This window comes from Myotis daubentonii, chromosome 6 (assembly GCF_963259705.1).
Source record: "Myotis daubentonii chromosome 6, mMyoDau2.1, whole genome shotgun sequence".
Classification (NCBI taxonomy): Eukaryota; Metazoa; Chordata; class Mammalia; order Chiroptera; family Vespertilionidae; genus Myotis; species Myotis daubentonii.
Genome location: NC_081845.1, coordinates 67,283,648 through 67,427,826, shown reverse-complemented (window position 1 = coordinate 67,427,826; position 144,179 = coordinate 67,283,648). Strand labels below are relative to the sequence as shown.

Genomic DNA, 144,179 nt, shown 5'->3' with positions numbered 1-144,179 from the left:
GGGATATTATGAAACTATACCTAATATAATTTATTTCAACAGATTATTTGAACACCTAATATGTAAGCCCCATACTTCCATTAAATATTTATAATGCTCTACCATGTAATAGAGTTAAATATCTACAATAGCGTGTCTAAGAGAATGTAGGCATCTTGACCACAGAGTTGATGTTATTATCAAAACATACCTTAAAGAGCTTCCAGCATTTATTACTTAAATTGGATAATACTTAAACACATTTTCCCTTGGAAGCAATATTATACCCATTAGATATAGTCCCAGGTGAGAACATAAAAGCGTATTACATTGGCCAAGAAAGGGAATCAATTTCTGTCTTCAAAATTGCTTTTGATTTTTAAATTTATTTTTTAAAAAAATCTGAAGTATAATTTGGTGATATATATACATCATTCTCATAAAATAAATTACAGATAAGTTTGTATGGTTATATCTACACTCATGTATAGTGGTAGTAAAAATTAGACACAACTTACATATCCAACAATAAAACTTATTTATTAAATGGAACCATAAATTTTGTTCACACACTAGAAAACTAGGTAGCCATTAAAATTGTGTCATAAAAATCACTATAATGTGAAAAAATATTTACAGAAGTGAAAAATGTGAAGACTTCATAAATTATGATTAATAACTCACTTGATTCTGATTTTGAGCCCTCAGATTGTTCTCTCCAATGCCATTTCCCACTAAAAGGAAACAGGCCTCCTTGGCTTTTCCAGGTCTGGGGCAGGAAATGTATTGGAATGATACCTGGAGCATCTTGATCCCAGAAAACAAAACAAAGTAAAACAAAACCGAGTTATCAAAGACCACTAGAATCATGTCAAAAGATTTCAGGACTCACCGTGAACAGGCTCCCACTGGAAAAATCTGAACATCAAAAGAATACTAACTCTGAAATAAATTAAAATGTATAAAATATGTTTAAGTCTGTAAGTACATAATGATAATTATTTTTTAAATCACATAGATCATCTTTGGAGTATACTTAAGAAGCCAAACATAATTTTGAAAACTGTTAAAGAGAAAGAACCTAGCATTTTTCTGCTTTCTTTGAATGTGTTATACCTCAGCAAGTAGTGAAGGAAAGTTCCTTATATAACTATTCCAGCTATTAGGTGAATGTTCATGTCACTATTTTACAGCAATCATGACACAAACATAAACAATCAGGTTTTATGTTTCTCCTGGTAGAAGTACACACCACCACCTATGAATTAACTTTGCCAAAATAAATAAACCTAACTCTGACAAAGGATCTAGATCTAACTAATTTATAGAAAATAAATAACAGAAGAACATGGAAAATGATAACAGGAATATAATCAGCAATTTTATAGGGCAAATACCCAATTTATTAACAACAAAAAATAAGCAAGAAAAAAGAAAAGGGCTGGGACACCTATGGATGAAATGAGACCTTGTTTTTATATCAATTCAAACAAACTATAAATATAAAATTAATATTTATAGAACTAGGGGCCCAGTGCAGAAATTTGTGCACCTTGAAAGGAACTGTTGGCCGTGAGGCTGTGGTGGCCACAGGAGTGGGTCTCAGCCCATCCTCTGTGCCCCAACCCGGCCCCTCCCTCCATGGCCCCGGTCCTCTGTCTGCCGGCAGCCCCACTCCCGCTGCTGCAGCTCCCACGACGCACTGACGGCACCAGCCCCTGCTCGCACCCACTGATGGCACAGAGCAATTGGGGCTGGTGCCAGCAGCGGGTGTGAGTGGGGCCGGCGCTGTCAATGGGTGTGAGTAGTGGCTGCTGCCCTGATCACCCCTCAGGAGCAGGGGAGGTGAAGAAGCCCTGAGGGGCGATCGGGGTCAGCAGCTGCCACTTGCACCTGCAGACAGCGCCTACCAATCAGGGCTGGTGCTGGGCGCCAGCAGTAGGTGCAAGTGCTGGGTGGGACAACAGTACATGGGAGCAAAGAATTTTCAATAACCACCAGAGGCTATCCTCGATCACAGTGACCAACGCCCCACCTTGGTCTGGCACGCCTAATCATCTACTCCACCATCCCACTGCAGCTGATGCCCACCATGTTCCGCACACACTGTCTAGTGGTCAGTGCATGTCATAGTGACTGGTTGGTTGGTCATTCCACCATTCGTTCTATTTGCATATTAGCCTTTTATTATATAGGATGATAGGGGAAATATGACCACTCGATAATTGATATTAAATAATTATTGTTTATCTGGGGAAGAGTGTGATAATAATATGATGACTATATTTTCAACAGGAAGTCCTTGCCTTTCAGATACATTCTGAAATACATACAGGTAAAAGATGATGTCTGAGATTTACCTCAAAGTAATCCCACCTGCAGAGAGGAAATGAAGAGAGCAAACATTGTGATAATGGGCTACAGTTACCTGGGAGTTTATTATAATATTCTCTACATATGTGATTGTTTGATATTTTTCATGCTAAAGAGTTTTTAAAAACAGGAGTAAATATTTTCAATGAAAATAATAATGGCAAAATAACCAACAGAAAAGAATGGGTATTTGACCTATTGGAGTGATCTCTTCATAAGTTATATAAATGTCTAATTACTATGTTCTACTCCTACCTGCATGTCAACTATAATTGAAAAAAATAAAAATAAAAATGAGCTTTTAAAAAAAAGATTTCTTAAGAATACTGAAATATGGATTTCTCAATTGACTGCCATTCTGCCATCTACACAGACAAAACTTCCCTATCTTTAGATGATACAAAATATGATCCATTCAAATGAATTAGTCTCTTTAACAGCTTGCTTGCAGCATTTAATTTTATTTAAAAAAAAAAAAAACTGCTGATGCAAAACACTGCTCTGACTTTCATTTTATAATTACCCAGGAGCACTTCATAGCCCTAGCAAGTCTGACTTCATAGGAATACGTTACCCCAGGAATTAATTACTATCCAATTTATTACTGCTTCATATCATCTAAGCTGCTGAAGAAACTGGTTACCTGGAAAATTATGTATTTTTGGAATACTTGTCAAATTTAATTTAGGTTGGGTTGTAAGGCAGAATTAACAAGCATTTCCCTGTTTCTTGTGCCTAAAGAGCCACAGGACAGTGGATTGTAATATGTTGGAGTAATCCTACTCACCACAGCTGTGCAGTCAAGGCTACCGAATTTAACTTCTCAAAGGACATAGCTGCAGAACTCTCTACTGATTTTAGCAACTGTCAACAGCTAATTGCCCTGTAGCTTACCTAGTTTTCTCACATTACAGCGATTGATTTGAGATTTGGACTGGTGCTTGATGTGTTACATCAAGGGTATGCACACTCTAAAAGCAAGACCCATATTAATGCAAAACCAAAGTCTCTTCCATTTGCTATGTTCACCAATTTTCTGGGAATAAATGTGGCTGTTCTGACACCAGGGAAGTGATTTCAGGAGGTTCAAAGGGTGCCTTTATATTTTATATGAAAATATAAACATTGATCTTCAACTACTATTTTCTGATTTCCCATTCATTTGCTCCTTTTACATTTTGCCCTCCCTATCTATGGTTCCCAGGCTTAGCAAATAAAAATATAAGACACCAGTTAAATTTGAACTTTGATAAGCAATGAGTAATTTTTTAGTGTAAGCATGTCCCATGAATATTTAAGTATGTTTCATGAAATATTTGTGATACAATTATATATTCTGTATTTTATCTGGCAACCTTAGCCCTCCCCATCACCAGCATTAATCATAAAGTTTCTGAAACTTACAAAGGAGTTGGGTTTTTTAACATCATTTCAGTTCATTCTATTTCTTTGAATGGAAAACTGTGATATTCTGGTGCAATATCTCAAGGGGATCATTATTAAGAGATATCCAACTACAAACATTCTTCCAAAATCAATCTCAAGAACAAATTTTTCACCTGAGAAGTGAAACCATCAGACAGAGCAGCTTATTTATTTGGAAAAAGAGTTCAATTTGTTATTTGGAAACTTGGCATCCTATATAAGGTATAACTAACTTTCCTCTGTAACCTAGGACAACCACAGTCTTGCCCGAAGAAATCAATCTTTATTAGAGAATTGCTTCTTGAACGTGGAGAGTATGCAAATCACATGGGGAATCTTGTTAAATGCAGATTCTGGTTCAATAGGGATAAACTCTACTTTTCTAACAAAACCCCAAGTGATTTTAGTGTCGCCAATCCAGACACCATTGTTTGAGAGGCAAGGGACTAGAGAACCTACATAAGAGATGCTGTGCAAGGTCTGATACCAAGAGAAGCTGCTGAATGTCAAGGACTCAAGTCTCAGAAGGACCTTGATAATCAGGGTAAGCGAATTATGCTTAAAGCTGGGAATATTGCCAACATTTGATTAAGTAGTGATTGAGAATGCACTGAAGCCATCTCTAATTGTATATAACCCTTCCCTGAGATAAGTAATAGCAACCTGGGTCAGACTACTGATATTTATGGCACATGCTTTGAAAGATAAGTTTAGAAATGTTTAGAAATATCTGGATCAGGGGCTCTTCACTTGAGGTCCATAGTATCTACGTGGTCCAGGAATCGATTTGAAGGAAGATCATTTTACACAAAATTGGGTGATAATAATGCAGGACTGACAAAATATTTAACAACCAGTATGGCTCAGGCACCATCCAATAGGAATGTATGCGTGACCAGTTCACACAGTTGCCAGCCAGTAGGCGATCCTGGTGTGTCCCAGATGAATATCAACTCCTTCACCATGTTTTTCTCTAACATATAGGGTAGCCCCTAAAAATGTATACACACACTTGAATAATTATAAAGGCAGTGTTTATTAAAATACATTTCATTTTCAAAATCGAGTTATCAGTTGTTAAAATGCGTATGTATTTTGAGGGGGCACTCTACTGTTGTGGAGGGTTTGAAGGTCAAAGAGAGGGGACACTCAAGTCCCGGGCACTTATCCAGTGCATTGGCATGCCTAAAATGGGTGTGTATCACAGGGCCTTTTTCTCAATTTTTCTCTCACTCCTATCTTTTCTGTCCCTCTGTTCTCTTCCCCATTCTCACAGCCTATCCCTGAGTCTTGATAGATATCTACCAGGACTTCACTGGTTCAAGACCCAGACCAAAAAAGCAATTGATAGAACCTTGATCCTAGTCACCCTGTCAATCACAGAGGAAGCCAGAGTCTTCAAGTTTGGGAGACGAGAATCTGTAAGACAAGCCAACTTTTTTCTTGCTAACACTGACATTCTTCTCGATGCATAATTGTTGGGTTACTTTATAAACAATGTTTTCATCTCAGTTTCCATCCTACAAAGGCTCCTCTAGAAAAGGGATAAAAAGAAGGAAGGAAAGTAAATCCCATTCTGCCACACGTATCAAAAAGGGAATGTACTAGATATATCCTGAAGTATTCCATGTAATCTAAAAAAAAACAAAAACAAAAACAAACAAACAATCTGGCCCTTGGAAATATGGGAATTTGAGCATAAAGTGTTTGTGTGTGTGTGTGTGCGCACACATGTTGGCTCTATATTTAAGATGATTTAAAATGTAACCTTAATCTATTCCTTTTTTTAATATATTTTATTGATTTTTTATAGAGAGGAAGGGAGAGGGATAGAGAGTTAGAAACATCGATGAGAGAGAAACATCAATCAGCTGCCTCCTGCTGGGGATGTGCCCGCAACCAAGGTACATGCCCTTGACCAGAATCGAACCTGGGACCCTTGAGTCCGCAGGTCAACACTCTATCCACTGAGCCAAACCGGTCAGGGCATTCTGACTACTTCTTACCATCTTCTCCACAACCACCCTAATCTGAGCCACTTATCACCTCCAGACCAAAAGCCTGTGGTAGCCTTTTCTTTTTTTTCTTTTTTTAATTTTGTTTTATTGCTAAAAGTATTACAAAGAGTATTACATATGTCTCCTTTCCCCCGCACCTTGACATTCCTCCGGCCTCCCCTACCCCGATAGCCTCTTCTTAGTGTCCCTGCTTTCATTGCTTTACCCACCCTCACCCCATGATCAATTCTTCCTAAGAGAAAACATCAATTCTTCGTGGTCCTTTATAATATAAATTTGATCATTTAAAAAATGCATGAAGATTGGACTTCTACTTCTGGGAAGATGGAGTAAACAAACTTTTCCCTATTCTGCCTCTAAGTGTAACTAAAATCCATGTATATTATGTATAACACAAACACAAGAAGACTAGAAAGGTAGAGAGAAGAAGGCAACTGGTTAGGAACCTTGACTTGAGAAATGACATGGTAGTAAGTTCCCGGAATTTTCTTTTACCATGTATGTTTTGGATTTGATGCTGAAGCTAGTAATCTAGAAATGCCAATAGGTATAAACAAACAAAAAAAGCTCCAGCAAGAGCCTGCTCTCTCTAGGCGAAAGGTGCAGTCTGGGAAGGAAGAATACTTTTAGAAAATAACTGCTTTATTCCAAACAAACCACAGAGAAAAAATTGTGGTCCTACCTCCATCTATCCAGCAAGAACTAAGTGAGAGCCTCGCCTTCTACTCTTGCAAGGCTGTCACAAGGCATCTCAGCACTCCTACTGGGGTTTTGTCAGTGAAGGCCGAATAGAAAGCCAGGATTCTGATGCCCACCATCTGGCAACACCCCACCCCTTACAGTGTCAGTGGCCATCACGTAGCAGCTTGGACTTCACTCCCACCCGCAGAAGTGTGGTGTCCCCTCCCTCCATGCTGTAGTGCTATCAGAGCAGTCCTAGTGGAGAGTCAGGACTTTCCATGTCGCCCAATATAGTGCAGTCAACCTCAACATGATGCCATCGGGAGCCTCATGGGAAGCTGGAACTCTCACCTTTGCCCAACAGTAATAAGGAGCTTTCACTAAGTGTCAGCAGAGACTGGGTGGGATACCTTAATGTGTAATTCCATTTGGTGACCAACCCACACCCTGTTTCCCTGACCGGCTAGTTTCAGAAAAAAAAGTCAGCTAAAACAAGAGTGATTTATAACTTAAAATGAACATATCCAGGTCTTAATTTAAAAATCATTTATAACAACCACGAAGATCTCAAACTGAATGAAAAAAAGAGATTAGATGCCAATGTCTAGATGACAGACATATTAGAAGTATCTGAAAAAAAATGTAAACAGCTATGATAAAAACAATTATGAACACACTTGAAACAAATAAAAAATAGAAAGTCTTAGAAAAAAAGACATAAAGAAAAAACAAATTAAAATATTTTAGAACTGAAAAATAATCAAAATTAAAATGTCATAGCATGAGTTCAACAATAGAAAGGAAGAGACAGAGGAAAGAATTAATGAATTGGAACATAGAGCAATACAATTTACCCAGAACACAAGAGAGAAGACAGACTCCAGGGAGGGGACCCTCAGGGAGCTGTGAGATTATAATGAAAAAATCTAACATTCTTGTCATTGGAGTCTTAGAAGGAGCAGAGAAAAAGGATGGGGCTGAAAAAGTATTTGAAGAAATAATAGCTGAAAACCTTTTAAAACTGGCAAAGGACATAAACCTAAACATCTAAGAAACTGAGAAAACCCTAAATAGGATACTCTAAAGAAATCAACACCAAAATTAAACTTTGAAACTAAAGACAGAAAAAATCTTGAAAGCAGAAAAATGACACCTTACATATAGGTGGGGAGAAACATTCAAATTAATAACAGAAGATTTCTCATCATATACCATGAGAACTAGAAGGAACTAACACAGTACTTTTTAAGTTCTAAAAGAAAAGAAGTTTTAACCCAGATTTCTATTCCCTATGAAAACCAGTTAGAAGTAGACTCATAAGTTCTACCCTGGCCTAAACAAACTTACTGAATAAAGAGATAAATATTTCTGTTAACACAGTTCCTGACACATAATAGGGCATATATTTAAATCTGATGCCAAATTAGCTCTCCTAGGCCATCAAAAACCTTTTATCATTTTATCTTTAAAATCATTTTAAGGGGATTGTCAAGGGCAGGAGAAAAAGGAGACATATGTAATACTCTTTGTAATACTTTAAGCAATAAAACAATAAATAAAATAAAATCATCTTAATAAGATCTGTGGATTTATTAATATATTGGTAACATATGCATGCCTGGCTGGTGGTAGAGTGAGATGGTACAGGTTAAAATCTTGTACAGATATTTTAAATATAAAAATGTGTTATATTTAAGAAGTATTATTGCTCAATATTAAATAGCATGCTTGGCTCTATTAGCAAGAACACAGTCAAGTTTCAGTGTATATTACAGGTTCATGCCCTTGATTCTGCAACATTTTAATGACCAAAAGTTAGAGCCAAAATAACTTGGGTATAAGCCATTAAGCTAAGATGATCAAAAGAGAGAAATGACAACATATACAATCTAAGTGTTCTCCAGATTTTATTCAACCTTTAAGAAGTCCTCTAATTGCAGAACTATTACAACTCCAACCTACATACCTATGCTTTTGAGTTATAGACAGGGTTTCTCTTGTGAAAAATTAAATGGGTGATGTTAAGTGGGCAATTATTCACCTAGCTAATTTTTTTCTCCCTGGGCACTAAGATAGACTACATTTCCCAAATTCCCATAATCTTAGGTATGTCACATGACTGAGTTCTAGCCAATGGAATGTGAAAGAGAGATGTGTGGCATTTTTAGGCCTGGACCATAAAAGCCTTTTTACTTGATCATCCAGGTTCTTGTCTTCTCTTCTGGTTTGATGTATATGAGCTTAGCAGTCACACATTAAAGATAGCAGAGCTGCCCTAGCCTACTATCAGTGGATAGAGTGTTAGCCTGTGGACTACAGAGTCCTGGGTTTGATTCCGGTCAAGGGCATGTACCTTGGTTGCAGACTTGACCCCCAACCCTGTTCTTGGCACCTGTGGAAGTCAACCAATCCATGTGTCTCTCCCCTCCCTTCCATTCTCTTTAAACATCAATGGAAAAATATCCTTGGGTGAGGATTAACAACAACAAAAAGATGGAGAGCCACAAAATGAAAGGAAACTGAGTCCTAGCTTAGGAAACAGCTGATTGCCAATCAGAAACACTTGTTTTGGACTTCTGCGAGCAAGAAATAAATTTCTCTTGGATTAAGCAACTGAAATGTGTGGTTTATTTGTCACAACAGCTAGCACTGTGTTAATTAATGCAGTAGGTTTGACCTGCTTCCCAAAGCCCCAGTCCCCACCCATTTAACCACTCTGTTCATGGTTTTCACTTTTCTTCTTTTTTTCCTTCTTCTCACACACATTTCACAACACGGTCTCCAGCTCCTGGGCTAGGGCAGACTACAGGGCAATGCCCCTTCAGCTCCTACAGAGAGCTCTCCACTTTCAACACTGCAAATGAGGCAATTAGACCGACTGGGTCCTTAATGAGGGAGAATTTACACCTATCCAGAGCCCTCAGAAAGTAGAGCAGAAATGGAAAGGGGGTGACCTGGGTTCCCATATACTCACTGAGGGCTGGAGGCCAATCTGCAGACATTTGTGGCTGCAGTCCACGCACTGTAGGAAGAGACTTCCCAAGTCATCCGAGTTAAGGAAAAAGCTAACTCCTGTGGCTCAGGTCAGGCCTTCTTCCTAAGGCAAGGTTTTGTTATCATCTGTGCCCAGGGCTTATGATTGCTGCAATTTTCTTGTCCTTTTCTTTTCAGAAACCACCTTGTCCACCTCTTTTCTGTGAAAAGAAAAACACAAAACAAACAAACAAAAAACATACCTGTCTGCTACAGGGTAACCTAGTCAACTTTTAAATTAAAACTCTATGAATTTTCAATGGTCTGCCTCTGACTATTCTGCAGGCAGCCTGACTCCCTGCTGATAGGAGTGATTCAGGAACTTTATCTTAAGAAATAAGGGTCTGGAACAAAAAGAAGCAAGGGATACAGAGAAAACACAGTGGACCATGAAAAGAAGTTAGGATGAAAAAAGGAGAAAGATGTAGGTTTACTTATGCCACCTATGGAGGCACAAGGAAGAGAAACCAGCACTGAAATGACATGACTGTTTTAAGTTGTTTGTTCATAGATGACAAATGTCAGGTAATGTAGTATTTTCAGCAACACTTTTGAGTAAAGAGGTGATGTGTGCTTTTTTAGAGAGTAGTTGATACATAATAGGTGCTTGATAAATTATAAATAAAGGAATATCAGGAAGAAAGCAGGGCAATTTCATAACAAACAAAAAAGAGAAGATGGCAACTGCTCATATTGCTCCAAGATAGTTTTTAAACTCTTGGAAGAATGATGCCAATAATATCGTTTTATATAAAGAAATCTCATTAAGCCAAGTTTGATATGGGAAAATTTATTTTAGTACTATTTAGTTCATAAATCAGAGGTTGGACTGTCATAGCAGTGGGTTCAAAATTCATAATTAAAGCAGGTCTGGCTAGTTACCGTGTAGACTGAATAATCTCCCTTTCTTCATGTAGCTAAAATAAAATCCTTTTGGTCTAGTTTCTCTAATTTTTCTTTGGTGCTTTGACTGGAACCTATTATTATTTCCTCTGTTCTTCTGCCTCATAGTTTTGTGTGTTTTCTTAACCTGGCTTCAACCCCTTGGGATATAAACCAATTTCAATCTAAAAGAAAAAGAAGGAATTCAACTTTGCCCAGTCAAGAGGGAGAGGAAACCTACTTTTATTGCAAGAGCACAACATCCCAGTCCATAGTCTATATGCCACAGCAGATGCACTAGTATTAGAATTAGGATTGCAGAGTCAGGCCTAGGCAAAAGCAAAGGAAATGGCTTCTGACATCTTCACCCATCATTAGCCCCAGATACTAGTGCTAAATCTAACGATAATTAAATAGCTGGGTGGCCCTGGATTAGTTAGCTCTCTGGGCCTCAATTCCTTATCTGTTACATGAGGAGGTTTGCTAGGTTTAAAGTTCCCTCCAGTAACTCAACCCAATGTGGACCTTCAAAATCTTTGCCTGAAACAAATATTGTTTGAGGCATTAACATATGAAACATTTCATGTACTTGCTCAAATACCCACAACCAAATATGGGGTCTCTAGAAAATAAGTCATTAAATAAAAATTTATGAAAAACCAAGTAACAGAAGACACAAAACATGCATTTTCTCTGCACTGACTTGTCTAAATTGATGGTATTGGAAAGGCGATGTTAAATACTTTTATATCAATGTAATGTTAATATGTTACATACATTAAATCATGTAGCACTTTGCTTCTTCCCTTATTGTCCATTCTCCTTTCCTCCCTTATATAAGTAGTTATTATGACCAATTATCTATTATGCACTGTGGAGGAGACCAAGAATGATTTAGACAAAGGCTCTCCTTTAAGATGCTTATGGTTGATAAATATATTATTCATTTATATATATAACTATATTTTTCATTTGGCAAATATATTATCAGGTAATATATTTATATTATCTCCAGGTAAAGGTAAGATGCTTATGGCAGAAGAAAAGTATTCTTTTGGGTGAGGGTTGTAGAAGAAGGTAAAGCAGGGATGTGATAATGAAAGGAGACTTGACTTGGGGTGGTAAACACACAATACAGTATACAGATGATATACTGTAGAATTGCATACCTGAAACCTATGCAATGTTATTAACCAATGTCACCCCAATAAATTCAATAACAAATAAATTAAAAAAAGAAAGAATTCTTTCTAGCTGGGTACATAAGGAGAGAAGAGAATCAGAGCAGTTTTCATGGAAGAAATGGCTTTTAGTGAGATACTGAGGGTTGAACTCAATCTATGGGGACAAAGGAGAAACAATATTTGTGATGAAGTAATGAGAACTTATGTTGACTTAAAAAGCTTTTATTTTATAGTGAGTAAGGAGCTACAGATGGTTTTTAAGCAGGGTAAGTGACAAGGTCAGAGCTATGTTTTCAGATCTTAATCTGGCAGCACTGTAGAGGGAAAGAATAGGAAAAGATTAGAGACAGGGAAAGTGGGTAGAAAAGATATTTCTGGATGAGGGGGAAAAGGGATCTTTTTTAAATTACATTTATTGGGGTGACATTGGTCAACATGAACATATAGGTTTCAGGTGTGGGTTTTTATGTTATAAGAAAGATAGAGCTGAAACCGGTTTGGCTCAGTGGATAGAGCGTCGGCCTGCGGACTGAAAGGTTCCAGGTTCGATTCCGGTCAAGGGCATGTACCTGGGTTGCGGGCACATCCCCAGTGGGAGATGTGCAGGAGGCAGCTGATCGATGTTTCTCTCTCATCGATGTTTCTAACTCTCTATCTCTCTCCCTTTCTCTCTGTAAAAAATTAATAAAATATATTTAAAAAAAAGAAAGATAGAACATTGCACCGTGTGCCCACCACCCAAAGTCAAATCTTCTCCTCTCACCATATATTAGGACCCCTCTGCTCCTCCCACCCTCCCCCCTCTTAAATTCGCCTGATGGCTATAGCAATAGGGATGGGTTAGCAAATAACAGAACTGACTCTACAACATTTGACAACTAATTAAGTCCCAAGGACAAAGGTGAATAAGAAATGGGGGAATAGAGCCATTATTTGATCCCCCTGTGCTGAAAAGGATGATAAGCCCTATAGAAGAGGGTTATGTTTAGAAGGGAACATGATGAGGTCAGGTCAGGATGCAACACACTTGAGGTATAAACACCATCAATGGGAGGCAAGGGCGGAGCCACTTAGAGCTACATTCTCTCTTCCTATTTCCATTCTCTCTTCCATTCTCTCTATTATATTACAAAATGGAAAAATACCAAAATAGACTATATACAAAAGTTTTACATATGGCTAATTAATGTTTTTAATAAAATATATAAAATCACAATGACTATTTGTATGACCTTGGAGATAATGTCAAAAAGTCTAAATTTGTGGTGGAAGAAGGAGCCCTTAGTCAATTCTACAAGTGGCCAAGAATGAAAGCCCATCTGTGATAGAGATTGGGGCTATGCGAAGCAAGAAGGAATCAAAACAATAACTGATGTTGTCTAATGACTTGAAAAAGCAATATTAATATATTTAAGTGGTTATATTTTAAGTATTTAAAACAATTTGGAATTGGCTTAAGAAAGTTGACATTATTATAGTTTTATTATTTTATTTGTTTTTAATTAATTTTGTTAAATTTTATTTATGTGAAATTACTTTTTATTATAATACATATTCATAATGTTGTATATGAAACACTGTCCCTAATAACTGTCTTCTAAAGATGTTTTCATAACATGATAATCCCTCAGATGCCCAATGAAAAAATAAGAGATGCTGTTGCCAAAGGCAGCCAAGAATATTGAAAGTTATATGTCATTCCATTGAAGTTCACAGTGCACATTGAAAAACAAAAGGTCCTGAAAAGCCTACCACTTATCAAGTTTACATTGTGTGAGGCCCATACTAAACCACTTAAAGGACCTTATTTGATCCTCAAAAACAATCCAATGCCACAGTGACAGGATTATCTCAATTTCATAGAGAGGAAATTGAGGCTTAGAGAAGTCCAGCAAACTGGCTAGGCCTTAAAGTCATTAAATTGATCTGAAATTATTTTTGCCTCTGAACATCAGTTAACTCAATAGTCAAAGATACTTTGGAAAATGCTTCCCACAGTGGACAGATTCTACTCCCAAAGTCAATCACTTCTACTACTACCGCCCACACTCAAATAGGAGGCAGTGTTAATTGTGTGTGTGTGTGTGTGTGTGTGTGTATGGGGGTGGGGTGGGTGGAAGGCCGGCATTAGGCAGGTCATAATACAGGAAGGCACTAACAACTCAAACCTCTAAATCTTTAAAAGGTGATATAAATGTCAACTTGAATTTCTCCTTCTCTAGTAACACATTTTAGGTTTAGACTATTTCTGACTAATTTTGTAGACTCACCATTTTGGATGCACCCCGGTCTAGCAGTTACAATAAAAGATACAGCAAATGGGCCCACATTTACATCTTTCTAGCAATCTGCACACATAAAAAGAATTGTCCCTGCAAAATGAGGAGACCCTATGTTCAAAGAAGAAAATGAATAAATTTTTTCTTTATAGCCAAAGTGTAGAAAGTTGAAGCATACTATCTAAATCCACACTTTAATTTGAAGCTGAGTAATTAGATAACAATAAAATGTGTCCTGTGTCACACTTCCAAAGCCCAGTTGAAGCTATTAGCTAGCAAATGGCTCTGTAATTATTGCAGAGGAAAGGGTGTGTGTGTGTGTGTGTGTGTGTGTGCGCGCGTGCATGTGCTAATTACACAATAGGAAATAAGCCCCTGATCAAAAAAGAAAACGCTAACAACTCAGAAAAGCATACCAGACCCTTATGATGAAAAGAGATATAAGGAAAAATCTTTGCTCAAAATTGTCGAAATCAGAGAGCAGATGCTTGGCAAACGGTAAAACCTGGGAATAGAAAAAGTATTGTGATATTCAGCTTCTGATCTCTATCTTCCTTTTTGTTCAGAATATATAAAAATAATGCTTCATTTTATATTATGGAAGAGTAGCTTCTTGAAGCTTTAATAAAAGTATTAAGTCCAAACCGGTTTGACTCAGCGGATAGAGCATTGCCCTGCGGACTGAAGGGTCCCAGGTTCGATTCCGGTCAACGGCATGTACCTTGGTTGCGGGCACATCCCCAGTAGGGGGTGTGCAGGAGGCAGCTGATCGATGTTTCTAACTCTCTATTCCTCTCCCTTCTTCTCTGTAAAAAAAAAAAAAAAAAAATCAATAAAAAATATATATTTTTTTTAAAAAGTATTAAAACTTGGGTGTCAAACAGCTCATTAAATGGGGAACTTTTACTTTTAGATAATAGAATAGTTTTTAAAATTGGAACCTGATATTTTTATTAAGGAATTGTGGTCTTATATTTTAAATACAAAGGAATAAATGTGTCCTGTATCGTAAAAATGAATTTTATATTTTTCTGGAAGTATATTTGCACTGTAATTATATAGAATTAAATGTACTTATTGTTTGCATAATTGTGAATTTTAGAAAAAAATGGAGTCAAATGGTAGGCTGGCATTTTAAAAAAATGTATTATATACAAATTGCAGGTTGAATAACATGTATTTTTGCATTTACTGAGCTATGATCTTTTGTATTTGGATCAGGATATGTATTTGTGGGTTGTTAAAAAAAAGTACCATTGTCAGTTCTCTCTATATAATAAATACCGAGTACATTTATACCAAAGCTTCATTTATATTTCACATTTCTTGGTTTCCTAAAATTTCCCAATCTATTCACTTTAGATTATGCTTGATACCTTGACTAAATCAACATTTGATTCTATTTTTTTGGAATTCAAGGGGTTTTAAATATTGACAATTCCATTTGTAGATCATTAATTGTCTTGGTTTTCCTTTTTATTCTCTGACTTTAAGACTTGTTTAATTCTCTCTCCTCTACTCCATCTTCCACTCTTATCGTATGTGGCCCCACATCTTGATGAGCATACATGATTATTAGCCTCTTGTTATTACCCTAATTGGCCATTTTATCTATAGCCATTGATTTATGCAGGGTGGTTTATTGTGTTTATCCAGCAAAACTATGGTAGTCTTGGTCCCTGAATAGACTCCTGAAAACACGTGACTTAGAGACAGAGAAGCTTAAGGTATTGGAGTTCAGGAGACTAATGTTGGAAGTGAACTCAAGAAAGTCCTATTCATATGTATTTATATCAACTAAAAAGCTAAAAGAAAGTCTTTACACAAATTAACAACAGTTCTGTACAACTGATATTCAATTTACCACCTAATATTGGATCTTTTTAAATTTTGTTTAATTTATTAATTTGAGAGATGAAAGGGGGGGGGACATCAGTTTATTGTTCCACTTATTTATGGAATCATTGGGCGATTTTTGTATATGCCCTGATCAAAGATCAAACCCACAACCTTGGCATATCAGGATGACGCTCTAACCAACTAGGTTTCCAGGCCAGGAATGGATCTTAATCTTCTATTCTTTTAATAAGATGCTAATTAAAATGTTACTTTTGGCAGCTACTATAGTGTAGACGTACACACGAACCCACACATATCAGAATCTGTTGGGAGTTTTTAAATTGGTATGCACGTGGGGCTTTTATTTTGTAATTGAGATAAATGGGATAAAACTCAGGTATATATGCATTATTGATCTCTGCAGCAACATCCTACAATGTCCCCTTGACTGCTAGAAAGTTAATGTATTTAGTGTTAGACTTGATGAGTGGGCATTGGCAAATTCCTGAAGTAGAGGAGGCAAAGAAAATACATCTCCCTATGGAGGATATGAAAAAAATGCCCCAAAGGATCTTAAAAGACCCTGCTCCTTCCAGCTGTTGATGGGGAAAAAAAGACCATGGCAGAGTTTTCTAGGAGTGCTATTTAGTTTACACAACATCATCATCCTCATCAGAACCTTGGAAGAGCCTGAAAATCCTCTCCTCAAAGCACTGGATTTCCTCAAATTCATCCCGTGACAAATGTCCATTCTGTTAGGCCTGAAGCAAAGATCTACAGAGCATTGGAAAGTTACAAGACATGAGCTTCAACTCTGAAAAGACAAAGCCCAATCTATCAACTATAGATAATTAAAGGCAATCCTGGGTCCATAGTTTCATAGGAGAGCACTGATAAGAAAGAGAAAACCTCAAAGCAGGACCAAAAACCAAGAATATGTTCAGTTTAAGGTTCTGTAACGGTAGCCACTGACCCAGCCAAACAATCTACACTAATAAAAGAGAAAAATGGTAATTGGCGTACGGCGCTACCCTTTTCATTGGCTAATCAGGGCTATATGCAAATTAACTGCCAACTGAGATGGCAGTTAACTGCCAACAAAGATGGCGGCTAATTTGCATATGTAGGCACAATGCAGGGAGGCAAAAGGGAAAGCAGGAAGAAGCCCCCTGCCACTGACAGTGATCAGAAACCCAGGGGGGAGCTAAGAGCTGGGGGGCAGGGCCAAGGCGGCCCTGGGGCCGCCTTGGCCCTGCCCCCCAGCCATGATCAGAGAATCAGGCGCCTTTGCAGCCCTGGCCAGTGATAGCAGGAAGTAGAGGTGGAGCCAGTAATTGGAGCTGGGCACGGTCGAAGCTGGCAGTCCTGGGAGCTAGGGGTCCCTTGCCTGGGCCTAAAGCGAAGCCCACGATCGCGGGGCCGCTGCAGCTGTGGGTCCCCGCTGCCTGGGCCGGATGCCTAGGCCAGAGGCATTAGGCCTGGGCAGGGGCGGAGCCTGCAACCGCAGGGAGCTGGGGGTCCCCTGCCCAGGCCTGACACCTCTGCCGGAGGTCTCAGGCCTGGTCAAGGGGCCGATCTGGTGATTGGTGATCGGAGGGTGATAAGGGTCAACTCCTCTGGCCGAGGCATCAGGCCTGGGCGGGGGGCGGAGCCGGGGATTGGGGGGGATATGATGGTTCCCTTGCCCAAGCCTGAAGCCTGGGTCAGAGGTGTCAGGCTTGGGTGGGGGGTGGAGCAAGCAATCAGAGGGAGATGGGGGTCCCCTGCCCAGGCATGATTCCTTGGCCAGAGGCATCAGGCCTGGGCAGGGGTCAGAGCCAGTGATCGGGGGGAGATGGGTGTCCCCTGTCCAAGCCTGACACCTCTGGCAGAGGCATCAGGCCTGGGCAAGGGGCCGATCAGGCGATCGGAGGGTGATGGGGGTCTACGCCTCTGGCCGAGGCATCAGGCCTGGGCAAGGGGCAGAGCCAGCAATCGGAGGGGTCTGGGGGTCCCCTGCCCAGGCCTGATGCCTGGGCCAGAGGCATCAGGCCTGGGCTGGGGGCAGAACCAATGATGGGGGGAAATGAGGGTCCCCTGCCCAGGCCTGACACCTCTGTCAAAGGCGTCAGGCCTGGGCAAGGGGCCGATCCTGCGATTGGAGGGTGATGGGGGTCAACGCCTGAGGGCTCCCAGTATGTGAGAGGGGGCAGGCTTGGCTGAGGGACACTCCCCCCCACACACACACACACCCAGTGCATGAATTTCGTGCACCAGGCCCCTAGTATTTTATATAGTTTTATGCTAGTGCTGAAAGCTGAGAGACTATACCATATCAAGACATTGAAATCAAGAAGAAACTTCTCAGAGGTTTCTAATTAAATGCCAGGCATAAACAGGATAGATTAAGGCCCAGTTCTCATGAAGTTCACAATTTAGTGGACAGATACAAAAAAAAAAAATCAAGTAAACCTCTAGTAAGTTTGATAACTGCTTAAAGAAAATAAATTATTATAGTGATATATAAAACTGCTGGTTGAGGGGGTGCTACTTCCTATGGGGTGGCCAGGGAAAGTCCTTTAAATACAACATGATGCAAAGGACCTAACGAGTGAAGAACTGGAGACAGAGAGCATTCTGGGCAAAAGGGAGAGCAAATACACAGCCTGCGAGAGGATAACATTTTCAAGAAAAGGAAAGAAGCACACGTGGCCGTAGCATGGTAAGGAATAAGGTGACTGATGTCGGGAGGAGCAAAACCTCCGAGGGCCTCTAATTGTATAGTAACTATTAAGTCTCTGGCTCTAAGCCAAATTTCAGATCCACGCCATCAGTTTTAGACAATGGGTGTATGGAAGAAACCCCCCCTGGCAAGAACCCAGCTAAGGGGAGTGATCCAAGGGAAAGTCGAGGACTGCAGGCAGAAAGAATCAACACTTTTCTCAAAGGCAGCAAATACCTTGTTTCTAGCTTGTTGTAACCAGGATTGATGATGGGGATTTGGAGGCAAGAGCAATGGTTTCCCCCAAGAGTACTATTGAATGGTATTGAGAGTTAATATACAGCTGTGGGCATCTGAGTGACCAAAAACATCCTATGGCTTATATTTTCCACCTTTTTTCTTTTTCATTTTGGATCTAAGATAGGTGGAAATTCAAATTTAAGATCAAATGCATTCTAAGATATTTTTTCTGGTCCTACATCCCAGTTTGCAATTTCTTTTCGATAAGATGCCTCAGTTGTGAAATCGCTTCTTTTGTGCCTCAACATATCACCCGAGATGCCAACATGCAGAGTGACTTGCACAGTGACCAGAAAGAGAAAGGATCTCAGGCTAAAACTCTGGTCTAACGGAATAAGGATGTTGCCAAGCCTGAAAATAGTTGAACAGATCCCAATGAACTCAGAAACTAGAAAAGGCTATTTAAAAGTGAAAGAAAAGTGGTTAAAGGCTAAAAAGGGCTTGTGGAAATTCTGCTGCCTGCACTGATTTTTATTTGTTTACCAACATCTTCAGAGGTGGAGAGGGCTTGTCCCAATGGTCCAATACTCAGTACCTCTGAGCAATGGACATATTGTGAATGATTGGGGTTACTTTTTAGATATTTGGGATATTTAAGAGTTCTTTCTCAAGGGTCTTCTCCAAACCACGTAGATGTGTAGTGTAGCTTGTCTCCATGATAAGGTCCTAGCAGTGTTGCTAAATCTCAACTCATTTCTAGGACCTTCAAGTTTCCTTCATCTTGTCAAGACTTTGTTAGAGGAATATTTTCTCCTCTCTGCCATTTGCTTTGCTTCCATTGTCTATTCACAAATTTTCATTTCTCTTTTTCAATTTATCCCTGAAGAGTGATAAACAATGGCCAATACTGTTAAGGAAAGGGCATCATTTAGTGAAGCTGCACACACTGGAATTTTATACATGGAAAGTCGCTGCCGTGGGGAAGGTGATTTACCTCCTTATCTACACTAATAAAAGAGAAACATGGTAATTGGCGTACAACCGCTACCCTTCCCATTGGCTAATCCCCCTGTCACTCACAGAGTAGGGCCAAGATATGCAAATTAACTGGCAGCCAAGATGGCAGCCGGCAGCCAGGCAGCTGATGCGAACAGGGAGGCTTGCTTGCTTCATTGACGGAGGACGCCAACGTTCCCCGCCTGACTTGCCGGCCTCTCAGCTGCAACTCTCAGCAACTATGTTGCCAAAAAAGAAGCTAAAAAAAACCCAGAAACCTGCTTTACTCAGCGGAGCTTCAGCCAGCCGGACCGCAACATTGTATCAAATACAGACGGTAAACAAAGGCCAGAAACCTGTTTTCAGCAGCCTAGGCTTCAGAGCTAAAGCTGGCCCAGAATAAAAAAGAAAAAAAAGAAAAAAAGGAGCGGTTGGGAGCTTCAGTCACCCGTCAGCCTGAAAAAAGCCATCATCCCCTCACCCAGACTGGCCAAGCACCCCAGTGGGTCCCCCACCCTGAAGGGTGTGTGACCACCTGTAAACAGCCATCATCCCCTCACCCAGGCTGGCCAGGAACCCCAGTGGGGACCCTCACCCTGATCCAGGACACTCTTCAGGGCAAACCAGCCAGCCCCACCCATACACCAGGCCTCTATTCTATATAGTAAAAGGGTAATATGCCTCCCGGCACCAGGATCAGCGTGACAGGGGGCAGCACCCAACCCCCCCCCCCCCACGGGCCCTGCTCTGTGTGTGACGGGGTAGAGCCATAACCTCCCCATTGGCCCTGCCCTGAGTGTGACAGTGGCAGTGCCCCAACCCCCTGATCCGCCCTGCCCTGAGTGTGACAGGGGGCGGTGCCCCAACTCCCCTATCGGCCCTACTCTGTGAGTGACAGGGGGGAGCTCCTCAACCCCCTGATGGGCCCTGCTCTGTGCATGACAGGGTATGGAGCCCCAACCCCCCTGATGGGCCCTGCTCTGTGTGTGACAGGGGGCGGTGCCCCAACCCCCCAATCAGCCCTACCCTGAGCGTGACTGAGGGTGGCATCGCAACCTCCCAATCTGCCCTGCTCTGTGCATGACAGGGGGCGGCGCCCCAACTCCCCAATCGGCCCTGCTCTGAGCCCGACCAGGGGCTGCACCTAGGGATTGGGCCTGCCCTCTGCCACCCGGGAGCAGGCCTAAGCCAGCAGGTCGCTATCTCCCGAGGGGTCCCAGACTGTGAGAGGGCACAGGCCAGGCTGAGGGACCCCCCCCTTCCCCCCGAGTGCACAAATTTTTGTGCACCAGGCCTCTAGTTCTATATAATAAAAGAGAAACATGTAAATTAACCATCCCTCTGCTACACTCAAGCCACACCAGCCAATGAGGAGTGAGTATGCAAATTAACCCAACAAAGATGGTGGGTAATTTGCATACACAGAGCAGAGTGGGAGAGCCGGCAGCTTGGGGGGACATGGCTCCCTCGGTTGCTCCCTTGCGGGGATGTGGATCCCTAGGTCACGGGACGGAGAGCAAAGCAGGAGAGCCAGAGGCTTGCGGGGACGTGGCTCCCTCAGTCAGGGAAAACCCAGAGTGTGGGGAGCACCAGGAATTCTGGGAATAGTAGTTTTGGTGGCAGCCCCAGGACTGGAAGCATAAGCCCAGAGTGCGGGGAGCACCAGGAATGCTGGGAATCATAGTTCTGATGGCAGACGGATCTCCTAGACCATCTACGGCCCATGGGCCGGATCCGGCCCGTTTGAAATGAATAAAACTAAAAAAAAAAGACCGCACCCTTTTATGTAATGATGTTTACTTTGAATTTATATTAGTTCACACAAACACTCCATCCATGCTTTTGTTCCGGCCCTCCGGTCCAGTTTAAGGACCCATTGTGGCCCTCGAGTCAAAAAGTTTGCCCACCCCTGTCCTAGACACTAGAGTAAAAGTGAGCCTAGAGCAAGTTACTGTTGCGGTGGGGGATGGAGGGAAAGCAAAGGTGAGAGACATAACTAAAATCAGAGTGTCTAGGAAAAATTAAAGGGAAGCTATCCTAAAACTTCCAGGAAATCTCCATCAATGGAGCAAAGAAAAAAAATGCCTCTATTATTCTGTGAGCAACAAACCAAACTGGGTTGAGGGTCTCAGACAATTCACTTGTATGATTGCAAAGACAGACAGAAACTCCCGGATTGGAGGGGGCTCCCCAGAGGGCTCCCAGATTGGAAAGGGTGCAGGTTGGGCTGAGGGACGCCCCTCTCCACCCACCCCTGCCCCCAGTGCACAAATCTTCATGCACCGGGCCCCTAATCCTATCTAATAAAAGAGAAAAATGGTAATTGGCGTACGACGATACCCTTTTCATTGGCTAATCAGGGCTATATGCAAATTAACTGCCAACTATGATTGGCAGTTAACTGCCAACTATGATTGGCAGTTAACTGCCAACAAGATGGCGGTTAATTTGCATATGTTGGCACAATGCAGGGAGGCAAAAGGGAAAGCAGGAAGAAGCCCCCTGCCACTGACAGTGATCGGAAACCCAGGGGGGAGCTAAGAGCTGGGGTCAGGGCAAAGGCGGCCCTGGGGCTGCCTTTGCCCTGCCCCCCAGCCATGATCAGAGAGTCAGGCGCCTTTGCCGCCCTGGCCAGTGATAGCAGGAAGTAGGGGTGGAGCCAGCGATGGGAGCTGGGCACGGTCGAAGCTGGCAGTCCTGGGAGCTAGGGGTCCCTTGCCTGGGCCTAAAGCGGAGCCCACGATCACGGGGCCGCTGCAGCTGCGGGTCCCTGCTGCCCGGGCCGGACACCTAGGCTAGAGGCATTAGGCCTGGGCAGGGGCGGAGCCTGCAACCGCGGGGAGCTGGGGGTCCCCTGCCCAGGCCTGACACCTCTGCCGGAGGCCTCAGGCCTGGTCAAGGGGCCGATCCAGTGATTGGTGATCGGAGGGTGATGAGGGTCAACTCCTCTGGCCGAGGCATCAGGCCTGGGTGGGGGGCGGAGCCGGGGATTGGGGGGATATGATGGTCCCCTTGCCCAGGCCTGAAGCCTGGGTCAGAGGCGTCAGGCTTGGGCGGGGGTGGAGCAAGTGATCAGAGGGAGATGGGGGTCCCCTGCCCAGGCATGATTCCTGGGCCAGAGGCCTCAGGCCTGGGCGGGGGCCAGAGCCAGTGATCAGGGGAAGATGGGGGTCCCCTGTCCAAGCCTGACACCTCTGGCGGAGGCGTCAGGCCTAGGCAAGGGGCCGATTAGGCGATCGGAGGTTGATGGGGTTCTACGCCTCTGGCCGAGGCATCAGGCCTGGGCAAGGGGCCGATCCTGCGATTGGAGGGTGATGGGGGTCAACGCCTGAGGGCTCCCAGTATGTGAGAGGGGGCAGGCTGGGCTGAGGGACACTCCTCCCCCCCCACACACACACACCCAGTGCACGAATTTCGTGCACCGGGCCCCTAGTAAATTATAAAGTTAAATTTCCTATAACAGACATTCTTCCTCATTAATTCCATGTTTAAGAATTCCTCAATTTTGTATAGTCTACTCATCTCCTATAATCTGCCCTCATCAATATACCAGAGGTTTTTTAATAACTTATTGATACTCTTTTTAATTGTTATTGTTTAAAGCAGCGGTTCTCAACCTGTGGGTCACGACCCCTTTGGCAGTCGAACAACCCTTTCACAGGGGTCGCCTAAGACCATCCTGCATATCAGATATTTACATTATGATTCATAACAGTAGCAACATTACAGTTATGAAGTATCAACGAAAATAATTTTATAGTTGGGTCACAACATGAGGAACTGTATTTAAAGGGCCAGAAGGTTGAGAACCACTAGTTTAAAGTATTACATAGGTCCTCCTTTTTTCCCCACTAACCTTTTCCAGCCTGCTCCAGTCCCTCTCCCCCTGATACTTGATGCCTTTCATAGTGCAAACATCCAGTTCTGTGGGACCTATTTGCTTGTACATAATGCAAGTCAGTTCTTCACAGCTTTTTTACTATTTTTCCCACCTCTTTTTCTCATCAAAACTTTTAACAGATCTACTTAAGATCCCTGTCCTGCCTGCCCAGCTAGTTGACATTTCTGGGCGATCGGCCTCATGGATTTAACAGATAATGCAGCTTAGTAGATTTGGAGAGCCTGCATTTCACTGCTTATCTGTCTCTAGAAGGAAGGAGAGAGGAATTTAAATACCAAAATTTGGATCTCATTTTAAAACTTATTTAAATGAATTATTGGAATATTGTTTGGAAGTACAAACATAATTAGGAAGAGCTTGGTAACCTTTGAATTACTTGTTTGAAAATTACCCCTAAGATTTAATCCTTTACTCATCAATGAAGTAAATCTAACAGATTATAAATGTGAAGAGCAAAGATGTGACTTTGAACTATTCTAAACTATTTTTAGAACAGTTTGACAGCTGAAGTTTGGGCCAACCAACCTTACAAACCAACCATGTTTGGGAACAACAGATAAGTGTTTTCCTTTCCTTATATATTTCTGTAGTGACTTTTTACATGTGAAGTTTATTTCCATAGCACGAACCATCTGTATAATGTAAGACCAGGACATCAATTTCATTTTACTAAGTCACTGGACAGGAACATGCAACTCTGATTAATTTAGTTTCTTTTTTGCTCCAAGCTGAACACTTCAAAACAAAGTAGTTTAAATGAACAAGTGAAATATTCCTCATGTATTATCATACAAGCAGGAAATTTAATAAAATAAACCATATTCCTTTTTAAGAGATGTCAGGTAAGTGGATATTTTGCAGATACTGAGTAGTTTTTTATTCATGATAACTTGAGAACATCTACCGAGAATAAATCTCGTATGCAAAACAAGTTAACCCCTGTTATGTGAAGAGGAGTTTTAGAATGTAGAATTAAAATAGTAATAGTAGCACCCAGCTGGTGTTACTCAGTGGTTAAGCATCAACCTATGAACCAGGAGATCACAGTTCAATTCCCAGGCAGGGCACATGCCTGGGTTGCAGACTTGATCCCTGGTGCAGGGCATGTAGGAGACAGCCGAGTGATGATTCTCTTTCATCATGGATGTTTCTATCTCTCTCTCCCTTTCCCTTCCTCCCTGAAATCAATAACAATATATTTTTTAAAAATAGTAATAGTAGCATAGAACAGAGTGATGAATCTCAGAGGGAAGGGGGTGTGGGTGGGGAGAAATTAAACAATGTATTTATATTTATAGTAGAGGCCTGGTGCATGGATTCATGCACAAGTGGAATTCCTTGGCCTGGCCTGCTCCCTCTCACAATCAGGGACTCTTCGGGGGATGTCTGAGAGCTGGTTTTGGCCCGATCCCCACAGGCAAGGCCGAGGAACCCCACCAGTGCACTATCTGTGCACTGGGCCTCTGGTATGCATATAAGATCTCTGGTTAATCTTTTCCTGCCCTCCCTCTCCCCCCTTCCCTCTGAGATTCATCAGTCTGTTCCATGCCTGTGGTTTCTGCTCCTGCACTGAGCATCTGACCCCTGGTGGTCAGTGTGCATCATAGCTACTGGCTGGTTAACCAGTCACTTAGGCTTTTATATAAATACTAGAGGCCCGGTGCACAAAAATTTGTGCACTTGGGGGGGAGGGGGGGTGCCTCAGCCCAGCCTGTGCCCTCTCGCAGTCTGGGACCCCTCAGGAGATAACGACCTGCTGACTTAGGCCTGCTCCTGGGTGGCAGAGGGCAGGCCCAATCCCTAGGTGCAGCCCCTGGTTGGGCTCAGAGCAGGGCCGATTGGGGAGTTGGGGTGCCGCCCCCTGTCATGCACAGAGCAGGGCGGATTGGGAGGTTGCGATGCCACCCTCAGTCATGCTCAGGGTAAGGGCCGATTGGGGGGTTGGGGCACTGCTCCCTGTCACACTCAAGGCAGAGTCGATGGGGAGGTTGTGGCGCCACCCCCTATCACGCACAGAGCAGGGCCAATCAGGGGGTTGGGGCGCTGCCCCCTGTCACGCACAGAGCATGGCCGATCAGGGGGTTGGGGAGCTCCCCTCCCCTCGCCCCCGTCACGCACAGAGCAGGGCCCATCAGGGGGTTGGGGAGCTCCCCCCTGTCACTCACAGAGTAGGCCCAATAGGGGAGTTGGCACACCGCCCCCTGTCACACACACAGCAGGGCGGATCAGGGGGTTGGGGCACCGCCCTCTATCACCCACAGAGCAGGGCCGATGGGGAGGTTATGGCTCTACCCCGTCACACACAGAGCAGGGCCCGTGGTGGGGGGGGAGTTGGGGCGCCGCCCTCTATCACCCACAGAGCAGGGCCGATCAGGGGTTTGGGGCGCCTTCACCTGTCATGAACAGAGCAGGGCTGATAGGGAGGTTGTGGCCCTGCCCCCTGTCTCACACAGAGCTGCAGGGCAATCAGGGGGCTTGGGCGCTGCCCCCCCTGTCACACTGATCCCGGTGCCGGGAGGTCTCTCAGCTCCACTGATCCCAGTGCTGGGAGGCATATTACCCTTTTATTATATAGAATAGAGGCCTGGTGCACGGGTGGGGACTGGCTGGTTTGCCCTGAAGGGTGTCCTGGATCAGGGTGGGGGTCCCCACTGGGGTGCCTGGCCAGCCTGGATGAGGGGATGATGGCTGTTTGCAGCTGGTCACACACCCTTCAGGGTGGGGGTCCCCACTGGGGTGCCTGGCCAGTCTGGGTGAGGGGCTGAGGGCTGTTTTCAGGCTGGGACTGAAGCTCCCAACTGCTCCTTTTTTTCGTTTTTATTCTGGTACAGCTTTAGCTCTGAGGCTCCAGCTCTTAGGCCTCCGCTCCTGAAAGCAGGTATCTGGTTTGTTTCTGTTCTCGAAACTCTGTATCAATTCCAGCTCTGAGATCCCAGCTGGCTGAAAGCTGGTTTCTGGGGTTTTGTTTAGCCTATATTTGTTACAATGTTTGAAACTGCAGGCTCAGAGGCCTGCAGCAGTGCCATCTTGGCTGACAGTTAATTTGCATATTGCCCTGATTAGCCAATGGGAAGGGTAGCGGTCGTATGCCAATTACCATGTTTCTCTTTTATTAGTGTAGATATATATATAGATATGCATAACCCATGGACACATACAATAGTGTGGTGAAGGCCTGGGGGTGGGGTGAGAGTAAGGTAGAGGGGGTAGAGGGGGTTAATGGGGAAAATAAGGGGAACATCTATAATACTTTCAATAATAAATATAAATTTAAAAAATAGTAATAATAATAAGAAAACTTGTTAGGAATCACAGGATGTTAATGACAATGTAAGAAAGTGACTCTATATAGAGTTGGGCAATTTAAGGGATAGACAACAACAAAAAAACCACAATACTGTTTCTTTGAGGAACAATTAATACTTTTTTAAAAAATGAAATATTAATATAAGCTAGTGGATTTTTCATGTTATGGTGTGGACTTCTCAAAAGTTAGTAAGTAGGCAAACAAGCAAAAACTATAGATAGCTACATCTCAATTCCATATATGTAACTATAAAATCCCACACAAACATCATTTTCAGCAGAAACACAAAGCTCCAAGTGTAATTCAAGAACTCCAGCCGAAACCGGTTTGGCTCAGTGGATAGAGCGTCGGCCTGCGGACTGAAAGGTCCCAGGTTCGATTCCGGTCAAGGGCATGTACCTGGGTTGTGGGCATATCTCCAATGGGAGATGTGCAGGAGGCAGCTGATCGATGTTTCTCTCTCATCGATGTTTCTAACTCTCTATCTCTCTCCCTTCCTCTCTGTAAAAAATCAATAAAATATATTTAAAAAAAAAAAAAAAAAAGAACTCCAGATAGTGTGATTAAACAGAAAAAGTAACCTGGATTGCTGAAAGTCTTTTGAACACTAGAGTAGAATAAAACTGTGGGAGCTCAGATGTAAACATAACCCCCAAATAAATTTGCTGCAAGAAGATTTTAGAAAAGGGATAAAATCTATTTTCAAAGAGATAAAAAGTAACAGAGCAAACCATAAGAGTCCAAGATAAAATAAAAAAACAAACTTAAATCTGCAATAGACAATAAAATCACTGTTAGAAGCAGCCAAGAGCTGGTTATTATAGAAAGCTGTTGTATGTCCTAGCCATTTTGCTCAGTGGTTAGAGCATCTTCCTGCCGCCTGAAGGGCGTCAGGTTCAGGTGCAGGTATCTTGGTTGCAGGCTTGATCCTGGACCCTGGTCAGGGTGCATGTGGGAGGCAACCAGTCAGATGTGTCTCTCTCGCATTGACGTTTCTCTCTATCTGTCTCTTCCCCTCCCTTCCATTATCTCTAAAAAAATCAATGGAAAAAAATCCTCTGGTAAGTTATTAACAAAAAAGAAGAAAACAAGAAAAAAGAAGAAAAATAAAGCTGTTGTACGATAGAGTGGAAAGGGTATAAAAGTTGGAGTCAGAAGATCTGAGATAAAAACTGGTTATTTACTTACTTTGTGACCATAAGAAAATCACTCAAGCCCTAACTGGTTTGGCTCAGTGGATAGAGTGTCAGCCTGCAGACTAAAGGGTCCCAGGTTTGATTCCGGTCAAGGGCATGTACCTTGGTTGCGGGCACATCCCCAATAGAGGGTGTGCAGGAGGCAGCTGATGGATATTTCTCTCTCATCGATGTTTCTAACTCTCTATCCCTCTCCCTTCCTCTCTGTAAAAAAATCAATATAAATTTTTTAAAAAATTAAAAATAAAATCACTCAACCTCTCTGCGTATAAGGTTCTTCATATGTAAAATAAAGAATACTAGATATGAAGGTAAATTTTTGGATTTACCATTAAAAACACTTACCATTGTGTGTTCGGGTTAGTCAGACACATCCTATTCTACAACCTTGGTGAATATAAAATAAATGTGCCCTGGAATTGTATAACACAATATGCTAAAGTTCTGCTGTGAAAAATAATATGTCATTGTACCTATTCCTAGCACATAGTAGGCACTTCAAACTTTTCACCTAAAACCATTAAAAAGGCAGGCTTCATGACAAAATGTAAATCAGCAAGATAGAAAATGAAAGCCACAACTACATCCTGGTCACTGAGAAACAAATATAAATATTAAAAATTTACAAAAAAAAGATGACAATCAGAGAGACTAGAGCATATAAATCTAAACCTACAAATGCTAGCGTTTCCCAAAGAACACAGGATGAATGGATGTCGGCATCACTAATAAAATGTAAATTAAGAAAAAATTGCAAACATAAGTGAAATAGTCATTAAGCTTAGAAAAAGTCATCACTATGCTTCAGGTTTTAAAAAATAATTGGCTACAAGTAAAAATAATTTTGCAAACATACAATTTGAAAAGAGTGTTATATTGGATAGAAAATGAAAATTCAGAGAGACATTTTTCTCCTCTGGATCAATCAAGGTCAGAATAGAGGACTATACCTGAAGAACTAGCTTTTAAACAGCCAAAAAGACTGGATTAAGGTGTTGCTTATGTGGAAACAAATTGTGTGAGGTTCACCCTGGGGCTGGATTGGCACCAGAAAGCCTTAGGTTGTTATGGAGCCCAGGTGGAAGGTCAACAGCAACACTGAGTGAGCATGTGGAGACCACCTCCAGTCCTGAGGAGACCAAGGAGGAGCTGAAATGGAGGCCTGGGTGCTCTGTGGCCTGCAGCCTGAAAGAACACAAGAGACCAGAAAGCCTGCTTCCTCCAGGGGTCTTGGTGGGGAGACTGACAGCCTGCCTGCTTCTGCACAGTTGGACTCCACTTTCTTCATAAGTAATGACCTGGTTAAGTTGGACCGGAAGCTTGGATTCAAGTTAAATTACATAGGACTAATATCCAGAGTTGTTTTGGAAAAGAAATAAATGGCTTAGACCTTGTTCATAAAAAGCAGCAAAAATATTGCTACAGGTAGATTATATGTTTGCACAGTAAGAAATAGAAAGTAATCTGCTAAAAAAGATGTTACAATTAATAAAATTACCTTATAGGGCCCTTCTAGTGACTTGACCATGTCTTCCTTCCATTTCTTGTCTGGCAGGCTCAAACCAGCAGGGCAATCAAACTGGTAGGAGTTTGCAAGTACATCTGGAGGGCATGATCCCCAGTAGAAAAGGCAGGCACACGAATTATTATCCTTGATGCCCAAGGCAGCTGATGTACCAGAGGTGGCTCAGAGGCACTATCTTTCCTCCAGGACTGGGGCATGCCACTGTTTCTGTGGTTCTTGGAGGGTCACAGGATGCAGTGTGGGCTGCATTTGCTTGCTTGCTGTCTTTGATCCTATGAGGGCTTGGCACATCTTAACAGCCTTTGTTGAGGGGAACTGAGAGCAGAAACTGCATGGTGGCCTTAACTGCTTCTTTCCCTGTCCCTGTTGTCAGAGAATCCCTCTCTCCCAGATCTGGCAATAATTTGTCAGTTCCTTCACCACTGACCCACAAGAACAGACATTCACTGCTGACAGTGATGGAGAGTCCAGAACAACCTGAATATTGAAGGAACATAACATGAGCGAGGAAGCAAAGCAAAATCAGAATATTCTTAAGGGGATTATATAATACCCCCCTCCCCACCCCCCACCCCCCAAAAAAGAAAGGCCAAACTCATTATAAAGAACAAAGCATTCCCTTTGAGGAAGAAGAAAAGACAAAAGAATTGAAAATAAATCTTAAATAGATAATCCACAAAGGTAGATTTCTGGAAAAACTATGTATATATAATTTAATTAAATTGATAACACATGTGTGGCCAAAGTGACCACCTTTTTAAATTATTTTAATATATTTACTGTATCATCACTTAAACTTTAATATATAATAATTTAATTCAAATATATAATTATAGTATAACACATGGGTAATAAAATAGTCTAACATTTCAATAGACAAACTAAAAATAAAAAATAGTCACAGCTAAAAACAGGTTTACCAGTCTGAAAAATAAAAAAAATAGCCCAAAACACAGAGCAAAAACAGAGAGCTGGAGGGGATAGAAGCAACAAGGGAAAGACTATTCTAGAAACCTAAGAAGTATGGGGGTCTTATCTGGATAAATTGTCTCCTTTAGAGTTTCCTTCTCTCAGTGTTTTCCTTATGATGTTGAGGCTTCTTCTGGTCTGGAAATCAAAATTTGAGAAACACTAAGCTAGAGAACCAAACGAGTACCAAAAGGGCTGCCTCTGCTGCCTTGTAAATGTAACTTAGCTGTTAATAATAAAAACTTCACAAAGTCCATACATAAAAAGTAAAAATTTAAAGATAAAGTGAGAAAAATCATAGAAATTAATCTCAAATAAAAATAACAAATTTCACCATATCAACCAAACTTTACGTTTTTTCAAAAGTAAGGACACAAAAAATTGGCCTTGAAAAACTATTATCCAAGTTGGCAAGATTTTAAGACAATATATATATATATACACATACTGATTTCAGAGAAGAAGGGAGAGGGAGAGAGAAATAGAAACATCAATGATGAGAATCATTGACTGGCTGCCTCCTGCATGCCCCACTGAGAAATCAAGCCCACAACCAGGACTGTGTCCTGCCTGGGAATGTAACTGTGACTTCCTGGTTCATAGGTTGACATTCAACCACTGAGTCAAGCCAGCCAGGCAAGATTTTATTACTTTTTTTAAGTCAAAAGCATAAACCTGATTCATATATGTAGACCAGATGTATCTCCCTGAACAGCTTAAAATAAACTTCAAAAAAGTTGTGTCCACAATGAATTTCTGAGAACTAAAGTATATTTTCCCCATTGACCCTTTTTTCACCTTTAACTGAAAATGCTTTCCTTTTCAAAATGTTGATTCTGAGCCTTAATAAAAGTGGAAGTACAAGATGGAACACTTAGGTAAAAAGCATGTTTCTGAAAAGTAGATTTGATTAATATTTTAGCATTGTTTATAATAAAGCGCAAGCTACACTGATACAAGATCACAAGGCCTTAGGACTTGAGAAACATGAGAGAGGGACATCAAGGTCACAGCACTGTTCTAATTTGTGCAGGGAAATGAACTGAGCAGCATGCTTCTCTGGTATGAAAGAACCTATTTATCCTTTGTAAATATTATTTTTGAAATGCTAACATCATAAATCAAAGCCAAGCATTCATTTTTCCTAATCCTTTACTTTTGACAGGTTGTTTACCTAAAGCTTTTTGTCTTTAAAGGGATCCTCCAGTTTAATTTATTTGTAAAAATCCCCACCCTAACTGGTTTGGCTCAGTGGATAGAGCATTGGCCCATGGACTGAAAGGTCCCCAGTTTGATTCTGGTCAAGGGCATGTACCTGGGTTGCAGGCTCAACCATGTGGGAGGCAACCAAACCATGTGTCTCTTTCACATCGATGTTTCTATCTCTGTCTATTCCCCTCCCTTCCACTCTCTAAAAACTGATGGAAAAGTATACTCAGGTGAAGATTAACAAAACAAAACAAAACAAAAATTGTTTTTAAATCCCTAATTCTTTCATGCTTGATTACCAGTGATGTGGAATAAACAACCACAGTTGTTATTCTGGCAAACAAACAAACAAACAAACAAACAAATAAATAAATAAATAAATCAGAAATACCAGTCACTAGCTTGTTGGGTACAGTTAAGAGTGTAAACAGAAGCATGTACACATGCTCCACAAAGTAGGTTCCAGAAGCCCATTAATAGTTAGAAACACTGTTACAGATCAAGTGGCTCATAATCAGATAAAAATCTTTTTTGGAGCATAGGTCATAAACTACTTAGGGAGGTGCAGAAAAATTTTGGAAACCATGTCTAACACCACCACCCAAAGGTGGACAGGAGCCTTGGACACAGGGGCTGTTGATATTATTGGCCTGACACACTCTTGTCATCTTGAGGCAGACTATCTGTGCTTTTCAGAGAGCTCATGAGTCAGCCCAGTTATGAAATGTGACTTCCTCGAAGGTGAGAAAGGATTCTGTCTTGCGGGTAGTATTTGTCTTTGTAATCTCAGCATTGCCTGGAGTCTGGCACACAATAAGAGTTCACAACATGCTTCTGATTGCAAGAGCTTTGGTTAGTCACCATGAGTCCTTGCAATAATTGCTGCTCTCAGGCAAAAAAAAAAAAAATCATAGGAACACTGCTGTAAATGTAAAGAAAGATTTATGCGCAATGTTAACATAGCCACAGATCGATTACCTCCTCAGTATCTGCTAATTGAAGGTTCAAAAAGAAACTGCCTAAGTAAGGTCCCTACACTCTTAAAAATTATATAACTCTTGAAACAATTGCAAAAGTTTCTTTTCACAGAAAACATCTGCTGTGCCTAAATGCCGAAACATACCCCACAGTCATGAATTTTATCCAGGGGGGGGTGAGGGAATGTGGTTGGATGAAATCAATTAGCAAGCCATTATTCCAATTACCAAGGCAGAGAGGTGGTTGGGTGGATTTAGTTGTTTTCAGAAGCACCGGTGTGGAAGATAATAGCAACTACTTTTTATTGAATGCCTACTAAAAGCCAGGTGTCACACTAGGCACTTCACATATACTCTTGCTAATTCTCACAGCAAGCCGCCCGGTTCACAGAGTTAATAAGCAACTGAGCAGAATACAAGCCCAGGGTCTGCCAGCCTTGTGAATCCATGCCTTGCAGGTTGGCACACTTCTCTGGGGCTGTTCCAGTAAAGCCTAGGTGCAGAGGGGGTCAAGCAAGCGTGCTGAGCAGCAGCAAACAAGTGGTGGGAATAAAATGCTGAGAGAGGGTAGGAAATAAGAAAGATGGAGACTGAGATAAGAGAACTAAGCAAAAACCAGGTCTGAGGAGAAGGTATAGTTACTCTTCTCCTTATTAAAAACTAGAGGCCCGGTGCACAAACTCGTGCACGGGTGGATCCCTCAGCCTGGGGCCGATCAGGGCTGTCTCCCAACCTGATCCGGGCCCGGGGCTGATTGGGGCCAGACTGCTAGTGGGGGGGGGGGGGGGAAAGGGGGGTGCTGCAGTGATTGCCTGTGGGAGCACACTGACCACCAGAGGGCAGCTCCTGCATTAAGCGTCTGTCCCCTGGTGGTCAGTGTGCATCATAGTAACTGGTCAACCAGTCGTTCAGTCGTTCAGTCGCTTAGGCTTTTATATATATATACTAGAGGCCCGGTGCATGAAATTTGTGCACTGGGGGGGGGGAGAGGGGGTGTCCCTCAGCCCAGCATGCATCCTCTCCAATTTGGGACCCCTCGGGGGATGTCCAACTGCCAGCTGTCAGACATCCCTCTCATAATCCGGGACTGCTGGCTCCCAACCACTCGCTTGCCTGCCTGCCTGATTGCCCCTAACTGCTTCTGCCTGCCAGCTTGATCAGCCCCTAATCACTCCCCTGCCAGCCTGATTGACGCTGAACTGCTCCCCTGCCGGCCCGATTGCCCCCAACTGCCCTCCCCTGCAGGCCAGGTCGCCCCTAACCGCCCTCCCCTGCTGGCCTGGTCGCTCACAACTGCCCTCCCCTGTCAGCAATCTTGTGACCACATGGGGGTGGACATCTTGTGCGAGGGTGTGCCAGTCAATTTGCATATTACCTCTTTATTATATAGGGTCGATCAGTTATGTTCCTGGGACAGTGGTGTCAATGGCTCTGGCAGAACTAGAAAGCCCTCTAGTGGGGCTCCTGAGGCTATTTCCAGGGCATTTCCCTCTCTGTTATGGGGTCTCCTGGAAATTTCTCTGGGTTCAATTGTTTATCTTTTCTTAAATAATTATAAAAGTGCTTAATCTTATATATTTAAACCTCTATTTCAAAAGGACAGTCAGAATGGACAGTATAACTTTGAAGTCGCTGACATTTTATAGTGAGAGCAAACCCCATTTTTTGTTTGGTTTTAGATTACTTCATTTAAAAATTTATGGTAGGAGGGCAAATTCATATCTAGGTTTAAAATGTATTGACCTGCCCGATTGGTGTGGCTCCATAGTTGAGAGTTGACGTATGAACCAGGATGTCACGGTTCAATTCCCAGTCAGGGTACATGCCCGGGCTGCAGGCTCGATCCCAAGTGTGGGGCATGCAGGAGGCAGCCAATCAATGATTCTCTCTCATCATTGATGTTTCTATCTTTCTCTCCCTTCCTCTCTGAAATCAACAAAAATATATTTTCAAGAATAAAATAAAATATATTGAGCTGTTTAGATGCATTTTTCAATATTGTTTTACTCTATATTAGGGAAACTATGGCCCTTTTACATATGAACAAACCTGTATCAAGGCAAAAATTTGCAATGGGTATAAAGAAATTCAGAAGATAGAGTAGATTGGTGAGAAATCACTTTCACTGAGTAGAAACGTAGTCATGCTGGGAAATGTGGAGCCCAAATAGTTGAAATTTCTTCTTTTTCTGTCAAATCAAAGGAAAGAGAAAAATAGTTTTGAAAGGGAGAAGCACAAAATCCTATGAGGAAATTACTTCAACCACTAGATAGGGAGAAGCTGAGATAACAGACGACGACCAGGTTGAGATCGGCTCCCAGGGTGGTTAATCTTTGATAGTGTGTAACTGTATTTTTTACACTGAAAATTGACACCTGAGGTAGCAAAGATCAAGAAGTAGAGGTTCTGTTTTGAAAGCTTTAGGAGAAAAAGGAAAGGATTAAGACTGAAAGAGTTAATCGACCCAAGCCATTATGCGCAATTAATATTTGACAAAGGAGGCAAAAGCATACAATGGAGTCAAGACAGTCTCTTCAATAAATGGTGCTGGGAAATTTGGTTAGATAAGTGCAAAAAAAAACGAAACTAGATCACCAACTTACACCATACACAAAAATAAACTCAAAATGGATAATGACTAAAATGTAAGACAGGAAACCATAAAAATCCTACAAGACTCCATAGGCAGCAATATAGCAGACATATGTCATAGCAATATCTTTACAGCACAGCTCCTAGGGCAATGGAAACTAAGGAGAAAATAAACAAATGGGACTACATCAAAATAAAAAGCTTCTGCACAGCAAAAGAAACCATCAACAAAACAATAAGAAAGCCCACTGCGTGGGAAAACATATTTGCCAATGATATTTCAGATAAGGCCTTAATCTCCAAAATTTACAGAGTACTCATACAACTTAACAAAAGGAAGATAAACGATTCAATCAAAAAATGGGCAAAGGATCTAAATAGACACTTTTCAAAAGAGGACATACAGAAAGCCAAGAGACATATGAAAACATGCTCAAAGTCACTAATCATCTGAGAGATGCAAATCAAAATGACAATGAGATACCATCTCACACCTGTCAGACTGGCTATCATCAACAAATCAACAAATGACAAGTGCTGGAGAGGATGTGGAGAAAAAGGAACCCTCCTGCACTGCTGGTGAGAATGCAGACCAGTGCAGCCACTGTGGAAGACAGTATGGAGTTTCATCAAAAAGTTAAAAATGGAACTCCCATTTGACCCAGTGATCCCACTTCTAGGACTATATCCCAAGGAACCAGAAACACCAATCAGAAAGGATATAAGCACCCCTATGTTCATAGCAGCACAATTTACAACAGCTAAGATTTGGAAACAGCCTAGGTGCCCATCAGCAGATGAGTGAATTAAAAAACGGTGGTACATCTCCACAATGGAATACTATGCCACTATAAAAAAGAAGGAACTTTTGCTGAAACCGGTTTGGCTCAGTGGATAGAGCGTCGGCCTGCAGACTGAAAGGTCCTAGGTTCGATTCCGGTCAAGGGCATCTACCTGGGTTGCGGGCACATCCCAAGTAGGAGATGTGTAGGAGGTGGCTGATCGATGTTTCTCTCTCATCGATGTTTCTAACTCTCTATCTCTCTCCCTTCCTTTCTGTAAAAAATCAATAAAATATATTTTTTTAAAAAAAGAAGGAACTTTTACCATTTGCAGCAGCATGGATGGAATTGGAAAGCATCATGCTAAGCGAAATAAGCCAGTCAGAGAAAGATAAATATCACATGATCTCACTCATATGTGGGATATAATGATCAACATAATTTGATGAACAAGAATAGATCCAGAGACAAATGGTAGGAAGGTGGGGAGGGGCGTTAGAGAGCAACCCAAGGACTTGTATGCATGCATATTAGCATAACCAATGGACACAGACACTGGGGCGGTGGGGGCTTGCCCGGGGTGGGAATGGCTGCGGGGAAGGGCATCAATTGAGGTAAAAGGAGACATATGTAAAACTTTAGACAATAAAAAATAAAAAACAAAGATTGAAAGAGTTAAAGGTAACACAGAAAATTAATTCATTACAGTTTGGTATTTACATGCCTTAAAATTTTTCCATACTTATTTGCCCTGGTCATAATATACTATGTAACTTTAATTCCAGTTTTCAGGGGGGAAAATATCATTGAATGGAAAAGCTCTACGGACAATGGCTATGCTTCATACATCTTTGTAGCTAGCTCTCTGCTTCTATTCAGTCACCCCACAAGAAATGTTACTAAGTGAACAGGGAAAGAAATCTGTGTTTTTGGTTTACTCCTTCAGGAAGTTTATTCATTTGAACTCTGGAGATAGAACCCAGAGCCCAGGACCAAACTCAAAAGCCAAAGCCGCTTGGAGCAAATGTTGTGCTGTTGGACCAAATGAAGAATATATGCCCCTCCAAAAGCATTCATTTCAGGTTTAAGATCCTGTGCCTTCCTAAGGTGTAGGTATGTGCAGTGATCCTTGGTGGTACTGGCCAAGTGCCTATTCTCTTCTGGCTGTTGTAAGTCCTTTAGGTAACTCAACAAAGTAGGTATTGTGCACCCAAGTTACAGATGAAGTAATAGGCTTATAAAGGTAAAATGACTTGCCCAAGTTCACACAGCTACTAAGCAACTCACATTGGATTTTGACCCAAGTCTGCCCTCTCTTTCTACTTTTACCACACTGTTGACAGAAGCAAGCTTGTTGGAAGTGTGAGTGTGTGAGGAAACAGAAGCTTATGTAATGAATTGCAAATTCCAGCCTCTAAAGTGACAGCAAATGTTTCATTTAATTTTACTTTGTTTCTGTACTCTGAAATGATGGTACGTGTACACCTTTTCTTATTCACTCCAAAAAAAAAAGTTTTATAAATGTTAGTTTTTGAATTCACAATGTTCCCATGAGGAACTGAAGAGAAATTCTTCACTAAGTACATTTAAATAAACAGAAAAACAAAAACCTAAGAGGAAAAGATTATACTGCAGTCTTTTCAAAGCAACCCAGCAAGAGAGCAATGTGAAGAAGGGGGAACACAATGCCTGTGTTTTGTAACTAGTGTTCTAACTACAACTCACTGCTTCTATGCTTGAAATAATTGGGATTTTATTCTTGCATTTCATTATTTGGAATTTTGAAATACAATGTGAAGAAAATAAGATATCTAAACAGAAAAAAAAAATGGAGACATTAATAGTGATGATTTACATTACAAAAGTTTTTTATGTCTCAAAAATATTTACTCTCCAGGGTTTCTTACACTCTCAGCTCTCATAATGCAATTAAATGCTTGTTTTGAAGCTATTAGGTACTTAACCTAGACGTTGAAGTACAGGAATATTTCTTAAATATAAAGTGTTTGGAGCCCTGGTGATTACAGAGCACCATGAAATAATGGAAAGCATCTTAGAAATAACAATAATGACTAAAAAAATATTTAGAGTTTACCACCTAAGAAGCACTACACGAAGCACTTTATACTAACTTAATGCCTCTAATAATCCCATGAAGGGGATGGTATTATTATCACAATTTTACAAAGGAGGAAAGTATGACACAGAAAAATCACTAGTGCTCACAATTTTTAATACTGGAATCACATTTATAATTCTCTTTGACCAAAAGAGAGAAACAGGAGAGAAACATGTTATTAGTGGAAGTTACCTTTGAGATAATTGTGTCCATCATTGCTCCAGCTGTGCTCCATATGAGAAGATAAGGGACAACAAATCCCTGGCCACATAAATTTGGAGATCACCGCATATTCTGCTCATTATCTCTCTTGGTCAGTCACAACTTTTGAAATGTGTGAATTCATATCACCTTTAAACTCAAAATAAAAGTTAAGTTTAATCATTATAAAACCATGAAACAGCATGCTAAAAAACATTTGAAAACTTTCTTTTTTCAGATAGGTTAAAAGTCTCCCTTCTGTAATTTCATATTTTTTATGTCATTAGCCAAGCTTTCTTGGACAAAACTACCTTAAACAAAATGATTAATTGTGTAATTCAGGGTTTGGCAAACTACAGGTCAAATCCAGACAAAGAATGTCTTTTAGTTTTTTAACGGTTGTAAAAGGAAATCTAAAAAGAAAGTAAGACAGAATCCTTTATGTGGTCCTGCAAGCCCAAAGTAGTTACCATCTGGCCCTTGGTAAGAAAAGTTTGTCAACCTCTGAATTAACCAAACACTGAAATGGAAGTTACTATTTAAGCTTTTGCTTATATAAGGTAAATAGATTTTCTCCATTCCACTAGTGAAGGAACTAACTTACAGAACAATGGACAATTATGTGGCAGCAGAATAAAAATGTTTGCTGGTGTAACTACCTGTACTTAGCTTTGGCGGGTGAAAATATTATTGTGTAAACTCAGGCATACAAGAATATAACATTTTCATAAATTGTTATAGAAATAAACTTATTTCTAAAACAATTTATATTTCTCATGCTACTTGGGAGCTGGAAGTTAGTCCACTTGGGGTTCCCTTTTTTCCAGTGTTGAGTCTAATTTTGAGGGGGAAATTTGGATACTGAGTACCATGTTGGTACTGCTGAGGCGAGCCCTACCCTTTCAGCTGCTGGGTTGCTGGTCTGTCTCTCCTCTGATGCAGCCCTATTTCCCATCAACACAGCCTCTTCAGGACTCTCCCTACCATTACCTCTTTGCTACTGTCTAAGACCATTGTAGACTCACTAAACAGAAACCTGTTTCTTGCTTAGACAATTTATTGCCTGTAATTGGGTTAACGTTTGCTTATCTTGTCTTAATCCTTCCCTACCTAAGCTTAAGAACATATCACTCTTAGCTTCAGTGCATTCTGTAATACTTCTTTATAGAATTTGTTACATTATAATTTATTATTATTATTTTAAATATATATTTTTATTGATTTCAGAGAGGAAGGGAGAGGGAGAGAGAGATAGAGACATCAAAGATGAGAGAGAATCATTGATTGGGTGCCCCCTGCATGCCCCCAGTGGGGATAGAGCCTGCAACCTGGGCATGTGTCCTTAACCAGGAATCGAATCTGGGACCCTTTAGTCCACAGGCCAACACTCTATCCACTGAGCCAAACCAGCTAGGGCTACAATTTATTATTTTTAATTTATTTGCCCCATGGTTTCTAAACTTGAGAGTAGGCACCTTTTGTTTTTTTCATTTATGTGTCTCCAGTTCATAGCAATTTCTGGTTCATACTAGGTGCTCAAATATTGGTTCAAGGTAATGCATCACTAAATCCCCCCCACCCTTGGAGAAGAAGGCTTTTCAGACTTACAGTTCTGTCAGCATTTGAGTTATTGTATACATTGGGAATAAACTGAAATATCCTTAAATTACTCTTTTACTGGGCAGACTTGTCTTCTCATATTAAGAGTTTGTGTGTGTGTGTGTGTGTAAATATTTACACAAACAAACCCATGTTCTTTAAGAAGCTTCAGGTAAATACAGCAGAAAGTGGAACTGGAACTGATAAGGACATCAGATATTATCAGACTTGATAGAACTTTTCACTAAGTATTAAATTAAGGTCCAAAACAGTTTCTGGCACATGATAACCACTCGTTGGATAGTCATTGAATGAACTTGGTACAAGTAAAGCAATCATTTATTTTAGGTATACTTTCTATCTAAATAGAAACACCCCAGCTCTTGATGGGGAAATGAGGCAGCTCTAAGTGCCCCCTAATCTCTCCAAGTTTTAACTTTGTCATCTGCTCATCTGCTATCAAAAATGTACTTCTTCTGCCCTGGCTGGGTAGCTCAGTTGATTAGAGCATGGTCTCGACATGCCAAGGTTATGGGTTTGATCCCTGGTTAGGGAGTCAATCAATGAGTACATAAATGGGTGGTAGAGCAGGTCAATGTTTCTTTGTCCCCCTCTCTCAAATCCTATATAATAAAAGCCTTCATATGCTAAGTGTCCGACCTTTTGTTTGACCATTTGACCAGTCACTATAACACGCACTGACCACCAGGGGGCAGATGCTTTGACCGGTAGGTTAGCTTGCTGCTGGGGTCCAGCCAATTGAGAATGGGCGAGATGAGCCGGACATGACCTGGAGCCCTCCCGCGGTCCATCCCTGGCCGGCCAACCTCCTGCGGTCCCTCCCCGGCCAGCTCGAGACTGTGCAAGATAGCTCTAATCCGGACTGGGTGAGAACATGCCCTCAGTAAATCCGGTTTTGGCCTGATCCCTGCAGGCCAGGCCAAGGGACTCCACCAGTGCATGAATCCATGCACTGGGCCTCGAGTAAATTAATAAAAGGTTTTAAAAATATACTTTTTCTACAGACAACAGAAGACATTGCTTTACACACATATTTGCTAGAGCTCAATCTAGACTTGGTACCATCCACCAGCTTCGATGCAGAGCTGAAGCAGGTATAAGACTATGGGAAAACCATGCAGAAAGGCATATACCTGACTGTACTAGCTTAGCTCTCCCCAGAATGTTATCCCTAAGTTATGACTTAATATTTATTGGCTTTGCTCTGAAAAGGAAGTTTTCACATTCCCTGTGAAGTCAGTTGAAGATTATGAGTAGTTCTAGAAGTGCCTCCTGAGAACTTGCTGATAAGGGAAATAAGGTACTTCTCAAATAAAACTTACTATGTCAAAACGTGTTTGTGGAGAAGGGAGGGAGGAGAGACAGATGATTGATAGGTAGGTAGGTAGGTAGGTAGGTAGATAGAGGGGGTGTGCCAAGAACCAGAATGTAATATATATGTATAAATTGAGTAAAATAATGTGTCAGTTAGGATTCAGTTAAATACAATGTGTATCTAGGAAATACTACTCAATCTGGCCAATTGGGAGTGGTCTATGCTAAAGAAGAGTGGATACTTAATCAAGCATCAGCAAATGACTAAAATGTTTCTCCCAATTACTCATCTCACATCAATTCCATGCTCATCTACCAAGAGAGGATGTGTTGTTGTTTGGATGTAAGCATTCTAGTTACTGGAATATTTTCTATGGTAACTCCAACTTGATAAAGTGATTTTTTATGTATTCATAATATCAGACTCATATAATCTTAGTAGATATCGATAAGGTTCAATTACTGCCAAGGGCCACTCAGCTACAAATTCCTAGACCAAGTTCTGAAAGGACAGGGACTGCCTTCCTCAAACCTAGGAGATCAGTATCTGTGATCTACTGCCTGGAATATGTAGGAGCCCCAATGTTTGCCGAGTGGAATGAATAAACGATGTACACACAAAGCTAATTCACTTTGAGACTTCTCCGAAGCCAACCTGACTTCCCCTGGAGACCCCAGATTCTGTCTCCTTGCATATGCCTTCCTATTAAATTTTAGCAAAGACATTTGTTCATTGTTAACATTCTTTTCATAAGAATTCAAAATGTAACTTCCTTCTAAATTTTAATGCCAGAAAAAAACACTTGAGTGTTTCCTTTTATCAAATGTAAAAACTTCATGATCCCTCAGTCTCCTTTTTGTCTCGGCTGCCAGGAAATTCAGACATATTTATATATAATTGCGATTATTTCATCTTCTGATAAAATTTCCCCTTTAAATGATACCCTGATCTTTGCATCTTTAATACCTGTTACATTCTAATATATTGCTATTTCTAAGTGTAACCATTTTAAATATCTACTGATTTCTTGTAATTTTGTTTGCTTGACAGTTTCCCCGTGGTTCCCCCCTTACCCCATCTCCCAACACAGTTCTATTACTATTTTTGATACAGCGTTACCTTTTACTTCATAATTTTAATATGCTCATACCTTTTACTTTGCTTCCTCTACCAGAGACAGTATCTCTTGATTTCTCTCTTCACGACTCCCCTCACCTATCCCACATAAAGGGAGGAGGCTATTAATACCCTTTTCCCCATCTTCCACCCACTCCAACCATCCAATTTATATCAACTGTCTTTACATTGTCAAGGCTGATACTTGCATTAGGTGCTATAATCAATGTGTACTGTGTCCTATGGATTAATTCTAAGATAGTGTATTTACTGTAACCGTGTATGTACCATTAACTGAAGAGCTCAGCAGTACACCCGGAAGACATTCTTTTCTTGCAGCTTGTTGTTTTCCTGGAACTCCTGCTTTGCTTATCCTTTCTTCTTTTTTATTTCCCAGTGCAATATGCATCTGCATTGTCTTTGGTATAGTGGCACTATGACAGGAGTCAGTTCTAGTATCCTCATTTTGCCAGTAGCTTGTTGCATAGCTGAAGAAATTAATCACTGTTTTAAGTTTGCATAGAACATGAGGGTCATGACCTTTTGAAAAGCCATCACTATGAACAATCTCTAAATTAGACATTTTAGAGGACTTCAAAAGAAATATGTTCATTAGTGGAAGTCACAACACTTAAATCAGCTTCATGAAAATAAAAAGTTAAAGCCATTCATTATGACCATGAAGGAAAAAACAAACAAAACTTGGTTAGAATAAAAGCAAACTTCTTGATAGGCAGAAAACAAATGTTTACATCTAAGTAGGAAAGATATATTTTATAAATACAAGAGGCAAAATGAAAGCCTAAGAGGTTGGTCTGACAAAAACACTCATTCCTAGAAGTAATGAAACGTACATGTAGTGTTCAAGATAAATATGGGTAATACTTCTACACTTCTAGGTAGCAAAATAAATCTTGAAACAGGCTAAGTACACATTCCCTTTCATCTAAATGCAGTTTATATAGGCTTAGACCATGTAACCAGACTTAAAGCATCTAACTAACAACTTCCCCTCTCCATTGAGGGCCTTCCATGTATAAGGAGATATACTAGGCACCAGGGATGAGGGTGAAGAAACAGATGTGTTCAAGGACTTGCAGGCATGAAAGGAGGCAGGAAAGAAACCATAAATCACCACACTGTACAGGTGCCCAATGAGTAGGATAGAGCACCTAACTGTGCCTGGGAAACTTAGAGGCACAGTATCTGAGGAAATAATGTTAAGGTTGTGATCTGAAGAAAAAAGGTTTTCTTAGGAGACAAAAGGAAGGGCAGAGTATCACAGGCAGAAGGAACAGTCCAACAGGGTGGGGCTGTGAGAAATCAGAGCCATTTGGATAATGATGAGACATTTGTTAGTTTGGCTCATATAAGGAGTGTGAAGATGGCAGAGAAGGCCGGATAGTCAGGTAAGAAAAACACCAAAAAGACCTTATACATGATGTGATAGCTTACAGATTTCATTCTGAAATAACTGAAAGCTTGTCACAGCAAAGGAATGAAATACTCTGATTTGGATTTTCATCACTGAGGAAAGAGTGAAAGGACTTGGAACTTGACAGAAGGTCGAGTGAGGAAGTTTAAGAACTAGTGTGTATTAGTCTGCTTGAGCTGCCATAACAAAATACAACAGACTGATGGCTTAAACAACAGACTTATTTTCTCACAGCTCTGGAGGCCAGAAGTCCATGATCCATTTGCCGGCAGGGTCGGATTTTCCGGAGGGCTTTCTCCTTCACTTGTTGAGGGCCGTCTTCTCACTGAGTCCTCAACATGGTCTTTTCTCCATGTACACACATCACTGATGTCTCTTCCTCTTCATATAAAGGTATCAAGCATATTGGATTAGGACCCCGCCGAATGGCCTTATTTTACCTTAATTACCTTTTTAAAAGCCCTGTTTCCAAGTGTAGTCATAGTCTCGGGTGCTGGGGGTTATGGCTTCAACATAAGAATTCTGGGGGACGCAATTCAGTTTATAACACAATGAGTGGCAGTAAAAATGGAGAAGAGGGGACAAATGGAAGGACGGTTAAGAAGTAGAAATCAACATGACTTGGTTGGTTGATGAGTCAAGCATACACAGCACATAAGGTCTCCTTGATTTTTGGTTTAGGTAAGCAGGTATGTGCTGATATCATGTGTCAAAAAAAAAAAAAAAAAAAAAAAGACTACAGAAGGTGGCTTGGTATGCTCAGAAAAGTGAAACGTTCAACTTTCAACATGTTACAATTGAAATAGCAATTTCTAGTTAATAGGGAAAATAAAAGTTTGGAGCTTATAAAGAATAATATAGATGGAAACCAAGGGTATATGTGATTGTCCAGAAAGAAAATGTAAAATAAGAGCAGCAGGGAATGTAATCTTGAATAACATTAAAGGGTACATAAAGAAGCCAGACCTGAAGGCTGTGAAGGTGTATCTATTCTACAGAGACAAAGAGGAACCTGGAGAGTATTATGCCAAGCAAAATAAGCCAGTCAGAGAAAGACAAGTATCCCATGATCTCACTTAAATATGGAATCTAATGCGCAAAAGAAACTGATGGACAAAACAGATCCAGAGACACAGAAGCATGGAACAGACTGTAAAATCTTAGAGGGAAGGCGGAGGCAAAAGAGCCATCAAAGAACTTGTATGCATATAGGCATAACCCAAGGATACAGACAATAGGGTGGTGAAGGCCTGGGGCAGAGGGGGGAGGGTGTAGGCTGTGTGTGCAGGTTATAAGGGGTCCATGGAGAAAGAAAAGGAGACATATATAGTACTTTCAACAATAAAGATTTAAAATAAAAAAAGAATCGGAACAGAGCAATGTGCCACAAAAATTAAGGGAGAGAACTAAGTGGGAGATGGTTGTTAATTCCTAGTTATTTTTTCAGAAATGCAATGGTATTTTATTTCAAGCATCATATGTGCTTTTCATGAATCCTAATTTGAAGTTAGTAAACTCAGCTATCATTTATGATTTCTCACTATCTAGAATGTATTCAAAATACTTTATTGATATTATATAGCTTTCCTTATGTCTTTTGCAAATTCTAAATCTTTAGGATAAAAAAAGCCAAATTATGATGCCGTATCTTAAACTAATCAGTAGGTGGATTATTTTCAGGATTAATTATTCTTGCCAATACTCCTGTTTATGTTGAGATACAAATTTTGAGGGTAGCTACCTACAACAATGTATAGGCCTTAAATACTGTAAATGTGATAATAAGATATATAATGAATATCTGAACAATAACAGTATAACACACCTTGGAATTCCATGGTCTTAGAGCATCAAGTAGCTTGAAATCTGTACATAAAATCTATCTGAATGGCACTGGTGATTTAATGTGGAAAACAGGAAACAAGATGCAGAGGGGAATAACATTTATTTATTGGCTATATTATGAATACTATTTTCAGACAATCAGATATGGACACTTTAAAATTTCACATTGCTTTAGAGATCCAAAGGCACAGACACAGTGATTTATCATGTTTTTAAAGAGTGACAAAAGAGGATATTAATTCTGGATGATTTTTAATCAATTTAACACTATTATACACTAGAGAAAAAAATTCCACAAACATACCCTCACAAAGCCGGTAGTTTTATATTTACATAGTGTTATTATAGCAATTTTAAATGTTAATCTATGATACAATGTTACTTCAGAAAACATAAAAAATATAGTTTTTTAAATAGCCATGCTCCCATTTTTTTATGAAAGATATTCAGTTTATCCTAACACTTCAAAAATGCATGAGATATTGCAGTCAGCTTTATAAAATCTTTAAGACAGAAGGCTGTCAGATGGAATAGGCAGAGGGCTCATCATCACTTATGTCTGAATCATCTTCATCAACTCCTTCAATCACTGATTTCTTCCCTTTACAACAGGATACAATTAATCCAATTAAGAATACCTGTAAATTTCAATGAAATATGTTATTTCTCAAATCCAAAGTCATTCAGAAAATAATAAATTTAAAATCCAATGGCACTACTGTGATACAAACGGACCATTAAGGAAGGGTCAAATCATCCCTGGGATCCCCATACTTACCCCAAGGAAGACCCAGTTACCGAAATAGTACACAGCACTGAAGAACCAGAACTTGTGAAGGAACAGATATGTCCGGGTGACAGTGCACTGATCTATAAGAGCAAATAAAAACTACTGTGAGATAATTTCTCTCTTGATGTGGACTATTAATATTATATTTTAAAAGTTATTAAACAAAACTAATGACCAAAGTCAGAAAGTCAATAAATATTTAGGGACAGGACTGAAATCTACAGGTCTGTCTCTAAAATTCACTGTTTCAATTCCCTACTATAACTTAAATTACCAACTAATATGATGTATTTTTAAAAATGAATGCCACCAATTTAATCCTGGCTATTAAGTATTAAAAAAATTACATTGGCTAGTTCAATTTATTTGAAATATAAAAAGCATTTTAACCAGGAGTGTTAGACACGTTCTAAAACAAGACAGATAAAGTTTTCCTGATGAACATTTAAAAAATGAACAAAGTAATCAGATGTGATTAGTATTACGCTACACTTTTCTAAGAATCCAATTATCAGGAGTGCCCAAAGTTGAGAGGTTCTTTGAGCTGTTTTTTTTTTCTTTTTTTCTAAGAATGCTATTGAAAAGATGGCTACTGCTTCTAAAAAAATACAAAAAATCATTTTATACTGATACTAGAGGCCTGGTGCACAAAAATTTGTGCACTCGGGGGGAAGGGGGGGTCCCTCAGCCCGGCCTGTGCCCTCTCGCAGTCTGGGACCCCTCGGGACATAACGACCTGCTGGCTTAGGCCTGCTCCCGGGTGGCAGAGGGCCGGCCCAATCCCTAGGTGCAGCCCCTGGTCAGGCTCAGAGCAAGGCTGATTGGGGAGTTGGGGCGCCGCCCCGTCATGCACAGAGCAGGGCAGATTGGGAGGTTGTGATGCCACCCTCAGTCACGCTCAGGGTAGGGCCAATTGGGGGGTTGGGGTACCGTCCGCTGTCACACTCAAGGCAGGGTCGATGGGGAGGTTGCGGCGCCACCCCCTGTCACGCACAGAGCAGGGCCAATCAGGGGGTTGGGGCGCTGACCCCTGTCACTCACAGAGCAGGGCCCATCAGGGGGGTTGGGGTTCCGTACCATGTCACACACAGAGCCGCAGGGCGATCAGGGGGTTTGGGCGCTGCCCCCTGTCACGCTGATGCCGGTGCCGGGAGGCATATTACCCTTTTACTATATAGGGTAGAGGCCTGGTGCATGGGTGGGGCCGGCTGGTTTGCCCTGAAGGGTGTCCTGGATCAGGGTGGGGGTCCCCACTGGGGTGCCTGGCCAGTCTGGGTGAGGAGCTGAGGGCTGTTTTCAGGCTGGGAGTGACTGAAGTTCCCAACCGCTCCTTTTTTTCTTTTTTTCTTTTTTTATTCTGGGCCAGCTTTAGCTTGAGGCTTGGCTCCAGCTCTTAGGCCTCCGCAGCTGAAAGTAGGTTTCTGGCCTTTGCTTACAATGTTGCGAATCTGCTGGCTGAAGTCTGGCGGTATTTGTTACAATGTTTCTTAAACTGCCCACTCAGAGGTCTGCAGCCGCAGGCAGGGAACGTTGGTTTCCTCCAACGATCCTCCGTCACTGAGGCAAGCAAGCCTCATGTTAGTTTCAAGCTGCTTGGCTGCCAGCCGCCATCTGGGTTGACAGTTAATTTGCATATCTCGCTGATTAGCCAATGAAAAGGGTAGCGGTTGTATGCCAATTACCATGTTTCTCTTTTATTAGTGTAGATGCTTACTATTTGAACTTTAGATACCATTATAGCTTGAATTAAAAATAAATCATATACTTTTCTCTTTCCAAAAAAATATACCTCTTAAGGGAAAAGTGGCAGACTGGTTATTTGCTGTTTGTGTCAGATGCCATAGTGGTTTTACCCAAATACATTATTTCTACTAGGTTAACAAGTCCTCTATATATCTTGACATATACCTAGTAAATGATGTCTAAGAAAATACTTATTAAAACCATTCAGAAAGGTCTGGGTGACACAATATAATGTAACTGATTGAAAATTATATATGCTGCAGTTAATATAGAATACCAACCTCACAAATTTCAGAAGGCCTTTATTCATTACAGAAGAAAATCCTAACTTACAAGTCAAGTTCTTTTTACACAAACAGTTATGATTTCCACATATTTTTATTCAAAATGGACAGTGGCAAAAAATTCTACATGCAATTAAGAGACCAATATCGCATCCTATTGCTGATTAAGAAAATGCACTGTTGATTTTTAATTTTATGAACTCTCTTCTTAGCTTCAATAAATAAGTGCTGTTTTTTTCTTAAAACTGTACTGGGAATTTTGTAGTCCAGTTTATTACACAAAGGATCTAATACACTTTCATTTTTTGGCTTTCATTTGGTTTTCTGAAACGTAGCATTTAGGTTATATTTCATCAAAACATAGGGCCCGTTATGTAAAGCTTTAGATGTTAGGTAAATATTTAGCTTTCTCAACAGAAAAGTCTAGAATGAATATTCAAAGCCTCCTAAGGAAAACAAGAAAGACTTCATGCAGCAGTGGCTGGCCAGTTTCCTTTTTCTCCCATAGTTACTAGCACCCGAGATTATAGCTTTACACCCGAGATATAGCTTTACAGCCAAGATATAGCTTTACACCTAAGATATAGCTTTATACTGGAGTTCAGTCCAGCAGAGGAGATTCCTAGCTGGACATTCAGGAGTCACTTACCTGCTCCCGTAACATTCTATTCTCAACTCTAGTACAGAACTCTTTTCATAGTAACATGTCACTTCAACTTACCACTTTTTCAATTAAATAAGCTTAAGTATTCGAAAGAACCTGTCAGAATACCTAGCATTCATATATAATGATTATTGAAGTAATCCAAATTTTTAAAAAAGGTTATTTTAAAATCATATTACTAAATAATACATTTTTTAATTCTTTTGTCTAAAATCTAACAAGATTCCGAGGGTATCAAAACAAGACACCTGAATATGTTCTGAAAATGGAAGTATAAAATGTCCAGCATGGTGACGGAAAAGCCCAGACTGGTCTCTGACACACTTGGTGTCAAACATCATTTGGCCACTTCTCTGCCATGAATGGAAAAATCTAAACTGCTGATGCTGTGCTTGTTAAATGGGGGTATGGCCATATTTCCTTACAGTCATTCTAAAGACCAAATGAGGTACACTTGTCCTTTGGTAAACACAGAGGACTGGTTCCAGAATCCCCATGGATACCCAAATCTGGAATGCTTAAGCCATTTATATAAAACTAGAGGCCCAGGGCACAGAATTCATGCACTCGGTGTGTGTGGGGGGGTAGGGCGGCCCTCAGCCTGGCCTGTGCCCTCTTGCATTCCGGGAGCCTTAGGGGGATGTCCAACTGCCATGGAGGTGGGAGAGGCTCCTACGACCACTCCTGTGCTTGCCAGCAATGAGCCTGGCTTCTGGCTGAGCAGCGCTCCCCCTGTGGGAACACACTGACCACCAGGGGGCAGCTCCTACATTGAGCGTAGGTCAGTGCCAGTTGTTCTGCTGTTTGGTCGATTTGCATATTAGCCTTTTCGTATATAGGACTAGAGGCCCAGTGGACAAAAATTTGTGCACTCGGGGGCAAGGGGGGGTCCCTCAGCCCGGCCTGTGCCCTCTAGCAGTCTGGGACCCCTCGGGAGATAACGACTTGCTGGCTTAGGCCTGCTCCTGGGTGGCAGAGGGCAGGCCCAATCCCTAGGTGCAGCCCCTGGTCAGGCTCAGAGCAGGGCCGATTGTGGGGTTGGGGCACCACCCCCTGTCACACTCAAGGCAGGGTCGATGGGGAGGTTGCGGAGTGACCCCCTGTCACGCACAGAGCAGGGCCAATCCGGGGATTGGGGCACTGCCCCCTGTCACACACAGAGCAGGGCCCATCAGGGGGGTTGGGGCTCCGTACCCTGTCATGCACAGAGCAGGGCCCATCAGGGGGTTGGGGAGCTCCCTCCTGTCACGCACAGAGCAGGGCCCATCAGGGGGTTGAGGAGCTCCCCCCTGTCACTCACAGAGTAGGTCGGATAGGGGAGTTGGGGCACCGTCCCCTGTCACACACAGAGCAGGGTGGATCAGTGGGTTGGGGTGCCGCTCTCTATCACCCACGGAGCAGGGCCAATCAGGGGATTGGGGCGCCGCCACTGTCACACTCAGGGCAGGGCTGATGGGGAGGTTATGGCTCTACCCCATCACACACAGAGCAGGGCCCGTGGGGGGGCGGGGGGGGGGGTTGGGGCACCGCCCTCTATCACCCACAGAGCAGGGCCGATCAGGGGGTTGGGGCGCCGCCACTGTCACACTCAGGGCAGGGCTGATGGGGAGGTTATGGCTCTACCCCGTCACACACAGAGCAGGGCCCGTGGGGGGGTGGGGGGGGTTGGGGCGCCACCCTCTATCACCCACAGAGCAGGGCCGATCAGGGGGTTGGGGCGCCGCCACTGTCACACTCAGGGCAGGGCCGATGGGGAGGTTATGGCTCTACCCCGTCACACACAGAGCAGGGCCCGGGGGGGGGGCGGGGGGGGGGGGGGTTGGGGTGCCGCACCCTGTCAGACACAGAGCAGGGCCGATCAGGGTGTTTGGGCGCTGCCCCCTGTCATGCTGATCCCGGTGCCAGGAGGCCTCTCGGCTCCGCTGATCCCGGTGCTGGGAGGCATATTACCCTTTTACTATATAGGGTAGAGGCCTGGTGCATGGGTGGGGCTGGCTGGTTTGCCCTGAAGGGTGTCCTGGATCAGGGTGGGGGTCCCCACTGGGGTGCCTGGCCAGTCTGGGTGAGGGGCTGAGGGCTGTTTTCAGGCTGGGGGTGACTGAAGCTCCCAACCGCTTTTTTCCTTTTTTTTTTTTTTTTTTTATTCTGGGCCAGCTTTAGCTTGAGGCTTGGCTCCAGCTCTTAGGCCTCCGCTCCTGAAAGTAGGTTTCTGGCCTTTGCATACAATGTTGCGAATCTGCTGGCTGAAGTCCGGCGGTATTTGTTACAATGTTTGAAACTGCAGGCTCAGAGGCCTGCAGCCGCAGGCGGGGAACGTTGGTTTCCTCCGTCACTGGGCCAAGCAAGCCTCATGTTAGTTTCAAGCTGCCTGGCTGCCGGCCGCCATCTTGGCTGACAGTTAATTTGCATATCTCGCTGATTAGCCAACGAAAAGGGTAGCGGTTGTAGGCCAATTACCATGTTTCTCTTTTATTAGTGTAGATGGCATAGTATCTGCATGTAGCCTAGATTTGCACACAGGCTACAGCAGGGTATCTACACATCATGCCATTCACATGGATTCAGCAGAGTGCTCAGTGTGTGACAAATTCAAGTTTTGATTGTCAGAACTATCTGGGAATTTTTTTCAGATATTTTTGATCTGTAGATGGTTGAATCCATGGATATGAAACCACAAATAAGGAAGGCTGACTATATATCAAAATCCCCATGCAAAGTGACAGTTAATATTTTCTTTTTTCCTTTCAAGGTATAACAGAACACATGATAAAAAAAACACAGTTCTCAAGAGCTGCTCAAATGGTACCAAGAAAAACAACTAATTTTAAGATTTTACAAGTATATGTCCAACAGAAGTACAAAAAAAAATTGCTTAGATACCAGTATCATAACTATTCTGTACATGTTCATTATCTTTCTTTCTTTATAGTCAAAACAGATACAAAAGGATTTGGTGAAATTCAAATGTATATAATTTAGTAACAGACTAACTGCTAAATAGTTATATGCTTTTAAATAAAAATAACCATTGTGAATGTTTCAAAAATGAAGACAGGCTGGGCTTATCCAAAAATGCCTGTTCACAATTATTTTAAAATCAAGATCAGTATTTTCCATTGTTTAAGTATTACATAAGCTCTGCTATCTATCTATCTATCTATCTATCTATCTATCTATCTATCTATCTATCTATCTATCATCTATCTATCTAAAAGCCTAAGTGACTGTTTGACCAGTAGCTATGATGCACACTGACCACCAGGGGGCAGACATTGAATGCACAGGCATGGAAATATGGGACAGGCTGATGAATTTCAGAGGGAAGGGGGTGGGAGAGGACAGGAAGAGATTAACCAAAGATCTTACATGCATACTAGAGGCCTGGTGCACAGATTCTGGCCTGTGGGGTTGGGCCCAAACCGGCAGTTTGACATCCCCTGAGGGGTCCCAGATTTTGAGAGGGCGCAGGCCAGGCCGAGGGACCCCACCGGTGCACGATTCCATGCACTGGGCCTCTAGTACGAGTATAAACTTGTTTGAAAAATGTCCTTCAGCTTTCTCAACACTCTAACAATACTCTAAACTTTAAAAACAAAAGTTTTATTACTGATTTCCATACTTAAAGATATTTTTGGAGTCAGAACTTAACTGAATTAGAAATTCAGGGCTAGAACAGGGATTACAAGACAGTGACTGAGCTGGCAGAAGCTAGTAAAATCAAATCACTTTTCCAGAGGTCTAATAAACCACTCAGTGACATTTTAAATTGGGTTATATCCACCAATTATTTTGCCCACCACAAAAACAGATCTTAAACATTTTTTCTATCATATCGTTTTTCTGTTACTTATTTACCATTTTTAAAGGTTGGAGATTTGATATACTCCTTCTAAAATAAGATTAAAAGGTGAAATCATTGTTAGCATTCTGCTTTGTTGTTGAAAAAGATGACCCTAGACCACAAATCTATACACACAATGTGTACCTAACAGCTCTTTATAGTTATCTTTATATGTACATACTAGAGGCCCTGCGCCCTCTTGCAATCTGGCACCCCTCAGAAGATGTCGGACTGCTGGTTTCTGCCTGATCCCCGCAGGCCAGGCCAAGGGACCCCACCGGTGCACAGGCACGGGGCCTCGAGTATGCATATAATATCTTTGGTTAATCTCTTCCCGCCCTCCCCCACCCCCTTCCCTCTGAGATTCATCAGTCTATTCCATGTTTCCATGCCTGTGCGTTGAGCACCTGCCCCTTGGTGGTCAGTGTGCATCATAGCTACCAGTAGAACGGTCGGATGGTTGCTTAGGCATATATATATACATATATATAAAATTTGTATTTATATTTAGTCCATAGAAGAATTTGGTTAATAAGTCGTATACACATATTTTATATTCCAGTGATGATTCCACACTGAATAAATGGGGGGGGGTTCCCCTTTTTTCCATCAGCCATCTTCCAGCTGCTCACCTAAATGATACATATCTAGTTCTATAGATGTCTTTCTACAGTTATCTAAAAAAAATTATGAGTATTTTGAACTTCGATCTTCAAAGTAAATTTAAGTTGCTGAATGTTTCATTTAGAGATTGTGTTCTAAAATCAGAAGTGTTCAGCAGACTTGTGACTGTTGTTCCACAAAAGAATACGCAAAAGTGCCAATTAAACTAAAGAGGACCTGTTAACAATGAAAAACTAAAAATAGGGACTCAGAGAAAAACCTAATGACAAGTGGCCATACAAAAAAAAGTAATTCCCCCTCCCATCTACCCAGCCCCATCCTGACCTTAAAATTTAAAGGATAGATGATCAAACAAAACACAGAACATGAAAATGTTAAGTATAGTAAAAGAGACATTTGAAATCCAGACACTTTCATTAAAATCCTAAATCTCATACTATCTGTGCAACTCATCTATTGGGACCTTAGTTTCTGCATCTGAATAAAAGGTGGGGCGGTGAACTACTTAGATGGCCTCTCTAGTTTTGTTTTCTTATTTTCCCACTAGAGGCCTGATGCATGAAATTCGTGCAAGAGTAGTCCTTCCTTCCCTTGGCTACCATCACTGGCTTCCCTCCGGCACCCGGGACGCGGCTTCCCTCCGGCACCCGGGATGCGGCTTCCCTCCAGCCACCGGCAGGCACCTGAGACCCAGGCTTTCCTCACAGCCCCAGCTTCATTTGGAAGGTCGTCCGTCCAGAAGGATGTCTGGTCTAATTAGCATATTATGCTTTTACTTTTATAGATTATTATAGATTCTAGTTTATATTTTTAAAACTGTTCACAAATTATGCATCTCTTTATGACCTTTATTTCCATTTTTATACAGAAACTGAGAGGGGAAAAGATTTTCTATCTCTAACTGACATTCTGTCTTAGATAAATGTTTTCAGAATGATAAGTTCTACAGGTTCTGTGAAAACAGGTCAACCTGTTTATTTGTTGGCAAAAGTAAAACAGCCTGGCAAACATGTTTTATTTATAAAGAATGTATTCTGAATCATTCATAGGCTTGTTTGTGCAGAACTTAGTGTTCAACTAAGGTACTGATGCCCATTTTACTTTAATTTTTCCCTAATATTATATTTAGTTACTTAAAATAATTCTTACTTTCCCCCTTTGTACTTCCTATATCTGATTATAACCCTACCTTAGATTTTTAATTTTCAGTCTGCTTGGTTTTTTTGTAATTCATGCACTTTAACACACCATCAGTTTTTATTTAAGCATTATCTGCTAACTTGAGTCATCTTAATCATTTGTCCTTGTAATATTATGACCTAAAGCTAAAATTGAAGCTGTAGATCATTTGATTATTTTTAAGCCTATCTATACATATTATGTTAACAAATACACTTGATCAGAATAATCTGCCAAAATTAACTTTGATATATACAGACCATTTCATTTCCAGTTTCTTTAATATTCAAATAAGACAACACAAGTTTCTTATTGGGTGATAACTTCATAAGTTATATGAATGTCTATTCACTATGTTGTAGACCTGAAACTAACATAAATTACATGTCAACTATAATTGAAAAATTTTAAAAATTAAAAAAGACAATACAAGTTTACTTCAAGAAAAGGTAAGCAACTTAAGATAACAGAAGTAAGACCGGGTTCATGAGATTTTGAAGTGATCATTCAGAAACATATTATCTTGCTTTGTCCTTCACTGTATTCCCCAAATATTCAAAGCTTCCACCACATTTATTATAGTAACTTGTCCAGTATATATGTCTTTATGCCTTGTCAATGCAGGTTCCTTTTCTGCTTGGAATATCCTCCAGTTGTTTCAGCTTACTTATTTAGATTTAACTTATGCTTTTGGGCTCAGCTATAATGTTCTGGGCAGAATAAATCATTATTCCCTTTTTATTTCCTACAGTACTTTGTTTATAATTTCAACATGCTTGCTATTTACTTTTCCTTCTATTACAATTATTTATTTTCATATCTAAATCCATTAGACCAGTGGTTCTCAACCTTCCTAATGCCGCGACCCTTTAATACAGTTCCTCATGTTGTGGTGACCCCCAACCATAAAATTATTTTCATTGCTACTTCATAACTGTAATTTTGCTACTGTTATGAATCGTAATGTAAATATCTGATATGCAGGATGTATTTTCATTGTTATAAATTGAACATAATTGAAGCATAGTGATTAATCACAAAAACAATATGTAATTATATATGTGTTTTCCGATGGTCTTAGGCAACCCCTGTGAAAGGGTCGTTCGACCCCCAAAGGGGTCGCGACCCACAGGTTGAGAACCACTGCATTAGACGGTATGCTTTCAGAAGGTAGGGACTGTATATGTGTTTCCTATGACACACTCTCTTTTTCCAAAAATCCATCCCAGTACTCACAATGGCTATTGTGTTTGTCCATTAAGAACAGTGATCTATGAAAACCTGCTCAAAGTCACTAATTATACGAGAGATGCAAATCAAAACGACAATGCGTTATCATCTCACACCTGTCAGAATGGCTATCATCAACAAATCAACAAACAACAAGTGTTGGAGAGGATGTGGAGAAACAGGAACCCTTCTGCACTGCTGGTGGGAATGCAGACTGGTGCAGCCACTGTGGAGAACAGTATGGAGCTACCTCAGAAGACTAAAAATGGAACTCCCATTTGACCCAGTGATCCCACTACTAGGAATATATCCCAAGAAACCAGAAACGCCAATTAGAAAATATATATGCACCCCTATGTTCACAGCAGCACAATTCACCATAGCTAAGATTTGGAAACAGCCTAAGTGCCCATCAGCAGATGAGTGGATTAGAAAACTGTGGTACATATACACAATGGAATACTATGCTGCGGTAAAAAAAAAAAAAAGGAACTCTTGCCTTTTGCAACAGCATGGATGGAACTGGAGAGCATTATGCTAAGTGAAATAAGCCAGTCAGAGAAAGATAAATACCACATGATCTCACTCATTTGTGGATTATAGAGAACAACATAGACTGATGAAAAGGGACAGACCCAAAGACTGAGAAACAGCGATCAGGCTATCAATCCCCAGAAGGAAAGTAGGGGAGGGCGGGGGTAAGGGGAAGAGATCAACCGAAGGACTTGTATACATGTATATAAGCCAAACCAATGGACATGGACAACGGGGGGATGGGAGCATGAGTTTGTGTGTGGGGGGCAGGTTGGGGGTTAATGGGGGGGATGAGGACACATTTGTAATACCTTAACTAATAAAAAAAAAAAAAAACACTAGTTTTAAAACCATTTTATTCACATTAACACATAAATTGTGTATTAATGCAAATTAGATTAAGTAGCAATTAAAACATAAAACTATGAATATAAAGGTCCTTTTGCTGTAATGACATAAAATTTAAAATAATTTCTAATTTGCTCAGTTGATTGTTTTAATATATAAATTATGCATTACCTGTCAAAATAAATTAAGTAATATTGTCATTTTAAGAGAACTTTGCAAATATAGTATAATAGGCATTCTTTATAAATTTGCTAAATTGTTCTATTCTTTAAGATATTATTTTAAACACAAAGAACCTAAACTATTTTTATATCAATAACTCTCTTTTGAATGATACATATTATAAATACCTAAAACTAGGATTTCAGTAATATTTTTATGTTTAATAAATGCCAGACCACCCCAAATATGAACGCAATATTACTTTAAAAGTCTCTAAAATGTACTTAAAATTGACAGATCAATATATGTAGTTTTAGAAATCATTGCTTTAGAAATAATTTTATGTATAACACTGTAAATTATAATTTTTGTTTCTAAATTTAAAATTATTCTCTAAAATTCTGTTATTTGCCATAAACACATAACAAAGATGTCATCGAATGCCTGAGGAATTTATATTATAGCATCATCTACTTTAATCAAATGTTCCTACCAAAATGTCACAATGTCACTAGTTCGCCTTTAAATAAATATTGCCACACCAGTCCATCACCACACATTCCACCCCATCTCCACCCCATGTGTTAAGTCCCATGCCTTAATTTGCTTTTTCATTTTTCTCCATCATTATTTTTATTTAAAGTATTCTCTTTTTAAAAAATGTACCCTGACATTCCAAATTCAATGATCATATTTCTATCATTCTCTTCCAAATATGCACAGGTAAAATTAAATTTGGAGATTAGATTGAGAACAGAAAAAGGTTGAAAGTATAAATCAAATCCGCAAAACTAAAGGTTATGTTTTGTACTGCAAAGTAACATTTCAAAGGACAAGTCAACTACAATGTTTAAGAAAAATATTAAATAGTTCAAAAGGAGTCATTTTAAGCACTATAAATTAGATCAGACTGAAAAAGAAAAATACTAAATGTGATTCATAAAAATGTCATGGTCAAGTATATCACTTGACTAACACTTATTGATCTATGCTACACAAATTCACTCAGTTCAGCAATATAAAGGAATTCTTAAAGCCTCACATAAGTGTGAGGTAATTCCGAAATCTCGATTTGTTTTTATTTGTTTTGTTTTGTATTTTTGCTTAAAGTTTCAATAGTAGTACAGTAATTTAAGAAACAGAATCTTAAAAATTTTAGATCTTCAGGATCTTATTTTAAAATATTACAAATTAACTCAACATTTAATTTTTCATTCTATTTGCATTTAGCTAAAAGTGACAACCCAAAGCATTTCATTACCAACCATATTTATGTTATGTGTATGCACATTTTAAAGTAAAAACTCTAGGCCTAAAGTCATTAAAAAGTAGAACTGGAAAAGCAAGTATATTATTTATCCTAGAAATATCTTACTTTTATTTCTTCAGGCAAAAAAGAGGTATCCCTACCATATCTGTGTTCCCTTCTCTTGTTCTTTTCTCCCAGTTTTAGCCTCTTCTTTATTCCCTATGCATTCTGGACTCTGAGGTCGGTCACTTTATTCTCTACCTCTCAGCTTGTCCTTTGTTTTCCATCCCACTTCCCTCTTCAACCACCTTCCCCAGACAACGTAAGCATTGATGGACAATAATCATACCAGTTGTACCAATCTGTACAACAAAAATACAAATTGATCATTTCATCTCTATCCCTTGACATATATCTTCAGTCAGATCCCTCTTCTATTCACTTTCATGGTCTATCAAAACCTTTGGACACTTTTTTTCAATTTTGTGCCCACTCAATTATCAGCAGATGACCTAAGCTTAACACTTCATAGCAAATTGAGACAATCATCCAGAAATGCCAACTTCCTGCCCACCCTCACTGAGTCCTATCATTTTTTTCCTTCCTTGCAATCTACAGAAAGCATTCTATCTTGTGTTCTTAATATCATCTCCTCCAGAAATGAATGATACTGGTCCACCATTCAACCTTTGATATTTTTCTTCAACCACTCCCACTCCATTAGTTTTATCCCACCATCTCTAAGTCTCTCCTAATCTTAAAAAAAATGTCCTCAACTCTGGATGCCTTCTATAGTTTCCATCCAATCTCTCTCGATCTCTATTAAGAATTCCTATGAAGACTAATGTAAACTCAGTCATTGCTTTATATTCCTTTTTATTCAATACAATTAATTTTTATCTCCATCATTAGCATTTTTGCACAGCTTTTCTCTGTACCTTCTTTGCACTTAGATTTTCCTCTGAGTTCCAGTCTTCATGCTCTTCTTATTCTCAACTCTCAGAATTCCTTACATAAACATTCAATTGCCTATAAAATCTCCACCTAAATGTTCCTGAAACATACCAAGTCAACTAATCATTTCTTACATTTTTCCCTAATCTTAGCATGAATTTTTATCTGTTTGGTGAAACTGAAATTTACCAAACTCACAGTAACAAGAGGGCCATTCTAGAACTCTCTATTTCCCTTGTCACTGCTCTAGATCCAAGCAATAAGAAATTCTTCAAATTAAACCCACAAATTTCTTTCTTCATTTTATACCCTCATGACCACTGTATAGTTCAGGCTTTCACCATCTCTTTTGGATTATTATAAACAGCTCTCCCAGGCAACACCTCACAAAAGACTTCTATGCTCTCGTCTCAATTTTGCAAATCTGTTCTCTATATAACTGGTATAATTAAGTTACTGAAAAGAAATCAGATCAGAACATCTACTTAATTGTTTAAAACTATTGGCTCTTTAGTTATTTTGCAAGACCTTTTGTGACCTGATCCTAATTATTCAATCTCATTTCCTCCTTCTCTCCAATACCCTAACCGTATAATTTAAAAAACAAAACAATGTTTTAAATTCTCTTGAACATATACCCAGAGTTTAAGATCATTTTATCTGTGTGTTTTGTCCCTCTGCCTACAAAAGCCTTCTATAGGTGCACACATACCAGATAAATCTTTAACCTTGAAGCTCCGGTTTCTTTTTGACTTCCATTCCACAATGATCTCCTCCAGGTAGAGTAAATTACTTCTTCCTCTGGGCTATCCCTGTGTTCTTTACCTATTCCTGTTACTCCATCACATTCTATATTTGGCCTCACTAAAAAACTCAGAATTCATCTTTTTCATAATGATACCCATGAATGGTTTATGAAGAAATATACTATATTTGACATATTACTTTACCCTGAAATAAAAGGATTCTGATGGCAGAGTAGAAAATAAAGCTGTAAACTTTGAAGGAATAAATCTGAAATCCTTAAATCAGGACAAAATATTATAATATTCAAAGGGAAAACAATCACCTTAGCACATAGAAAATAGTGGGGGAAGTAATTCTCTAAAAATACACAGAGGTTAGGAGCACAGGATCAGAGTTTTTCTTAGCATCGTGCCTGGAATGCAATTATATATTCTTAAAAGTTAATGCTATTATAGTTAACATTATTAACTGAAGTGACTAGGTTTGGACGAATTTAAAGTTGTTTTAGGTCACAGATACTTTTGATCTTGGTCCTAAAAATTATGAATTCCACCAGAGAAAAAACATTTAAGAGTGGCTTCTTATATTAGTAAATGTGATAAATTGTACCTACCTTTATTATTTCCTAAGCAACTAATTTATAATGGCTTTTTCCTTAATTAAAATCATTATATCATCAAGAAATTCTACCGAAGAGACTTACCAATTTCTTCTTGCTAAAGTTCCTTGTCACTATACATTAAAACAAATGCACCACATAATGAACACAGCAAAATGTAAGGAATACTTTTCTTACAGTTGTAAGAGTTGCTTTACCTTCAGGGGCATCTGCATCACATCTCTTTGGCACAGAAAGGGTTAAGTTGCCTTTATAATCATCATAAGTTATATTGCTCTGAAAGATGAAAATTAAAAATCCTATTTTGATTCCAAAGTAATCACAATAACTTTATACTCTGTTTTCTATTAAACTACATCTAACTAATACTCTAAATAGTAAGTTTTAAGATAAACTTAACATGAAGATTTTATTGCAACAATTCTTGGGTCCTGTGTTGAACAGAACTCCTTCCCAGAGAAAGAACCCACTTATTTTTTCCACAGTAAAGCAAGAAAAAAATATCGTTGGTCCATGGAAAAGCATGATCTTCATTCATTCAAAGAAAAATGTTTAAAAAGCATGACCCAGTGAACTACATGCTGGAGATGAGACAAGAAGAGAATAAAAAAGTATGAGAAGTGAGATTTATGATTCGGGTGATCTTCTAGTATTGTGTTTCCCAAACTCAAGTCATTCCTGTACCTCCACCATGATTGCTCCTCCCACATTATTTCTTAACTTTATTCAATGAACCTTAGCAATATTATAGATGGTATTGATTGAGGGCTTGATGGGCTAGTTAGATGCTTTTGTCCCTAACTACATGTTAAAGTAAAAAAGGATGGAGGATAAAGTACAGGATAAAAAAAGGAATGATCTGAACAGACTATCTAACAATGAAGACTCTATTAAAGCAAGGCTTGAACGAGACCCTGAAACATGGATTAGATTTGAATTGACAGAAAGTAGAATAAGGTATTTTAGGAAAAGGAAAAAATACTAAACAAAGGTTGAATCAGATATGGCCAAAATATTTTAAATTGTCAAAAAACCCAAACTAGCTGCCCAATTATAAATAGGAACCACGGCTGCCTTTGAAAGATCAACATCAAGAAATCAGTGTTACAGGTAAGAGAACACCCAGTTAACAAATAAAATATTTATAAAGCATCTCTGTGGCATTCATAGTACTGATGAGCAGACATATTTTTCTTATCAAAACTTTTTGGGGAACTATATTAATAAATTTACTTAAAATGCTATTTTAGAGGAAATGTTATGGGTTTTATTAAAGTTCTGATGTAAAGCTAAGTAGCTTAGCATCATAGGATCCATTTTAAAAATATTTTAATGAATAGTGTGTCATTTTTAAAAAGAACCTGTAAGAAACAAATATAAATATGCTCAAAAATGGATAAAACAGGTTTAGCAAAGTTAAATTTAATCTGAAGGACTCATATCTTATGTTAGCCTTCATAAATTAAAATTTGCTTTAAAATATCAGTATATTTAAAATATCAAAATAATGAATTTTTAAGTTTTGCACTTACCTCTATTAAGTAATTTTGGCTTCCATACATAACATACTGGGGAGCAAGACTATAAATCATATAGCTAGTGTGAAGGACAATAAGTAGAAGTATCATGCAGAGAAATAAGAGTGCCTGGGGCCTGGTCCTGCCTCTTCTGATTTTATATAACTGGAAAGAAAAAAGACAGTAACAACATTTCAGCAATATATTTATTTGTAAGGCACTAAGTCCTGCTCATGTTTTAGGGGCAATGAACACAGTTTAATCAATCATTTCTTTTTTCAAAATAAATACTAAGAATTCATAATCATTCCAAATAATTGTAAGGATGGTAAAAACAATTTTCTCCCTGCACAGATTTCAGGTTTAGATTTGTTTATTTTAAAACTAGAGGCCCGGTGCATGAAATTTGTGCACGACTGGGGGTGGAGGGGTGTCCCTCAGCCCGGCCTGCACCCTCTCGCAATCCGGGAACCATCCCCTGATGTCCGACTGCCGGTTTAGGCCCCATCCTGCAGGATTGGGCTTAAACCAGCAGTCGGATATCCCTCTCGCAATCCGGGACCACTGTCTCCTAACCGCTCACCTGCCTACCTGCCTGATCACCCCTAACCACTCTGCCTGCCTGCCTGTTCACCCCTAACCACTCTTGCCTGCCTGACTGATTGCCCCTAACTGCCTCTGCCTCAGCCCCCACCACGGCGGCTTCGTCTGGAAGGATGTCTGGAAGGTCATTCGGCTGTCCGGTCTAATTAGCATATTATGCTGTTATTAATATAGATCATGGCAAAGCATCTATATCCAAAGGAACCTTTAAATTATTCATGAAAAACTCAGAATCCAGAGAATATATCAATATTTGCATGGTCTGTTTCCAGACAAACATTCTAAATTTATTACACAATAGCATCTGTAAGAAGTTCATAGAACTAAGAATTGTGAACTACCTCTAATTCTATCTAAAAATTAGAATTAGTTTATATAAGTATTTATTTGTGGTTTTATATAATAATACACAAGAACAGACATATCACATGATTATAAATATTCATTTCTATGAAATACTCAACATCCTCATACTGTCATAAAATCTAGTTTATGATAATATGACTGACTACATATTCTCATATGTACCTATAACAGAGCAAAACTAAAACAAATACTAACAAATACAAGGAACTGGGTAGCTTGTTTCAATGGCAGAGCACACTTTCATTTTAGCAATGAGGTACCACCCACCTGTTTTATTATTGGGCTGTAGTATAACATAGAGTAATAGAATTCCAGTTCTGGATGGGATGATGATATAATCATCTAAAATTTTACCTTTCCCAGCTTCCCTTGCACCTAGTAGTGGCTAGCAGTGATAAAATATTAAACATCAAAGAAAAGTCAAAGTCTACTGGCAATTTCTGGGAAAGTTCTGTTTTATTATAGGTGTCACCCATTCCTCCTAACTACCTTTTCCTTATGTAACGTGGACAGGATAAATAGAGCTGCAGCTGTCAAATTACAATAATGAGGGAGAAGCCAAGAGGATTACAGAGATATTGGTTTGACATTTTTGAGCTTCTAAACCAATGCCAGATTTTCTTTTCCACAGCAAGAAGTCACTCATTAGTTCAAGCCACTATTTAAGTGGTTTCTCTTGTACTCACAGGTAGAAGTAGTCTCTATCTGATACAGCTTCATTTTAAAATTCTTAATTCACCTCAAAATGAACATAAGAAGAAAATAACCCTTTCTCTAATCATATAATGATCTTTAACTCCTAGTAGGAAGGACCATCTTTTGAACTACAGTGTATCCAATTGTGCTTCAATGTGTTTCCATGAAGCCAAACATTAAGGAAAATAATATAACTTCTAGACCAGAGCTTCCCATCCTCGGCGCAGGTGACATTATGGACAGGATGAGTCCTTGTTGTCTGAGGCCGCCCTATGCACTACAGGCTGTTTATCAGAATCCCTGATCTCTCCCCACTAGGTGCCAAGAGCGCCCCCCCCCTAGTGGTAGCAGCTGGAAATGTCTCCAACATTGCCAAAAGTATCCAGGGGGCAAAATCACTCCTGTTTAGGTAATAACCAGTGCTCTCGACAAAAGCACTTTTATGTTAGTATAAAGTAAAAAGGGTAATTTTCCATCACTTTTACTATCAATGTACTTATAACTTCTATATTATAAATATAACTTTCAATAATAAAGAGTATGTGCAAAATGAAAGTAATAATACTGTAATATATACTCACTCTAATCCAAAAGAACCATATGCCAATATTTCTAATCCCCGCCATTGAAGTAAAAATAAAGTACATAATAATAATTGTTATAAGAATGTAATCAAGAGGGAAAACCTGAAAAAAAGAGATAAAATTAAATTCAATAAACACACAGGGCTTTAGAAGTCATATAAAATTAACTGAAATGTCATTATTTATATTTGGCAAATGTTTAAAATATCAACCCTGATTTAAATCAGGCTACTATAAAAATAAAAAATAAAGGCCCCCCCCCAACAATTACCAAACTATTACCGAATTGTTTAGTACCATTATCATAAGAAAAATCCTATAAGAAATTAAGCTAAAATTTACATTTAAATATGAATAAAAAACTTCATCAAAAATTAAAAACAGGAATTGCTTAAAAAGCTTACCTTAAGAGTTCAGCAATATATCAATATAATAATCCTTAAAGCAACATATCAATGTAAAAGTCATGTGTAAATAAAAAGCCAAATCAGCAGAGGGCACAAGCATATACTGCCAAGTATTAACAAGTTTTTCAACATAATAATTTGACAGTTTGTAAGAATATGTGCTAGAATATAAAATGATTGTTCTTTTTACTTACTCTTTGTAGTAAAGGCAAAAGCATATTCAGTGGATTACTCAGATTAGTTCCAAAAATTATGAAACCAGAATTGATTCCAGCTGAATGAAGAGCTTTATCCAAACTAAAAAAGTAAAATAAAAATTATAGTGATTTTTACATATTATATGACCACATTTTCAGTTAATTTATAACTTAAGCATGCAAATTCAACTGAGTCAAAGAAAACCTCAAAAAACAAATTAAACGTCACTTAAATATCTTACAGATATTGATCAATTAATAAAGAATAAAGAAATACTAACGCCAAAGCCGGTTTGGCTCAGCGGATAGAGCGTCGGCCTGCGGACTGAAGGGTCCCAGGTTCGATTCCGGTCAAGGGCATGTACCTGGGTTGCAGGCACTTCCCCAGTGGGGGATGTGCAGGAGGCAGCTGATCGATGTTTCTCTCTCATCGATGTTTCTAACTCTCTCTCTCTCTCCCTTCCTCTCTGTAAAAAATCAATAAAATATATATTAAAAAAAGAAATACTAACTACTATTGAAACATTTTAGTCATTCTTTGAGTCAATGCTATAAAACACTTCAAGTAAAATGGCTACTGAAGATGAACAGATTACAGTAATAGAATTATTCAGCATGGAGAATGTGTAACATCATAGGATTTGTATAAGTACTTTAGTAAATGTGTCTAGTGTACTTACTTTGACAAGAAGAGAGAAATTACAAACAGCAATGCAACTAAGATGAAAAATATTCCCCAAATGATCTAAAGGCAAAAATAATAATAATAAAGTCACTGAAATATAGTTCTAAAAGTTGACATTAAAAGCCAAAACCATTATGTTCAATATGAGTTGCTGATATATGACCATGATCGAACCAAAATGATCCAAGATACATTTTAATTTAGAATATATTTTTAGGCATTTGTCATCTAAATTTCCATTATGAGATTGAGAACATACACAAAACAGACAAAGCATTTGAAAGTCTTCATCTGTAAGTAAACAAATGAGACTCTTGGCTAGGTCAAATAAAAGGTTTATTTATATCATTATACTCACACATAAACTTTAAAATTAATTGAAAAGTTAAGACTAATAGGACTACATTAAGACTAATATACACACACAAAAACCAGAACCAAAATACTTATCAGGTTATATTTAACTTTTTAAAATATGGAATTTGGAACATTTCCCCATAGAAATAATGATGTACATATATATATACATAATATACATATACACAACTATATATGTACCATTTATATACACATATATATTGTATATGCCAATTATATGTAAAAAATTATATCATAGCCCAGAAAAGACTATATAACTGAAAATATTCCTGAAATAGAATACTAGAAGCACCACAGAAACTGTCATGTAAAATCATGTTTCTGTGGAGAAATGTGTTAAGCAATGTAATTGGTGGGACATATTTCCTTTTAATGTCTAAACTTTATATTAGGGAAGGTAGAAAATAAGCAAAACAATTACTGAAACTAGGTTCCTAAGAAATAAAATTTCAGAATGAAAAAGGGGTAAAACCAATGTTACTAATAACCTAGGCTTTTTGTTCTTGACATCTCAAGTTCCAGAGACAACTAGGCTGAAGAATTCACAAAGCTAAGTCTATGATTACTGAAAAATACATGTGTTAGGCAAGCTTTGTTCAGGAATGAGTTATACTGTTGTTGGTCATAAGTTCAATGCTGTATTGATCAGCTGTTGATTTCCAAGTCCCAATCCAAGCTTTTCTAGGCACTAGACTAGAGCCTCACTGCTGCACTAATGTAAAGATGGGTTAAACACCTACAAGTAGATTTACTCTTACATAAACGTCAATATTCATACCACAAAGTTCCTGACAATCTACAAAAGACCTTGTAGGTTACATGAACTCTAACACTCAATTACTACCAACAAAAAATATCCAAAACACATCAAGTTAGCTTAAATTAAGAAGCACTACACTATAACACAAAATGTAACTCTCAAATAAAAAAATGATCAAGTAAAACTTTGGAATGGGTAGTTATCCTTCCAATAAATATTTAATAATCCTACTTTAGAGTTAGAAAGAGTCAGTCATTGCCTTTAGGCATTCTAACGTAGTGTGGCCTATAATAAAGAAAAACCACACATGCTTTAAATACTACTATCTTAAGGATGTCTGCTACATCTTTAAACATAATTCATATTCAATTTCAGTGGATGCTAGGATAACAGGAATAAGTAAAAAAATTTTTAAGTATTCTCACAGACCTTCAAAACAACTACACACTGTCAGTGTGTAATAAAATTAAATTTCACTGCTTGCTTACCTTATGAAATTTAGTTATGTTTAAGTTTGTTTATTGTTGGAGGGTTGGGAAAGAAGTGGGGCAACCCGAATTACAAATTTTACCAGTTCTTTATTTTGGATCTTCTTCAAATAAACATAGACATGTTTTTGAAAGTATGTGTACACTAACAATGAATAATCTGAAAAGGAATTCAAGAAAGTTCCATTTATGTAACATCAAAAAGAATATTTAGGAATAAAAAAAACAAGGAGGCAAGTGATATATACTTAAAACTACAAAATACTGCAGAAAGAAAGGAAGACAAATAAATGGAAAAACATCCTATGTTCATGAATTAGAAGGCTTAATATTGTTAAACTAGGGACTAAGTGCATGAATTCATGCACCTTGAAAGGAACTGTGGGCCATGAGGCTGCGGTGGGCACAGGGGCGGGTCTCGGCCCATCCTCCATGCCCCCACCTGGCCCCTCCTGCTGAGGCCCCCGGTTCCCTGTCTGCTGGCTGCCCTGCTCACACTGCCACTGATGGCACAGAGCAATTGGGGCTGGTGCCAGCAGTGGGTGCAAGCAGGGCCAGTGCCGTCAAGTGGCAGCTGCTGCCCCGATTGCCCCTCAGGAGCACGGGGAGGTGGAGAAGCCCTCAGGGGTGATAGGGGCCAGCAGCCACCGCTTGCACCCGCTGACAGCACTGAGCAATCGGGATCAGTGCCAGTGCAAGCGGGGCCATCACCAGCAGTGGATGTGAGAGGCAGCTGCTGGAAATGAACAGTGAATGAAATTAGTAAGTATATTGCACAATATTGTGAATATACTTAATGCCACTGAATGTAAACTACAAAGGGTTAAAATGAAACATTTTATATTATGTATATTTTACCACAATATAAAAGTCTGAAAAAAATATATGTGATACAATTATGGACATGAATTTATAACTTTGTATGCAAATACAAGAGGAGTGTGTGTGTGTGTGTGTGTGTGTGTGTGTAAAATAAGAGGTGTATATATAGTAAAATCTCAACTTACATTTAAAACCTATTGAATCTATAGGTTACCAAGGCCAATTAGTTGCACAAGCTCAAACTATGCCCTCCTGTCAGAGGAAAGTTTAATGAAATATTTAATGAACATTTTAGACTATGCTTAGAAATATATTCATTAGTATATATAAATGCTGCTTTAAGGAGCCATTAACTTAGTCTAATTAGATGCCTATTTTTACGTCTTCAACACAAAACTAGTTTTCTCCCTTGAGTTACATGACAGTATTTTTAAGAGGTTGAAAAATCCTAACTTTAGAACTATAACAATAGCAGCTGCAATTTTCTGAGCTGTTTATATCAAAAGGCAATGAAGAGCACACATTATTTCACTTAATTCCTATAATGAAAATAAAATTAAGAATATAATTCCATTAAGAATATAAGTCTATGCACTGAATTCCCGTGCTTCTGAAATGAGACGTGCACCTCCTAAGGAGTACATGGCCATGTGAAATCACAAGATCAATGGGCAATGGAGATGATTTATGAAAAATAATGTATATAACTCAACTTTTGCATTTTCAAATTTCCAAATGTAATACATCTTATAATACATCAAACATGGATTATAGCACAGAGTAAAAGGCATTACTACTACAAAATTTTGAGACAGACGGCAACTTCAAAGAAACTTTGTATCAGGAGTTTCTCACCAATCTTTTATTTTTTTAATATATTTTTACTGATTTCAGAGAGGAAGGGGGTGGGGGAGAGAGAGAGAGACAGAGAAAGAGAGAGAGAGGAACATCAATGATGAGAGAGAATCATTGATCGACAGCTTCCTGCACACCCCCAACTGGGGATTGAGCCCACAACCCAGGCATGTGCCCTTGACTGGAATCGAACCTGGGACTCCTCAGTCTGCAGGTGGATACTCTATCCACTGAGCCAAACCGGCTAGGGCTCTCACCAGTCTTAAATCATCTTCAGTATACACGGAGCACTGAAAGGGGTGAATGGACCTGTTTCTACCTTCTTCCACTAGGACTACTTAGATGCTAATGTTTAAAAGTACCAATATGAAATAAGTCAGTCAGAGAAAGACAGTATCACATGATCTCACTCATATGTGGAAACTCAGTAACAAAATAAACCGATGAACAGAGTGGATTCAGAGACATGAAGCATGGAACAGAGTGTGGAATTTAGGAGGGAAGGAGGAGGAGGGTGGACGGGTGGGAGGTAATCAACCAAAGACTTTGTATGCATATATGCATAACCCATGGACACAGACAATAGGGTGGTGAAGGCCCTGGGGGTGGGGGGAGGACTCTAGGAGGTCAGTGGAGGGGCAGGGGAAAGGGGACATATGTAATACTTTCAACAATAAAGAATTATTAAAAAAAAAAAAAGCACTAATAGCATGTGGCTTCCTATTTCTGAATTACATCAACTGTGGACAAACACAGTAGTAATGAATAATAAATTATTTTCATATTTCATTTGAGCAAAAAAAGCAGCATTTATCTCTTGGCATTCATGTTAACCCTTCAAATACATAACAGTAATTTTTGTATCCCCAGATATTCCCTTCAGGAATCCCTATTACTAATTATTCCTAAATTGGAACTAGATAATGGAAAGATAGGTAAGAATTTAGATCAGTATCAGGAATGACACACTTATACAGCAAAATGAATAAATAATAAACTGTATTGGAGGTTTCAGCCAGTGCAGTAAGAGAAAAAAAGCAACGGAAAATCTTATATTTGAAAGAAAAAAGTAAAACTATCTTTTAGCAGCTTACCTTATCATGTACTTAAAAATCCCTTAGGAATCTATAAAACTACTAGAAACTAATATTAAAGCCAAGGTTGCATGATACAAGTACAATGTATAAAAGCAAACCTCTACATAATAGCAACAAATAATTGAGAATTAAAATTAAACAAAATCATTTGTAAAAATATAAATAAAGACATACTTATAGATAAATTTAGCAAAATATTTGCAAGGCCTCATCACTTAATACTACAAATGACTGCTGGGAGAAATTTAAGATAACATAAATAAATGAAAAGATATGTTCATGAATTGGAAGGTTCAATATTAAGATATCAATTATCTCCAAGTTCACCTATAGATTCAAAGTAATACCAATAAAAATTCTTGTGTGTGTTTTGTGAAATTATGAGTTGATTCTAAAATGTATATGGAAATGCAAAGGTTATGCACAGCTAAAACAATTCTGAAAAAGGAAAACAAAACTGATGAATTTACACTACTTGATTTCGTGACTGATTTGAATGCTCCACTAATAAAGTTTTAGCATAAGGACATATAGATCAATGAAGCCAAAGTCAGAGTCCAAAACAGACCCTCACACATATATATAATCAACTGATCTGACAAAATTGCCAAGGAAATTCAAAGTGCAAAGAATAGTCTTGAGAAAAAAAAAAAAAATGGTGATGTCCATACGGAAAATAAAATAAGCCTTGACCCGTAGGTCATACCATCCCATAAAATTAATTTTCAATGGGCCACAAACCTAAATACAAGAGCTAAAGCTATAAAATTTCTAGAAGAAAATATAGGATAAAATGTTTTCTATAAAGGTTTTAAAAACATTTCTTTGAATGGCAGTGTTAAAAAAACAAAACAAAACAAAAAAGCCATAAATTAGGAGACAAAGTACCTGATCCAGAATACGTAAGAATTTTTGTAATTCACTCATAAAACAAAAACCTAATTTTTAAAATGGCCAAACAAGCATTTTAGAGAAGATATATAAGTAAATAGCCAATAAGAATATAAGATGATGTTCAATATCATTAGTCATCAGGGAAATGCAAATTACTATTACATATCCGTTAGGAAAACGATTGTAAACAGTGGACAAGAATATGAAGAAATTAGCAATCTTAAATATTGCTATAGGAATGCAAAATGGTACAACCACTTTAGAAAATATTTTGGCTGTTTCTTATAAACTTAAACCTATATTGAACATTAGACCCAGCAATTCTACTCAGGTATTTACCCAAGAAAAAACATGAATGAAATGAAAACACATATCTACACAAAGATTTATGCACAAATGTTTACATCAGCATTATTCATAATAGTCTCAAAGTGGAAACAACTGAAATCCACTAACAGATAAGTGGATAAACAAATTGTGACATAGATATGCAGTGGAATGCTAATTATCAATAAAACAGAACGAACCACTTTTTAAAAAAATGCAACAACATGGATGAATCGCAAAAACATTGTGCTGAGCCAAAGGAGCCAGACAAAAAACTATACACTCCCCTATAAACTGTTAAAAGATTATACATTTTTATTTCATTTATACAAAATTATAGAACACATAAAACTAAAGTATAGAGACAAAAGTGCATTAGTGGTTGTCTGGGGTCTGTGCTCAAGGAAGCAGGGGGAGACAAAGTAGCTTTTTGGGGTAATGTAGATGTTCTATATATAGAACCTATATTTGGTAAAATCAATCCCTCTAAGCATATGTTCAGTGAAATGGAACATACAGCATGTTTAAAACAAGGCAGTTAATGTTACAAATTGGTTATAAATATTTATAAGAAGCTACAATTTAAAAGTAAGATAAGGTTGGGGAAGGCTTCATCAAACCTTTCCTACTATGAAACAAAACTCTTTGGAAAAAAGGATTAGGGTGAATTTAAAAAAAAAAGTATTCTAACAGAAGTTTAAACTCATGATACATAGAACTGATTATGTTGGTTTTTTTATCTTTATTGTTGAAAGTATTACAGATGTCCCTTTCCTTCCTCCATCCCCCCACTGACTCCCTCCATCCACCCTGTTCCAGTCCCCTCCCCAGACCATCCCACCACTAGCACTATTGTCTGTCCACTGCTATGCATATAAATTCATTGTTAATCTCTTCCTCCCCTCTCTCCCCGCTTCCCTCTGAAATACCTCAATCTGTTGCATGCTTCAATGTCTCTGGATCTTTTTTGTTCATCAGTTTATTTTGTTCATTAGAGTCCACATATAAGTGAGATTTTGTGATACTTGTCTTTTCTCTGACTGGCTTATTTCTCTTAGCATAATATTCTTCAGGTCCCTCCATGTTGTAACAGGCTAATTTTTGAGAAACTCTTTAAAAGAGGAGTTTTGGGGTGAGCAGTCACTGCATTTCCTCACTTCCTTTTTAATTATAAGAGGAAGACAAAGCAGCATTAGAACTCAACCTGACTGATCCCTGAGGGGGTTCTATAAAACATCTTTTTAAAAAATTTAGCCAAAAACCATTTTCTAGCTTCGTTTTGCCCAACTGTACTCAAAACAGTCTATGCACTGCACTTTCTGAATTACAACTGGCATTGTACATTTATGATATACAAAGCCCTGGTGTTTGAAATGCCATATACAGAATGGGCACATATAGAAATTTGTGGCCAGCAGTTCTAGTTACTTTTTAGACTCAGGGTCATATTATGATCACCTTAATTCAATTTATTTATTTAAAATAAGCATAGCTTTACTTATTTTTATTTTAGAAAGAGAGAGAAAGGAAGAGAGAAACACTGATTTGTGCCTCTAGTTATTTGTATGCATTTCATTGGCTGTTTCTTGTATGTGCCCTGATAAAGTATTGAACACCCAACCTTGGCATATCGGGATGATGCTCTCATCAACTGGGCTACCCAGCCAGGGCCTCAATTTAGATACTTATGTTTAGGTACCATACTTCCAAGAATTCAAGGCTAGCAAATAATGCCCCCACCCAAAAAAAGTAATGGTTTTCCATCTCAAATAATACCTTTTTACATAGTTTTCGCCACATATCATCTAACGATAAAAAAGTCTATTACTTTTCAGTTAGGGCTCCTAAATTTTATTGTGAGTCCCAGATTTCTTATTTATAGAAAGTACAAATTAACAAAATATGCTTACATTACTTATCTATATTTTAACTTAAATTTAACAACTGTGTTGATATAACACTTGCATTACACATGAGTAAATGAAGTCCAGAGAGGTTACGTACCTTGACCAAAGAGCTGTGATTCAAAATCAGATTATTTTAACTCCAAAATGCTCTTGAGCACCATGCTGTATTGCCTCTAAAGGAGAACTCAACTTCTCTGACAGGTACAATATAAACTTGGAAGAAGAGTGACAGCATAATTTTAAAAAACCCATTTACCTTCAGGGGCCGCAGAGCGCCACAAAATTTTGTCCAGCAGCTGTTTTCAATGAATTCTAAGCGCCTTTCTCTTTTCCTAAGCATTCGTAACCTTTCTTCAAGTTGTTTTAAGGTGCGTTTATCCCTGGCTGGCAAAGGTCGACCATCTTTGCTCTGCAAACAACAGAACAAAAATGAAACAGTTTTTACCATTAAGGTTTTAATAAAGTAATCTATCAGATTTAGCAGATCAAGCAATGAAACTTCTTTAGGTTGGGTTTGACTCCTTAGGCAAATTTACAAATAGAAAATAACGAACAATTTTAATGTGACAATGCACATATATGTACCAAGGTCAACATCAAACTGTGAATGTGTGGTCACAGTGGTGTGGTTCAGTGATTGAGTGTTGACATATGAACCAGGAGGTCACCATTCGATTCTCAGTCAGGGTTGCGGGCTCGATCCCGTGTGGGACATTGCAGGTGTCAGCCAATCAGTGATTCTCATAATTGATGTTTCTATCTCTCTCTCCCTCTCCCTTCCTCTCCGAAATCAATAAAAATATATTTTAAAAAATAAAGTAAAAATAAATAAATATGGGCATGGGTTTTGAAGGATATGTTGCAAAACAATTCAATGTCAAAAATGTTTGCCAAAGTCTAAGTCACATCAGAAAGCAGCTCAAAGACAAAGTCATTTGATGCTTCCCAATTATAATAAAATACCAACTCACTTTTGATTTAATTGATTGAATGTGCTGTTCCACTTCTTCAATGTCTTCAGTGTTTTCTAAACGTTCATAAGCAGCACTTCTAGTGCCTTTTATAAGATTTAAAGGTAATGCCGACATGCCATAGGCCTAAAAAGCAAAATTAAAATGTGATTTAGTAATATTATTTTAAATACAGGATGTCCCCCCCCAAAATGTATACGCACTTTAACAGCTGACAGCTCAATTTTGAAAATGAAATGCATTTTAATAAACACTGGTTTTATAATTATTTAAAGTGTGTGTATACATTTTTTTTGGGGGGGACACCCTATATATGACATAATTTTCAGGTAAAAATGCCATTTTTCAAAAAAAGTAACACAACATTTAAGAGTCTGATATATATTGGTATTATGTAATGACTCGAGGCCCGAATTTTGTGCAAGAGTAGGCCTTCCTACCCCGGCCGCTGGCACCCGGGCTTCCCTCAGGCCGCCAGCAGGCACCCAGGACCCGGGCTTGCCTCACAGCCCCGGCTTCATCCAGAACAGTGGTTCTCAACCTTCCTAATGCCGCGACCCTTTAATACAGTTCCTCATGTTGTGGTGACCCCCAATTTCATTGTTACAGATTGAACATAATTAAAGCATAGTGATTAATTACAAAAACAATATGTAATTATATATGTGTTTTCCGATGGTCTTAGGCGACCCCTGTGAAAGGGTCGTTCGACCCCCAAAGGGGTCGCGACCCACAGGTTGAGAACCCCTGATCCAGAAGGACGTCCAGTCTAGTTAGCATATTATGCTTTTATTATTATAGACTATTACCAATTCTCCATATCATTTGAACACAAGGCCAGTACGATGTTAGTTTTTCAACCAGATGCCAAGGCAAAAATATTTCATTAAACCCAATTTAAGTAAATTCCCTGTCCTCCCAATCACCTCCAAATTAGGCTTATTTTTACCCTCTTGTATGTTATTTTGTGTTGGAAGGATTTGGGTCCCTAAATATACTAACCTGAGTACTCAATACTATTTCCCAAGAAATATGCTGCTCTAGTCAGTATTCACAACGTGGGCCTTATTTTTTAATCTTTTGTATTTTTAAATATTTATTTTAAAAATTTTTTCAATTGTAGTTGACATGCAATATTACATTAGTTCAGGTTTACAACATAGTGGTTAGACATTTATGTAACTTATAAAGTGATCACATCGATAGCTAGTACCCTTGTGACACCATATATAGTTATAACAATAGTACTGATTATATTCCCTATGCTGTACCTTATATCCCAGAGACTACTTATATAACTGGCAATTTAAACATCTAAATCCCTTTCCCTCTTTCACCCATTCCATCTGGCAACCATCAAAATGTTCTCTGTATCTATGAGTTTGTTTCTGTTTTGTTTGTTTATATTGTTTTCTAGATTTCACATATACGTGAAATCATATGGTATCTGTCTCTTTCTAACATTTCACTTCACGTAATACCCTATATGTCTATCCATGTTGTCTTAAATGGCAAGATTGCATTCTTTTTTATGGCCAACATTCCATTCCATATATATAGTCAGATTATACCATTCCTCTAATTAACATCCTCAAGGACTAATAAGGGTAGTTTTCAAAGTGCTCTGGGAGTAGTTCCTAGGATTCTGGGTAGGTGTCTTTAGGGCCACTACAGGAGAGAGGAAGGCAGGTAGTGAGTGATGCAGGGACCTGCTGCTACTTTTCTAGAGCAAATCTACTTTGTTCATCTACATTTTTACATGTCAGAATTTCATCTAAGATTGTTTGAACAGTTATTTGGTATTGTTTTTCAATGAAAGGTAGAATTACTGGACTTGTGAATAGACCAATTATCTAATCCTGGCATACAAAGCCCTACCAACCTTATGTCACACCTCTGTATTATTCACTGTTCTTAAAACACTCCAATTTTACATTACTTCAGGCTTTATCCAGCATCCACACTTTAGTACATACAGTACCCTCATTTAGAAGGCCTATTTTCTCACCTTACTTCATTAGCAAATTTCAATGCCCTTCAGGCTCAGCTTCATTGCACCATGTCTGAAAACCTTCCTTAACTTGTAAATGTGCCTTGCTTATAACTCAATTATCTATATTATAAAAAGCCATGGCGATGACGCCATAACGACCAAACGACCAGTCACCAAGAGGTGCACTGATGGGTCTCATGTGCAGCGGGTCTCGGTCATGGGGGTGGTGGGTCTGGGTCCTGGGGCGCGGCAGGTCTCAGTCCCGCGGGTGGGTGCAGCGAGGCGAGCGCAGTCAGGTGCGTGCAGGTGGGTGAGGCTGTGCGCATGGCAGGGCCACAGGTGGGTGGGCGGGGCACGAGCAGATGGGTGGGGCTGCAAGCAAGGCATGCGAAGGTGGGCAGGGCCACGCGATTTCGCGCACTGGGCCTCTAGTAATATATAACACTGTTCATCAACATTATTAATCTGTATAATTGTTTTATCATTAGATCTGCCAAACTTGGCTAATCAGAATCACTTGGAAAAATACAGACTCCTCATCCACACTAGTAACAACTGCAGTACCCCATTTAGGATGTAAGGACTACTCAATTCTTTTTTCCCTACCTTTATTCCAATAACAAGCATTTATTAAAATGATAAAATAATTTGAGATAATATTTAACCAAAAATCATTTTAAATGAATTCTTTATTCATATGAACTTGTTTCCTTACATGAAATTCATATATTTATTAGAAAGCTGAACTGAATTTCTAAAAAGCTTAATGTAAACGATTTTAGAAAAAAAAATATGTCCTTGAAAATACCTTGTGGTAACATAGAATCAGAATACAGCATTTTTTTAAAGAATTTTTAATTGTCTGAAGAGAGCAAGTAAAAGAAATAGTCATGGTTTTGGTTGACTAGCTTTTAGCTTATTTTTGGATTGCATGTTTAAGTTTCAATAATTACCTGGAAATTTAACTATAAGATTTAGATTATGATAAGCTTGACATAACGCATTATACAAAACATTTCATCAACACAACTTTAAGATCTTTAATCACAATCTTTTCAATTCAACCTCAAACTTATTTGCGAGGGGGGGGGGGGGATGTATGAAAAGACTATCTCCTGTTCAGAAACAAAACTTTTATTGCTTACTACTGCCCTCTAGTGAATTACTAGGAAATCAACAAGGCTAAAGAGATTACATTACTTAAAATGCTTTTAGGTCATCCATAATGCCCAAAATTGCCTCCAATTTTATTTGTTTCAACTTCCAAAAATAAATAACCATCTGTATTTTAAAATCCAAACTATTTTGAAGGACTACATATAAACTACAAATATTTATAATACTTTCTTACATTGTCTAGTTTAGAAAAGCATCTTTTCCCTACATATCTCTGCTCTATCTAGGATGATGTTTTCCAACCTGTGAGCTTTGGATTATTGCAAAGAATCAACACCAAGCACTGCTGTTAAGCTGAATAAATGTCTTGCGTATACTTGTAACTACTATTATTCAAGTACATGTTTGCTAAAATGACTAATGAAACAATTCATTTAAAATGTACTCAATAAGATTTCCCTTCTACTGGTAAATATTCACTAATTCTAAAACATCTCTATTTTCTCACATCAGTGAAATCTGGATGCATCTTATATTCATTGGCGAGGCAGAAGTCATACATAGTTGTCATACCAGCATATTCACAAATATGGTCATAGCTGGTTACAATATAGTTACTTCGTTGGTTACTGCGTTCTTAGTACAACTATTGCCACTTTAAATGTCTTCTAAGATAGTACTATGATTTGATATTGGAACAAAAAGTTAGTGTGTAAGGGGAAATGAACAAAGGAGCAAATAATGAGGCAAATATTAACTAGAACAATGATCATAATTCTATATTTTCTTGCAAAGCAACAGTCAATAATTTTATGGGCCTAAGAAAGGAAGATACTCAAAGTATAAGCCATTTTGCTAGTTAGGTGGGTAAATGCAAAAAGATAGCCTTTCACATGGCAAAATAAGAAACAACTGCAAAACAACAATGAAGAAAAGCTTAAATTTATACAACAGTTATGTTAGCAGCTTCGGAGAAAATCCCAGTGAAAAGCGTGTAGCTCTTAAGAAAAGCTGTATCATCAATTCTCTTGATAGTATAAAAGACAATCTTGTGTAATAAATCATGGACATGAATAACCAATTCAAAAAAGTGATTCAGAAGATTCATATTACAAATGTCAAGTTTTAGGAATACATTTCCAGTTTATTTCACTTATATTTTCCTTGTTCTGTATGCAGAAAAGTGATGATTTTAAATTATTTATAAAAGTCTATAAAACTTCTCTCATTAAATATGAAAGCATGGGCAGAGACTTTTTTTAAAAAATGTATTTTTATTGATTTCAGAGAGAGAGAGATAGAAACATAAAAGATGAGAATCATTGATCAGCTGCCTCCTGCACGCCCCCTACTGGGGATGGAGCCATCAACCAGGGCATGTGCTCTGACTGGGAACTGAACCAAGACCTCCTAATTCATAGGTTGATGCTCAACCACTTAGGTAATACAGAGACCTTTTTTATAGTGGTACCTAAAATACAGGAGCATCTGTATCACCTGGAAGGCTGAGAAATTTGATTTTTAAAAGGGAGTGTCTTCAAAGATTATTGAGAACTACTGCTCTACTTATTTCTATTTTTGAATTTTCAATTTATCACTTTACATTTTATATAAAACTAGAGGCCTGGTGCACGAAATTCGTGCACGGGGGTCCCTCAGCCCGGCCTGCACCCTCTCCAATCCGGGACCCCTCGGGGATGTTTAGGCCCACAGGAATCAGGCCTAAACCGGCAGTCGGACATCCCTCTCACAATCCAGGACCACTGGCTCCTAACTGCTCACCTGCCTGCCTGCCTGATAGCCCCTAACCACCTCTGCCTGCTGGCCTGATCGCCCCTAACTGCTCCCCTGCCAGCCTGGTCGCCCCAACTGCCCTCCCCTGCTGGTCTGATTGCCCCTAACTGCCTTCCCCTGCTGGCCTGATCGCCCCTAACTGCCTCTTCCTCGGCCCCCACCACCGTGGCTTTGTGTGGAAGGACATCAGGATGGATGTCCAGAAGAGGTCTGGTCTAATTAGCATATTACCCTTTTATTAGTATAGTTTATACAACATAAGCTTTAAGGTAGAATTTCATTAGTAGAAATGAAGAGACATTTCATTAAAAAATGTATATTGGTTTGATATTATTCAAATCCACTTGTTTATGACAAAAATCAAGTCTTTAAGAATAGGACTGCTTGCCCTAGCTGGTTTGGCTCAGTGGCTAGAGCTTCAGCCTGAGGACTGAAGGGTCCCAGGTTCGATTCTGGTCAAGGCCACATGCCTGGGTTGCAGGCTCGATCCCCAATAGGGCGCGTGCAGAAGGCAGCTGATCAATGATTCTCTCTCATCATTGATGTTTCTCTCTCTCTCTCCCTTACTCTCTGAAATCAATAAAAATCTATTTTAAAAAAATAAAAGAATAAGATTGCTTTGCTATCAAAGCCAAGTAAGGTGTGTCATTCCTTGTCCCTGATGAAGTCTGAGCAGCTCAGTTGCTAAGCGACTTCGCTGGGTTCTTATCAAATAAAATCCACGGAGAAGCAACTATGCCCACCATGCATTTAGGCTATAAAGATGGAAAGCTGGGAGGACAGAGTGCTTCTGGGGTAGGAGACAGTGAGGATCAGCAGCTGGGAGACAGAGAAGACGTGGGAATGCCCAGTGACTGGAAGCACCAGAGGGTCTGGGATATGCAAATCTGCTGGGGGCTGGGTCAGGCCCTGCATTCTGAGAGGTCAGGTCTGGAGGGAGGGCAGGGGTGTGGTTCCGGGGATCCTCTTCCTGCGAGGCTCCTTCTCCTCCCTTTAACCCTCTAACCTGTCCATTTGGATGAAGGGGGTGGGAAGCAGGTATGCAATGCCTGGGCAGACACCCCTTAGTCCCAGATCCCCCCAGGGCAGGGGGGGAGTGATTGTATTGGTTTATTTGATTCTTCTTACACGTTGAAGGGGGTGGCTGGGGAATGTCTGCCAGACATGGTTTCCTTCTGCTTGCTTGCCAGAGCTGCCCTGTGTGATGCCTTTTCCCTTCCTTCCCTGCTGCCCCGAGCTAAAGCGCATGAAATTGCCAGGGACGAAACTGGGGCCCCCGTTGCATTGTGTGGAGATTGCACTCCACAGGAACCTCCTGATCCAAGGAGGGTTGGGGTCATTCACTGCGGGAAAGGCTCAATTTAAAGGAAGCCACCGCTTAGGCGCCAGCTGAGCCTGTTTGGGGACGGTTTATCATCCCTTCTGGCTGTTTCCTTGGAAACCACAAACTCAAGATAGCAAAGCCAGGGGCCACCCCCAGGCCAGGCGGCCTCTGGGCTGGGTGGTGGGGTCTGCTTCCGCTGGGGGCACCCCGGACTGGGCTGCACAGAGGCTCTACTGGTGATGGCAGTCCCCGCCCACCTGCTCCCGCTGTGCATGCCTCCTGCTGAGCAGCAGTGATGTTATGGCATTCTGGCTAATTTGCATATTCCTCTATTATTATATAGGATGTATGTAGGAAAACATATAGATACAAACACAAATAAAATTCATAAATAGCACATGTTCAGTTTTCGACTGATAAGTGTATATAATAAGTTCAGTAGTCACTGCTTTTATAGGCAACTCAGTGTCCACATATTACATTTTTTATAAAAATATCATTATTCAACATTTCCCCACTTAATGGCACCAAAAATTAAAGTATATACATAAACTAGGGGCCCGGTGCACGAAATTCGTGCACTGGGTGTGTGTGTGTGGGGGGGGAGTATCCCTCAGCCCAGCCTGCCCCCTCTCACATACTGGGAGCCCTCAGGCGTTGACCCCCATCAGCCTCCAATCGCAGGATCGGCCCCTTGCCCAGGCCTGACGCCTCCGCCAGAGGTGTCAGGCTTGGACAGGGGACCCCCATTTCCCCCTGATCACTGGCTCTGGCCCCCGCCCAGGCCTGAGGCCTCTGGCTCAAGAATCATGCCTCGGCAGGGGACCCCCATCTCCCTCTGATTGCTTGCTCCAACCCCCGCCCAAGCCTGATGCCTCTGACCCAGGCTTCAGGCCTGGGCAAGGGGACCATCATATCCCCCCAATCCCCAGCTCCGCCCCCCGCCCAGGCCTGACGCCTCGGCCAGAGGAGTTGACCCTCATCACCCTCTGATCACCAATCACCGGATCGGCCCCTTGACCAGGCCTGAGGCCTCTGGCAGAGGTGTCAGGCCTGGGCAGGGGACCCCCAGCTCCCCGTGGTTGCAGGCTCCGCCCCTGCCCAGGCCTAACGCCTCTGGCCTAGGCGTCCGGCCCGGGCAGCGGGGACCCACAGCTGCAGCGGCCCCACGATCGTGGGCTTCACTTTAGGCCCAGGCAAGGGACCCCTAGCTCCCGGGACTGCCAGCTTCGACCGTGCCCAGCTCCCATCGCTGGCTCCACCCCTACTTCCTGCTATCACTGGCCAGGGCGGCAAAGGCACCTGATTCTCCGATCATGGCTGGGGGGCAGGGCAAAGGCGGCCCTGGGGCCGCCTTTGCCCTGCCCCCCAGCTCTTAGCTCCCCCCTGGGTTTCCGATCACTGTCAGTGGCAGGGGGCTTCTTCCTGCTTTCCCTTTCGCCTCCCTGCATTGTGCCTACCTATGCAAATTAACCACCATCTTGTTGGCAGTTAACTGCCAATCTTAGTTGGCAGTTAATTTGCATATAGCCCTGATTAGCCAATGAAAAGGGTATCGTCGTACGCCAATTACCATTTTTCTCTTTTATTAGATAGGATATCTGTGCCCAGATATTCTTTTTTATTCTTTCTCTTTTATTTAAAAAAGATTCTCTTTATTTTATTTTTTATTTAAAAAAGATTCTCTTTATTTTATTTTTTCCATCACCATTTATTCCCTATATGACCTTTTTCATCTCCATCCATCCCACTCCCCCCGTAATCACCATATTGTTGTACATGTATGTCCATATGCCCATGAGTTCTCTCTCTCTTTTTTTAAGCTGAAGGCTAATTAATATGCTTGACATTGTTCTTCTAAAATTGAGTGGCCAATTATTTGGCTATTCCTTAAGACATGGTACAGTGGGTATAATCTTGGTAAAATTTAAATAATCAACTAGTTTATAAACTAAACAATAATGCATATCTAAGAAATTCACACTTGACTGACACATACATTACAAAAACATCTCAAATTTCAATACTAACAGTTACAGATTCTATAAAAGACATGATTATACCTTTAATAATTAATGCTTTTTACTTAGGGTTAAAGTATGCTACGTATTAACTTCCCTCTTTTGGTACCTTAATTAAAATGAAACCTTTCTGCTTCGCATGAATTTGTACCCTCTTCCATGTTCCACCAGGAAAAGCTCATTTCTCAAGCGTCTATATAATGTTAGGAGACAACTACTAACTAGTACTATTAACCACCTATCTGTAATTAAACCATTTATCTATAAATAGTTGATTTTCAACTAGTTTTTAATAAGTTTGTGTATGATTATCCATTTTTACAGATGGAAAAGCTAGGGTTCAATGTTTGATTACATAAAGACACTCATGATTAGTGCTCAGCTATGTACACTATGCTGCCTCCTTAAACAGAGTCCCCTCTAGCCTACCCTTCTTCCTCTCTTTACACACTAGAAACTAGATAGTAAAGTTGGCCAGACTGTGGTTTGGTAACAAAACATTCTTCCACTGAGTTTTGAGCATATCTTGTAGTGTTATTTAAATAATGTTTATCTGTCTATCCATCTGGAAAGATTCCAGATATTTAAAGCTTCCTGCACAACTCTCAGAAGATAGCTAAAGAAGCATTTATTATTGGCTCTTCCTTTATAATTTGAGAAAAGAAAAAACCTCAAAGAGCAGTCTATATGCAAGTTTGTCGGCCTATTATAATTCTTACCTTACCATTTGTAGGAAGACTGAAAAAAATCAAAGTCTCTGAGAGTATAAGATTAGCTTCTATATACTAGGAAAATCTCAAGTTATGTAAAATATCTGATTTTAAAAGTCCTATACCCCCAAGTAGGATAAATCTACTGAATCAGTAACAGATGCTGATCTATGGTTCAGAATTCTAATATGCTAATAAATCACTAAATCTATTATGGCATGATATATAATATAACCTTTAAGGTTCACAACTTACAATGTTTGTTTCTGAATAGTAACTTTCACAAACATAGATAAAATGATTGTGACTAAGTAGTTCAAAATTAACCTTCCTCTTAAGTAAACTCAAGAAAAATGAAGAAAGAAGAACTAAAATATTAAAGAAAAAGACGGGAATTGAACCCAATATAGGATGGGGCAAAAGTAGGCTTACAGTTGTTCATATAGAAAATATAATAATCCTATATAATAAAAGCCTAATATGCTAAGTGTCCAGTAGTCCGGTCGGCCATTCAACCAATCAAAGCATAATATGCTAATGATATGCTAAGACTGCTCAACTGCTCGCTATGATGTGCAATGACTACCAGGGGGCAGACAGTCAACTGGTTGACCAGTAGCTATGACATGCACTGACCACTAGGGGGCAGATGCTCCAACCAGTAGGTTAGCTTGCTGCTGGGGTCCGGCTGATCAGGACTGAGTGAGACAGGCCGGACATGCCCTGGAGTCCTCCCGCGATCCCTCCCCAGCCCCAATCGTGCACTAGTGGGGTCTCTCAGCCTGGCCTGCACTCTCTTGCATTCCAGGATCCCTTGGGGGATGTGAGAGAGCCAGTTTCAGCCCGACGGTGGAATGACCAGTCACTATGATGACACTCAATGCAGGAGTTGCCCCCTGGTGGTCAGTGCACTCCCACAGGGTTTGCCCTTTAACTTATGCTCATGGCTGGTGAGCACAGCAGTAGTGGCAGAAGCCTCTCCTGCCTCTGCTGCAGCGCTAAGGATATCCAACTGACGGCTTAGGTCCGCTCCACAGGCCGCTAGTCAAACATCCCCCGAGGGCTCCTAAACTGCGAGGGCGCAAGCCAGGCTGAGGGACCCCTCCCCCAAGGGCACGAGTTTCGTGCACCGGGCCTCTTGTTGATAAATAAATAACAATACAAGAATAAACTCTGTTTGCTTACTCACAACTGTAAATCTACTTTTGCTCCACCCTTTATATGACTAAGGTAAAAACAACTGCTTCATAAAGTGATTCTCTGATTTTAACTCAATTATCACCATAATACTTACTGTGTAAGTTATAGCTGCCAACATTCCAATCAAGGTCAGAGAACTAATGGAAAATGACAAGGCAGCTAAACCATCTGCAAAGGGAAAAAAACACTGTTAAAAAAGTAGATGTATATTATTTAAATGTTTATATTCAGCAAACCAATATAAAAATATAAAAAGTGGGTTTGTTACACATTCTGAAATAATAACATGTATTCCCTCATCCTCAAAGTACTAAACTCCAAGTGCAGAAAAGTGTTTTTAAATGTCTTTTCACAAACTGATTTGTAAACAATCTTTCAGACTAAGATTTCCTTTCCTTCACTGCTTAAAATTAAAGAGGAAGAGCACTAATTTTGGAGCCTAACACAAAATCTGCAAAATATTAGATACTCAAAAGGTAGCAAAAAATTTTCTGGCCTTTCTCCATAGCAGACCTACACAGGAAAGCCACTGACCTTGACTCATCCCTCTCCCCTCAATCTTGATATTCCTAATTACTTTATTCTTAATCTTCCAATAATTTTTTAATATATATCCTAAAATTTTAAAGAGTTTATTTCACTTTTTAGCTTTAAAAGAGCTAACTTGCCCATCTGGAAACGGGGGGAAAAGCAAACAATCAGAAAAAAGAAAAACGTAATACCAAAATAGAAAAGCTATGTTAACAAGTTAGATTTTGGAAATTATTTAAACAAAAACCTCAAATGAGTGATGATATACCAGATTATGCAACGAAATACTGTGCAAATTTGAATATTCTTAAATGGGAGCAATGCTAATTTTTAAAATATTATCTAATTTAAAGGCAGGCCCTGTGGAACTAAATATAATTGTGATTAATTTAATGAATCAATATTAACCTTTTCATAAATAAAATTAGAATAATATCTTCTTAAAACCTGCATCTAAGTTTTTATATAACACTTGAAGAGAGCACATTAACAAATTCACAAACCATGCAAGGTAAATTTTTAATCCTTAATTTTTTAAACTATAAATATTTTACCATTTTATCAAATCAAAGACACTGATGCTGTTGTTTTCTTGACCTTCCTAGGAGTATCAACAGGGTGTTCATACAACTAGGAAAGGTCTGGCATTTGGTGGATAGCAATTTTAAGATACCATCATATAAAATACATCCCCAAATCAAAGATATAAAAGTGTAAAAAACTATGCATCTTTGAATTGGTAAAATGGAGTATTATGCTAACATATTCAGCAAATCAAAAAAGTTAATATTATTAATAGTGGTAAGCAAAATGTACTCTAGGTATGGTATTAAGATTTGAGATTTTGAAAAATAATGTTAAGACTAAAGAGAATGAGATTACAGAAATTATCATTATGCTACCTATATAATCAGTGATTCAAGTTATACTAATACTCAAAAACTAGCATAACTTATAGAAAGATATTTAAGGCATATGAGTAGTTATTTAAGAAGGCAGAAAAGTAGTTATTCAAGAGACCTGAAAGAGTTAATTGCAAAAAAGGAAGCAATTTATTTCTCAGCAATAGGATCAGGTGCATAAATCCTGACAATTCAGTATCAGAGGATGCTAGACCTGCTATTCTTATTCTTACTGGTATCAGCAAGATATTAATGGACCACAATTTAGAAGATGAAATCTTAAGTGGAAAGCAAGAAAATTAAGAAGTTGTACAGCAAAGATTCCAAGACTTAATTTAATCATTCTTTAATACTGTATCTGGCTAAAGAGAAAGAACTACTGATTAAAGGAAGTACAGTACCTATTAAAAGAACACAAAAGCAGCCCTGGCTGGGTGGCTCAGTTGGTTGGAGCGTCATCCTGTACACCAAAAAGGTTGCAGGTTTGACTGCTAGTCAGGGCACATACCTGGGTTGAAAGTTCAGTCCCTGGCCAAAGTGAGTATGACAGGCAACCAATCGATGTTTCTCTCGTTCTCTCCCTTCCTTTCTCTCTCAAATTGATAAACATATCCTCACATGAGGATAAAAAAAAAAAATTTAAAATAAAATAGCAATGAAAATGCTCAGCATGTTACAAAATAAATTTCTAGCTTTTTTTGAAAATAAGTTACTATGTGCAAAAGCACATAAAATTCTGGGTAATAAGTAAACATTCTTATTTGAGATCAGTTTCTAATGCCAACTGTATTTTTCAATGAATAACAACTTTCTTAACCTAACCTCCTGAACCTATTTTGTTTTCCTCTAAAAACCTAGGTCATGCTGACTAAATTAAAGAAAGCTTCTAGAAAAACAATTCTAAAACATTTTGATGAGGTAAATTCGTAATATTATTTTACTCACAGGAAATTCCTTCACTTTATATTCTGCAATTTATAAAAGACTACTTAATCATGATCAAACAGCAATATAGGGTTCTTATAGAAATTATAATACCTTCACATAGAAATTATAATACCTTCACTGCTAAAATACTTTGAAGATCATATTTTCTCTTCAACGAAGTAATTTTATGAAGAGACTAGACACATAAGAGTTACGTGATTAAAATAAGTCTTAACAACACAAACCTCCTAATTTATCTAGCATACCTCTACTGCAAGTTTAAAATTCTTAATAATGCAAAAACTGGCTTTTCAAAAAAGTCCCAACAGTCATGAAATACGAAATATTACGATTGTGTGTTTTTTTAAGAAAAAGAATACTTACGACTACTTCCAAGTTCTTCAAACAAGAACTTCACTTTTTCCCACTCCGTAGAATTTTTGTTATTGGGAACATTCAATGGAACAAAAGCACTACAAAGGAGAAAAGAGTTGTTTAATGGTGTTAAATTTAAAAGATTAAATAAAAAGAAATAGTCCGAAACTAAACTAAATTTTTAGTAATTTTTTAAAACAGAGATCAACTTTCACCAAAAAAAGAATTAGCAAATCAAATCTGCACCATGTACAGAGGGTGTGAGAAGTTTCTTACCTATGTGTTTACTATATCACAAATTTGTTTTAATAGTTTTATCACTGCATTCAGGGTAGTTTCTTTTGTAATTCTATTTACTTTATTTTCTTCATTCAAAAATATTTGGAGGAGCCATAAACTAAAGATGTTCAAAAAGGTCCATAGCATAAAAAAGGTTAAGAATCTCTGTGTTAAATCAGGAAAATAGAATATAAATGTATTTGATGATTTCAATATATTTATATGCATAGAAAACAACAGAAAGGAAATATACCAGGATAAACAGTAAATATCTCCTTGTGGGATTAGGGATGATGTCTTTTAAGATAGTAGTATGATTTGTTATTGAAACAAAAAGTTAATGTGTAGGGGAAATGAACAAAGGAGCAAATAATAAAGCAAATATTAACTAGAACAATGATCATAATTCTATATTTTCTTGCAAAGCAACAGTCAAGAATTTTATGGGCCTAAGAAAGGAAGATACTCAAAGTAGAAACCATTTTGCATCTTTTTTTTTTATCCTCACCTGAGGATATGTTTAATTGATTTTAGAGAGAGAGGAAGGGAGAGGGGGAGAGAGAGAGAGAAACATCAGTGCACAGAAAGACTCCAACCAACTGAGCTACACAGGCCAGAGCTGATCTTTACTTTCTTCTTAGTATTTTTCTTTATCTTACAAGATTCTACCAATATACATAATGAAAGTAAATAAAACAGATATCTATAATAATAAAAGCATAATATGCTAATTAGACCGGACGTCCAAAGTCGGGACTATGAGAGAAGCCCAGGTCCTGGGTGCCGTAGGGAAGCTGGTGCTGGCAGCCAGGGGAAGGCCTACTCTTGCATGAATTTCGTGCATCAATCCTCTAGTGTTTTCATAATAGCATCCCAAAAAAATTCTGAGCACCAAGGCTCAGGTGAGCTTCGCGGGTTGGCAATGCTAAGTCTTGTCACAGGTCGATGCCAGAAAGGTAGTATGTCCTGAGGACAACAAAAGCATCACATTTGGAAGCCTCTCAGACTCTGTCCCATGTATTTCTCCTTTTAATTGATTTTGGCCTGTATTCTTTACCTGTAATACATAGTAACCATAAATATAATTGCCTTCAGTGAACTATATGAGTCCTGCTAGAGAATTATCTAACCTGAGGGTGGTTTTATGAACCGCTCAAAATTGTAGTTGTTTAAGTATAAAGAGTGAGAGATGTGTTCCCTCAGACTTTTTAGTTTGGCTAACTCCAGGTATATTCCCAATTCCTTTTCCTCTCAGACCTATCAGAAAATCCTGCTGGGTCTCTCCCCAAATAATAAATCACTACTGCTACCATCATGTCTTGTCTAGATTATTGCAATAACCTCCTAACAGATCTCATGCTTTTACCCTTAACCCCATAAAGTCAAATCTCAGAATACTAACCAGAGATCCTTTTAAATGGCAGATCATGTTACTCAATGACAAAAACACCTCCAAAAGTTTCCCAACTCCCTCAGAACAAATGCCCAAGTCTTAACAACGGCCTACCATGCCCAACTAAATTTGGCAGCTGTAGTTACCTCTGACCCACCCTATCTTCAGCTACTCCAGCCTCCATTCACTCCATTCCAGCCACACTAGTTTGCTCACTTTGTTTTGAATATGGTAGACGCATTCCTGCCTGAGGGCTTGTCACTTACTCTGCTCTCTGACTGCAATGTTCTCTCCTCCTCCCATATAATTCATGGCTCCCTCTCTTCCTTCAAATGTCTTCTCAAATACTACACTCTTACTAAAATTTCACACACACAACACAACCTACTTTTAATTTTCTTTCTCTCCTCCCCTTGCCCCCTCCTAAAAGTATGCTCCACGAAGGAGGAGTTGTCTTTTCTGTTAACTGCAGTTTCCCCAACACCTTGTAGTGTCTGAAACATAAAAGGCACACAATAAATATTTGGAAAACAAGTGAACGGAACTGTCACTTCTTGTTATTAGTGTTTTTGCAAGGAGCTATCTCTTCACTTTTAATATACTGCTTCTAAATAAATAAATATCATCTAGAGAATCAGTTAAAACTTATTAATTATAATTGTTAAAACTGTAAACTCTGTGAGGACTAAAGGTGACTTTCCATAAAAAAAAACAGTAAATTTTAGAATAAACTTTAGAATAAAATTCCTTTTCTTTTGGACAGATATTCTGGTCTCTGTAAAGATTTGTGGTTTTACTGACGGTTCTCAGTCAGGCTGTAAATCAGGAGTTGGCAAACTACTGACTGCCTGTTTGCAAAAAAAAGTTTTATTGGCACTCAGTCACGTCCTTATGTTTATGTACTGTCCACAACTACTTTAAAGCTTAAAGAGGAGAGTTGAGTAGTTGAGTAGTGTGGGGGTGCTGTCCAGAGTACACCAGATGTTCAAGGCCAATTTGCCACACACATGTGCAAAAGCAAGGACACAGCAGTTTCCTGTATGCACTGCGCAGGTGTACCTTTCTATAACCCAAATATTGATATTGCTACTTGGCAAGAAGCCTCTTTTGCTTGAGCTTGCCACTGACCAGCCAGTTTTGGGCTGCTTTCTTCGTAATAAAGCATGTCCCATTTGTCTGGTGTTACCTGCGTGTTTTTCCAATTCCCTGCACCCAGAACGGTCAAGTCCCTGGCTGAGGAGCTTGCCCCCAACAAGTAGCCATGGAGATCAAATGGACTTCTAATCTAAAATAATACCTACCCTTTAAGAAAAGTTTGCTAATATCTGTTCTAGATAATTTCAGTTTACAGATAAGGGACCTCCACATTAACAAAGCAAATTCACAAAACTAGATTTAGCTTTCTTTAAAAAGCCAACTTTTAAAAATATACTCAATAGCTAAAATAAGCAGCGAAACCACTGAAAATGTCCTTTCAACAAGTACTATTTTCAAGACACATTAAGGCAGGCAAAGGGAACTGGGAATATGCCTACAGGACATCTGCATTCTAAGAACTCCTAGAACCATAAAAAATTAGTGACAAGTTTTATTCCCATCACAAGTTGTATTCAATACATGAAATTTCATTTACTGAAATTTCTGAGACCAAATTTTAAATAGAAACTTTAAAAAATTTATTAGTACCTATTATTTTCTAGCATAAAAAAAAGGTCCAAGACTTATTTTAACAAGAATAAATGTCTTCCATTGAAAAGGACGAATGTTTTCCAAAAAGGAAATTTTAAATGTGTAAAACTTTATTAATATGAATATAAAATTAAAGAAGTCATTGCCAAAGATTAATTCAACAACTTAAAGACTGATTATGTCGAATCCACCCTGGCCAGCATTCTCAGTAGTTAGAGTATCAGCTTGCACACCAGAAGGTGGTGGGTTTGATTCCCAGTCGAGGGAACATATCTGGGGTGTAGGTCTAATCCCCACCCCCGGGTCGGGGTGCCTATGGGAGGCAATCAATTGATGTGTCTGTCACACCAATGTTTCTCTCTCTCCCTCCTCTCTCTCTCTCCCCCTCCCTTTCACTCTCTCTAAAATCAATGGAAAAATTCTCCTCACTCCTTGGGTGAAGTTTAAAAAAATATCTAGAAAGATGCACAGACAAGAATTTTCATCAAAGTGTTTAGAAGAATGGGAAACCTGCAAATATCATAAATGTCCAAGTAGTTACCACTAGAAGATCAGATAAACTATTATATTTTAAGGAAATGCAATAAGGACAAAATTAATGGATCTACATTATTATTCTGAAGAGGTGTCTACAATATTTCAGCAAGTAGATTATCAAGAATTACATAAAATATCAACACAATTGTGTAAAATTACAACATGGAGTATATGTGAGGGAGGAGCGCTATGCATGTATTTGAGCACATACAAAATGTCTAGATAAAACAACATTATAAAACAGGTTAATTGTGGTTACTACTTGGTGGTGATATGAAAGGTGTTCGTTATTTTTACATTTTGTTTTTTCTTTTGTTATTATTAAACCTAGAGGCCTGGTACACAAAATTCATGCATTGGGGGGGGGGGGGGGGGCTCAGCCTGGCCTACGCCCTCTCGCAGTCCAGGAGTCCTCAGAGGATGTTCGACTGACGGCTTCGGCCCGCTCCCCGGGCCTAAGCCATCAGTCGGACATCCTTAGTGCTGCCACAGAGGCAGGAGAGGCTCCCACCACCACCACTGTGCTCTCCAGCCATGAGCCTGGCTTCTGGCTGAGCAGCATACCCCCTGTGGGAGCTGACTGACCACCAGTGAGTAGCTCCTGCATTGAGCCTCTGCCCCCTGGTGGCCAGTGCATGTCATAGCGACCGGTTGTACTGTCATTCAGTCAATTTGCATATTAGCCTTTTATTATATAGGACTAGAGGCCCAGTGCACGAAATTCTTGCACAGGGGTGTGTGTCCCTCAACCCAGCCTGCACCCTCTCCAATCTGGGACACCCCTCTCACAATTCAGGACCGCTGCCTCCCAACCGCTCACTTGCCTGCCTGCCTGATTGCCCCTAACTGCTTCTGCCTGCCAGCCTGATCACCCCCTAACCACTCCCCTTCCAGCCTGACCGATGCCTAACTGCTCCCCTTCTGGCCTGATTGCCCCTAACTGCCCTCCCTTGCCAGCCTGGTCGCCCCCAACTGCCTTCCCTTACAGGCCTGGTCCCCCCAACTGTCCTCCCCTGCAGGCCTGATGGCCCACAACTGCCCTCCCTGCTGGCCATCTTGTGGTGGCCATCTTGTGTCCACATGGGGGCGGGCATCTTTGACCACATCTTGTGTGTTGGAGTGATGGTAAATTTGCACATGACCTCTTTACTAGATAGGATGATGCTATTTTCATTCTCAAGGGAAAATAATTAATACTTACCCAATTAAAAGAAGAAGTGCACAAATGACAGCAAATCCCAACGTATACTTAAGTGCCGTTTTAATTTGCTAGATGTCAAGGGAGGAAAAGTATACCATTTAGTAAGGTCTTTAAAATATAATAGTCTTACTATAATATAACATTTACATCAAATGTGCATTTATATTCAACTGTGTAAGCTTTTCCTTGTTAAAAAGTCTTAAAATTTAAGGAAAACCAATTTATATAACACATCTTAAGCATCTTTGCTAACTACATTAGCTTTTAAAATCTTTTAAAAGCATGTCTGAGCTGACGTGGCTCAGTGGTTGAGCACTGACCTATGAATTAGGAGGTCACTGTTTGATTTCCAGTCAGGGCACATGCTTGGGTTGCAAGCCCAACCTCCAATAGGGGGCATGTAGGAGGGAGCATATCAATGATTCTCTCTCATCATTGATGTTTCTATGTCTCTCTCTCTCTCTCTCTCTCTCTCTCTCTCTCTCTCCCTTCCTCTCTGAAATCAGTAAAAAAATATTAAATAAATAAAAGCTTGTGAAAAGCATAATTAATTCTCCAATGGGCATCTTTAGTAAAATTATTAGAATATTTAATAAAATATTCTCCCAAACAGGGAGCAATAAGAATCTACAATGCCCCCACCCCAATTCACCAAAATGAATTGTACTAGTAATTACAATAAATATTTAACATATATGCATGTATATATACATGCATGTATATATTATATATAAAGCATGTAATATTAGTATAAAATATAAAAAAATATATAAACATAAAACATATATCATACCAGAACTGTTCTAACCACTTAAACTCATTTCATTCTCACAATAACCCTGAGATAGATATTCTCATTCCTACTTTAGAGATAAAGAAGCTGAGGCCCAGAAAGGTTAATTTGCCGTAAGTCATATAGGTGGTAAGTGATGAAACAAGAACCTGAAACCAGGAACTCAGCTCTTTAAAGTCTGTTTTACTTGGTGCCCACAATATCATCCAAATATAAAGAAAAACACAAAGCTGAATAATTCTAAATATGGGAGAAAAGTTCATCTTAAAGAAAAAGTTAAATCAGTGAGAAAAAACTATTAGTCTCTCAGCCTACTGAAGTCTCTAAAAATGACCTTTTAAAAGTTAAATTCATGCTTCATATGATAAATTCTTGTTCTCAAAGGAGTTAAGATAGTCTTGAGGGGAAAAAATATATAAAGGAAGATCTTAAGATCAAGCAAAGGGCTGGAGAAGATGCACTTTAGAAAAGTGAATTGAGAAAGCTTATATCTCATTAATTTTTAACAATAAATTCGTATCCAGCCACTTTACCTTACATACATTGGGTTTTCAAATACAGAGTTATATAGTATCTGCAAATAATAATTTTGACTTTCTTTATAAATATTTAAACATCTTGTTTACTTCTAACAAATTACACTGATTACCACTCTGGGAATCATATAAAATATTGTTGATGTACTTACTTCCTGATCTTAATGCAAATGCTTTAAGGTTTTAATAACTATGATTAAGCATAATGCTGGCTTTGAGTCAATAATATATTTGTTTTTGTACTTAAATACAAAACATAAACACAGTATAAAACAAATTCCTGTAACTCAATAAAAAGACAAAAGACATTTATTCTTTTTATGATACTTTTCCCCCCTTAAATCAGAAATAAAATGTTCATTTTTGGCAAATACCTTTCCACATACAATTTCTTCTTTGACCTATTAAATAACTACATATTAATAGATGTGATTTAAAATCACCCATACAAACTAGAGATGAGTCCAACTCAGTTATAAATGTATTTTTAAGATACCCTTGCATTCAATTTGCTAATATTTAGTTAAGATGTTTATACCAATACTTAAGTGATACTGGTTTGCAGTTTTGGACGTGCATATGTGGCATATTTACCAGTGTTATCATGGATTAGTTAGAACAGTCTGCAAGTGTTCCTTTGTGCCCTGGAACAGGGGTAAGCAAACTACATCTTGTGGGCCACATGTAGCCCACCTCCTATTTTACTAGATTACATCATGCTCATTAAGTACCATCTCTGGCTACTTTCACACTACAACAGCAGAGTTTAGTAGTTCAGACAGAGTCTATATGGCCCTCAAAGCCTGAAATACTTACTACCTGGCCTTTTACAGAAAAGTATGTTGATCTCTACTCTAGAATAGTCACAAGTCACATGCAGCTATCAAGCACTTGAAATATGGCTCATTCAAACTGGAATTTTTTTCTAAGTGTAAAATGTACTCTAAATTTAAAATAGTGTGAAAAAAAGGGGGAGTGTGGAAGTGTAGGGGGAAGAGAGGAGATAGAGGGGTAAAAGGTGACAGGAAAAATTAAATTAAAAATTTGAAGAAAAAAATAAAATAGTGTGAAAAATATAATATCTCATTAATATGTTTTGACTATCTGAAATGATAATACTTAGAACATATGACATTAAATATAGTGTATCATTAAAATAATCTCAATTGTTCCTTTGTACTTGATTTAATATGGTTAGCTACTAGAAAATTTTAAACTTCACAGGTGGCTCACAATATACTTCTATTAGACAACAATGCTGTAGAATAAATTCAATCATGTCATTTTTTGAAAAAGGAAGAAATCATCACTCAGCCCCCCTACAATGAGACCACTAAAATAATGATACTTACTGTGCATTTACTAGTATCATCATCATCCTTTTCCTCATAGTAGAAGTAGACAAAAGGGATCCAGAGGAACACACAGAATAATATAACAGAATATAAGGCTGTGAGAAGAAATATAAACTGAGTTCTACTAAAACATATGAACTTAAAAACTAATATATATAGCATAACTCTATGTATATATGTAATATCCAAATCAGCCTTTTCTGATCCCTGTCCCAAGAAATTAATAACACTATTACATAACAAAACATAATTCAAGTAAACTATAGAGCAATTTTTAACAATAAAATCACAGTAATTCTGCCAACAACACTTGTGGCAGCTAACATCTGACTCTTATCAAGTCCTTAACAACACAGTGCTAAGAACTTCTTGTGAACCATCTATCTCATTTAAATGAACTTCAACTTTTATATTCCTTCCAACTTAAAATCAAGTACAGTTGACACAACTGTTACAGCTGCCAGTCACTCAAGTTAAAGAAACAGCTATAATCATATGACATTTTGATAAATAATTTCCCAAATCTAAATTTAAAATGTGCATTGCTATAAAACTGATCTTATACAAATCAAGATATAGAAAAGTTAAGAAGTACAACAGAACAGTAAAATTAGATTCAAAGTTAGCTAATATTACTATTTATCTGCTTTAAAGTAATGTTAGATTTGAAATACTTTCAACCAGTAGGAAATCAAATTATTTATTTTAATTCATATGGAACTTAAAATTTGAACAGCCAAACATAGAATATACTTAAAAATAAAAACCACACAAACAAGTTTTTGAGACTTATCAAGCCTACCTAAGAAATTTTCTTTTCAAATCTTATATAGATTTAAATTTTATCTGCATATACATAAGTTCATGGAAAATAATAACATAATTATTATAAAGCAAATACAGGATAATAATCATTAGATTCCTTTGTAAAAGAAAGCATTTGTTAGAAATATATACAGAAATCTCAATTACTTATTCTGAAGGGATATGAGTTATAGAATTTTTAAACATGATCTTGATACTTGCTAGCATTACCTCATTTATCTGGAGGCCACTTTTGAAACAGCCCCACTAAATGCAACATAGTTAAAATACTCAGAGCAAACAGTGCCCTAAATAACCAACAGAAACGTCAGAATTAATTTATACTGAGCAATCAGAAAATGACTGCCAGCATAATGAATTTTGGCACTACAAATATTTAGTGAAATGTATGCAGTCTTTAATGTTACGAAAAACCAATAAAGACAGTAAATCATTAATAAGGGCAATGAATACTGGTATTTCTACTACAGATAAGGGAGTAGTTAGTATTAACATTTCTATTATAAATCTAAGAGCCAATAGAAATAAACATGTATTCAAAAGCATAAACAAAATAAGTATTCTAAAAGCTTTAAAAAATTAACCATAAAAAAACAGGACTATAAGTCACCCTAAATACCATACTGCTATCATGATTAAAATAATAAATTTATATAGAATTGGAAAAACCCTGAATTAGCAGAGCAGAGTTTGTGAGCTGACTGCCACATGCCAAAAGCTTTGATAAAAAGATGCATTAAGGGGGAGGAACCAAGATGGCAGCATAGGTAAACACCTGAACTTGCTGTCACTTACAACCACATCAAAACTACAACTAAAAGACAAAACAGCTATCATCCAGAACTACGGAAAAGCTGGCTGAGTGGAAGTTCTACAACTAGAAGGAAAGCGCATTGAGACTGGGGAAGCAGCCAAAATGCGGAGACAAAGAAACATGTCACAAATGAAAGAAATGGAGGAAAGCAAACTACTGGATATAGAGTTCAAAACCACAGTTATAAGGTTACTCAAGAATCTTCTAGAAACCTCTGAGGAACTTAGTGAGACCTCTGAGGAACTTAGTGAGACCTTCAAGGATCTTAATGAGAATGCCAAAAAAAAATGGAAAAGGACCAGACAGAAATTAAGCATACACTATCTGAAATAAAGAATAATATACAGAAATTCAACAGTAGACTAGAGGATCCCAAGAATCAAGTCAAAGATTTGAAATACAAGGAAGCAAAAAACACCCAACTGGAAGAGCAAAAAGAAAAAAGAATCCAAAAATATGAAGATAGTGTTAGGAGCCTCTGGGACAACTTCAAACATACCAACATCTGAATTATGGGCGTGCCAGAAGAAGAGAGAGAGCAAGATACTGAAAACCTATTTGAAGAAATAATGATAGAAAACTTCCCCTACCCGGTGAAAGAAATAGACTTACAAGTCCAGGAAGTTCAGAGAACCCCAAACAAAAGAAATCCAAAGAGGACCACACCAAGACACATCATAATTAAAATTCCCAGGGCAAAAGACAAAGAGAGAATCTTAAAAGCAGCAAGAGAAAAACAGTTAGTTACCTACAAGGGCGTACCCATACGACTGTCAGCTGATTTCTCAACAGAAACTATGCAGGCCAGAAGGGAGTGGCAAGAAATATTCAAAATGATGAATAGCAAGAACCTACAACCAAGATTACTCTATCCAGCAAAGCTATCATTTAGAATTGAAGGTCAGATAAAGAGCTTCACAGACAAGAAAAAGCTAAAGGAGTTCATCACCACCAAACCAGGATTATATGAAATGCTGAAGGGTATTCTTTAAGAAGAGGAAGAAGAAGAAAAAGGTAAAGATAAAAATTATGAACAACAAAGTGACAACAAATACATATCTATCAACACGTGAATCTAAAAATCAAATGAATAAAAAATCTGATGAGCAGAATAAACTGGTGAATATAATAGAATCAGGTGCATAGAAAGGGATTGGATTGACAATTCTCAGGGTGAAGGGGGTGTGGGGGGGTGCGGGAAGAAATTGGACAAAAAATCTTACATCTATGGATGAGGACAGTGGTGGGGGTAAGGGCATGGGGTGGGGTGGGAACCGGGTGGAGGGGAGCTATGGGGGGAAAAAAGAGGAACATCTGTAATAATCTGAACAATAAAGATTTATTTTTTTTAAAAAGATGCATTACGGTTAGGATTCAAGGTCAGTATGTCACTTGTCTTTAGTATTTGGTGGCCTTGCCCTTTAGCCAGCCAGAGTGCCTAATGACTATTTCATAAATATTCCTAGTATTCCTGAACTTGTGGGATAAATGATCTTATAACTGCATAAGTTACTATCATATTCAATAAATATAACAAGGTATAAAATTCCTATCCTATATAATAAAATCCTAATATGCAAATTGACTGAATGACAGAATGACCAGGGGGCAGATGCTCAATGCAGAAGCTACCCCCTGGTGGTCAGTGTGCTCCCACAGGGGGAGCACCGCTCAGCTAGAAGCCAGGCTCATGGCTTGCCAGGCTCATGGCTTGCCAGGCTCATGGCTGATGAGCGCAGAGGCGATGACGGGAGCTTTTCCTGTCTCCGCTGCAGGCAGGCGGTAAGGAGCTAGGAGTCTGGACTACAAGAGCCCCGACTGCGAGAGGGATGTCTTGACTGCTGACTTTTCTTTTTCCTTGCTGTAGCCTTCTATAACTTATGAAAAATACCTGGTAATTAAACCCCAAGACTGTTAGCTCCTCTGATTCAAATAGCAGGACAAGATAAGCTACTCTCAAGGTTACATTCTTGCATACCCCTCCCCCTGCTGTTTTCAGAACTCAGGGGTAATTCCCACCAAGGAGTCTCTAGTTCAGTGATGGTGAACCTTTTGAGCTCGGCATGTCAGCATTTTGAAAAACCCTAACTTAACTCTGGTGCCGTGTCACATATAAAATTTTTTGATCTTTACAGCCATAGTAAAACAAAGACTTATATTTTTGATATTTATTTTATATATTTAAATGCCATTTAACAAAGAAAAATCAACCAAAAAAATGAGTTCGCGTGTCACCTCTGACACAGGTGTCATAGTTTTGCCATCACTGCTCTAGTTAGTAGAAAGTTCTCTTCCCCCATCTCCTTCAAAAAGGCCCCTTTTGAACTCTTCATAACTTTTAAGTACTTTTGTTTGGAAAAAATACTAATAAAACACCTCCCCAAAACATCTGCTTTGACTGTCTCCTGAAAAACATTTCAGTCCAAAATTCTCCCTTCCTTGTCACCCAGCATCCATTACTCTTTAAAAGGGACAGCACCACTTGTTTCTTGCTCCTGTACTGATTAGTAATGCACCAATCCTTTCCTCTCTTGGAAAGTAAAATAAACTCCCTCTTTCTCTACATCTACCTCTTCTCTCAGCTGTGAATTCTTTCACAGGGCTCTCATCAGCTAAAACCCTAACAAACAGAAGAATAGATAAGCAATCTGAGTGTGTATTCATACAAAAGACTATTATGCAACAATAAAAAAGAAGTTACAAATACATAAAATAAGGAAGAATCTTATAAAACTCTAATATGCAAATATACCAAACGGCAGAACAACCAAACAACCGGTCGCTATGATGTGTGCTGACCACCAGGAGGTGCACATGGAACATGGCAGGCATCAGCAACAGGTGGCAAAGCGTGAAACAGGGTGGGCATCAGCCACGGCGGGATGGTGGAGCAGGTGAGCGGGGGCACCAGACCAAGGCGGGGTGCCAGTGTCATCGAGGCGAGCCTCTGGCAGTTACTGAAAACTCTTTGCTCCCGCACACCACGATCCTGCCCAGCACTCGCACCTGCTGCCGGCACTGGAGCCACTGCTCGCACCTGCTGCTGGCGCCCAACGCCGGCCCCAATCACTCGGCACCATCAGTGGGTGTGAGTGGCAGCTGCCGGCCCTGATCACCCCTCAGGGCTTCTCCACCTCCCCCTGCTCCTGAGGGGTGATCGGGGAAGCAGCTGCCAATCGCACCTACTGATGGCTCCGGCCCCACTCACACCCACTGCTGGCGCTGGCCCCAATCACTCTGTGCTATCAGCGGTGCAAGCGGGACCGGCGCTGTCAGTGCATGGGAGCAGCGGCAGCAGAAGCAGGGCTGCTGGCAGAGAGGGGACCAGGGAGGGGCCGCGGCGGAAGGGGCTGGGCGGGGGCACGGAGGATGGGCTGAGACCTGGCCCTTTGCCCATTGCAGTCTCACAGCCCACAGGTCCTTTCACGGTGCACGAATTCATGCACTGGGCCCCTAGTACTAAATAAAACAAGACTAGACACCAGAGTACAATTTCTGTGACTGAACTTAAAGTTCTAAAACTGGCGAAATTAATCTGTCTGACAGAAGTCATAAAAGTGGTTGGATAGCTGCTGACTGTAAAGAGACATGAGAATCTATATATAAAAGGCTAAGCAACCTTCTGACCGTCTGACCAGCCGGTAGGTATGACACACACTGATCACCAGGGGGCAGATGCTCAATGCAGGAGCTGCCGAGTTGCGGTGACTTGGCAGCGGTGCTCCTCGGGTGATGCACCCCGGAACCAGAGAGGAGGGAGCTCGATCCCAGGGTGTATCACCCAAGAACTGCCCTCTCGCAATCTGGGACTCCTCGGGGGATGTCAGAGAGCTGGTTTTGGCCCGATACCTGCAGGCCAGGCCGAGGGACCCCACCTGTGGAGGGACCCCGCTTACTCCTCAGACACCCTTTGAACCGTGGCACCATCCCTGCCGGGGAGGTACCGCGGGAGGTTGGCTCCAGGGCATGTCTGGCCCCTCTCGCCCAGATTTCTAGAAATCGACACTGGAGGACATGGGGAACACACACTATTCTAAGAGACTGTATTATCCCCTCAGCAGTCTGTGACTCAAAATAGGTGTGGAACAACTGCTCTAAATCTTTGTTTCTCTGACACCACATTCTAAGCTATCTTCTGATTATCTGACTATTCTTCCTCAGTGTCCTTTTAAAGACTTCTGTCTTTAACCCTTTAACTGGTAAATATTATACTGTAAAGACAGTATTAAGTTAACATTTTTGCATGTTTCAGATCAGTTCTAATGTCAAGTTGGGCTTATATCTGTAAATGAAAAAAGTGTTGCTACCACTATCATGAAACATAGAAAGTGCTTCTTTTCAAGTTCTACTTCAAACTAATAGCTATTTTCAAAGGAAAATTATTCTTAACTCCAACAGTGATTACACTCTCATATCCTGAAATCTTTATAAAGTATGCTTACTTATAAATGTTTTTGTTAAAAGATTGCTACTAGCAAGTAAAAGATAAACAGATTATTTGGTTTAATAGTTCCTCTAACATCAAAGAAAACATATTAAGAAAAAAATTTTAAAACCTCATGTCCACTAGACATTGGCAAAAATTAAACTCATGGGGGCATTTGAGCTCTGGCTGCCAGCATAAGGGGTCAGTTTGGCTTAAATAAACTCTTATGAAAATTCTCTAAAAAAACCCCACAAATTAAACTCATAAAACAAGTTCTTTTTCAAAACAACTTTTCAAGAACTAGTATAAACAAGTGAACAGAGAGCCATGGACAAAGGCCATGAATAAAAACTGTGGCAAAGAATGCATGGTAATTCTTATGACTTTTTAAAATGTACACAAAACAAACAACCTACTTTTTAAGAACTGTTTATCATTAAATTATAACTCACATGAAAATTAACTTGGATAAATTAGGCTTTTGACTTTTTATACACTCTTTATTCCTCCCAACTACCACTGAAAACAGTGACAAAGAATAACTTAGTCATTATTGTGATAGTATAATTAATTATTACAAAGCTTTTAGAGGGTCAAAGTATAAAGATATTTTGGGAACTCTAAAAGCCTTCTAAAATTATCCTATTTATTCAGCTGAAGAAATATGGCATCAAGATTGCTAAAGGGCATATCCAATACCCATTTTCCTTTCAGTTGGCATTCCCCTTTTGGTCCTTCCCCCTTCTTCCTGCATCCTGCCTGAAATGGATATATGACAACTCCAGCCACCTTTTTGGATTCTTGGTGACCTTAAGATGGAAAGCATGTACTAAGGATAGAAAGCTGAGGAGAAATGAGCTTAGGATCCTCAGGATGCCATGATGCTGCCCTACCAGCCCTAGATAGCCCATCTCCAGACTTATTTTAAGTGAAACTGAAAAACCACTATACTATTTAAGCCACGTACTTCCAATTTGTTAATAGCAGTCAGGAATAATTCCTGAAATAGAATTTGGTACAAGAAGTGTGGGAACCCAAACACTCCTCCCGAGCTATCCTGAGCCCTTGGTAGTCCTGCCTGTGAGGAGTGTAATAGATCTCAATTTTTGCCACTAAACATGGTAATCCTGAGAAAGAATCAATCCCCTGGTTTCAAGATATACTCCTCTTTTTCTTTACTGTGTAGCAGCAACCCTACTTGCCTTAATAATCAGCATAAATCACTGTACTAGTGATTTATGGCAACTAGTACTGCCTGTTCATTCAGTGACAATAAGGAGACAAAAAATGGTCACATTCTTAATACACTAATAAAGTAGGTACTACGTGATTGCCATTTCACAGGTGGAGAAATCACAGAGAAGTTAAATGCCTTTAACTTCTCAAATTAAACACTAGGAAGTTGTAAACCTTAAATTCAAAATACATAGTAAAGACTTCAGGTACAACTTTTGAGCAATCAGCCAATAGAGTGAGGAGAAACTTAGATGCTCAAAAGGCCTGGCATAGAAATAAATATGCATACACTTTGCCACACACTCCTATTTTCACTGAAGAATTATTTAATAGAAAAAAGTAAGAACTTAAACACATAACAATCTGGGATTGTTTGAATAAGAGCATTCATACAATGGAAAACAATGCAGTAAAGTGAACAACCCAATTGATCATCAATATTAGAATGGATAAACAAACCATGGTATGTTTTAGTACAGTGAGATGTTATACAGCAATAAGAACTAACATAATACTTTCACCTGCAACCAACAAGAGGAATTTCAGATATAATGCTGAGCACTAAAGAGGTCAAACAGAAAACAACACAGACTATGTGATTCTATATGTTATCTATACAAGAATTAATAGTCCTAGAATTGGTGTCAAGAGGAGAAAGAGTGTCTAGGAGGAAGTGATAGGACAACTGCAGAAGAACTGAACACAACAGCCTGGAATAATTCCCACTTATGATTTGGGTCCTCGTCATTTCTATAACCCCTGCATTCAAGCAAAATCAAAATAAGAAGTTAGGAAAAAACATTAGTTAAAAGAAAAATTCACTTAAAAGCAATTAAAAGAAAGACAGTAAAAGAATTAAAACTAAAAATGTCGAGAAGGTTACAGAAAACATTAGAATAAAATAAATACATATAATAATTTACAATAAAAGGTAAGAATCTAAAGGTTAGAATAATTTTGAAACAAAAATAGAACTCAGAGCCTGGCCCGTGTGGCTCAGTGGTTAAATGCTGACCTATGAACCTGCAGGTCATAGTTGGTTCAGTGGTTGAGTGTCGACCCATGAACCAGGAGATCATGGTTCAATTCCAGGTAAGGGCACATACCCGGGTTGTGGGCTCCATTCCCAGTGGGGGGTGTGCAGGAGGCAGCTAGTTGATGATTCACTCATCATTGATGTTTCTATCTCTCTCTCCTCCCTTCCTCTTTCTGAAATCAATAAAAACATATTGAAAAAAAAAAAAAAAGTTCTCAAAAATGTAGTTTCCAGACCTTGGGATTAGCAGAGATCCTTTCAGGGTTTCACAACATGAAAATTATTTTCATAATAACATTAAGATGTTTGCCTTTCCACTAGCAGCTATTATATTCTCCACCATGAAGTATTTATTCACCAGCAGGATCACTTTTATTCAGGAAAAGTCCCTCTGAAGCAGTAATAATTCTATTAGATGTCCACCACTGAGTACACAACTCTTTAACTTTACGGGTGAAGAGAACTCCATAGAAAGCATACTTGTGAGAAGCCCTTGTGCAGTTTCAGTTGTGAATTACTAGTCTTTTTTTTTTCAAACACCATTTTTACTTGAAAAAAGAACTGACAGACAAGCAACAGTTATCCAGACTTGAATATTGGGCCAACTTTCTAAAAGATGAATAAAGTGAGCCTGTCACTTCAAAGAAAATAAGTGAGAGTACTTTTTGCCAATGCTAAACCTGAATTTCCAAGAGAAAATTAGAATTTTCGGAAAACTTGAATCCACCCATCTGGAGCCTGACATCTTTCCAATATATACACATTTTTTATAAGAACAGTGGGGATATTAATGAAATGCAAGAGTAAATCAGAATCTCTATGGATGTAATCTAGCACTAGTATTGTTTAAAAGGTCCCTAGATGATTTTTGAAATTGCCTTGGGGGTTCAGTGCTGCTAAGCATTCCCACAGGTAACATCCTCAGCACTACTGATTAAAACGTAGCTCATTTAATGACAAGCAGCTCCAGCTTAGGCAATAATATCCACTTGAGACTATGCCACTCACTGATAAGTTGAACTTTAACATCTCAAAATATCATCGAATTAAATTTTCCTGCTTTGATTCTATGGTCTTCAAGAAATCTTCTATTCAAATTTATTTCCTAGATCAGTGTCTCATCTATAGTATCCCAAGGTAGTTATCCCAAGTTCTACAGAGAATCAAACCCATCTACTGTTTATAAAGATTAACTTAGCTCCCATGCATTTAAGATGATACTTAGGGGCACACTATCCTTAGGAGGATTGAGAAAAACGCTCACTAAAATAATTTCCTATAGGCTTAATTCTCTCCATGAAACCAACTGAAAAGGCTGCATGAATTAACATTCCAGTTTAGAAGTGTTTATTAGAAGTCTTTGCAACCTTGACTAAGCCTCTAGGTTCAATAAGATATGCTTTATGAAGCTGAATGCACTGAGATAAAAACTGACTTATTTTGTCACGCGCTCTACAGCATAAATACACTTTAATGTCACACAGGAGACAGGTCCCTTCCCCCAAAATTGTTTTTGAAGATGCAATTTATGTCCTTCTGAAAGGGCAAGGGCTACACCCTCCATCTTGCCCCAGGGTAAGGGCTACGCCCTCCATCTTACCCAGGATCCTCCATTTTTGGGCAGCCATGTGCTCGGCAAGGAGCTTCTTCCCGGAAGCCCAAGCCTCTGTTATCCACACCCAGGATTTCTTTAAACTAACCAATGACAATCAAGGGAAGTGCGCGCCATAAATACGACCACATCCTGTGTAACAAGACACCGACTTGTGCCTGGCCAATCGGCAGGGCCCACAGTCCTTTCTCCTCCCCTTACTCCACCCCCCTATAAAACACCTCTTTGCACAGGGCTAGCTCTCTCTGCCGCTTGCCGCTGCGTCGGTGAGTGTGGTCGGGGAGCCGAGCTAGCTCGAATAAAGACTCTTTGCTTTTGCATCGGACTCGGCTGGCTCCCTGGTGGGCTTTTGGGGATCTTGAAATCTGGGCATAACACTTCCAATAAATTTGTATTAAAAAGGCAACATTTCATTTAACAAAGCACCTTTTCAAGTTTTAACAGGTCAATTTTAAATTTTATCATATATATTTAATGTATTCATCAGAAAAATAAATTCTATATTAAAATACAATACAAACATTTCTAAAATCTATACCAAAAGAATAGAATTTCATGGGACCTATAGATTTTAAATCAAGGGAAAAGGCAAGGGTTAGGGCCAAAGCAGTTAAATTAAACCCTTTGTACACCATAAGCGCCTATAGTTGCTTTAAAAAATCATTTTTCGTAAGAACTTTCAACTGAAAATATTCAAGAACAGCCGAATTGTGAGTAATATATTTATTTTTATAATATTCATGGCAAATTGATTTTTTAAATTAAATTCAAAATATCGTGGCATGTGGGGATGGTTTCTGTTTTGGATGTATAGCTGTTAGCTGGTTAAGATCCAATAAAATCTTTTATAGAAACTTCTGCGGATGTTTTTTCAGTATCCAATTTAGTGTCCTACTGTAATCTTATTCAACATCTTGATTTAGTGCTAAAAAAAAAAAAAAGCATCCCTTTCCTAACTCAGCACTTATACATTTTTATAAAAGCTCCAGTTGAGTCTTATGTTTATTAAAAGAAAAAAATTTGCAAACATTTAGGTGGCTATTATAAGCTTTTATAATCCAAAATTAGAGAAGGAAGAGGAAGGAACTGAGGGAGAAAAGGACCAATAACCATAATCCCCTGGATTAAACTGGCTCAGTAAAGTTGATGCTACAAATTCCCTACTATCACTCTACTAGTGTCAATATTTTTTTAAAATTGCTAGGAAACTGAGAACTTTTTAATCAAGAATGCAAGTGTGACACTGTTAGTGGTAACAGAGGAAGAGACCTGAGATTTAAAGTAATTTGAACCTCCACGAAGAAGTGCTGCAAGTGAACCGATAGCAAAGCAGGTAAAAGAAGTTCAGGATTATAAGAATGAATGCTACATTACTTATTCCTTCTGTCAAACAGTAATCTCAAATGTGATGTCAAAATAAAAGTTTATATGTAGGTTTATTCTATACTTTGGTTAGTAGCCCAGATATAGGAAATAAAACTGAAAGATACTTACTATAGTAACCATATAATACAGTGTCCTCAATCTGTCTGCTGACATTAGCATTAGCCCAGTCCTAGGACAAAAAGGAAACAGAAATATTAATGAAACATACATTTGTTTAACAGTTATAGTTAAGTTTTACCATGACAGAATATCACTCATAAATGTATCAACTCAAACAGGTATGGTCAGGACCTTCAAGAAGTGACAGACAAGTAAATGCTGAGACAGGAAGATAACATAGTTCTGGGGAAACACATAGAAACAGGAGGCGCCTAACTAAGACTGAAGTTCAGGGATAGTGTCCCAAAATAACGAAACTGAGACCTAAAGGAAGAGAGGTCATTCTCGGGGGTGGGGAGAGGCAATAGGGAAGACGGAAGAAAGGAACATACATGGAGAATTTGAAAAAAACTGCAAAAAGCTAAACAAAGATTCACCCGAGCTTTTGGAAAGGTAAAAGAAAGCAGGTAGAGCAGCGGTTCTCAACCTGTGGATCGCGACCCCTTTGGGGGTCGAACAACCCTTTCACAGGGGTCGCCTAAACCATCGGAAAACACATATATAATTACATATTGTTTTTGTGATTAATCACTATGCTTTATGTTCAATTTGTAACAATGAAATTGGGGGTCACCACAACATGAGGAACTGTATTAAAGGGTCACAGCATTAGGAAGGTTAAGAACCACTGAGGTAGAGTGAAGGAGAAGAACAGGTTTGAAGGACTAGTGAATTATGATCATGCTAAGTATTTTGTACTTTGTCCTAAGGGCATGGAAAAATAGTGATGAATTTTTATTTAAAGTGACAAATATGATTTGTATTTTAGAAAGCTATTTGAATATATATATTATATATACATATATATATATATATATATATATAGAGAGAGAGAGAGAGAGAGAGAGAGAGAGAGAGAGTAAGTATTATATACTAGAGGCCCGGTGCACGAAATTTGTGCACGGGTAGGGTCCTTAGGCCTGGCCAGTGATCAGGGCAGATCAGGGCCTTCCGGCTGCCGGCCAAGGCCTTCCTTCCCCAGCTACCGGCTGTTGGCTGGGACCTTCCTTCGTTCCACGCTGGCCCCTGGTGGTCAGCGCACATAATAGTGAGCGATCGAACTCCTGGTCTCCTGGTCAAACTCCCAAGGGGACACTTTTCATATTAGCCTTTTATATATATCTATGTATCTATATCTATATCTATATCTATATCTATATCTATATCTATATATAGATATTACCTAAAAGATGCCCTGGCCGAGGAGTTGAGTTGGTTCGCATGTCATCCCAATATACCAAGGTTGGGGTACAAACACAGTCAGGGCACATACAAGAGTCAACCAATGAATGCATAAATAAGTGGAACAAATCAATGTTTCTTTCTCTCTTTCTCTCTCTCTCTCTCTCTCTCTCTCTCTCTCTCTCTCTCTCTCTCTCTCTTCTCCCCTTCCTCTCTTTCTAAAATAAATTTTTAATTAAAAAATACCTAAAAGATAAATGGTGGTGGATGGAGACTTAACTTGGGGTGGTGAACAAAATATCACCTACACAATACAGTGTATAGTTGATGTGTTGTAGAATTGTGCACCTGAAACCTGTATAATTTTGTTAACGAATGTCACCCCAATAAATTTAATAAAAAGGAAAAAATACTTAAAATAGTCAATCTAAGCTCTTTTAAATTCATTCCACACAAGTTTTCTATAAATTAGTAATTTAACTTAGAAAATTCATTCAAATTAATATTTTTACACAAAAATATATATACATTAATGAATCAGAATTGAGTTATGATGGCAAGTCTTTTTATTGAATATCCTAAATTTTATGCACATGAAAACTTAAACCTGAAGAGTCTAAGCGACTGGTCATTGCTATTAAGTAGCAAGGCTCAAATTAGTAAATGTAGGTCAATTTTTTTCAATATACTTACAGAGGCCAAATCATTATCAATATCCCACTATAAGTACTCTTAATGAAGGGTATGCACATTTAATTCTCCAAAAATAATTTAGGTTTCTTCCTTTTCTTTTTCTTTGCTTTTTAATCTATAGACACCTCTAAAAATGAACATCTACAAAATGTAGGAAATCCAAATTTAGCCTCACAAATGGAAAACCTTGACACATGATGCACAATGAAAAATAATATTTTTCCAATAACAATTAAGACTATAAGAAAACTTAAGAAGGCCGAAAGACATATGAAAACATGCTCAAAGTCACTAATAATACGAGAGATGCAAATCAAAACGACAATGCGTTATCATCTCACACCTGTCAGAATGGCTATCATCAACAAACAACAAGTGTTGGAGAGGATGTGGAGAAACAGGAACCCTTCTGTACTGCTGGTGGGAATGCAGACTGGTGCAGCCACTGTGGAGAACAGTATGGAGCTACCTCAAAAAACTAAAAATGGAACTCCCATTTGACCCACTGATCCCACTACTAGGAATATATTCCAAGAAACCAGAAACACCAATCAGAAAGGATATATGAACCCCTATGTTCATAGCAGCACAATTCACCATAGCTAAGATTTGGAAACAGCCTAAGTGCCCATCAGCAGATGAGTGGATTAGAAAACTGTGGTACATATACACAATGGAATACTATGCTGCAGTAAAAAAAAAGGAACTCTTGCCTTTTGCAACAGCATGGATGGAACTGGAGAGCATTATGCTAAGTGAAATAAGCCAGTCAGAGAAAGATAAATACCACATGATCTCACTCATTTATGGATTACAGAGAACAACATAGACTGATGAAAAGGGACAGATCCAAAGACTGAGAAACAGCGATCAGGATATCAATCCCCAGAAGGAAAGTAGGGGAGGGCGGGGCTAAGGGGAAGAGATCAACCGAAGGACTTGTATACATGTATATAAGCCAAACCAATGGACATGGACAACAGGGGAATGGGATCATGAGTGTGTGGGGCAGGGGGGTGGGGGGAGTTTGGGGGTTAATGGGGGGGATGAGGACACATTTGTAATACCTTAACTAATAAAAAAAAAAAATGAAAATTAACATTAAAAAAAAAAGTATTCTACCAAAAGTGGCAGATTTTGTTATATATAAAAAACAATTTAAAAATTAATAAACCCAAAACTCATTATACACTTTAAAAAAAAAAAAAAAGAAAACTTAAGAATAGGTTAAATAAAAATTTATGTTAACTATATAATGAAAACCAACAATTAGACAATTAAAAAGATCTAAAGAAATGGAAAGTCACATGTTCTCACATGAAAATATTATAAATATTAAATCCCTCCTAATTAATCCATGAAACTATATATTGCCAATCAAAACACCAATTACTGGGGGGGGGGGGGGGGGGGCTTGACATGATGACTCTAAAAGTCATCTGAAAAACACAAGCAAGAGATGGGTAATTTTTTTGAATAACACCAACAATGAAGAATTTAAAGTTACTAAACTTTATTAAGAAAACATAAAAATCTATTATTATAGTAACCTTTCACTTCCCAAATGGCAAATTTAAAACATTAATTATATCCAATAGCGGCAAATGTGGAGGAAAAGCCATCTCCTAACAGTAATAGTAAGGAAGATAGTCTATAACCTAGATTCACATAAATCAGGACAGCTCTAAGTACATAGATATGATTTAAATGAGTAGTACTATCCAATGAATGACATGAAGATCTCTTACTGGGTTGCCTGGCAACAAGGTAGCCCAAATGGGGCCTCCCCTTCCCACACAGGAGGAGGAGCCGCACCCAATTTCAATTATGGGACAAAGGGGCCCAAAGTTTCTAGGGTTCAGCAACTGGAATGTCCTAGTGCCCCATGAGCAACTTGCATCTAGGCTCACACTTCTTGGAACCCAAGTCCAGACTGTCTATTTACCTGGAAAGCCACTCTTCTGCTTGCCCTACAAGAAGAGGCAGAGGCACCTCTGCTGAGATGTATGCACTTTGAGAAAGCTCGCCTCTTTACAGAATGTCAAGTATATAAGCACTTGTTTGCTTACTAATAATTATCCCCGTAAATTCCTGCCTGCACCAAGTAATGTTTATTGATTTTTCACCATGAGACCTTTACCCAACAATATTCAGAGTAACACTGTTTAAAATATTAAAAACAACAACTAAACTGAAGATAATCTACATGCCTGGTAAAATGTATTACTGTACATTCATAACATGGAATATCATATAGAGATTAAAAACAAATATAAATAAACTGGCATAGCTGGACATCCATGAAGTAATTTTGAGTATGGGGAAGCAGAACAAGTTGCAACCAACAGTTTAACAGTCTTTGTCTAAAAAAGTACTGAAAGAAATACTCATACAGAAAATGGAAAGTATAAGTAGTGCTCACCACATAGGAATGGAAAAGCACTGGGGAGAATTCTATGCAATGATTGGAAATTTTTTCAAGTATCTAAATGAATATGTACATAAACAAAAGCTTCAGCTCCTAACAGCTGTGTTTCTCTAGTGATTGTTTATACATCAAAACAGAAGTTTAAAAAGATTTCTGAAACTTGAAGACTTTTGAAACAGGATAATTACATCTATCCTTACACAAACTCCCTACCAATTTCCAAGACACCCCCATAAGGTATTAACATACCCACTGAGAATCTGTTAAAAGCTAAACTTTAAAATTGGGTAAGACCCCAACTTCAGAAAAATAAATAAATAAGTGTTAGAGAGACTGAAGGTAATTTAAAGCCAAAGATTCACTGCAATTTAGTATTTTTTGCTCTGCAATGCTCTTTTGTTTAACCAAATCTTGTGCCAAAAAGAAACTAAGTGTTACTGTTATTATTTTAAAGCTAAAACTATGTGTAAAATATACAAAATTACTCAAGAACTATTAGTGTATTTGGCTTTTATACACTGTCTTGCATCCAAGGTATCTAATGTGCTGTCCAAAGAACTTAGTTTATGAAACCTTCCTTCTTCCACATTTTGAGAACTACTATTCCCTTGATACATTTTATAAATCACCCCCTCCCAGAGTGGAGACCAAAGGAACTTCAGAGTAATTTAAGACCCAAAGGAATGTGAAACAATCAAGAACTAATACTAAATAGAAAATATTAAAGAAGAACATTTCAAAAGAAAGCAAAAGGGAATAAATATCATAGGAAAAAAAGATGTATGGGTCATATATATAAAATTCCCTTTCCCATTCTTCAGATGACATTTTGAAACACTTAGTCCAACCCAAAATGACATTTGAATCTCCTTAATTTTACCTGATAACCTTCACCTTAGACCAGTGTTCTCACTCAGAGGTGATTTTGTTCCCATGGAACATTTGGCAATGTCTGCAGACATGGGGTTGGGGGAAGTCAATATGCTGCTGGCATGTAGTGGGATCTACTAAACATCTATAATGCACAGAACAGTCCCACACAACAAAGAATTATCCAGTACAAAATGTCAGTGGTTGAAAAACACTAGCTTAGAGGTCTCTAAAATAATATAAAGCCAAAAGAACTTACTCAACTTACTACCAAATCTAACACCTAGATTGTACCTGTATTCAATAGTTAACTCTTCCTTCTGCTAGGTGCCCATACCATGTATAGCCAATATTTCACTGTTAGACACCACCCCCCTAAACTCCTTTACCTTCTCAAGGACACTGCACCTACAATAATAACCTCTCCACTCTCAAGAAGTTCTCCAACTCTACTGAATACCTAAGTACACAAACCCTACTAATTTCCATTAAACAACAAAGAGATCAATCCATACTCAACCACCACAAATAAAAACACCTCCCCTGACCTGACTCTACTCTCCTAAAGGACAAAACTCACCAAAAATTTGTCAGCATTCCCTATCGCTACCTTCTCACCTCCCTGTCCACATTTAGCCCACTCCAACATAACCCCAATGCCTCATTGAAATTACTTTTCATGCTCTTTGGTTACCGTTGACCAAAGCCAACAGTCACTTTTCTACCTCTCTCATTTCACTTCTCACCATTCAAAAAAGCTATCATTCTCTCCTCCTGAAACACATTCTTCTGATTATCATAGCCTCCCTCTTCTGATTTTCTTCCTAACTCTTAAGGTTACAGCCTTTCCCCTTCAGCTACTTCTACATAATGAGCACTCTAATCCAGCAATCTCCAACCAGTTGTCCATGGACCACTGGTGGTCTGTGAGGTCCGAAAGGTTGGTGACCACTACATGGTCCAATGCCTTCTCTGACTCCTCACTCTCCCCAATTACTAGTCAGTCCATAGCTCTAAATAACATCTATATGCTGATGATTTCCAAATACTTCACTCCAACCCAAAAGTCTCCCTGAAATATCAACTCTCTATTTGACACCACCACTTGAGTATATATAACAGGAACTTGAAGTTAACTTGCACTAAATACAACTCTTTTTTATACATTCATCTGCCCATATGCATGCACATGCCGTTTGTTCCTTCAGGCTTCCCTATTTCTTTAAGGTATACAAAAACCAGACATCAGTGCTTCCATTTTGTTTTTCCTTCACCCTCCGTAACTAACTCATTAGTAAATCCAAGCAGTTCTATTTCCAAAATATATACCAATTTTAATCATTTTCTCTACTAGCACCACTCAAATCCAATTCACCTTATCTTTTATCTTCATTAAATTCACCTTGCAGTTAGAAGAAAACCTAAACTCATTAACATGACTTAAAAGTGATAAGTAATCTGGTCCCCACCTTCTCTTAATCTCAGCTAGTACCAAGCACAAGCCCCAACACCACACTTCACCCAAAAGACCAAACTCATCCCCACCAAAAGCGTCTTTATCTATTGATCCGTTCTCCCTAAAGTCACTCCCTCTGGCTCTTTACCTGACTAGCTTCTCTCATTTAGGTCTCAAGTAACCTCAGCAGTCTGGCCTACCTACGTAATTTGGCCTTCCAATGCTCCTATCTAAATTGTCCACATCCATCTGTTATATTTCCTCATATGAAGTTAGCTTGTTTTGCTGTTTACTGTTGGTCTGGTTTTACACTAAGTAAGCTCCATGAGAGTAGCAGCCTCATTTGTTTGAATTGTTAATCGGCAGCACTCACATTTATCAGGTACATAGTACAAGCTTAATAAATATTAAGTGAATGAATATATGTAGATGTAATGAAAAGTACAAAGTTCTCAAGATACAATTACCACCATCTGAGAGTAGGATTGAGGCACTAGGAGAGAGTTCAATCCTGATACTTAATAATAGGCCATAACAAGATTAATCACTGGGGGAAGGGAATAAGATATATTTTAGCTATCAAAACATTAAATGGCCCTGGCTGGTGTAGCTCAGTTGATTGGGCATCATGTTGAGCACAGAAAAGTTGCTATTTGGATTCCAGGTCAGGGCACATGCCCGGGTTGTGGGTTCTATCCCTGGTGGGAATGTGTACAGGAGGCAATCGATCGATGTTTCTTTCTCTCTGTCTTTCCCTTCTTCTCTCTCTAAAATCAATAAAAACATATCTAAAAAAATAAAAAAACAATAAATATTTTGATACCATACTTAACTACTAATTTTAATTTTACACAACGTATAAAATAGTATAAAATAAAGAATATTTGTTGACATTATGTTGTAATGTACCCCGCGAATCACAGAAGGACGCCTCAAGAAGTCGAATTAGAGAGTCACATTTATTGCAATCCGGGACTATGAGGGGCCATTCCCCAAATCTCATAGTAATAAGATGGCTGCAAAACCAGACTTATATAGGCAAAGATCACAAAGGTATTGATTACATCCCAAGGTTTGGAATGAGGAACCTGGTTTGCAAAAAAAGCAGTTTACAGAAGCAGAAGCAGTATGTTATCTAAATTATAGTTTTGGGTCTCCAGATCACTGAATTGACAGAAACACATTATCTAGAGCCCTGGGGTCTGGAATGAGGAGCCTGGTCAGACTTAAGCATGTTATCTAAATTACAGTTTTTGGGTCTCTGGAACACTGAGTCAACAGGGACAAGTTAACTGGAGCCCTCTGACCTTGGGATAACTGTGCTGTCCTTGCCAGGTAAAGGAAAATGTGCTTTCTAAGACCAGTATGACCACAACCAATGGGATATTCACAGTACAATCAATAGGGTATTCAATCGAATGGGGTGATTTATATAATTCAGAAAATCAAAATAACTTTTCTATTATTTTAGCAAAAAAATAAGTACAGAAACCAAACAGCAGGGTTAAAGTTAAACTACAGTTTCTACCTGAGATGATTGCTACCATACTTCAATTACTATCAATTTTTTATTTCTTTGATTAATACACTTTGTGTAATACTATCCAAAGTTACTGGCCAACTACAAAAGACACTGTAATAGAATACTTACAGCTATTTTTTTTTTGAAAATTCAAGTTGAAAACATATTCCTCTCCTCTTCAAATAATAATTATACCAGGGATAATACTAAGATATAAATACAGCTAAAGATCCTAGTAAACAAAGAGCTCTGGAGCCAGTCTGCAGAGCTTCAAATCCTAGCTACAGCACTTAGGAGCTGTAGATAGGTTACATCACCTCTCCAATCCTCGTTTTCTTGCCCATAAAAACATGGACAATACTAGTTACCTCATACAGTTGTTTGGGAGATTAAAGGCAGTTAATGTATGTTAACCATTTAGGACAGACACATAACATAGTAAATATTCAACAGATATTAGTTCATACAGTATCTGGCACATACTAAGTGCTCAATTAAATACTTGCTAAATGAATACCTATAGAAAGTAACGGTAATTTTTACAAAAATCAAAATATATCTAAATCTAACCATAAAAACAGTTTCAAATTATTTAAGCCCAGTTGGCCAAATTCAGGAACTTATTTTGGAACCATGCATTATTGAGATAACTGAAATAATATTTTATTCAAATATTTAAGTACCTACATGTGTGTTAGACACTGGGCATATAACAATAAATAAGACCCAGTTCCTGCCCTATAGAAGCTTATACTAATAAGAAACTGAAAGTAATCTGAATAAAAAAGGAACTCAGAAATCTTCCATTTCAAAACCCTTCATTTAAAAATAGGAACAACTTCCTGCCGCACCCCTCCCTCCCCTCCCCCTGCAAAAAAAGAGAAAATTAAAGTCTTGAAAAGTTAACTGATTTGGCCAAAGATACATGCCAGACAGTTAAGAACCCAAGATTAGAACTCAGGTCTTATAATTCCCAGCCTAGTGGTCTTTTCACTATACCACACTGACTAAAAGTACTCAATAAATAAAGATTAAGATTCTGATCTGCCACTAACAAAAACCCTTCTAAATTATTTATTTAGTGCATTAATGCAAATCAAGTCAAATACACTTCAAGCTATGAGAGGCACAAAAATAAAACCTACTACAATTAATACATTTTCAGGTTAACAAGACATTCTTCAAATTTGGAGAATTGTCAAAATAATAGTCTTATGTCACTCAATAGTCTATTTCTAGTCTTCTACGTTAGTTGTCACATTCTCAGCGCCTATGCTGCATTTCGATTCTCATTTACTCCAGAGACAATAATATATACTGGACTAATAAACTTAAACACTTAATTGCCAAGAATCTGAAATAAAATCATATAGTATAATAATTACCTTAAATGTACCATTTTGATTTTTCATGTAGGAAACCAAAAATATATCCACTGGTAGAAGTGCTGATGTGATAAGTGCAATTGCCAGAGAAAAAATTGCTGTTATAGTGGAGACAACTTCGCTTTCCCGCTGACTTTGGTATTTACGAACATATATCCAACAGAATGCCAAAATAGCCTGAAATAGAACAAAAAGAAAATGTTTTGTTATTGCCCTATATATTCTCCAAAACTGATTTTAGCATGTGTTTGTTTCCAATTTATATGAAACTTTAATAATATGAAACTTTATATCAATATCAATTAAAAGTTCTTTTAGATGTGTAAAAAACTTAAGATTGATAATTTTCAAAGCCTATTTCATGGATGCAGTACAACCTCACTTAGGTGCAAAGACACACACAAAGTAAAAGTTAATGATGACAGTGCTCATTTGCCTATATCCTCACAGAACACAGTACAATAATTAATGGTTTCACACAATGTCATAGTTATAACTAGCTTTGAATACTTTTTCCCTATAGAACTCTCCAACCTAAAGGAGCTATAACTACATGTTCTATCCTACTGAAGCATCACAGAATATAACTTGAATTGAAATTAACTTCTGCCCCATTATGACAGTTTAGGAGTACCATTCAGCTAAAGACTAACTAACTGCCAAGAATCACTATGCAACTGACACATTATACTATAATTCAAATTTTAAAGAGCATTAAACCACAAAAAGTGCACAATGAAAATGGATACATGTGCATTGCAAGGAACTTTCCAGTGAAAAAAAGTACACTCAGAAAGGTACTGAGGCTGACATCTCTAATCAAGCAGGTACTCTTAGTAGTTAGCAATGTCTTTCTATTAATTAACAGAGTAGAGGAATTCAGTCTCCTGATTCTCTAACTTTAGGTTAACATCGGAATCACCTGGAATACTTATTAAAGCACAGGCTGCTGGGCCCCACTCCCAGAGTTTCAGACTCATGTGGTCTGAAGCCGGGCCAGAAAATCTGCATTTGTAGCAACTTCCCAGGTGAGGCTGTGCTGATCCACGGAATACATTTTGAGAACCTCTGCTCTACTCAATTATAGAAGATTAGTGTCCTGGTGCATGAATTCGTGCACATTGGAAGAAAATTAATTAGAAGAAATATTTTAATATTGCTATTCACCCTTTCTCTATAATAGAGGTGTCAGAGATGAAAGAAAATTAGTAAAATGTACATGAATATATAAATTGATAAATAAAAAATAACATGATATAACAATGAATATTTTCCATGAAATTTTTACTGTCAGAATCTTCATTCATCATTAATTTTTTTAAATATGCTGGGTATTCTGGAAAATTCATTATCATTTGGACAAACTTTCCCTTTGCTACAACATCGAGTAAATTTTCCATCAGATGGTTTTTCATCAGAGAAATTTAGGGATAGGCAAAATTGACATGTAACAGTCATTCCACCACAACTGTATTCGATAATTGCATCCTCAATTACCTCATTTTCACTATGAAGGCAGTTCCTACCAGTATTGATAGTACTTGTCGGTGACTGTTCTTCAGACATATTCTGTCAATAATTTCGGCTTCAGAATGTCAACAAAAACGTGATGTCATTACATGGCACCCACAGCCACCATCTGTGGACTGGGCTGGGCTGTGGGCTGCATTTGGCGCCATGGCAGCATTGGCTACAATTTGGTAAGCTGTTGCTCTGGTTTGGTGGTGGGGCCTGTGTCTCACTTGGGGGAAGCCGAGTGTTGCTTTGTCGGCGCCAGGTCCACAGTGCCATTTCTCTCTGTGCGTGTCATGGAAGCTCCTGAATTGAGCATCTGCCCCCTGGTGGTCAGTGTGCATCATAGCAACCAGTCGGACAGTGAGAAGGACACTTAGTATACTAGCCTTTTATGTATATACTAGAGGTCCGGTGCACAAAAATTTGTGCACTCGGGGAGGAGAGGAGGTCCCTCAGCCCGGCCTGTGCCCTCTTGCAGTCTGGGACCCCTCGGGACATAACGACCTGCTGGCTTAGGCTTGCTCCCGGGTGGCAGAGGGCAGGCCCAATCCCTAGGTGCAGCCCCTGGTCGGGCTCAGAGCAGGGCCAATTGGGGAGTTGGGGCGCCGCCCCTGTCATACAGAGAGCAGGGCGGATTGGGAGGTTGCGATGCCACCCCTAGTCACGCTCAGGGTAGGGCCGATTGGGGGTTGGGGCACGGCCCCCTGTCACACTCAAGGCAGGGTCGATAGGGAGATTGTGGCGCCACCCCCTGTCACGTACAGAGCAGGGCTGATCAGGGGGTTGGGGCATGGCCCCCTATCACGCATAGAGCAGGGCCCATCAGGGGGGTTGGGGCTCCGTACCCTGTCACACACAGAGGAGGGGCGATCAGTGGGTTGAGGAGCTCCCCACTGTCACGCACGGAGCAGGGCCCATCAGGGGGTTGGGGAGCTCCCCCCTGTCATGAACAGAGCAGGGCCCATCAGGGGGTTGGGGAGCTCCCCCTTGTCATGCACAGAGCAGGGCCAATCAGGGGGTTGAGGAGCTCCCCCCTGTCAGTCACAGAGCAGGGCTGATAGGGGAGTTGGGGCACCGCCCCCGTCACACACAGAGCAGGGCGGATCAGGGGATTGGGGTGCCGCCACTGTCACACTCAGGGCAGGGCCGAACGGGGGGTGGGCGTTGGGGCACCGCACCCTGTCACACACAGAGCCGCAGGGCGATCAGGGGGTTGGGGAGCTCCCCCCTGTCACGCACAGAGCAGGGCCAATCAGGGGGTTGAGGAGCTCCTCCCTGTCAGGAACAGAGCAGGGCGGATAGGGAGGTTGTGGCCACGGCCCCTGTCACACACAGAGCCGCAGGGTAATCAGGGGGTTTAGCTGCTGCCCCCTGTCACGCTGATCCCGGTGCTGGGAGGCCTCAAGGCTCCGCTGATCCCGGTGCTGGGAGGCATATTACCCTTTTACTATATAGGATAGAAGCCTGGTGCACGGGTGGGGGCCGGCTGGTTTGCCCTGAAGGGTGTCCTGGATCAGGGTGGGGGTCCCGCTTGGGTGCCTGGCCAGCCTGGGAGAGGGGATGATGGCTGTTTGCATCTGGTCACACCCCCTTCAGGGTGGGGGTCCCGCTTGGGTGCCTGGCCAGCCTGGGTGAGGGGATGATGGCTGTTTGCAGCTGGTCACACACCCTTTAGGGTGGGGGTCCCCACTGGGGTGCCTGGCCAGCCTGGGTGAGGGGCTGAGGGCCATTTTCAGGCTGGCGGGTGACTGAGGCTCCCAACCTGTCCTTTTTTCCTTTTTTTTTTTTATTCTGGGACAGCTTTAGCTCTGAGGCTCGGCTCCAGCTATGAGACCTCTGCTGCTGAAAGCAGGTTTCTGGCCTTTGTTTACCCTTCTGTATTTGAAACAATGTTGCGGTCCTGCTGGCTGAAGCCCGGGGTTTTGTTTAGCTTCTATATTTGTTACAATGTTGCTTAGAGTGCAGCTGAGAGACCGGCAAGACAGGCGGGGAAGCTTGGCTCCCTCCGTCACTGAAGCAAGCAAGCCTCCCAGTTCGTGTCAGCTGCCTGGCTGCCGGAAGCCATCTTGGCTGGCAGTTAATTTGCATATCTCCCTGATTAGCCAATGGGAAGGGTAGCGGTTGTAGGCTAATTACCATGTTTCTCTTTTATTAGATAGGACTAAAGGCTCAGTGCACAAAAATTTGTGCACTCGGGGGGGAGGGGGGCCCCTCAGCCCGGCCTGTGCCCTCTCACAGTCTGGGACCCCTCGGGAGATAACGACCTGCTGGCTTAGGCCTGCTCCCAGGTGGCAGAGGGCATGCCCAATCCCTAGGTGCAGCCCCTGGTCGGGATCAGAGCAGGGCCGATTAGGGAGTTGGGGCGCCCCCCCCGTCATGCACAGAGCAGGGCGGATTGGGAGGTTGCGATGCCACCCTCAGTCACGCTCAGGGTAGGGCCAATTGAGGTGTTTGGGCACAGCCCCCTGTCACACTCAAGGCAGGGTCGATGGGGAGGTTGCAGCGCCACCCCCTGTCACGCACAGAGCAGGGTCCATCACGGGGGTTGGGGCTCCGTACCCTGTCACGCACAGAGCAGGGCTGATCACGGGGTTAGGGCGCCTTCCCCTGTCACGAACAGAGCAGGGCGGATAGGGAGGTTGTGGCCCTGCCCCTGTCACACACAGAGCCGCAGGGCCATCAGGGGGTTTGGGCGCTGCCACCTGTCACGCTGATCCCGGTGCCGGGAGGCCTCGCGGCTCCGCTGATCCGGGTGCTGGGAGGCATATTACCCTTTTACTATATAGGATAGAGGCCTGGTGTATGGGTGGGGGCCACCTGGTTTGCCCTGAAGGATGTCCTGGATCAGGGTGGGGGTCCCCACTGGGGTGCCTGGCCAGCCTGGATGAGGGGATGATGGCTGTTTGCATCTGGTCTCACACACCCTTCAGGGTGGGAGTCCCCACTGGGGTGCCTGGCCAGCCTGGGTGAGGGGCTGAGGGTTGTTTTCAGGCTGGCGGGTGACAGAAGCTCCCAACTGCTCCTTTTTTTCTTTTTTTTTTATTCTGGGCCAGCTTTAGCTCTGGCTCCAGCTCTGAGGCCTCTGTTGCTGAAAGCAGGTATCTGGTTTGTTTGGGTTCTATAATCGAAACACTGTATCAACTCCAGCTTTGAGATCCCAGCTGGCTGAAAGCCGGTTTCTGGGGTTTTGTTTAACTTTTATATTTGTAACAATGTTTCAAACTGCAAGCTCAGAGGCCGGCAAGGCAGGCGGGGAACGTTGGTTTCCTCCGTCACTGAAGCAAGCAAGCCCCATGTTAGCTTCAAGCTGCCTGGCTGCCGGCCGCCATCTTGGCTGGCAGTTAATTTGCATATCGCCCTGATTAGCCAATGGGAAAGGTAGAGGACATACGGCTAATTACCATGTTTCTCTTTAATTAGATAGGACTAGGGGCCTGGTGCACAAAGATTCGTGCACGGGGGGTGGGTCCCTCAGCCCAACTTGCACCCTCTCCAATCTGGGAGCCATCAGGGGAGCCCTCTCCAATCCGGGAGTTTCTCTCTGTCTTTGCAATCGTATCAGCGAATTGTCTGAGACCCCAACCCAGTTTGGTTTGTTTCTCACAGAATCAGAGAGGCTGTTTTTTTTCTTGGCTTCATTGGTGGAGATTTCCTGGAAGTTTTAGGATATCTTCCCTTTAATTTTTCCTAGATACTCTGATTGTACTTATGTCTCTCACCTTTGCTTTCCCTCCATCCCCCACTGCAACAGTAACTTGCTCCAGGCTCACTTTGCTCTACTGTCTAGGACTGTGGTCAGCAAACTGCGGCTCGTGGGCCACATGCAGCTCTTTGACCCCTTCACTGTGGCTCTTCCACTAAATACCATGCGCGGGTACACACGTACTGTGATTGAAACTTCGTGGGCCATGCGCAGAAGTCAGTATTTTGTGGAAGAGCCGGTATTTTGTGGAAGAGCCACACTGAAGGGGCCAAAGAGCCACATGTGGCTCACAAGCCATGGTTTGCCGAGCTGCAGTTTGCCGACCACTGGTCTAAGAGATCCGTCTGCCACCAGAACTATGATTCCCAGCATTCCTGGTGCTCCCCGCACTCTTGGTTTTCCCTTCCTGCTCTGTCTCCGTCCCATGGCCTCCCACTCTGCCCAGTCCTTTAAGCCGTCAGCTCTCCCTCTCTGCTCTCTGTCTGGCAGCTTGGGGATCCAAGTTCCCCAAGCTGCTCCACTCTCTGCTGGCTCTCCTACTCTGCTCTCCACCCAGCGCCTGTTTATGCAAATTAACCTGCCATCTTTGTCGAGTTACTTTGTATACTCACTCCTGATTGGCTGGTGGGCATCGTGGAGGTACGGACAATTTACATGTTTCTTTTTTATTATATCGGAGGATATAGGATAGATGTCACGTAAAATAGTATCTTGGAGAAGTTCATAAAAGAAACTAACATATAATTTGCCAACTATTGTAAGTGCAGTCCCCAACCCCTCCCAAGAGACTCTGATTTAACTGGTCTGGGCTTTAGGATTTTTTAAAAACTCCCAAGTTTTTTTTAATGAGCAGTCATGGCTGAGAAACACGGCAGAGGTAGGAATGAGAACAGATGTTTGCTAAACTAATGAGCACACATACTGCCTGGGATCATGTTAAAATGCAGATTCTGATTCAGTGGGACTGGGGTCTTAAATTTTCATTTCTAACAAGTTCCCAGGTGCTGACCTAACTTTTGAGTAACAAGAGAGAGCGTGCTTTAAAGAAACAGAGACTGTCTTATATAGTAACTAGGGGCCCGGTGCACGAAATTCGTGCACTGGGTGTGTGTGGGGGGAGTGTCCCTCAGCCCAGCCTGCCCCCTCTCACATACTGGGAGCCCTCAGGCGTTGACCCCCATCACCCTCCGATCGCCTGATTGGCCCCTTGCCCAGGCCTGACGCCTCCGCCAGAGGTGTCAGGCTTGGACAGGGGACCCCCATCTCCCCCTGATCACTGGCTCTGGCCCCCACCCAGGCCTGAGGCCTCTGGCCCAGGAATCATGCCTGGGCAGGGGACCCCCATCTCCCTCTGATCGCTTGGTCCACCCCCCGCCCAAGCCTGACGCCTCTGACCCAGGCTTCAGGCCTGGGCAAGGGGACCATCATATCCCCCTAATCCCCGGCTCCGCCCGCCACCCAGGCCTGATGCCTCGGCCAGAGGAGTTGACCCTCATCACCCTCCGATCCCCAATCACCGGATCGGCCCCTTGACCAGGCCTGAGGCCTCTGGCCTAGGCGTCCGGCCCGGGCAGCGGGGACTCACAGCTGCAGCGGCCCCGCGATCGTGGGCTTCGCTTTAGGCCCAGGCAAGGGACCCCTAGCTCCTGGGACTGCCAGCTTCGACCGTGCCCAGCTCCCATCGCTGGCTCCACCCCTACTTCCTGCTATCACTGGCCAGGGCGGCAAAGGCACCTGATTCTCCGATCATGGCTGGGGGGCAGGGCAAAGGCGGCCCCAGGGCCACCTTTGCCCTGCCCCCCAGCTCTTAGCTCCCCCCTGGGTTTCCGATCACTGTCAGTGGCAGGGGGCTTCTTCCTGCTTTCCCTTTCGCCTCCCTGCATTGTGCCTACATATGCAAATTAACTGCCATCTTGTTGGCAGTTAATTTGCATATAGCCCTGATTAGCCAATGAAAAGGGTATCGTCGTACGCCAATTACCATTTTTCTCTTTTATTAGATAGGATGGGAAATTTGAAAGGTGGTGTAAGCCAAATTACTGAGGCTCTTGTTGAGACTAGATAGAAAGGTTTGATATAAATTATCAGCTTAGAGGAACGAGCTCTAACAATTCCTTATGTGGCAAACATTCTGCTTGCCCACAATTACAAAAGTTATCAATCCTAGTGTTCTTATTCTTTAGTAGATGACTGGCAACAGTGTGTTAAGTCCCCAGACCCCTGGTAGTCCCAAAACCCTTTCTGAGGATTTGCAATTTCAAAATTATTCTCATAACAATACTAAAATGTCATTTGCCTTTTCCACTATGTTGATATTTACACTCATAGTGTATAACTCATGGCGGGGAAAACTGCTGAAAAATTAAGCATGAGTCCAGACAATGGCACCAAACTGCAACCAAGGTGTGATGGCTGAATCCAGGAAAGGTGGATACCTGAATACCTAGGGGTTGGAAGCCAATTGGCAAGGAACATTATTTTTACTTGAAAGCACAACTTACTGGAGAACCAAGATGGCGGCATAGGTTAACGCCGGAGTTTGCTGCTTTGAACAACTACTTCAAAAGTGAAACTAAAACACGGAACGGACATCACCCAGAACCACAGGAACGCTGGCTGAGTGGAAGTCCTACAACTAGGAGGAAAGAGAAACGCATACGGACACTCAGAGGAGGCGCAGTGCTGAAGTCAAATTCTGAGGTGCGGAGCGGGCTGGCGGCGGAGGGCACGGTTGTTGTTTTCAATCGGGAGGGAGTCACAGACTCTGAGCTCCAGATCCAGGCGAGTCTTTAGGGACCCAGACTCAAACGGGAGAAGCGGACTGTCTGGCTTCGGTCAGAGCGAGTGCAGCTTTCTCTCCCAGCTTTGCAGCGGGTGCTGGGACTCAGAGAGGCAGAGCCCCTGGGGACAGGACTGAGAGCCGCCATAACTGCTCTCTCCGGCCCACCCTGTTGATCCTGTGCGACCCGCCCTGCCCACGCCCTGCACAGAGGCATTTGCCGGATAGCCTCAGGCAAAGGCTAGATTAGCACCTCCCTAGAGGACAGAAGTTCTCTCACTGCTGACACAGCTGATTCTCATAGCCACTTGGCCTGGAGGTCAAACCCTCCCTGGAATTAGCTACAACAATCAAGATTTATCTATAAGACTGCGAACAAAGACCACTAGGGGGTGCACCAAGGAAGCATAACAAAATGCGGAGACAAAGAAACAGGACAAAATTGTCAATGGAAGAAATAGAGTTCAGAACCACACTTTTAAGGTCTCTCAAGAACTGTTTAGAAGCTGCCGATAAACTTAATGAGATCTACACGAAAACTAATAAGACCCTCGATCTTATATTGGGGAACCAACTAGAAATTAAGCACACACAGACTGAAATAACGAATATTATACAGACGCCCGACAGCAGACCAGAGGAGCGCAAGAATCAAGTCAATGATTTGAAATGCGAGGAAGCAAAAAACATCCAACCGGAAAAGCAAAATGAAAAAAGAATCCAAAAATGCGAGGATAGTGTAAGGAGCCTCTGGGACAGCTTCAAGCGTACCAACATCAGAATTATAGGGGTGCCAGAAGATGAGAGAGAGCAAGATATTGAAAACCTATTTGAAGAAATAATGACAGAAAACTTCCCCCACCTGGTGAAAGAAATGGACTTACAGGTCCAAGAAGCGCGGAGAACCCCAAACAAAAGGAATCCAAAGAGGACCACACCAAGACACATCATCATTAAAATGCCAAGAGCAAAAGATAAAGAGAGAATCTTAAAAACAGCAAGAGAAAGAAACTCAGTTACCTACAAGGGAATACCCATACGACTGTCAGCTGATTTCTCAACAGAAACTTTGCAGGCCAGAAGGGAGTGGCAAGAAATATTCAAAGTGATGAATACCAAGAACCTACAACCAAGATTACTTTATCCAGCAAAGCTATCATTCAGAATTGAAGGTCAGATAAAGAGCTTCACAGATAAGGAAAAGCTAAAGGAGTTCATCACCACCAAACCAGGATTATATGAAATGCTGAAAGGTATCCTTTAAGAAGAGGAAGAGGAAGAAAAAGGTAAAGATACAAATTATGAACAACAAATATGCATCTATCAACAAGTGAATCTAAGAATCAAGTGAATAAATAATCTGATGAAAAGAATGAACTGTTGATTATAATAGAATCAGGGACATAGAAAGGGAATGGACTGACTATTCTTGGGGGGGAAAGGGGTGTGGGAGATGTGGGAAGAGACTGGACAAAAATCGTGCACCTATGGATGAGGACAATGGGTGGGGAGTGAGGGCGGAGGGTGGGGCGGGAACTGGGAGGAGGGGAGTTATGGGGGGGAAAAAAAGGGAACAAATGTAATAATCTGAACAATAAAGATTTAATTTAAAAAAAAAAAAGAAAGAAAGCACAACTTACTGACTATGGTTGTGCAGACTTGGATATTTGGCAGATTTTGTCAAAAAGAACAAAGGGGACCTATCACTTCAACAAAAACAACTGACCATATTTGTTGCCAATGGTCAAATTCAAGCTTTCAAATGAAAATTAGAATTTTGGAAAACTAGTATCCAAAACTGTGCTTGACTGTTTCACAATACTTACTTCTGGGTTTTCTTATGACAAGATCAGTGGTGATATTAATGAATGTAACATTTTTATATTATGTAATGAAATATATATCCACATTTGGGAGATCTGTATAACTCAGTGAACCAGTGTTTTCTAAATGACAAATGCATCATGTTATAAAACCATGCATGGTGAAAAGACCCATTCAAAGTACAACATGGCCCAATGGATGCTAATGAGACAGAATTAAAAGTTCATTGATAGGGTTTCAGATTCCTTATTGTAACTAACCTTAAAGAAGCTTCTACTACTGAGTTTTGGTGTGGTATTAAAGAACAATGTCCACAATTACCTAAAAAATACTCCTCTGCTTCCAACTACATATCACTAAAACTGGATTTTCTTCATATACTTCAACCAAAGTAACTTATCTCAAAAGGCTGAATGCAGAAGCAGACACGAGAATCTAGGTCTTTTCTAATCTAATAAGCCAGGAATTAAAGATTTGCAGAAAATTAAACAATGGCCCTTATTACTAATTTTTCTACGTCAACATCCAGTTTCAAATTCCTAATTCCCTTCTCATTTTATTTCGTTCCTACTTTAAGATCAACTTAAATGCCTTCCCACCTTCATCTATCCAAAGTCTACCTCAATTACACTTTCTTCCAATATTGTTCTCTATTCCCTGAAGTCCTAGTCTATAAAATCATACTTTGGTTTTCAGTACTTAAAATACCTGAGAATTTTTGTTTTCCTACCTATCTTCCGATTCTCTCAGAGGCCACAATTTCTTTTGTTTGCACCCTCCTACAATTGACAGCAAAGCTACTATGTGTGAAATGTTTATTCATTGATAACAGCCAAGATATTCCCACTAGACTTTGATACTCGTTAATTGCTTGTTTTTCTTTTAAACCTACTGAAAACGAGGGTCTGGAAAAGCCAGTGAACTCTCCAAGTACAGGACTGGCAGGGCTATGGAAACCACAGCCAAGCTTTAGGGTTTCCATTTTCTTCACCAAGACGGGTAAACCATGTTCCCGTGTGAACGCAGGATTATTTCCTGCCAAAGCAAAGGTTGCAAGAGAAACCTTTTTGTAAGTTTTCACATTTTTCTTTTTTTGGTAGGGTTTCTGGTAGAGTTGCGACATTTACCAGCAAGGCATACTACATAGGCTGTAGACACCGTGTGGCATCTAAGTAGTACAATTAAACGTCTTGATTTCCAGAAGGGAAGATAACAATTGTTTGGTTTGACTTTTGTTGTTTTCATAATGCAAAGTGGCTAAAATACCTGGGGACGGAAGCCAACAGCAGGGCTGAATGAAGACGATGAGTGTGAATGGGGCAGGGTGGGAAGGGTAGCTCAGATGGGTGGCAATACACACACCCTGATTCTGGCAGAAGAGAGCGTTACAGCTTGCCCCACACAGGTTTCCTTCTACACCTACCAACAGACTAGAAAGGAATGTGAAACCTTGAAGTCACAACGAATGAACGCTCAAGTCACCAGGGCAGAATCGCACAATGGGCTGGGAAGGTTGGAGACTCGATGGCCCCGAGGTAGGGACCTGGTGCAGAGAGCAGCAGACAGGCCCTGCTCTGAGTCCACCGCACCAGGGCCGACAGAACTTGCAAAGATCGGGCACAGCTGCCCCACCACCCAGTGCTCCCGCCTCACCATTCCCCACCCGAAGGTCTCCTCCGGCCCCAAACTCCACCCGCCCCAGGGCCCAAGTCAGGGGTGAGGGCAAGAGTTTCGGGAAAGGAAACCTGCAATATTAGACGTCTTCAGGAAAAAGACAGCGAAAGCGGCCGAGAACCAGTGCCCCGTCCCCCAGCCCCCAGCGCTGCCCCCATCCCCGGCGCCGAGGAGCCCCCCAAACCCCGCCAGTAACCCCACATTCCCAGGTAAAGGCACGACAGGGAGAAAAGTGCCTCCCGCGCCCCGGGAGGCCAGCGGCGGGGCCGGCCCCTCCCTCTCTCCCACAAACGTAAACACGGGGAAAACTCCAAGCGCCTCCCCTACCAGCAGTAAGAGGCCGAAAATGCACCAGCCGATCACCAGCTCCGCCGAGGCCGCGCCCGCCGTCTCCGCCGCCATCTTCGCTTCCGGCCCGGAAGGCTGCGAGCCCGGGTGGTGGGGAGAGGGGAGGGGAAAGGGGGGGAATGCGAGGGACGCGGCGCCCGCGCACCCTAAAGGTTAAAGGGACGGAGGGGGTGGAGCGAGTGGTTGCCAAGGAGACCAGCCCATCAGCGTCCCTTGGCGACGGGTCGGGCGGGGGGCGGAGCGGCCGGGACCACTCAGGGCCGGCGCGCGCCGGGACGCCGTGACGTCACCGCTACGTCAGCGCGCTGTCGGCTTCCGAGGTGATGCGATGGTCTAAGCGAGGCCGTCCCGCAGCAACGCAAGCTTTTGAGATGCTACTTGATTCGGCCCAAACGAGTGGACTGGAAAAGCCCGGGAGCGCCGCAAGGGCTGCGCTGGCTGTATCTGGAGATTCAAGCCAACTCGAGGTGTCTCCACCTCCTCTCAACGGGAAGTTAATCCCCGGCGTCCGAGGCCGAGTGCGGAGCAGAGCTCCTCACCCGGGTCCAGGAAAGCCTGACTCTGAAGACACAAAGTTAACTACAGTGGTTCTCAACCTTCTGGCCCTTTAAATACAGTTCCTCATGTTGTGACCCAACCATAAAATTATTTTCGTTGCTACTTCATAACTGTGATGTTGCTACTGTTATGAACCATAATGTAAATATCTGATATGCAGGATGGTCTTAGGCGACCCCTGTGAAAGGGTCGTTTGACCGCCAAAGGGGTCGCGACCCACAGGTTGAGAACCGCTGGTTTACCAGCTACTAATTGACTTTCTGATTTGCTGGTATTGGAGCCTGGCCTGGCCTGAGAAAATTCTTTGCTGGAGACTGTTACGTGATATTATGGTCTTCCTCTTTATATCTGTACATGTGTGTGCATTTCCATGGTGACTTCATATCCCAAAGGTATTTGAGTTTGTAAACATCTAATGAAACGGCAGGTTCTTGTAATATTAGTAGGAGAACACAACTGATACTGCCATGGGTTCGTAATGAAGCAGAGGTGAATAGTTCCTGGGAAGTCTTGCCCGGTTGGGTCCACTGGGGGGTAGGTACACATTTAACCGCGGCATTCAACAAACATAATTGTAATGTAGTCAAAACACAATTTCATGAGTGAATCCCACCATCTATGCATAATAAGTCATTTCCTACCTAGGACCTGTTTCAGGCTGGAATCGGATAGCAGGGAAGAAGTGAAGTGGTCTCCCTGCCAGAACAAAAGGAGGAGGGAAGGGGAAATAAAGAATAGACCGCTTTAACATGAATTGGTATCATACTGGGCCTGCAAATGTTTGAACCTGATTCTTCTGTGGTGTAGTCACTGCTCTGGAGACCTCTCTCCTATAGTTACCTGAAAGTGAACAGAGACATCTCTATTCTGGGTAGTCATTTAGAATTCCTTCTCCGGCTGCAGGGCATACTGTGGTTCTTTCTTCTGCCTCTATCTTCTAAGGTCGCCTAACCCTCTCCTGGAGGCCCACTTGGGTTGGAGGAGAGGTCTAACCCGGACCAGTTTTTCCATTCCCCCGCACGATGAAAATCTTTTCTATCAGAAATGATCAGACATAAGCTTGCACCAAAAACTTTGGGAACACAAGCCAATCCCAATGTAACTGCATTCTCCCAAGTATACCATCAAAGCAATCAGCCCATCTTTGATAGATCCCTGAGGGAGTCAGCCTGCCCATCACAGTTGGCTGTCATAGTTCTTCCAGGCCTGAATTGGGCACCAATCCTTTGTATTTCTCAATTGCAAAAATCACATTTAAAATAATCCAAGTAGCTCCTTTGAGACTTCCTATGCTAGGTTAGGAGTTAGATGGTAATATCGCACCCCAATCTTACCCCCTATACTCACATCACTCCTGGGGGTTAGAGGTGGGGATCCACAGACCAACAACAATTCTGGAAAAAAAAATCCCTTCAATTTTTCTTCTACTCCAATTCATTAATATTTTATTTGGCTGAAGAGTACAGTTATGCATTCAAATTATGTGTATTATGCCACTGGATATTAATATATTATTTTTAGAAAACAGCTAATTTTTCTACAGCAATTTTTTTACCTGTTGAAATTTCAAAATATTATGCTGTCCATCTAAATAAGACACTTGAAAAACCTAAAAATGTGGCTTTCTGTCATTTTGTCTGTGGTTCCATTGCTAACAGATAACCCTCCTTTTGATTGACAAATTCTTTCTTTAGCTATTTTAATACCTTCAGGCAGGTTACAGTTAAGCCTTGCTGGCCTCAGATCCTAGTGACTTTGCGCTTGTCTGTCCTGATCCATTATATGTTGATTTAGAATTTAGCTCTTTGTTGTGCTCCATGTACCACCTACACTTAATCTTCTGTCAAAAGGATTTAGCAGTGATCCAGGGTGAAAATTACTGTGGTCAGAGGAAGTTTGAGCATGCTTGATCCTCCCAATACTACATTATCTCCCTTCCCCCTTAATCCTTCCACTGTCATCCAACTGAATTGGTCATCACAGCCCTAAGAAGTTTCTTCTTTTCTTTGTGAAAGGACTTAGAGTGTGTTTGTAAGGTAATTGGCACATATGGTTGAAAGGCATATTGATTCTGCTGGAACATTTGCTCATTTGTATATAACCCAGTGGGGAGCCAAAATTTTTGCACAGGAGCCAATCCATGAAAAATTAAATGTTTATGGTCTACATTTTTCATTTGAAATCGAAATAGCTTTTAGGGGGCCAGAAGTATAAGGTGTATTTTAAAATGTAATTTATCTATTTCATTATATAGAAAACTGTGTTTTTGATTTGTTGACACAGAGGCAACTTCCCAATTTCTCATCCAAAAATTAGATTGCATACAGTATCATAATGTGAATTATGAAATTCACATTTCCATATTTCTGCAATTATAAACTCTTAATGGACACTGTTCATATACTTCTCCTAATGGAACAAACATTTCCACATGAACTGGTGATGCATGTTAGTTTTCTTAAGATTTTTCTTCTGGCTATGAAAGAAATGCTTTAGTTATAGTCTAGACATGTTTAAAAAAATAATCTTTTAAGACTTTCAAGTGTTCTTCATTGTGTGAATTCCCAAACCTGGTGTTTATGCACTTTAAGGTATAAAAAAATAAATTTGTTTATATAGCTCACACATAAAGTAATTTCAAAGTCAGTTTATGATATGAATAGAAATTACAATAAAAACTTATTTTGAATTTATGATGTCTAGGAATGATTCATAGCACACTCAATAATTTCAACAATGGATGTATTTTTTTTTTAATTTGGAGCATATGTCGCTCTTTTTTTTCTTCTAATAACAGGATTCCTCTCCTGTCTCCAACCTTTATTCTTTCTCATGGTGGTGTGCCATTTGCCTCTCAGCTTATATTTGAAATCAAAGTGTTCAATTCTCACATATTAATGAGTTTAAAACCATAATGTTTGTAAAACTAATTGATCTTATTAGAATGTATGGATATAAAGTAGCTTAGGTGCATATAGCCATATCTGTAACACAATATAAAAAAATTTAAAATTGATCTTTAAGTTTTAAACAATTGATAGACTAAAAACATCCTTATGTTTTCATCTGTTGCCAAATATAACTGTGAATTTTTGTATTTTTATTTTATTTTTTTAATGTATTTTAACTTTTTTACAGAGAGGAAGGGAGAGGGACAGAGAGTTAGAAACATCGATGAGAGAGAAACATCGATCAGCTGCCTCCTGCACACTCCCCACTGGGCATGTGCCCGCAACCAAGGCACATGCCCTTGGCCGGAATCGAACCTGAGACCCCTGAGCCCGCAGGCCAACACTCTATCCACTGAGCCAAACCGGGTAGGGCTTGTATTGTTTTTAATGATATAAATTAGGGCATTTCAAACATATGACATTCTGATTTTTTTAGTATTTTAATTAAAATATGAAATATATTTATTAAGATTTGGAAACAATTCCAGGAAGATGTAACATTGGGCTAGGTTCGTGGGGGGGGGGGGGATAAGTTTATTTGAGTCAAATTGAAGATATATACCAGGGAGTAGGATTTCAAATGCCCCTGGGCTAGGTTTTAAAACATGAAAAAGAATTTATCAATCAGACTAAGAGAAAAGTGAGCAAACATCATTCCATCAAAGAAACAGCATGTATAAAGGCATAGAGCATGAGGTACCATGTTCAGTATTGCTTAAGCATTCAGTGTGTGAGTGGAAGGAATTAGCCAATTAAGAGACTAGGTCATGAATGGGTCTATATTCCTCACTAAGAAACTTGGACTTCATCCTATAAGTGATGAGAACCAGTGAAGTGATCTAAGTAGGGAAGTGATATAATAAGACTTGCCTTTTACAATGGTTAGAGATGAGGAGAACTTGAAACAGGGATTTATTTAAGGTAAGCTGCTGTTACTATAGTCAAGGCAAGGGATGACAAAGCTATTATGAGGCTGTCAACATGAAAGGAGAAGAAATTTATGAGGTTTTAATAAAGATTAATTTTCAAGACATAGAATCTCAGTGTGGAGGGGAGGGATAGGCAATGCTGAAATCCATAAAGCAGGCCATCAGAAGAGCAGGCGGGAAACTCTGGCAGAAACTGACACTGACAGTCCACAGGCAGATCCCCCACCCCCTAACCCCCTCAGGGAACCTCAGTTGTGCTTTTAAGGGCCTTTCAATTGATTGGATCAGAGTCATCCAGATTATCTAAAATAGTCTCCTTTATTTAATCAACTGATTGTAGATGGTATCACATCTACAAAATACCTTCACAGAAAACCTAGTTAGTGGTTGATTGAATAATTAAGTACTTTGACCCAGCCATGTTGATACATAAAAAATGATGGTTACAGATCCTTTTTTACGGTTCTGAATTAAGAGATGTGGAGTGACAGGGCCACTAAATCAGATAGGAAGTACATGAGGAAGAGCAGATTGGAAGTGAGGAATGACAGAGAAATCTACAGTGTTTTAGACTCTAAGATGCATTTTTTTTCTTTTTCACATTTTAAGTTAGGATGCTTCTTATAATTGATGACATCTGCCCACTATAATTGACTATTTTCTTAAATGGTGTACCTTATATTGAGGTACAATTGAGGTACAATCAACGATACCTTATATTGCAAAAAAAAAATAGGTAGTGGATTTAATTTGGTATCTTGAGTAGAGTGTCTGAGGGACATGGATAGCTTTAGTTCATAGAACATATAGGTAGGAAACTTAATCAAACTCAGCTAAGAGGCTTGCCATGAAGATAGGACTTTTAGAGTCAACTATAGTCAATAAAAGTTGAAGCAATGGAAATGGATGACATCCCTAGAGAAAGCAAGTAGCATGAGAATAATAGTCAGTTGAACAGACAACCCTAAAGAACACCAACCTTTTAAGAGGGAGTGATCAGAAAAGAAGAGAAAAGAAAAGAAAAGAAAAGAAAAGAAAAGAAAAGAAAAGAAAAGAAAAGAAAAGAAAAGAAAAGAAAAGAAAAGAAAAGAAAAAAGAAAATTTCATAGAAGCAGAGGGAGAAGATAATTTTTAAAAGAAGTGAGTGATTATCCATGTCACATGTAATGGGAAGACTAGTAAGTACCCACTGAGTATGGCGATATGGGTGTTAGTAATGACTTCTAGAACGATCTCAGTGAGTGCTGAGGAAGAAGACAGGTGCATTGGATTGGGGAATGAAGGAGAATTAGGACAGTAGAGGTCATGAATATGAACAGTTCTTTAAGGAAGCTAAGGAGGGATGGAACAATGAAAAAACACGTGGAGGGGATGAGGGCAAAGGTGGGTTTGTTAGAAATGACTCAGATTTTAACTTATTTCTAAGATAAATAGTAAAGTCATGGACCACAGTTGGCACATTAATCTAAGTTTGGTTATTAGATCATTTTATTGACAACTTTAACTCTGAGGAAATGAGGTAAATCAGGTTTGAGGAAGGGGATGAGTCAATCAGTCAGGATTCTGGAAGGAAACAGAGAGTACACCCAAAAGGGGTGATTCCAGAAGTTTAACGACTGGACTATTTACAAAGGTGTGAACAGGATTAAGGGAAACTAACCCTAGGGTTGTCACTACCACTCCTAAAAGGACAATGACAAGAAGTTACTGGAATCTAGAAAGACCTATAAGCTTATGAAAGAGCTACCTAGCTGCCATTGTCAAACCACAGTCCCCAAACAGAGAGCCATGATAAAGGACCTAAATAGACACTTCTCCAAAGTGAACATAGAGATGGCCAAGAGACATGAAAAAATGCTCAAAGTCACTGATCATCAGAGAGTTGCAAATTAAAACTACAATGAGGTATCACCTTACACCTGTCAGAATGGCTACCATCAACACATCAACAAATGACAGGTGCTGTCGAGGATGTGGAGAAAAGGGAAAACTCATTCACAGCTGGTGGGAATGCAGGCTGGTGCAGCCATTATGAAAAACAGTATAGAGTTTCCTAAAAAAAATTAAATATGGAACTGACATTTGATCCAGTGATCCTACTTCTAGGATATCCTAAGACACCTGAAACACTAATCAGAAAGAATGTATGCACCCCTATGTTCATAGTAGTGCAATTTACAATAGCTCAGATCTGGAAACAGCCCAAGTGGCCATCAGTAGATGTGTGGGTAAAAATAATTGTGGTGTATTTACACCATGGAATACTATGCAGTGGTAAAAAAGAAGAATTTCTTACTCTTTGAGACAGCATGGAGGGACCAGGAGAGTATTAATGCTAAGTGAAAGAGAAGTATCACATGATCTCACTCATATGAGGAATCTAATGAACAAAATAAACTGATGAACAAAATAGATCCAGAGACATAGAAGCATGGAACAGACAATCAAATCTGAGGGAAGGCAGGGGTGGGTGGATGGGTGGAAAGAGATCAACCAAAGAACTTGTATGCACATATGTATAACCTATAGACATAGACAATAGCCTGGGGTGGGCTGGAGGGGGTCAATGGGGGAAAAAGAGTACATATGTAATACTTTCAACAATAAAGATTAAAAAAAAAATAGAGAGCCATGGGAATAAATACACTGATTCTCTCTCCTTACCCCCGTATCTCCCTCAATGCCCTCTTTTGGATGGACTTAACAGGAAGCCAAAGGGCAAGGGAGTCTATTTGATGCAAAGCATAATACTCAGCCTCATGGGGTATAGAGCAGGGTGGAAAAGGATAGCGAATGGGTCTGGAGGAGCAAATGAAAGACATTCAGCAGAGGAAGAAAGATTTGTCCAAATGGGAGTAAGATCTGGGACAATGGTAGCCCTGGTAAAAACAGGGCAATTCCCACAGATTCTTTTGTGTATTCTAGCAGTGGTGACAAAAAATAATATTCTAATTTTTGCCTAGTTAATGAGAAACTGATATTTATAATAAGAAAAGGCCTAATATCCTTTTCTTAATTAAATTCCATTGTTCATTTTATCTTGTATATGATGAAAGGAACCACTAATACCTATGGTTTTAAAAAATATTTTAATTCTTGGGAGAATAACTATACTACTCATATAATGTTTCATCTTTGCATTAAAATACAGCTTTCGCCCTAACCAGTTTGGCTCAGTGGATAGAGCATCAGCCTGCGGACTGAAAGGTCCCAGGTTCGATTCTGGTCAAGGTCATGTACCTTGGTTGTGGGCACATCCCCAGTAGGAGGTGTGCAGGAGGCAGCTAATTGATGTTTCTCTCCCATCGATATTTCTAACTCTCTATCCCTCTCCCTTCCTCTCTGTAAAAAAATCAATAAAACATATTTAAAAAAATAAAATAAAATAAAATACAGCTTTCCATTAAGAGGCTGCTGCTCAGTTCAAAACTTTAAATAAACTGATATTTAATAAAAACATCTGGTTAGATTTAGCCCTGAAAAAATGAACAATGTTAAAACTATTTGTATGTCTTATTGACCAAGTGACTTCTGTATGGTTGATTACATATCTATCTCATTTTTTAAAAAAATTTTTTTTAAATTAAATCTTTATTGTGCAGATTATTACATTTGTTCCTCTTTTTTTCCCCCCATAACTCCCCTCCTACCAGTTCCAGCCCCACCCTCCGCCCTCACTCCCCACCCACTGACCTCTTCCATAGGTGCACGATTTTTGTCCAGTCTCTTTCCGCATCTCCCACACCCCTTTCCCCCCCAAGAATAGTCAGTCCATTCCCTTTCTATGTCCCTGATTCTATTATGATCACCAGATTATTTATTCACTTGATTCTTAGATTCACTTGTTGATAGATGCATATTTGTTGTTCATAATTTGTATCTTTACCTTTTTCTTCTTCCTCTTCTTAAAGGATACCTTTCAGCATTTCATATAATACTGGTTTGGTGGTGATGAACTCCTTTAGCTTTTCCTTATCTGTGAAGCTCTTTATCTGACCTTCAATTCTGAATGATAGCTTTTCTGGATAAAGTAATCTTGGTTGTAGGTTCTTGGTATTCATCACTTTGAATATTTCTTGCCATTCCCTTCTGGCCTGCAAAGTTTCTGTTGCAAAATCAGCTGACAGTCGTATGGGTATTCCCTTGTAGGTAACTGGGTTTCTTTCTCTTGCTGCTTTTAAGATTCTCTCTTTGTCTTTTGCTCTTGGCATTTTAATGATGATGTGTCTTGGTGTGGTCCTCTTTGGATTCCTTTTGTTTGGGGTTCTCTGCGCTTCCTGGACCTGTAAGTCTATTTCTTTCACCAGGTGGGGGAAGTTTTCTGTCATTATTTCTTCAAATAGGTTTTCAATATCTTGCTCTCTCTCATCTTCTGGCACCCCTATAATTCTGATGTTGGTACGCTTGAAGCTGTCCCAGAGGCTCCTTACACTATCTTCGTATTTTCGGATTCTTTTTTCATTTTGCTTTTCCGGTTGGGTGGTTTTGCTTCTTCGCGTTTTGAATCTTTGACTTGATTCTTGCGCTCCTCTGGTCTGCTGTTGGGTGTCTGTATAATATTCTTTATTTCAGTCAGTGTATGCTTAATTTCTAGTTGGTTCTTTTTTTTTTTTTTATTCTTTTTTTTTTTATTATTGCTTAAAGTATTACAAAGGGTATTACATATGTATCCATTTTATCCCCCCGCCCTAGACAGTCCCCTAGCCTCCCCTATCACCCAGTGTCTTATGTCCATTGGTTATGCTTATATGCATGCATACAAGTCCTTTAGTTGATCTCTTACCCCCCTACCTCCTGCCCCCCAACCCTCCCCGGCCTTCCCGCTGCAGTTTGACAATCTGTTTGAGGCAGCTCTGCCTCTGTATCTATTATTGTTCAAAAGTTTATAATGGTCTCTATTGTCCATGAATGAGTGAGATCATGTGGTATTTTTCCTTTATTGACTGGCTTATTTCACTTAGCATAATGCTCTCCAGTTCCATCCATGCTGTTGCAAATGGTAAGAGTTCCTTCCTTTTTACAGCAGCATAGTATTCCATCGTGTAGATGTACCACAGTTTTCTAATCCATTCATCTACTGATGGGCACTTAGGCTGTTTCCAGATCTTAGCTATGGTGAATTGTGCTGCTATGAACATAGGGGTGCATATATCCTTTCTGATTGGTGTTTCTGGTTTCTTGGGATATATTCCTAGAAGTGGGATCACAGGGTCAAATGGGAGTTCCATTTTCAGTTTTTTAAGGAAACTCCATACTGTCTTCCATAGTGGCTGCACCAGTCTGCATTCCCACCAGCAGTGCACAAGTGTTCCTTTTTCTCCACATCCTCTCCAGCACTTGTCGTTTGTTGATTTGTTGATGATAGCCAGTCTGACAGGTGTGAGATGGTACCTCATTGCTGTTTTGATTTGCATCTCTCGGATGATTAGTGACTTTGAGCATGTTTTCATATGTCTCTTGGCTTTCTGAATATCCTCTTTTGAAAGGTGTCTATTTAGGTCCTTTGCCCATTTTTTGATTGGATTGTTTATCTTCCTTTTGTTAAGTTGTATGAGTTCCCTATAAATTTTGGAGATTAGGCCCTTATCAGATATGTCATTGGCAAATATGTTTTCCCACACAGTGGGTTTTCTCGTTGTTTTGTTGATGGTTTCTTTTGCTGTGCAGAAGCTTTTTATTTTGATGTAGTCCCATTTGTTCATTTTTTCTTTAGTTTCAAGTGCCCTAGGAGCTGTATCAGTGAAGAAATTGCTTCGGCATATGTCTGAGATTTTCTTGCCTTTGGATTCTTCTAGAATTTTTATGGTATCCTGTCGTACATTTAAGTCCTTTATCCATTTTGAGTTTATTTTTGTGTATGGTGTAAGTTGGTGGTCTAGTTTCATTTTCTTGCATATATCTGTCCAATTTTCCCAACACCATTTATTGAAGAGACTATCTTGGCTCCATTGTATGTTCTTGCCTCCTTTGTCAAATATTAATTCAGCATATTGGTTCGGGCCGATTTCTGGGCTCTCTATTCTATTCCATTGATCTATATGCCTATTCTTGTGCCAGTACCAGGCAGTTTTGAGAACAGTGGCTTTGTAATACAACTTGATATCTGGTATTGAGATCCCACCTACTTTGTTCTTTTTCAGGATTGTCTAGTTGGTTCTTTATCACAACATCGAGGGTCTCATTAGATTTCTTGAGGATCTCACTACATTTATCGGCAGCTTCTAGACAGTTCTTGAGAGACCTTAAAAGTGTGGTTCTGAACTCAATATCCTCCATTGACAGTTTGGTCCTGTTTCTTTGTCTCCGCATTTTTTTTTATGCTTTCTTGGTGCACCCCCTAGTGGTCTTTGTGCGCAGTCTTGTTGTAGTTAAGCCTTGATTGTTGTCAGCAATACCAGGGGTGATTTGACCTCCAGGCTAACTGGCTATGAGAGTCCACTGTGTCTGCAGTGGGAGAGCTTCTGTGCTGGATCTCTAGGGCGGTGCTAATCTAGCATTTGCCTGAGGCTATCCGGCAAATGGCTCTGTGCAGGGCTTGGATGGGGCGGGTCCCCGGGGATCTACAGGGCGGGCCGGAGCGAGCAGTTATGGCTGCTCTCAGTTCCGTCCCTAGGGGCTCTGCCTCTCAGAGTCCCAGCAACTGCTGCAAACCTCAGAGAGAAAGCTGCCTTCGAGTTCCGACTGAAGCCAGACAGTCCCGCTTCTCCCGTTTGAGTCTGGGTCCCCAGAGACTCGCCCGGATCTGGAGCTCAGAGTCTGAAACTCCCTCCCAATTGAAAACAACAACCACGCCCTCCGCCGCCAGCCCGCTCCGCGCGCGCACTCCGCACCTTAGTATTTCACTTCAGCAGTGCGCCTCCTCTGAGTCTGGGTATGATATTCTCTTTCCTCCTAGTTGTAGAATTTCCACTCAGCCAGCCTTCCTGTGGTTCTGGATGATGTCTGTTCTGTCCTTTAGTTATACCTCTGAAGTGGTTGTTCGAGGCAGCAATCTCCGGCGTTAACCTATGCCGCCATCTTGGTTTCTCTCCTCATTTTTAAAAATTGATTTCAGAGAGTGGAAGGAAGAGGGAGAGATAGAAACAACAATTATGAGAATCATCAATTGGCTGCCTCCTGCATGCCCCCTACTGGGGTTCGAGCCAGAAACCTGGGCATGTGCCCTGACCAGGTATCAAACTGGTGATCTCCTGATTCATGGATCAATGTTCAACTACTGAGCTACTCAAGCCAAGCAACTGTCTCATTTTTTTTAGCATCAATTATAGATAATCTTTAGTTATCAGACAACTTAAGAATTGTGTCAAGTAAAAAAAAAATGTTATTTCTATAAATACAAGACCTTAGAGAAAAAGGACTTACAATCAATAGATATCAAATTTTGATTTTTAAAATTACTCTCATAAATATATAAACATGTGTCCACATGCATACTTTCTGAATTGATAGCTTATTGTCATTCAGACAAGCCCTTTCTTGTATTGAAGTAAAAGGTAGTTTTGGTAATGAATTTGATAGAAAGTCCTCAAAATTTTTCTTTTCATAACTTTTAACAAACTAAAAAAAAACACAGTACATTTCCTTTTCTAAGCCATTACCAATTAATATTTGACCAATTCTAAAATATTTTTGATTTAGAAGGTAATATGAAAGCTTGTAGCCCTGACCAGTTTGGCTCAGTGGATAGAGCATTGGCCTGGGGCCTGAAGGGTCCCAGGTTCAATTCCAGTCAAGGGCATGTAACTTGGTTGGGGCACATCCCCAGTAGTGGGTGTGCAGGAGGCAGCTGATTGATGTTTCTCTCTCATTGATGTTTCTAACTCTCTATCCCTCTCTGTAAAAAATCAATAAAATACATTTTTTTTTTTAAAAAAAAGCTTGTAAAGGCTAAAAAATCATCCCATTTCTGCCCTGGTGTTGCTCCATTGGTCCGTTGCTCCCATACACAAAAAGGTGGTGGGATTGATTCCTGGTCAGGGCACATACCCAGGTGTTGAGTTTGATCTCCAGGGGAGCAGATAGGAGGTAACCAATCTGAAGTTTCTCTCTCCCATCAATGTTTCTCTCTCTCCTTTCTCTCAAATCAATTTAAAAATCAATTTTATTAGTTTTTTTAAAAGATGTTTACAACTCATTTTTTTCTCAGGCTGGGTTTGTTTCCTGGTGGGCAAATGCAAATTCAAGTTTTCACAGCTTAAAAAAAAAAACGGTCTACCTTTACTTATCTACTCAAGCCAACTATCTGTTTACTATTATATAACCTCTATGATTCTTGGGCTACTTGTAGCCCAGTCTCATGGATGCACATTCAAAGAAACCAGTTGGGTATAAAAATATAATTAGAAGCAAGTGAAATCTGTACTGTCTCTAGAGAAACCACCAAAGGATCATTAGGGTAATTAAACTTCTTTACAGTCCTCTTCAGACCTCACTCTCATTTTCTCTCACATGTCTGCAGGGGCAGATTTACAATGATGCTAATGAAGCTTAAACATAAATGACCCACTTGCACAGGCATTTTCCATGGTCCCTGAAAGAGGCTCTAGCAATCCTGTTTTCTGTAAAAAAAAATTTCTCTCTTTTTTTATTGTTGATACTATTTTCATTTTGATCCTTTGATGGCACTGTCTCCTTCCAGTTAGACTATCTCTCCATCACACTTCCCCTTGTTGTAGGCAGTGGGAACAACACCAGGTATCTGACTCATGGGTCAGACCAAACCTGAGTTCAGCAACCTCGGCACTTGGTTTCTGGCTGGGAAAGAATTCAGAGCCAAGACCCAAACTGTAACATAACATTTATTTGGTAAATCACAGAGGTAGAAAGAGTAAGTTCTAGAAGAAATGGGCTTAGGAAACAAGCTGTTGGGGTAAACGAAGGGCCCTTGGAGCTTGGGAGTGAGGAAGCTAATGGTACTGTGCCTGGGGCAGGGAGGCAGCGGGGGAGGGGAAAGGCAAGGACTTGCTCCTGGGAGCAAGAGCACTCTGGGTCCTCTGTCCTCAGGGTTTTTGTGTGTGTGTGTTTTGGTATTTTTTTTTTTGTCCTCAGGGTTTTAAGGGTGGAGACTTTAGGGGACGTCCCAGGGGAAGATCTCAATAGATATTCAGCAATTTTTCAGGTGTGTTCTTTCAGGGATGTGGTCTCCACTGATTGATAAACCGGCACCAGGGCAGAGGGTCATTACTCAATGCAGCTGGTCCTGAGGCTAGTTTTGTTGCTTTTCTGGCCCTGGAACTAAAACACAACTAAGGCATCTCTAGGGAGGAAAGGTCAAGGGGTCCAAACCTCATGACCAGCAATATGGTAGGGGAGGAAAAGTCACCCTGGGGGTGAGGTCCCACCCTACAATTGTCCATTCCTAGGCACCTGGGGCTTTCCAAGCCGATGCCCTCTGTACCTGGCCCACCATCTTCTGTTCATGTCTGCCCATCATCCTTGTTTGGCTCATGTCTGTCTAACTGCCTGCCACAATAGCTCCATGACACAAAAATCAAGATTAGAGGTCTGTATTATGATTGGTGGGGAAAATTCCATAGCACCCAACATCAGGATTTGTAGGTGGTAGAAAGAAAGTTTTGAAAGTATGGCGCCAGAATTAAGTCTGGATAATTATGGGGGGATTTTTGATGTTTGTGTTATTTGTTACCTGTTAAAATTTTTAATTTTTTTCTCATTCTAAATGAAAACTTATGTTTGAGTCTGTGTAATCATAACTTGGTATTCTTTTTGTTGTTGTTAATCCTCACCCGAGGATATTTTTCCATTGATATTTTAGAGAGAGTGGAAGGGAGGGGGACAGCCAGAGAGAGAAAAACATCATGTGAGAGAGACACACCTCTCACATGGATTGTTTGCCTCCTACATGCTCCCCAACAAGGGCTGAAATCGAGCCTGCAACAGAGGTATGTGCTCTTGATAAGAAGTGAACCCGGAACCCTTCAGTCTTTGGGCCAATGCTCTATCCACTGAGCCAAACTGGCTAGAGTTGGTATTCTTTTTCTTAAGAAGGACTCCCTCACCCTGGCCCCTCAGTTGGTTAGAGGATTGTCCCAATACGCCTTGGTTGCAGGTTTGATCCCTGGTCAGGGTACATACAAAAATCAACCAATGAATGCATAAATAAGTGGAACAACAAATTAGTGTTTCTCTCTCAGAAAAACAACAACGAACACCTCACACACAAGAAGAAGAAGAAGAAGAAGAGGAAGAAGGAGGAAGGAGGAAGGAGGAGGAGGAGAAGGAGGATTCCTCCTTCAAAGTTAAAAGTTTCAATCTTTTGGATAGCCTTGCAGGTAAGAAAAAATCTCTCTCTCTCTCTCTCTCTCTCTCTCTCTCTCTCTCTCTCTCTCTCTCCTCTTTTCAGGAAACTTTGTTGACAGACAGGCTGGCTTTTTCTACTAAGCACCAGTCCCTCCTTAATAGTATCCCTCTCTTACTTTTCTTATTTCCCTATTTCATTTTTATTGCACGTGGCTCCCACCTCACAAAAGTCCTGCTAAGCATCTGAATTTGATTCCCCCTCCGCACCCCCCCTCTCCCCCCGCCGCCCTTTTGACTGCTCTTCTCCTGAGTAGTAGATCTCTGCTTTGAAATTAAATGTGAATAAAATCTTCCATCTTTTACACTCTTATCTAGTGTTTTCTCAAACTTACAATATATGGATGGATCCTCTTTCAAAGAGGGAAAAAATCTTGGGGAAATCCAATGTTGACCTAAGCTATTTTCTTTTCCCCCCCTCCTTTATATTGAATTTATTGGAGTGACACTAGTTAACAAAATTATACAGGTTTCAAGTGCACCATTCCACAACACATCATTTGTACACTGTGCTGTGTATTTATCACCCCAAATCAAGTCTCCTTCTTTAAGTTATTTTGATAATGCTATTTGAATGAGTGAAAAAATATGAAACTATGTATAAATTCTTTGAACTTATAGACATTATATAACTTTAAAACAAATAAAAAATAAATTTCAAATAAAAGTTAAAAAGAAGAAAAAAATCTATGTTAATGACATTATTTTAATGTGAGATATTATGGTGTTTTGCTGAAACAAAATCACCCAGTTATAAGCTTAATAGTAAAGAGATGCAGGCTCATGCCTGGTTATATAATTCATCTATTTTTGGATTGTGATGTAAATAACACAAATCTAGAAAATGTCTGTTCCCATGTTTGTGGTACAAAATGGTATTAATAACTTCAAGTCTCTGCTAATTAAGTATAGTCAGACTTTATGCTTAACTAAATCTCAGCTGGTGAGTAATCCTTTTGTTCCATTTTAAAATAAAATCATTTGATATTTGTATACATTTTCTTTTTCACTTGCGAATAATATATCAGCACTATTGAAGTATGCATCAGATGGTTTTGGAATTGGAAATAGAACAGTTTATCATTGCATATTTTCTGCTAATGAAGTATTACAAAGTGGAATGTACACAGATAAGATTCTTAAAATCATTTGTTCACACTGAATATAACATCAACTAACAAAAGAGGTTATTGTATCTGATAAGTCTGAAATGTCATATATATCATGGGGTCATTCAATTCTATCATCACATTTTTTTTATCCCAACCAATAAACTACTTTCATACATTCAGTTTGATGTGTCCTCTGATTTTCACTGGGTGTAAATGGGACAGGAAATATAAATTGCAAGATAGTTTTAAGTGGTTTCAAGTTGAGAGCAAAGCTTTTAGGCATCACCTTCTAAGGGTATCCTGACATCCCTAATGCAACTACTATATTTTAAACAGAATTTTGTGATTGGTAACTTGAATGTGGTATAAATATAAACTTTATGTGTTCATAAATTATAAATATTGAAGTTGTTCTTTGTCTTGGGCAAACCTAGCCTCCAAGTGCCTGTCATGCCCTTTGAAGATGAACCTGCCCATAATTCTTTGTTGCAGGGAATATAAG

At 40.0% G+C, this 144,179-nt stretch overlaps 1 protein-coding gene across 1 annotated transcript; it reads right to left on the bottom strand.

The window, feature by feature from the left end:
• Positions 1-45,825: 45,825 nt before the first annotated feature.
• On the bottom strand, positions 45,826-128,071 carry LMBRD1 (LMBR1 domain containing 1). Its single transcript, XM_059701273.1, has 16 exons — positions 127,790-128,071; positions 115,968-116,144; positions 106,381-106,441; positions 94,935-95,032; positions 92,254-92,321; positions 87,164-87,252; positions 84,514-84,587; positions 74,262-74,387; positions 73,547-73,699; positions 65,758-65,822; positions 65,075-65,177; positions 64,471-64,575; positions 62,240-62,389; positions 60,905-60,983; positions 46,518-46,609; positions 45,826-46,377 (listed from the first exon to the last, which is right to left on the bottom strand). Exons 1-16 carry the CDS (start codon positions 127,862-127,864, stop codon positions 46,261-46,263), a joined length of 1,632 nt encoding a protein of 543 aa, XP_059557256.1. The 5' UTR covers positions 127,865-128,071; the 3' UTR covers positions 45,826-46,260.
• Between the last annotated feature and the right edge of the window lie 16,108 nt (positions 128,072-144,179).

Bases quoted from the DNA above. Each gene is read 5' to 3' on its own strand.
- LMBRD1 (XM_059701273.1), bottom strand. From the start codon at position 127,864: ATGGCGGCGGAGACGGCGGGCGCGGCCTCGGCGGAGCTGGTGATCGGC. The intron at 116,145-127,789 runs GTAGGGGAGGCG...GTTCTATTTCAG, and splicing joins TTTTCGGCCTCTTACTGCTG to GCTATTTTGGCATTCTGTTG. The intron at 106,442-115,967 runs GTAATTATTATA...TTTTTGTCCTAG, and splicing joins ATCAAAATGGTACATTTAAG to GACTGGGCTAATGCTAATGT.